This window comes from Hypanus sabinus, chromosome 13 (genome assembly GCF_030144855.1).
Source record: "Hypanus sabinus isolate sHypSab1 chromosome 13, sHypSab1.hap1, whole genome shotgun sequence".
NCBI classification, from domain to species: domain Eukaryota; kingdom Metazoa; phylum Chordata; class Chondrichthyes; order Myliobatiformes; family Dasyatidae; genus Hypanus; species Hypanus sabinus.
In genome coordinates, this window is record NC_082718.1 from 96,032,126 (window position 1) to 96,176,304 (window position 144,179).

Here is a 144,179-nt window from a genome sequence, read left to right on the forward strand (position 1 = left end):
CTTGAGGCAGAGCAGTTGAAATATATGAGTCATGTGTAACAGGAAATCTTTGAAGCTGACTCAGAGCTGATCTCTGAAGGTGAATCCAAAGCATCAGGAGAGCTATTATATGGGTTTCACTGAAATAGACCCAAAAAAAATCACTCTAGATTTGAAAATAGTACAGTACTGCAATTAGGATGGGTAAAGGGAAATGATAGCATCATGAATATTGCTTTGACACAAACAATCGCTCCAGTCCAGCATCTAGCAGATGAGTATGCATTTGTTTTATGCAGTAGAGAAATGGGAGGTGTAAAAAATGTAGGAAGGGAATTGAAGGATTCAAAATGTTTGGAAACTAGCAAGTTATTTTGGACATTTTTCTCTTTGTCTTTCATTACTAAAGGAGCGATGTAGAATATGGGGCATATCGAATATTGGTTGGTATTTAAGAATTGCACCTTGTGATCAGGTATTCCCTGTGGATTTATTTCACCAATCCTGCTGACGTCTTTCAGTCTGCCTTTGCGGTAGCTACGCAGCTCAGTAATGTGATTCAGACCATGTAGTTCTTGGCTCTGCCGACATTACTGCCTTGATCAATATGCAAGATGGAGAAGGTTATACCTAGCAATCAAGCAGTCTGCTGATAGGCTGGCCTGATGGATACCCGACACCTTGTGCTGTCTGAGGCTATTTCACTGCTTCCAAATGTCTCTGATGCCCCAGCGACAGCAACCTCTCACTCAACATCAGCAAAGCCAAAGAGCTGATTATCAGCCAGATGCCCATGAGTCAGTCCTCATTAGGGGACGGAGTTGGAGAGGGTCAGCAGCTTTAAATTCCTTAGTGTGAACATATCCGAGGATCTGTCCTGAAGCTAGCATGTGTCATCACAAAGAAGGCACGACAGTACCTCTGCTTAGAAGTTTGCATAGATTTGGCAGATCACCAAAGTCATCAAACTGCTGTAGGTGGATGTAGGAGAACATCCTGATTGGTTGCATTATGGCCTGCTATGGAAGTGCCAATATCCAGAAACGGAAAAGGCCAAAGAAATTAATGGATACAGCCCATTCCATCACAGGCAAAGTCCTTCCCACCACTGAGCACGGTAACATGGAGCGCTACACAAGAAAGCTGCATCCATCGTCAAAGACACCTAACGTGCAGGCCATGCCTTCTTGCTACGATCATTGAGCAGGAGGTATAGAAGCCTTAGGTCCCACATCACAAGGTTCAGGAACAGTTATTACGCTACAACCATTGGGCTCCTGAACAAGCGTCAATAGCTTAAGTCGCCACCCCTCTGAACTGATTCTATGACCTCTAGACTCACTTTCAAGGACGTTTTTTTACAATTCAAGTTCTCAATATTTTTTTATTTGTGCATTTTGTCTTTCACATTGATGGTCAGTCTTTGTTTATGTATAGTTTTTCATAAAATTCTTTTTTCTTTTTTCTCATAAATAACTATAAGAAAATTAATCTCAGGTAGTTTATAACAAAATATACATACTTTGATAATACATGGGGCTTAGAAAAATAGAGGGCAATGGGAAACCCGAGGTAATCTCTAAAGCAAGTACATGTTCAGCACAGCATTGTGGGCTGAAGGGCCTGTATTGTGCTATAGGGTTTCTATGTTTCTGTGTTTACAAATTTACTTTGAAGTCTGAACAGAAGAAAGGTATTTAGAAACACATGAAAGAAACTGGTGGTTTTTAAAAATTTAGTTAATAAAATAAATTCACTTGAAACCATTTGACATGAATTAACTAAAGACAGTGTTATTTGAAATTGAAAAAATTGCTGAACTGCTTGCCTTCACTATTTCATTAAAGTTCAGCAAACCTATTCAAAATAATGGAATCACGCTAAATGTGCCAGGGATGGCAGGAATTAAATTAAGGAGCCAGACAGAATATGTATTTGGCTCTTTAATATATAGTTATAACTGTAATTATTGGCTCGTATCTTTGTGAGTAAATAAGAAGATGTTACTTAAGAGGATGATAGTGCTTAATAGGTAAAGTGCAATTTTTTGCCTTTAGACTTTGAGTTAGTTTGAGAAAGATACTGGGGGTACTGGTGCAGTGTCAGCCCAAGGAACAAGTATTCAGGAGCACCATACTCTGCAGTGAACCAGGTAAATAACGTACATACTATGTTCTTCTTCTGGCACTGAATTAAGCTATAAACAAAAGCTATTGCTCACAAATCAGTGAGATAACAAGAGGGGATCTGGTAGTGAGAGACAACGAATCTCCAATTCTCCAAATCAATCACCAGCTTATGTTGTGAAATTTGTTATGTGAGAACAGTACATTGCAAAACACGATAATAAAAACTGTAAATTACAGCAAATATCTGTGTATGTGTGTATGTATGTATATAGCATGTGTGTATATATGAATATGTCTAAATAAATAAATGTCTAAAGGACATTCTGGCAATTGAGGAAGTGCAGCGTAGATTCACTAGGTTGATTCCTGGGATGGCAGGGCTGTCTTACGCAGAGAGATTGGAGAGATTGGGCTTGTACACACTGGAATTGAGGAGATTGAGAGGGGATCTGATTGAAACGTTTAAGATAATTAAAGGATTTGATAGGATTGAGGCAGGAAATATGTTCCAGATGTTGGGAGAGTCCAGTACCAGAGGGCATGGATTGAGAATAAGAGGTCAGTTATTTAAAACAGAGTTGAGGAAGAGCTTCTTCTCCCAGAGAGTTGTGGAGGTGTGGAATGCACTGCCTCGGAAGACGGTGGAGGCCAATTCTCTGGATGCTTTCAAGAAGGAGCTAGATAGATATCTGATGGATAGGGGAATCAAGGGATATGGGGACAAGGCAGGGACTGGGTATTGATAGTGAATGATCAGCCATGATCTCAGAATGGCGGTGCAGACTTGAGGGGCCGAATGTTCTACTTCTGCACCTATTGTCTATTGTCTACATGTGTGTTTTATAAATATATATGTATATATATGTGTGTGTGTGTGTGTGTGTATATGTGTGTATATATATATAGAACTTTATAAAATAGTTAAATAAGCAGTGCAAAATTTAAAAAGTGGTGAGATCATGTTCATGGGTTCAATGTCCATTTAGAAATCTGATGGCATGAGAAGAGGGCATGTCCTAGGTGATGGGGTCCTTAATGATTGTGATCTATTTAAACGGAAGTAGTATTTTTAAATTCAGATTTTGCAGAATGATATCTGAAAGGAACGTGAGGGATGCAATGCTCTGATATTTGAATAATGACTCTCTCTGGAGTTGATTTCTGTGTAACTGTGCTAATATATTTCAATGCATTCAGAATTGCTTTGCTTATAACTATAGACAGTATTTCATTAGCAATAACAATAGCAGCATGAGGAAATTTCTTTTAGAATTAAGGCTTGTTGAAAACATATGTGAATGGATGCGATGGAGTGAGCCATGAAATGAGAATGAACTTCTTGCACCAATAGAAACAAGTTACCAGCTGCTGAGATGAAAACAGAGCTTTAAAAATCTACAGCTCCACTCAAACTCCCAATTTATCCCAGCTGTAGCTATTTGCTTATAGTAAATTAGTAAATTATTTGAATAAAATCTCATTTAACTGCTTGCAAGACATAAAATGAGCTGTGTTTGAATGTAGTGAGAACCAAAATACTTCAGTGCTGTAAAATATTTTAAACACTGAAAATATTGGGAATCCAGAGCAGATAAGACCATAAGATGGAGGAACAAAATTAGGTCATTTGGCCCATTGAGTCCGCTCTGCCATTTAATTATGACTGATCTTTTTTCAGCCTCTCACTCCACCTTTTTCCTGACAATGAAGAGCCTCTCAAGCTCCAGCTTAAATAGACCGTTTCACTGAACACCTATACTCTGTCTGCCAGAGGAAGCAGGATCTCCACACATTTTAATTCCATGTCCCATTCCCATTCTGATATGTCTATCCATGGCCTCCTCGACTGTCAAGATGAAGCCACACTCAGGTTGGAGCAACATCACCTTATATTCTGTCTGGGTAGCCTCCAACCTAATGGCACAAACATTGATTTCTCTAACTTCTGTTAATGCCCCTCCTCCCCTTCTTACCCCATCCCTTATTTATTTATCTACTTTCCCCCCTTTTTCTTTTCCTCTCTCTGTTCCTCTCATAATCACTCCTTGCCTGCTCTCCATCTCTGTCTGGTGCTCCCCTCCCACTTTCTTTCTCCCTGGGCCCCCATCCCATGATCCTCTCCCTCTCCAGCTCTGTATCCCTTTTGCCAATCACCTTTTCAGCTCTTAGCTTCATCCCTCCCCCTCCTGTCTTCTCCTATCATTTCAGAACTCCCCCACCCCCTCCCACTTTCAAATCTTTTACTATCTCTTCTTTCAGTTAGTCCTGACGGAGGGTCTCGGCCCGAAACGTCGACAGCGCTTCTTCCTATAGATGCTGCCTGGCCTGCTGCGTTCCACCAGCATTTTGTGTGTGTTGCTTAAATATACCTAATGACCTGGCCTACACAGTCTTCTGCGGCAATGAATTCTGCAGATTCACCACTCTCTGGATGAAGGGATTCCTCCTCATCTCAGTTTTATTCTGAGGCTGTGCTCTCAGATCCTAATAATGGAAACATCCTCTCTGTCCGAGATAACTTGTTTCTATTTCTTTATGACTGATTTGTATAATTTAGGATTGTGGGCCTACTTACCTCCTATCGGCAGGAAGAGTTAATTCACTACAAGGTGGTTAAGAGATGTTGCCAGCCTGTGGAATCACCTTAAACCTCTGAACCTACAAAGTCCTTGGCTGAAAAATGGCAATTCTTTGAAAGGTGGTGGTGGAGTGGGAGAAGGCGTAGATGACCCTGTGAGGAACTTTTCTTGTCTGATCTTCCTTTTGACCTGAGCAGGAATTGGATAACCAGAGATTTCTGAGTCTCTGGGTTAAGCCACCATCACTTCAGTTTCCCGCTGGGCAGTATACATGCTGAACATGAATGCTGACAGTACCCTGGGCTGAGCCTCGAACCTGAAGACCAGCAGACCACTCCGAGTGTAGCCTCTGCCCTTTGGCCTATTTGACATGGATGACCCTACCAAGCACAAGACCCTGACTCCAGAAACTGTAGGGTCATTGTGGCATGCAAGCCTCCAAACGCTATGTTGAGGTCCACTTGGAGGCTTTGTGACATTGGGTTTGCATATATTTCATTGGGCATTAGTGTCAGAATTATTGAAAGGAAGTTGTACGATGCCGTTTGTTTACCCTGCAGGTTGCAGTGAAATGGCCCCACTATTTATAGTACCGTGCAAAGTCCAAGGCATATACATGTGTGTATATATAGCCAGGGTGCCTAAAACTTTTGTACAGTACTGTAGCGATTTTATGTATTGCACTGTACTGCTGACACAAAAAAAAAACAAATTTCATGATATAAGTGAGTGGTGATAAACCTGATTCTGATATGGGTCTTCAGTTAGGACTGAGAGTGGGAAGGGGATAGGGAGAGGGGAATCGTCTCCCTGTGAAATGGGGACACCTCTTTTTTCCTCATTAGGGAGAGAGAGAGCCTGTGGAATGTCAAATTACTGGGTGAATGAGTAGTCTTTGTGCAAGTCTGTATTTTTATTAATACCCTGCTGCACGCTTGAGTGCTTTGTGGGGGCTGCTGATGCTTTTTGCTGGTGGGGGTGTGGGGCGTTGTTGTCTTGCTGCTGCTTGTGCGTGGGAGGGAGAGCTTTGGGGTTCTAATGTTCAACTGTCATTCATTCTTTGAGGTACTCCTCTGTTTTTGTGGATGTCTGCGAAGAAGAAGGATTTCAGGATGTGTACTCTATACACTTCTCTGACATTAAATGTACCTGTTGAAACCATTTTTTATGGTTGGGAACAGGGAGAGGGAGAAGGAGGCACCAGAGAAACATTCTGTAATGATCAATAATCCAATTGTTTGGAATCAACTGACCTTGCCTAGTGACTCAGGGCTGGGTGTGTCTGCATTTGTGCCACCCCTTGCCTCTGGCACTCCTTCTCTGCATCTGTCTCACACCCCTCCCAATATCCTTGGCTCCAACCTGATTTACAAACTTGCTCTCTGCTCCACATTGACAAATACAGTACTGTACAAAAGTCATAGCTATATGTATGTGCCCAAGACTTTTGCACAGTACTGTATGACTGCAATGGTGTCAAAGATGCACATTCCTTGTCAGTTGAAATAGGTCATAGTTAATCCCTGGGATCAAAAAGAGCCTCTGGAGCTCTCTCATGTTTCTCGCATCGAATTATTCATTTCTGAGCTGCATTCTCTCCCCCCCCCCCCCCCCCGCCCTCTCAGAAACTCTAAAGTTCACTAGCTGTTTTCCTTTGGACACCATGAACTTTTCTGACTCTTGGAATGGGTCGAAAGCTTGCTGCCATCTCATGTGATGTCCCCAAGCTCTGTAGTAACTCATTTTCTCTTGGAAGAGGACAACAATGATGAATTATAAGGCATTCCTGAAAATGCCTTGAGAGCTAAATAGCAAATTTAACGCTCAGAGTCTGGGATAATGAGCCATGAGAAGCAATAATGATAAAACATACACGCAAGAGATTCTACAGATGCTGCTGGAAATCCAGAGCAACACACACACAATGCTGGAGGAGCTCAGCAGGTCAGGCAGCATCTATGGAAATGAATAAACAGTCAATGTTTCGGGCTGTTATACTTCTTCAGGACTGGAAAGGAAGGGGAAGGATGCCAGAATAAAAAGGATGGGGACAGGGGAATGACAATACATAGAGCAAAATTGTGTTACATTTTCAAAGGTGTCTTCACTGATCTACTTTGGAGATTTGTGATCAGAAAGGGCTAGAGACATCTGATATTGAAACAACTCTTTTAGCATAGATGCCCTAGTGCTTTATATGATCATATCAAAAAGAGAATGAATTCTTGAAGATACCTACAATGTAACAGATAAAAAATCAATTGCGAATGTATCTTTCTTAAATATTGTGAAAATATTAGAGTGAGTTCTATTATTATAGTAGATTGTATAGATTCCAAGCGTATCGTTCGTGATGTGACCAATCATGGTCTTTCTCTGACCATAACTGCACTTGGCAAATTTTTCTACAGAAGTGGTTTGCCATTGCCTTCTTCTGGACAGTGTCTTTACAAGACGGGTGGCCCCAGCCATTACCAATGCACTTCAGAAATTGTCAGTGGTCGCATAACCAGGACTTGTGGTATGCACCAGCTGCTCATATGACCACCCACTACCTGCTCCCGTGGCTTTACGTCACCCTGATTGGTTGGGGACAGATGCGCTAAGCAGATGCTACACCTTACCCAAGGGTGACCTGCAAGCTAGTGGAGGGAAGGAGCGCCTTGCGCCTTACATTTCCTTTGGATAGAGATGTATCGCCACTTTGCCATCCAAATGTATAGAGGAACCAATACAGTTATTTCACAAGTTTCTACAAACTTTTTTTTATTATTAGTTTTTTTATACATTTTACAGATTAAAAAACCCCAAATCACAATGAGGAACATTAATACAGTGCAAAATTAAGCATACAATGACAATATGATACAGAGAAAGAGAATTTTTAAAAAAGCACCTAAATTGAAGACAAGTAAACTTAGTGTCCTCCCCAAGCCCCACAGTTTCTACAAACTTTTGATTTATGTATTTAAAGTAGTCCAGCTGAATCCATCTTTTACTGAAATCCTTAGTGGGGTCTATTTTAAGACATAATAAATTGCTTCGCACCTTCATCAATATTCTGACCAGAGGTCAATAATTTGGAATAAACCACAATATACTGTACATGCAGGCTTTAAGTTTCTGCCTTGTTTCACACTTTATCCACTCGAGAGGAGAACTGAATACCTGGAGGACAAGAACAGGAATTCTATTCCCTTCACGCATGTGCTGTAACAAAATGTTGTGGAATTAAACAATTGTTGAGACAAACTAAGCCCTTTGGCCCACTTAGTCTGTCCCAGTTTCGAGCCAAAGAGTCAGATCAATCCCATTCACCACCTCTTTCAGTGTAGCCCTGCAAATTACTTTCCAACAAATTGGTTTTCCAGTTTCCTTTTAGAGCCTTAATTATGGTTGTTTGCACTGCCCTAACAGTAGTGAGTGTAAGAAGTACTTTCCCTGCAGATCGTCTCTGCTTTCTGTATATACAAATGCTTTCCCTCACTTCATGTATTGATTGCCAACTTTTTTAAAATCAATTTCCCAGGCTCTTTGAGCCATCTGCTAACAGGAGCAGCTTCTTCCTATTCACTCCATCTAAATAAATCACGATTTTTTCATCTTTTTCAAATTTCTTTTCCATCTTCTTTTCTCCAAGGAGAACAAGCACAGTTCCTGCAATTTATTTTTAGTATTTATTTTCTGTAAAGTCTCTGGTACTTTCATATACTTCCTTAGGTTAGGTACAGTTCTTCAGTTGAGGCCTAATTGTTGTTTTATCCTGCTCCCTTTCTGAAATGTTCCTACAACCAATGATCACACACTAAGTTCTCTTTATTTCATTATCCCATTATTTATTGCTATTTATTAAATTTGCATTTGCACAGTTTGTTGTCTTCTGCACTCTGGTTGATCTTTCATTGATCCTGTTATTGTTACCATTCTGTAGACTTGCTGAATATGCCCGCAAGAAAATGAATCTCAGGGTTGTAAATGGTGACATATATTTAGATTAGTTTAGATTCAACTTTATTGTCATTGTGCCGAGTACAGATACAAAGCCAATGAAATGCAATTAGCATTTAACCAGAAGTGCAAAAGAATAGTGTTATTTACAAAATAACTGCGAATTAAAGGTTAGTGCTACAGCACACAGATATAAAAGTACGGAGACAGTCCAATATGGGTGCAATACTGCTTAACGCTGTGATGTGAGGTTCAGCAGGGTCACAGCCTCAGGGAAGAAGCTCTTCCTGAGCCTGTTGGTGTGAGAGCGGAGGCTCCTGTAGCACCTACTGGATAGGAGGAGAGTAAAAAGTCCATGGTTAGGGGAAGATGCATCCTTAATAATGCTTTTCGCCCTGCGCAGGCAGTGTTTATGGTAGATGTTCTCAATGGTGGGCAATTGGGTGCCGATAATCGGCTGGGCAGTTTTCACCACATGCTGGAGTGCTTTGTGGTCCGATACGGGACAATTGTCACACCAGACTGAGATGCAGTTGGTGAGAATGCTCTCAATGGTACAGCGGTAAAAGTCTGTCAGTATTCTGGGACAGAGATGAGCTTCCTTGATGCTCCGCAGGAAATAAAGACGCTGTTGCACCTTTGTGATCAGGTTGGAGGAGTTCAGGGACCAGGTGAGATCATCAGTAATATGGACACCAAAGAATCTGAAGCCTGATACACGCTCCACTACAGCTCCGTTGATGTAGATGGGGACATGAATGTGGCTCCTAGAATGCCTGAAGTCCACAATAATCCCCTTTGCACTTTGATTATAAATTTACTTTGAACCTTGAACTTTAAAGCACCTCCTTTTGTATTCCATTTGTCTATCATAAACCCCAGCATGTTTTACACTTTACTGAACACTCTCTGCACATGGCTTTGCACTTTCAAAGGTTTATATACATTTATACCAGGTGTCTCAGTTCCTTCATGCCTTTATTTAACTTGTCTCTTCCTATTCCTCTCGCCAAACTGCTTTAATTAGCATTAAATTTAGATTTCATTTGTGGTTTGTTTGTCTAATCTGTCAGCTTAACTAAATTGTCTTGCTGTCTAGTCCAATTCCTGCCACTGTTTATCATTAGTCCAAACATATGCCAGCTGCAGATTGGAAGATGTTGTCCTCCATTGCCCTATTTGTAATAAATATTAAAACCACTGATTTGATCCTTGGAAACTACTCTACCATACTTCAATTCGAAAAACAACTATTTCTACCTATTGGTGACCAAAGACTGCAGATGCTGGAATCCAGGGCATAAAATTGGCTGGAGGTGTTCAATGCAGATTCTCATCCTAAAATGTCAACTATCCACTTGCCTCTCCAGATGGCATTTTTCTGTTGGTACCCATTCTCTACTTACTACATTTAAGTCAATTTTCTATCCTCACTTTTAGTGACTGTCGAATTCTATGAGTAACAGTTTGCAAACCTGCCATTTCTGTGTGACTTATAAACATTGGTTATCATCTCTATAATGGTAAATTATTGATAAACTTATGTGTTATATAAAATAATGCAAACAGTAAGAGTCTGCAGATGTTGAACGATAATGATACTGGAGAAATGGTGTGAAATACCTGTTGGCAATATGAATTCTGTTGTAATGTGAACAAAGTCACCAGAGAGACACTGAAGCTAGATACAAAAGTAACCTTTTATTCAATAAAATTAACTCTCTGGAGAAAGAGGCCCATTCAACCCAATATCACATGACATTTTATATGCTGAAGATCAAAGGACAATTCTATATTTACAATGTACCTACATTGCTTCCTTTGAATTTCATATAACTTTCACACCTTCTTTGGACCCACACTCTAGACACCGAAAACGAATATTAATCAGCATTGTCTGGTTTTTCATTTAACTGCTGTCCACAGCTTCAGGAAAATATTGTCCAGGGATGCATTTTAAACTTAGCTTACAATCCACATTCAGGTCTAAAGATTGGTTGCTGAAGTTAATATTTGCTGTAACACCCTAATTCCTGGATATGCCCTAACAGATTCAATGCTGTGTTTCACATTCTAGAACTCAAAAAGTGTGGAAATTGGTTTTGTGAAGTACGACCAGCAAATAATGGTATGGTAAGAAAAGCTGATGTACAAAATGCAAAGGTGTTGGTTGTCCCTTCACAATAGAACATGTAGAGCAGGGATTCTATGACATGGACCCCTACCATTCACTAAAGGGTCTGTGGGGCCCAGGTTACATTGTAGAGCAAGGAATGTTGGTGGTCTGAGTGACATTAGGTGCTGAAAGAGGTGAGATGGATGGATAGGATAGTGATGAAGGCAATTCATATGCTTGCCTATGAATACACTCAGTTCATAGGCATTGAGTATAACAGTTGGGGTGTAATGTTGCAACTGTACAAAACATTGGGTAGACTGCATTTGGAGTCGTGTGCCCCCGTTCTTGTTGCCACAAGATAGGAAAGACGTAATCGCAAAAGGGAGAACACTAAAGGAATTCACCAAGATGGGAATAATTATAAGGAGAGGCTAGATCGATCTGGTTTATTCTTATTGGGATTTGTCAGGTTGAGGGTGACTTGAAAGCTGTTGTTAAAATCATGAGCCATGTGGTTAGGATAGATAGATTTTCTTCCCCCAAAGGCAGAAGAGTCTAGAGGTTGATGGCACAGGTTTAAGATGAGAGGAAAGGAATATAAAGAAGTGATGATAAGTTTTTCCAAGCAGACAGTGGTGGTGTTGTGGAATGAGCTGCCAGAGAAGGTGGCAGAAATAGATACCATTACAATGAATTTGGATAGATGTTCAGAATGGAAGGGTGAAAAGGAGTATAGGCCTAATGCAGGTAAATAGGATGAGATTAGATAACATTATGGTCATATACGATTCAATGATTTTAATAACCAAAAAAAAGTAAAATATGTGACCCAAAAAACAGGCTAAAATGATAATGTATATATTTTCAGAATGGAGAATATTAGCGATTGCGGACTTCTTTTAACTTGTAGGGTAGGAATTAGGCTTGTCTGAACATTATTGTTTCGTGCATCATCACCTCTGGTCAACAGCACAGCTGCGCCTTGCACTGTCTTTATTCTGCTGTGATTTCGGTGCATGTTGTCTCCGGCACACACCTAAAATCTTAGACTGTACCTGCGGCATGGACTCACACACTGCCTGTAGAGGTTTAAGATCCAAAATCATGCCGAGCAGTTTTCAACTGAACTCCATCACTCAGGTCTGACAGGTTTGCTATAGAGATTTCCAAAAAGATGTGAGTACCTCGGGCAACTGCATTAGATTACCGAGATGCTCCTTGTCCAAATAACTGAGTGTCATTGCATTCCTTACTCTCTTGCCATTAGCTATTTATTCAATATTGATGAATAGCTGTTTTATTACAATGTAAGTACACAATATTCAACCATTCAATCCCTTTTTAATTTCAGGACGGAAATTCCACACTACCTTCATATAGAAAGGGGTAATATTAACTGTGTGAGACATCAGATTATGAGATAAGAAGATCTCATTTTAAAGATCTTTCTCAATGTAAATCTACTTGTTCATGCAAAATGTACACTTTACAAGAATTAATTTAGAATTATTTATATTTGAGAGATTATAAATACTTAAGCAAAAATTCTTTTCAATCTAATTTCTTGGGTATTTTGTTGCTGTCACAAAAAGAAGTAAACAAAACCATCCAGCCATCAAATTCTCCACTCCACGGAGACCTTAGGGTTTTTCTCTTTAAAGTTTTTAGTTACCCCAATGAAGAATCTCACCTCTGTTTTTCCCGCCCCACTTGTTACCCTGAGATTTTTCTGACTAATAGTCACACAGTGTGAAGGAGCCCTCCCTATTGTCAAATTTATACCTCTGTTTCTTATCCTCTTTTGGTGTAACAATGCTCAAGTGCTCCAATGATCAGTACTTCACCTGGTATCACAAATACACTCACCTAACATCTATTCAAGACTGAAAACCTAAAAAGACAAATTACCTTTATACTCTTCCCTTATTACAAAGTAATTATCTGTAAAATATACAAAGTGGGTAGCTTGTCTTAATTTAAGTTTGGGAACAATTTTAAACTACTATAACACCATAAGATGTTAAGTCACAGGCCACTCAGCCTATTGAGTCTGTCCACTATTCCATCATGGTTAAGTTATAATCCCTCTCCACCTTATTCTCCTATCTTCTCCCGATAACCTTTGACATCCTTAATAATCAAGAACTTATCAACTTCCACTTTAAATATACCCAATAACTTGGTTTCCACAGCCGTCCATGGCAGTGAATTCCACAGATTCACTACCTTTTGGCTAAAAGAATTTTCTCCTAATTTCTGTTCTGAAGGGACATCCTCGTATTATGAGCCTTTGTCCTCTTGTCATGGACTCCCCCACTGCAGGAAATATCCTTTCCACATCCACTCTGTCTAGGCCTTTCAATCTTCAATGAGATCACCCTCATTTTTCTCAACTCTAGAGAGTACAGGCACAGAGCCATCAAGCACTTCTCGGATGTTAACCCTTTCATTCCCAAGATCATTGTCGTGAATCTCCTCTGGCCCCTCTCCAATGCCAATACATCCTTCCGTAGATAAATGCTTACCGTATTCCAAGTGTGGTCCGATCAATGCATTATAAAGCCTCGGCATTACATCCTTGCTCTTATATTCTCATCCTCTCAAAATTAATGCTAGCATTGCATTTCCATTCCTTACTACTGACTCGACCTACAATTTAACCTTCAGGGTATCCTGCACTAGAGTTCAAGTTGCTTTGCACCACTTCCTGATATATTCTGCTGTCTCAGACTGGTGCAAAAGATCCCTTGAATCTACTTACAGTGAGTCAAATTCCGCTAGTGATTTGGGCAGTACTAACTGGCAATTTTCTCATCGATGTGTGCAAGACTGTGCTGTTCATGATTTGGCTGATGTTCTCTTTTTACATTGCTGTACAGACTAAATTACTAAGTATGAAATATGACTACGAATACCTTTGGAACATATGAGTTGAACAAAGGTGCTTTCTAAGTAAGCGGCTTCATTTTTCTGAAAATCAACTTAAAAGTGAGTTATGGATTTGAATTTCTCTTTCATTTAGACAATTGAACTTTTAAGTTTTGAGTATATCTAAAAACCAGAAAAGTCAATTAGTTTTAAGAGAAAGTACTTCCTTCCTGGGTCTCAAAGTAATAAAGTTCGGAACTTAGTTGTTTGAGATTAAAATCACAGCTTTGTCTCGTCAATAAGAACCTGATAAATGAATAGCTGTGGGGAAATGAATTGTTTCATAAAGCAATGCATTTCCAAAAAAAAGAGCTTCTTTTAAGTTTGAAGAGGGAAAAAAAATCAAGTTCCATATTTTTGCTGGTAGGAAATAGAAGTGGGATCAAAGAAATGAAATAATCTAGAGATTGTCTGGAAATGATAGAGAAAAACTCTTGCTTTCTAAGAGCATGGACTATTTGTCAGAATTTCTCAGGACTGATTAGTCTCCATACTGGAGTGTATTAGTCTGACGTTAATTTTGATACATGATCTTGAACAGAAGACGCTGGGTGAGTTTTCTGGATTTACAGAGAAGAAAACATTTTTTAAAAAAGCATGAAAATGTGAGTCACTGAATTAAATCTGATATGACATTAATTTCAGGCTAAGCTAGGGTGTAATATAATCTGATAAACAGGCATTAAATATCTTCTTGTTACAGACTTCTGTGCAGTGTGCTGCAATCATTGGCTGACTAGAATAAGAAGGATCACAGGGGGTTGTAGATCATTGTAGGGTTCGCAACAGACCAACGGAAAATTGGAATATTAATGATCCCATTATCCAGTTAAAAAAACACTGCAATTAAGTTTTGTCTTTGACCAGGCAAAATGGTATAAAATAAAACCTTAATGGAATAATCATCAGTTGAGTTATTTAGTATAATGCTTCAATAATTCTTGTAATAATTAAAAACCCAGTTTGTGCTGAAAATATATTTTTTAGCAACTGCTCAGTGTGCAGCACATACAAAACTTATGGAAATCTGTTTCCCTTATGCATTCCCATTATGGTCAAAAGATCACTATGATTAGTGAAGCAATGCGGTTAAAAGCAGAATTAGAATCACAGAGCGTGGGATTAGCCTTTCTGCCCACCAGCCACTTATACTATCATTAAACTAACCCCTTTTTTTATTGTCCTTACATTTCTAATAAATCCCCCCCAGATTCCATTGCTCACTTAGACATTCGGAAAGTGAAATTAATTTGTTCAATGTGTTGCTTGAATTTTAGCCTGGCCAGGCTAAGAAGTTTTGATTTCAGCAATGATTGAATGTGCAGGTTGACTCTGTGGTTAAGAAGGTGTACAGTAAATTGGCCTTCATCAACTGTGGGATTGAGTTCAAGAGCCGAGAGGTAATGTTACAGCTATATAGGACCCTGGTCAGACCCCATGGAGTACTGTGCTCAGTTCTGGTCACCTCACTACAAGAAGGATGTGGAAACTATAGGAAGTGTGCAGACGAGATTTACAAGGATGTTGCCTGGATAGGGGAGCGTGCCTTATGCAAGTAGGTTGAGTGAACTCGGCCTTTTTTCCTTGGAGCGACGTAGGATGAGAAGTGACCTGATAGAGGTGTATAAGATGATGAGAGGCATTGATCGTGTGGATAGTTAGAGGCTTTTTCCCAGGGCTCAAATGACTAAAATGAGAGGGCACAGTTTTAAGGCACTTGGAAGTAGGTACAGAGGAGATGTCAGGAGTAAATTTTTTATGCAGAGAGTGATGAGTGCGTGGAATGGGCTGCTGGCCATGGTAGCGGAGGCAGATAAAATAGGATTTTAAAGAGGCTGCTGGATGGGTACGTGGATCTTAGAAAAATAGAGGGCTATGGGTAACCTGAGTAAGTACATGTTCAGCACAGCTTTGTGGGCCGAAGGGCCTGTATTGCACTGTAGGTTTCTCTATGTTTCTATGACAGAGCTGTTCCCTGTAGCTTCTGGAAGGATATATAATGCAGTCATTCAGATGGTTTCTTCCAAGAGTAAGTACAATCTGTCTTTTTAAAATATGAGCAGTGATAGGCAACTGCTGTAGTTTAGTAAAAGTTCTGTGTAATAAATAATCCAAGTGACCTGTGCTTTAGGAAGCCATTTCAGATGCCGTCATGCCATTATGTATTGTAGCAGTGGACTCCATGAGTCGATTATTTTCCTTACATCCTCACATTGCATATTAGTTGTTGAAATAAAATGGTGCTCTCTGCAAAGCTGATCAACACTGGTATGGTTCATTTTTGATCACTGCAGTGACATCAGCATGTTTGCTCACCATGAAGGATCTAATCTGTCACAGATTTGTACAGCACAATAGCAGGTCCTTTGGCTCACCACATCCACGCCAACATTTTAGCCCGTCTGCGCTGCAGGCTGGGCTTGGATAGTGAAGAGCTTCCGGTCTTTTACAGGTTTCCGTAAGCTGTCTGTTGTCTCATCCTGTGTGTTGCCTATTTGAGTGTCAGTCAAATTCCTCCGAGCATAATATTGGATCTGATTCCACTCTCTCTCCTCTCTGTGCATTCCAGAGATTCAACTATCACTGTGTCAAGAACATTTACCAATAAGCAACACTCACAAAATTACCCCGAGTTCCTCTTCAAATATCTCCTTCAAACTTTGTCCTCTTGTTTCTGATATCGGCACCATGGGAATACAGATCTTGACTGTCTAGCTGTGTTATCTGCTTCTCTTAATTCCATACTCCTTCCACTCTTCAGCCTCCTCCACTCCATGGAAAAGAAGCCCAGCCTACCCAAGCTCTCCCCATAAATAAATAGCTCCCATCCAGGCAGCATCCTGATGAACCTAGTCTGCACTCTCTCCAGCACCATCACATCCTTCCTAAAGTGTTGCATCCTAGACTAATTGCACATCATGACTTTAAATAGCTGATGTACCTTTTAACAATTAAATTCAGGAACCTCAGGTTCAAGAACAGTTACTACCCCTCAACCATCAGGCTGTTTAACTGAAGGGGATATTTTCATGTCTCCCGCCATTGAAATGTTCCCACTTTCAAGGACACTTCATCTCAAGTTCTCGTTATTTATTGCTATCTATTTCTATTTGTATTTGCACAGTTTGTTGTCTTCTGCTTTCTGGTTGAATGCCCTAGCTGTGTGTTCTTCCATTGATCCTATTCAATAGATTTGTTGAGTATGCCCACAGAAAAATGAATCTCCGGGTTGTGCATGGTGACATATATGTACTTTGATAATATTACTGAACTTCTGAACAAAGAATATTGAAAGTGTTACCATATCTGAGAAATAAACTGTGATATTGACTGCTACTACTTCTAGCTCACAGCTATCCTCCAGATAGTTTACCTTGAATACTAACTTACCCTTCAAGCTCTGAAAGTGTTGGAGGAACTCAACAGGTCAAGCAGTATTTATGGGGGGGGGGATAAATTGTTGAGGTTTCTGGCTGACACCTGCATCAGAACAGGAAAGGAAGGGCGATGACAGAGTATTTACATTAGAGGAAGTGGCAATACAGTGCAAATTCTTCCTTCCTTACATCAGGGCAAATGGAGCTCTACACCTGAATATTACTCTGTGTTGAATTAATTTATCCCACTGAAAGAAGCCCAGGGATAATCCATTTCCCATGGATTCCTGCTCAACTTAGATATCCAAATGATTGGTGGGAAAACTGCAAGTATTGCTGAGAATGAACCAGGCTGTGCCGCCCCCTCCCACTGTGGTGTTACTGACACCAACAGGAGCAGTTAGCTTAACAGGGGTCTCATGAATCCCCTAATATTGAGGAAGCTGTGATGGCGACTTCTAGTCCGCTGACAGAGTTTAGTTGGGTCCATTCATTAATGTCCGAACAGCTGTCTTGATAGAAATCGTTAACAGCACCTTATCCTTGAAAGGCAAAGTGCCTTTGTTGATTAAAGAGTCCATTAGTCAGCTGCTGAAGATGTACTATTAAGTGTCTTTCACTGATCTTGTTGTATTGCTCTTTCAGCCAATGCATTTCACTGGTGATATCTTTGGTAACTGCATATGATGTTTGCAAAATCGATATGTGAGACTTGAAAGGTCTTCAATGTGAACTTCCAGGATGCTTCATTAACTGATAGAAAAGTTCTCCTGTGCTCAATTAAAACTTGGACTTTGTAAATAGGAACTCTTCAAGTTCAAGAAGAGCATCCATTTTCTCAAGGAGCGCAGAGTGCTACATGGGTTCAGTCAAACGTGGTTTGATCTTTGGAGAGGACAGTAATGTTGCAAGTGCACATGTTTGTGAAGACTCTTCTTCACTGTAAAAAAAAACTAGAGGAAGCACCTTCCTCATGATTATAGACCTCCTGGGACTTTTCTAATGCCACAGTGTACAATAAACTCTGATATGAAGTATAGATCAGCAGAGCCTTGAAGAGTGACTAAGGTTAGGAAGTTAAATTGGCAGACTGCTTGACATCCACAAACAAAGCAATCCTGAGGAAACACTGGAGGAAATCAGCAGGCCAGGCAACATCGATGGAGGGGAATAAACAGTCAACTTTTTGGGCCAAGATCCTTCATCAGGACCTTTTATCCACTCCCATGTCCTATCAAATTCCATCTTCCATCTTCAGCTCTTTACATTTTCTACCTATCACCTTCCAGCTTCTCACTTCATCCCCCCCCCCCCGACCCCTGCTACCAACCTTCACCCTCACCTGGTTTCACCTATCATCTGTCAGCTTGTACCTCTTCCCCTCCCCCACCACATTATTCTGGCTTCCCCCCCACCTTCATTTCCAGCCCTGTTGAAGGGTCTCAGCCCGAAACTTCAAAAGTTTATTCCCCTTCATAGATGCAGAGTTTCTCCAGCATTTTATGTGTGTTGCTCTGGATTTGCAACACCTGCAGAAATTTTTGAAGATAATTCTGGAATGTGTTCATGGTTGGAGGTCCTCCTGCAGAACAACATGTGTCTCAGTGATGACCACTGTTGCAGACATGAACCTGTGGGGATATAGTTGCATGGAGAGCTTGACAGGAGACTGAATCAGCAGGTGCCCTTCACTCAGAGCTCCCGACCTTGATTAAGATCCCAGCAATGACTGGCCTGAAACTCTACTCAAAAGGGGTTGCCATTGAAATCATCACAGGATTTCATTAGATGCAGTCTTTAAGCAGAGCTCTGGAGAAGTGTTTGTTGTAAACTCTAAGCACTATCAAAACTGAAAACTGTCTCCAGGGAGCTCTCAAAGACTGCTGAAGATTCTCTTTGTGGAGTGAGTGCCCCTTAAAAGGCATTCCAACTGAATGTGCAGCCCTATTGAGATTTGCATTTTCTGTGACTGTTGAACACCTGGATCTGGCAGTTCCAATCCATGATGAACGCTGGAAGGCTGAAAAATGACCCAGGCAATGCCATTATTAGGTTTGCCGGTTACACTCCTGATGTATCAGTGTGTGCCCTGATCTGCTGTGCCCAGTCAAATCACACACAGAATGCTGGAGGAACTCAGCAAGACAGACAGTATCTACGGAGAAGAATAGTGTCAACATTTCAGGCCAAGACCCTTGGCGTGTGGCCAAGCGGTTAAGGTGTTGGACTAGCGACCTGAAGGTCGTGAGTTCGAGCCCCAGCTGAGGCAGTGTGTTGTGTCCTTGAGCAAGGCACCTAACCGCACATTGCTCCAGTCCACCCAGCTGAAAATGGGTACCAGCCACGGAAACCAGCATAAGCACTGGCCTGATGAGCCTATGAGGCTTGAGACAGACTTTAACTTTAACCCTTCCTGAGGATGGATTTCCAGCATCTGCAGAATCTCTTGTGTTAGAGATTCACATAATTTTCTTCCTCTCCAATTGCTAGCAACGGTGTGTTTTAAGACCTCAGAACTCCCAAACTTTATTCTCAACCACTGAAGTGCTTTTAATGTTTCGTCTAAGTCTTTAAAGTATGTGTTTTAATTCCTCCCGTTGGCTTTTGTTACAGCTTCATGTCTTTGCAATGTGTTAGAGAAATAACGAACCTCACAAAATACTATTATTGAAATTTCATGTGCCCTCATGTATGACTTTATTCTTACCGGTATCCAGCTAGTTTCAAAAGTGTGCAAGTTATTAGGGAGCCAGATTTTTAAAAAAAACAGATGCAAACACAAGAGATCCTGCAGATGCTGGTAATCTCAAACAACACACACAAAATGCTGGAGGAACTCGTCAATCAGGCAGCATCTTTGGAAGGGAATAAACAGATGATATTTTGGGCCAAGACACTTCATCAGCACACTTGCATACTTCTTCATGTCAAAGTGAAACTGAAAGGCGCATAAATCTGTATGTGGTGAAGACGTGCTATTTCCCACAGACCAATTTTTAAAATCTCCTAACATTGAATGGTGACAACAGCTAGGTAGTGGTTGATAGCGGTGCTTTCATCAAGCTATCTGAGCAATTTGTCACATTAAGGAACCCTCATAGGCAGTGTGGAATAAAAATAAGAATGCACACTTATAATAGAAACAAAAGCTGAGACATCTCATGTAACTATTTCAGGATTTTTTAAAACCTTAAATATTTAATAATATTTAAAGGAAATTACAATCTATCTAGATATGTTTTAAAGCCAGTTAAAAACTTAGTTTGGCAAGTGCAAGTCTTCTCATTCCAGCATATTTTGTACTGGGTCTACATCGTAAATGTTTGAAATTTTTGCCAGTTCAAAACTCCTGCAGAGACGACTGAAACTGTGTGGTCTGCGGGAACATGTTGTGGATGACTGACTGCAACTTTGTGGTTTCTATATTGAGCTGCTCCGGAGTAAAGTTCCTGGAAATAACTATCAATTCACGTACAGTGGTGCTCTAGCTGTCATTATTAGGCAACAACCAAATGAAAGAGTAAGAATTTTCCATAACTTTTCTGTCCTGATCTCATCAAAAGTTCTAATCATCGTTCCCCATTTTCAGTCTCTCTTCAGGAATTCACTAAGTTAAAGCTGTGTAGCTGCTTAATTCCATCTCTACCTGTATCTTCATTCCATCTTCTTTCAACCTGGTAGTGGTTAGCACAACGCTTTACAACACCAGTGACCCAGGTTTAACTTTCCCCGCTGCCTGTAGGAGTTTGTACTTTCTCCCTGTAACCGCGTGGGTTTCCTTCCACAGTGGAAAGACATGCCAGTTGGTAGGTTAATTGGTCATTGGAAATTGCTTTCAATCATCAGGCTGGTGTTAAACTGAAGGTTGCTGTGTGTCTTGGCTCAAAGGGCCTGAAGGGCCTATTTCATGTTGTATCTCAATAAATAAATAAACATCTCATCTAGACTCCTTTATAAATTTCTTGCACAGAAGGCAAATGTTTTTTTCCCCTGACAAAGATCATAAGGACAGTTTGCAGATCTGTTACTGTATCATATTGACATGGTCACCTTTAATGGGCAATTAAAGAGTTAGAATGGAGGCCTTGGCCCACCTAGATGTCACAGTTTGATAAACAAGTTACAAAGGAAGTATGTGGAGCCAGAAATGGAACCTGCATGCCAGCATCAGATCTTGATGTACTGGATTGCTTGAACTCATCAGTTAAAGGGGGCCAAAATGCAGAGACAAATTTGACAAATTTTAGAGACATCTTTGGATGTTATTATAAAAACATTTGGGCAGGAAGGGGAACAGAGGAAAACCACTGAGGCAATCAAAACTGGGGTTGGATTTAAAAGTTACTGCAAGCCATCTTGCGGGATGAATGAGCAAGTCGTTTAAATGCCAATATTTCTCACTAATATTCAGTCTTGTATTTCCCCAATGAGATGATGCTGCACCTTGTAGGAAAGAAGATAAAGAATAAATACTGCAGTGAGTGGAAATAGTATCTATCGCCAGGGAACCTTTTGATTTGGAAATGCTACATTTATCATCTTTCTTTCCTCTGTTCCAATTATTCCTTACAAACCAAGAGTATCTCAAAAATATGAATGCAAAATGATAAGAGAATCTTTTATCTTCTCATGGTAGTGCAGCAAATAGGTTTGGCAATGAAAATTATCTTAAAGACCAGCTGCACACAGAAACAGTCCCAGCAATTATATGTCAGCTCACTCAGAGTATTTACCCTTTATAATTAGTTTAATTAAAAAAAAGTTATAGTCCTAAACAGTGCTTTTGCTGAAATTCGCTGGGCAACAAGGATTCGTCCTTCAAGCAATACTTAAGAAGAAATTGACATGATACTTTGCACTTCACAATCCTTTATAAAGACACGTGTTTTGAACCTAACCTCACATACACCAAGTCTGACTAAACACCTTGGATATAGAGTACCAACATCATTTAGAATATACAAATTTTAAGACAGATATTACAAAAATAAATTTAATTTAAAATTTGTTTGTACTTGTTTTAATGATGTTACATATTAAATATTTAATATAACTTTTCCAATTATATCCATTCTGGGTAACTTTCTTCCCAGTAGTATGTTTTAACTTGAACTTGTGAACATACTGACAGAAGTATGGAGTGGAAAATGCCACTTAGTTCATATAGCATGCTCCACATAGTTAGCCTAATGTGTTCACAGTTTACATATTTCTGAACTGGTCCATTGAGAAAGGGGTGTAGAAGATTTTGTATGGTCAATTTGTTCTTACGCACTATCTTATAGACTAATAACGTGTTCCATAATTCTCCATTGACAACTGACTAGCAGCTATTGGAAAAAATATGAAAAAAATGCAACTTTTCAGGAAATAGTTACCTTTTTATTAAAAACATTTTCTTATACCAAATTTTGAAACATATAACATTTTAATAAAAAAATTAAACATTGATTTGTTCAGTATTGCAAATAATTTATTAAAAATATGTTCATGCACTAAAAGCAACTCATAAATTAGTTATGCATATATAATAAAATTAAGACCTTTAAAATACGCAAATGCATACTGGTAAGTAATATTTTTGGTCTCCAAATTTCATTTAGAACATTTAGAAATCAAATCTACCCAGTATTTGATTGTGATTCAGTGGTCAGAATTCACCTTCTTTGATTGTTGTTAGTCACATTCCAGACTATGATATACATCTCTTGATTTAATGAAAATATACTGGCCTTGCCATTACAATGTGTAATAATTATTTATTGAAGTATTAGTCTGAGACTCCTCACTAAACTAGTAAAGGTATTGAAACTTTTGGTAAACAGTCTAATGCCTCCAGGAAAATAGCAGAGAGTGGAATTTCAGATAAATACATTAAACATTCAGAAGGAATTACATTGTAAAATAACTGTAAAGTCCATTCATTAGGCTACAGTATGCAGTACCTCCAGCACCAGGAACAACAAGTTCTTCATTGTGTTTGGGACCGAAATGGGGTTTAAGACAACCAACGACAGTGAAATCATTTCAAGTACTGGTGTCAGAGATACTGCCTCCACATTGTTGCCTTCTTTTGAATCAGCTTCTCAGACCTTCCAACTTAAGGCAAAATATTCAGAAGGTAAATTTCTTAGCCAACTGCCAATAGTAAAGTCCAGCAAAGTTTGCTAGGAATTCCATTAAGAACATTGGCTGTTCCGTTTGAGAAAAGCACAGGTGATTATTAAGAAATGAAACGTGACTTCATCATTATTTGATGGTACAGACCTTAATTAAGAAAGCAAGTGGGACTTTGGCCTTCAGTGGGAAGTAGAGACACAAGAGTCTTAGATGCTGAAATCTGGAGCAACAAACGTTCTGCTGAAATAACTTAATGGGTCAAGGAGCATCGGTGGGAGGAAAGGATCTGTAGAAATTTCAAGTAGGAATCCTGCATCAGGACTAAGAGTGGAGTAACGAGCTAGCCGGTATTAGGAGGAGAAGTGGCGTGCCAAGAAAGAATTCAGAGGGGACTGGTCGGCCAAGAAGAGCTGAAAGACAGGTAGTGGTAGTGGGGGGGTGGGGGTGATGCACCATCACTAACTCTGAGACATGGTGTGGTGAACTACATATACCTGTCTGGACATGCCCCCCCCCCGCTCCCCGTGCTGACTGCTCCTGTGGCTCCTCCCATGGCGATTGGGGACTCCACCCTGGCCTCAGTCTCCAGGATGCAGTGTGGTGGTCAATTGCTGCTTGTTCTTTCCTCCAGCCAATAAAAGCTTATATCTCGCCTCACATCTCCAAGAGTTATTGATGGTGCATCATGTGGGTTAAGGTAGGCTTTTATTGGCTAGAAGAAAGCACAAGCAGCAAGTGACCATCACACAACATCCTGGAGACTGAGGAAGGGTCTGTGCCTCCAATCGCCTTTATACCGGGGTCTGTGGGAGGAGCCACAGGAGCAGTCAGTGGGGGGGCATGTCCAGACAGGTATATGTAGTTCACCACGGGGGGGGGGGGGGGGCGGGTGTGGTGAGTGAGGGTGAAGTGTGAAGGCAGTGGCAGTTGAATGATAGATGGAGGCAGACCGGGGAGGGAATCATATGGAGCATGGTGGAGGGAAGGGAATGTGAATTTAGGAGACAGCTGCTGGAGGGGATAAGCAGGGACACAAAGTGCAACCAGTGCTAGATTCAAACATGCAAAGGAGGTGGGAATGGGAGCCAGAAGGGGAGAGGTAGCAACAGTTGGAACCAGATGGGGTGGGGTCTTGTGTGTGAAGTGAGTGAGGGGCAAGAAGAAAAGATGAGTGAAGGAAGCTTGGGGAAAGTATCAGAGGGAGTGGGAAGGTGGAAGGGAAACAAAAGGAGGTGTGGGTTGCCTAAAACTGGGAAAGCTGGTAAACCCAGTATTCATGCCATTGTTTTAGACCACCAATAAGGTGATGTTCCTCCAGTCTGTACAAGTAGGTAAGTCTAGCTACAACTGTGAGGCCATACTAATACCATGGAGAAATTCTGACAGGATGAACTGTTGACTTCACGAGTTGGCCACTTTGGGAATCCTGTTTTGATCACCTTGTTTAAGGAGGGCCATATCAGCAGCGGAGACCATTCAGACAAGGCCCATGTGATTGGTTACTGGGGTAACGTTGAGAAGGTAGGGTTTATACTTGACTTTAGAGTAATGAAAGGTTGTCTTATTGTAACATACAAAATTCCAAGGAGGGTCAACAAGTAGGTGTTTAGAGAATATTTCCCTCTGCAGCTGTCTAGAACTCATGGCTATAGTTTCAAGGTAAAAGATTGCCCATTTTAGTGGAGCTTGTGAATTTTTTTAAGGGGGTTGTAAATATTTGGAATCCTCCACCCAAGAGAGCAATGGAGGTTAAACCACAGGAGATATTGAACATTGAGACTGACAGATTTCTTTGGGGGAGTAGTCAGAAAAGATGAGTGAAGGCCAGGAATGCATCAGCCATGATTGACTTCAATGATGATACACGTTTGTGAAACCACTTTCTATTCAAGCGCCTATTTCTAATTTTTATACCATCTTACCCAGTTACAATGAGGGCAAGTTGGAAGGTCTGAGATCACAATGTCTGACTCTTGTGCAATAATTTTGATGTCAAAGACCCACCAATTTATTAGCTACTAAATAAAAGAACAGGCTACCATGTTGAATCAGTAGGGGAAAAAAAAATAACCAGCAGACCAGGAGAACTGTTGAATTGCTCACAGATATTTTGTGCATGTACATGCACATCCCCTTCCTCAAAGATCGAACAAATGAACCCTTGAAGCTTCTTTGACCCAAATCTTAATGGGGTTTGGCTAAAACCTAGTGGGGTTTGACCAAAATTTATCAAAAGAAAATTCATGTTGTTGATGTTTAATTCTACAATCAAGCCCATCACAAAGACCAACAAAAAGTTTACCATTTCATTAAAAATATAACATCACATACTTTAAAATTACTCTTTGTTTAAGCATTATATCACCATTAGTTAGCAATGTATTTTTTTTTAAAAAAGCTTCTAATGCACATGCCCCTTTGCTTATTGAGAGAAGTAATAATACAGAGCCCTTTCAACATTTATCCGTCTATAGCAGCAGCTTGCATAGTAAAATCCCATACAATTTTGAGACATAGTTTATAGACAGCTTGGAATCCATTATTTGTTGGCAAATGGCTACCTTCACTACAATGGTGGATCACAGTTTTTGGAGTGTTTGTTAACCTATGCCTAAAGCCATTAACTATTTAATGTGTAGCCAACACCGATGAGACCTTCGAAGTCTTTGTTGGAGTCTCTAGTGGGATTCAGGCAGTGCACTGGAAAGGAACGCCTCTTCTTACAGACTTTAAAATTATAATGATAATTTAAGAAATCTTAGTGGACATTAATAATGTGAATGAAGATGTTTTCTTTCCTAACCAGTAGATTCTGTTGTTCTGACGAGGAGTTTAAGGAAAAATAAATTGCTAACTTAAAAGAAAATAACTAGAATCAATTAGAGTAACTAGAAAATCTGAGAATCAGCTGAACAATGCTGTGAAATAAATGTTTAACACAGTGGATGAAAATCAAAGCCTGTTGTATGGATATTTGGATTTTTTTTAAACCCGTGAACACCCTGCGGCTTGGGGTATGATACAAGCATGATAATATTTGCTGTATTGTGATATTTACTTCCAGTCCATATATTGTGCGTGCAGTCCTGCCTGTCGCTCTTACCACCCTTTTGATTACATCCAGCCTCAGGTTGCTGGGCTGAGAAATGTTCTGAATTCTAAATTGAACACTAATTTGACCAGACACAGTTCACTACATTTACAACAGAAAACAAGGACAGTACATACTGTTACCACAATGACAAGTAACACTTCCACTAAGTTGAACTTTGGATGTCCATAAGCTATAAGTAGGTTATATTTTTCAGTATGACTTACAAAAAGAGGATAATTGCTTTCATTTTATATTTTCAATAGCTTTTTAAATATAAATCTGAATTCACACTTCATGAATTATGGAGCGGAGAAATGCAGTACTCACAGATAACATGTTCTGTATGGGGTAACTGGTTCTTAACTATTGTATTCAACTATCTACTAGTATTGTAAATCATACATCACCCTTATGAACAAATTTAACATAATTTGCTATGCTATACTGTAGTTTCTCCTACACATTATGCATTGACAAGAAATACAATGTACAAAATTAAAGGCATTCTTAACTGTTTATAAGATTCATTGAGATAAAGAAACACTGATGCTACAATTGAAATATTTTCAACACAAATGTAAACTTAAGACATTTTTCATCAAATAAAATATACACTTCTCTAATGTACTTTACATTCCTTCATGCAGAGAAATGTATTATATTGCACAGAGAACACTTTGGTGGGCTATGGTGCATACATTAGACTCTCCCTGTAGGTACTCGCGCTGTGATCTCCCTAATCAAAACCTAGAGTGCTTTAACAGAGTAAGTAAACCTGCTGTGGATACCATTGGAGTTACAGAACACATCCTTAGTGATGGATGTCACTGAATCTTCCGGTTAATGCACGGGAAGAATGAACAAACTTCAGGGCATTATCCCTAAAACTGAATTTTCTTTATTTTTATTACAAACTTTGTACTGTACGTGTATTTTTAAATTTTCATTATCTTCTAACTTATTAGTAACATAACGAATGATTAACACTGTACTAGAGCTACAGATGACTTTAGGAGACGATTTTGCATTGCTTCGGTTTATTATGATAATATTGCACACAGTGCAGATGCTATTGCTGCAATAAATGAAATTCCTTTGTGTTTTGTTACTAGTCTAACAGTTAGTTTTTAAACTAATATGTCCCTTAGTAACCACAACAGTGATATCAATGCATTGTTTGAATTTTTGAGACCTACAGCCCAGCACAAAACAATGACATCGCATTTACAATGATGATATTTGTCTTACCATCTAACCGGGGTTTCTGAATAAGCAGCCCACATATTCATCTGGAAAGGGCAGTTGATTTTTGGTTTTCCATTAATGTACCTTTGCTGATCATTCCTCATGCGACTGAGGAACAGAGTGATTGTACCGTGTACTCTGCCCTGTCTTAGTTGGCTAGTAGGGTGAAGAGAAGTCAATATGGTATGCTTCACTTTACAGTTCTGCGGCCAGCAGTGATTGGGGTGCTTCACTGAACTGCACTAATCCAGCCGAGGTCACTGACCCTCCTCATCTCCCCACCACTGAAGATCACGCCTCTGAAGTCAGAGGGAACGCTTATGAGTCTTCCTTTGGCTAGGAGTGTGGCCTCTCAACATTACTGGCTGCCCAAAATGTTTCAGGTTTTGGTCTCCAGCTCATTTGGTTCTTGTTCCCAAACCAAAATTTGTCATAGACCCTACAAATCTGACCATTGGCCTGTGCTTACCACTAACTGGCCACCTGTAATCCATTATCGGGGGAAACTCAGTCCCATTCTTTCAGTAGGACACAATCTGATTAACAGCGTCACTGATGGGACAGCTTCTCATATCTGATTGCTTGAATGCCAACTTCTATGTTAAATAGTTCTGCAAAGAATTATTGAAACAGTTTATTCCGGCCAAATAGTATTACTATTTCAACATCCAGGAAACCTGATGTGCCACAGGATATTAACCCTTAATGCTTTTTAACAGAGGCATTAGTCTGTTTAGGGAAAAAAATGGTTTAATTGTCTAAAATGACACCAGGATGGACCACTTGGTACATTTTCAGGGCCTAATGGTTGACTATCAGTGCTTAAAAATACAAACTTTGAACTTGGCTCCAAGGCTGAAATTTGACAGAATCTATCTGTTCCACTGGATAATATTAAACTTAGAACAAATAATTTAATTGATAGGATGCAATTCACCTCAAAATGTAATGGGAGAATTAATTGAGAATTTGATCCATCAAAAACAATGGGGTTCTAATGATTTTCTGTCATTTATTCTTTGGGGTTGCCTTCTGTTTTGTGGATGTCTGTGAAGAGTAAGATTGTAAACATTCTCTGATATTAAATGGACCTATTGAACCATTGAAAATTTCAGATATTTCCAACATTATAAAATTTTAGCATTTGCTCTGAATTTTGTTGTCACAAATTTGAAAGATTATGGCTTTAAAATGGGATGTCAGTCTCATTAAAGAATTAAAGAACTCCATCAAATTAACTCTTAAAAGAAAGTTTTCAATCTACTTGGATATGCTTTCACTTATTCACATTCACTTATACTTGATTCCTTTATAAGTGCGTTTTTTAACTCAATAGCTGGGTATTAGTGAAAGTGTTCGCCAGTAAATTCCTAGGCAAAAGTGTGAATGTTTCTGCTATGCAACTAAATGGTATAGTTCCCACTAATGATAACTGGCTGTTTTACCACACTGTATCACTAATAGTGCTACATTTTTATACTTAAATCTAAGCCACAGTGTTACTTGTGAGGGTGACCTGAAAGTAATTTGCTACAGTTCAAAATGCATTTTTATTGGATACCTCCAGATTTTCCATGAAATATGAAATTTCTCAGGATTAAGTAAACATGATGAATTATTTATAACATTTATCAAATAAATATTTGGTGTCCTGCCAAGATAGAGAATAAAAAAAGGAAGCAGCTTGTTAGTTCTGTTCTCAAACCTTCTCCCATCCAAGTTATCTCTATCATCACCACCCACTTGACTGACGATTGATTTTTTGAAAGCAAAGGATAAATATCTCTAATATAGACCTGGAGGACTCTTGATAATATGATGCCAGTAAACATCCCACTATACTGATGCATGACCTACTCTTAATCATTTTCTAGTGCAAAATCTTTCAAGTAAATTATGTTCACTTACAACAAAGATCATCTCACTTCCCAGAAGTCATTAAGACTCTGAAATATCCAAGAATTTGGTTTGATTTCTTCTAACCTTGCCTTAAGTTCACACAGCAAACACCATTGACTGTGGCAATAAAATCCTTTGCAGGGAAATATAATTATGCTGTGAATCATAAATCTGTTTTTCTTTCTTTCATAAAGGAATAAAAGTTAATGTAGCAAAATCTGCAAAAATATACATGTGGTTTTAATAAAATGTTTAACTAGGACTCCTTAGAAATTATTTTGCTTTTATTTTAAAGTGCTTTTCAACCACTGATTTGTGGAAAGAGTCATAGAAACAGCATTATGCCAAATCAAGAATGAATCCAAGCCTCTAACGTTACAGTTAGTTTCCTCCATATTGATGGGATAATAAAAACTTGATTAAGATAAATCAAGATATCCTATTGCTACCTGAAAACCTAGCACAAGCCTCGTACAGGGAAGCATCAATTTTTATCAAGGCTGATAAGTTGATGAAAAGCAAATTCTGTGCTTCTTTCAATTCTAGCAATTGCTGAAAATGTTTTTTTTTAACTTAATAATGCTGATTGGGACAATATATTGTTTGACAAAATTTAATTTTCTGAGTGAATATAAGATCATTATAAATTATAAACTATTTAAATCTATCTGTACTGGTTTAATTGCTTTTTTTTCTCACCAAAGTTTTTACCTGTAATGTATCACATTACCTCACATCAGCCTATGCCCTGTTTGCCATGATTGATGTAATTGCACCGAGGAGCTAAGGGCAATATTCTTTACATGAGCTGCCTGGGTTGAAATCCTGAAGTTGCTGTTAGTACTTTATTTCTCTTTCTCTGTAGTTATTGTAGTAGCCTTCCCCATTACACACAAGGGAAACCAGTGAACTGACAAAAATTCAAAACACTTGCTAATTATCTTTAAATATCAAACTTTGTTTCAACATGAGCAAGTGAGATTTTAAAGAAACTTCTTTAATTTTAAGCGTCATTATATCCTCAAATATTTTAAAACCAACGGGGTTTAAAGTTAAAAAAAAGTTTGACTTTTATAAGACTTATTTGTGGTATTTCAGCCTCTAGCTTAAAGTTGTGTATGCAATCCAATTTCAATTTCTGTACATTGTTAGCTAAAAGTTGTGCTTTTTCTTTCTTGGCTTGATGTCTGTGAAAATTCTTGCTGTTTGATGACATCGTGGTCACTGGGCACCGGGGTTCCTTTCGAACTGATCCCTGTCAGCAAGCAACATTGGCAAAGGGAAGTGTGCAGCGAATATTAAGATTCTTTTTCTCCTGCTGCTTTTCTTCCCTAGCGGTAGAGGTAAGTACCATTACTATGTCAAAATCAGCAGAATGCAGCCCAATAGAGAGTACGATTTAACATGTACAATAATACATGGCTAAGACATCTATAACGCTCATTAATAAATCTGCAATGGATATGAAGTTGTGTAATGCAAATTATAGTATCGAACTTTAGACTACAACAATAAATACTGACAATTGATTTTTTGTTGTTGAAAGCAGACAGGTCTGGTAGTCAGATGCATTTGTCTGATGTCTGGGAATTCCGCTGTGATGTCTTTCACTATAAAACAGCTAGTGCAATGTCTTTTTTTTTTGAGAAAATAAGAATGCAATATTTAGAACCCCTTCACTCACCAGTCTTATTTTTTCTTTCTTTATGTGGACATGTTTGGATTCGTTTTGGCATAATGGGAGCTCCTCCAGTCTTTACTAACGATCTTCTTTCTATTCAAAATTGTCTTGCATACTGTGGATTTCATCTGCACGTAGTGATACCCTTATTGGTAGCGTTCATTACATTACAAGAGATTCACAAAATATATGTTGTCACATCTAGGTTTCAAAATCCATGCATTATCATGCATTTATTTTCCTGTATTCCTGTATAGGCGGGAAGTTCTTTCAGGGATTCCAAAGTCACTAGGGCTACCATGCAATCACGCTGCTGTCTACCAGTTTATCTGAGTTGTTGGGGTACAGGCCGACTTGAGGATGGTCCCCTCATTTCATCCCACTTCTCAGCACCTGATTGGCTGCTATGAGCATTACACTGATAATGAAAGCAATAGCAAACGCACAGATGAGACTCTTTCTCACACACGTCTGTTTGATTTGCTGCGTGGAACATGCTGCAGACAGAAACAAAAGAGAGTTTACTCTGTGAATTCACAAAACACTGCACGATATTTCTCCACTGAGAGCAATAACTATTGACCCAGCTGAGAAATGATGGAACTTGCCAGGTGGAGGCAAATGCAATCAACAAAGAGCTGAAAATACAATTCAAGTGTGGTTTAATTTTCAGATGCACACAGTACAATGAAAGGAGTGCACACTAATCAGATAATATGTATTGAATTAAACATATAAATATATTTGATTTAGACCAAGTAAAAGGGGGAACTTAACAGATAAAGCAGCTGATATTGAATTCCCCAGAAGGGCCATCCCTTGGCACAGAAACAATAGCTGTAGAATCAATGTCACAACTCACAGGAAGAAAAATTCTGCCATTCTATCCAGTTGAATATGTGAGTAGTCTTCTGCAGTGATGAGTTGAAATTGAGAATTCTCACATCATTAAAACTGCTGGCTTTTAAAAGAAAGGGAGTAGTTTCTGGGAGTTGTGGAATTGTTTTTGGGAAATTATGTAGGGCAAGTGAAGTGTGTAGCATTCTCTAGACCAGAATGATCACAGTATAATTTGGTTTAAAATAATTATGAGAAGACCTTTGAAAAATATTAATGGAAAAAACTCTTCTGAGAAAGAGCTAATTTCAATGATTTAGAAGTGTCAGAAGTGTTAAATAAATTGTCTGTTCATGCTTTCACAGAAGAAATAGGTAAAGTTAAACCAAGGAAGATAGTTATGAGCAGGAAAGTAATGATTTAAAAAAGATTTATTTAAGAATGGAATAATTTGCTTATGAGAAGAAACTGGACAAGCTAGGTCCGTTCTTGCTAAAGTAGAGGAAGGTAAGAGAAGTCTTGACCGAGTTACATAAGATTATGGATAAAGAGAGGGTAGGTTGCTGGAAACTTTTCCATTATCAAAGGTACATAAAATAAAAGATGCAGATTTGGGGTTAGAGGGAAGAGGAGATATGAGAAGGGACTTTCTTAACTTACAGGGATGAGCAGCTGGAATGCATCATCTGAGAGAATCGTTGAAGCTGAGGAATGCCGAGATGTGTATTTCAAATGCCTGGGGATGGAAGTCTATGGACCACATTCAGGGAGATGGGAGTATTCCAGACATATCCTCATTGATCAATGTGGATAGGTGGGCCCAATGATCTCTTTCCATATGGTACAGTTATTTGACATTGTTTGGATAGAGTGCATTCCAGCTTGCTGAAGTAAAGATAAAAATAGTAAAGGAAGCTCTCTTCAGTCTTCTTTTGATACAGGTGTACTGCCTGAGGACTTGTTCAAGAAAGGAGAGATTGTTAAGTGGAATAATACACACAGGTTTCCACCTAATATCAGGTGCCAAAGTTAATGCAGACCATTATAAACCATAAGGTAAAGAAATACTTGGGAGGCAGTGGTGATAATATGACAGAATTCACCGTGCAATTTGAGAGGGAGATGATAAAATCAGATGTAGCAATTTTACAGTGGAGTAAAGGGTATTACAGAGACATAAGAGAGGAGCTGGCTGAGGTTGACTGGGAAAAGACACTAGCAGGGATGGCAACAGAACAGCAATGGCTGGAGTTTCTGGGGGCAATTCAGAAGGCGCAGGAGAGATACATCCCAAAGATTAAGAAATACTCTAAAGGGAGGATGAGGCAACTGTGGCTGACAAGGGAAATCAAAGACAGCATAGAAGGAAAAGAGGGGGCATACAATATAGCAAAAATTAGTGGGAAGTTAGAGGAGTAGGAAGCTTTTAAAAACCGACAGAAGGCAACTAAAAAGACATGGAGAGGAAAGATGACAAATGAAGGTAAGCAACCAATAGTATAATAGAGCATACCATAAGTTTTTTTTCAAATATATTAAGAGTAAAAGAGAGGCAAGAATGGATAATTGACAGCTGGTAAATGATGCTGAAGAGGTTGTCCTGGAGGACAAAGAAAAGGCAGATGAACTTAATAAATATTTTGCATCATTCTTCACAGTGGAGGACACTGGCAGTGTACAAGGAAACTGAGTGTCAGGGGGCAGAAGTGAGTGTAGTTGCTATTACTAAGGAGGAGCTACTTGAAAGCTGAAAGGTCTCAAGTCACCTGGACTGGATGGAATACAGCCCAAAGTTTTGAAAGAGGTAGTCGAAGAAATTGCAAGAGGTGTTAGCAATGATCATTCAAGAGTTACTAGATTATAGAGTGGTTCAGAAAAACTGGAAAATTGAAAAGACCAAGGAGCCGATTATTGAATTCAAGAGGAGGAAACTGGGGGATCAGAGGTGGAGAGGGTCAACATTTTAAAATTCCTCTTTGTTACTATTTCAGAACCCTGGGCTCAGCACGAAAGTGCAATACAAACAAAGCACGGCAGTGCCTCAATTTAATTAGGAATTTGCGAAGATACGGCATGACATCTAAAACTTCGACAAACTGTAGATGGAGAGAGTGTTGACTGGCTGCATCTCAGACTGATTTGCAGACTAGTTTGGAAACACCAATGCCCTTGAATGGAAAATCCTACATAAAAGTAGTGGATACGGCCCTGAAGGACTTAGACAGGTTGGGAGAACGGGCAAAGAAGTGGCAGATGGAATATAGTATTAGGAAGTGTGTGATCATAAACTTTGATAGAAGGAATAAAGGCAGAGACTAATGTCTAACAGGGAGAATGTTCAAAAGTCAGAGGTGTAGGATTCTCTAAAGGTTAACTTGCAGGTTCAGTCAATGGTGAGGAAGCCATTCATTTTGAGCGGACTAGAATATGCTGTAAAAGTAAGGCTGTCATGCTGAAACCTTATGAGTCAGTGGTCTGACTGCACTTGGAGTATTGTGAGCAGCTTTGGGCTACTTATCTAAAAAAAAGATGTGCTGACATTGGAGAGGGTCCAGACGATTATTGAGGGATTGAAAGGGTTAACTTATGAGGAGTCTTTGATGGCTCTCGGCCTGTACTCACGGGAGTTTAGCAGAATGAGGGGGGGATCTCATTGAAACCTATTCAATATTGAAAGGTCGAGATAGAGTGTGAGTGGAGAGGACGTTTCCAATAATAGGCTAGCCTAGGACCAGAGGGCACAGCCTCTGAGTGGACAGAAATCCATTTAGAACAGAGATGAGGAAGTATTTATTTAGCCAGAAGGTAGTGAATCATGGAATTACTTGCCACAGATGGCTGTGGAAGCCATGACATTGAGTATATTTAAAGCAAAGGATGATCGGTTCTTGATATGTCAGGGTGTGAAAGGCTACGGTGAAAATGGAGGAGACTGGGATCGAGAGGGATAATAAATCAGACATGATAGAATGCTGGAGCAGACTCAATGGGCTAAATGGCCTAATTCTGCTCCTATGTCTTATGATTGGGGACTGTCATTGGGAACCTGTGGGTTAATCAAAGAGAGGCAACATGGTTTTGCCAAAGGGTATATAATGAGTGAATTTATGTTTTTTTTATGAAATGTCAGAGAAGATTCATCTTGGTATCTCAGTAGATGTACATTTACATTGTAAGTGAGGCATTCAACAAGGGTTTATTGAAGGCTGCAGATTTAAAAGACAGGTGGCAACAAAACACAGAATTGGCTCAGTGCCAAGAAGCAAAGTAGCACAGCACAGCAGATTGATGTGTTCCAGACTGTGAAGTCATTGATGTTCTTCAAGGACTGGTTCTATGCCTTTTTGTTCTTTAATGAATGGCCTAGTCTTAAGCACAAGGAACCATACCATACATTTGAAAATGACATGAATGTGGCAGAACAATTGATGAAGATGAGAATTCAGGATGGGAGGCAAATAATGAAATGGGCAGAAGAATGATGGATGGAATCCAATGTGAGGCTAAGCACAGCTCCATTGCCATTTTTTAGTTTTCTGGCAGCACCACTGTTGTTGGTCGAATCAAAGGTGATGATGAATCAACATATAGGAGGGAGATTGGAAACCTGGCTGAGTGGAGCCACAACAACCATTACTCAATGTCAGCAAGACCAAGGAGCTGATTATTGACTTCACAAAGATGAAACTGGAGGTCCATGAGCCAGTCTTCATCAAAGGAACCGAAGTGGAGAGGGTCAACAATTTTAAATTCCTTGGTGTTATCATTTCAGAGGAATTGTCCTGGGCACAAGTGTAATTACGAAGAAAGCACAACAGTGCCTCTACTTCCTTAGAAGTTAGCAAAGATTCAGCACGCTATCAAAAACTTTGCCAAATTTCTAAACTGTAGATGTGTGGTGGAGAGTATTTTGACTGGCTGCGTCACAGACTGATATAGAAACACCAATGCCCTTGAACAGAAATGCAGTGGATATGGCCCAGTCTATCACAGAGAAAGCCCTCCCCACCACCATGCAAATTCACATGGAGCGTGGTCTCAGGAAAGTAGCATCCACCACCCAGGCCGTGCTCTCTTCTCGCTGCTGCCAATAAGAAGAAGGTACAGGAGCCTCAGGACTCACCAGGTTCAGAAACAGTTATTAGCCCTGAATCATCAAACTTTTGAACCAGACGGGTTGAATTCACTCAACTTCACTTGCCCCATCACTAACTGTTCCCACAACTTATGGACTCACTTTCAAGGACTCTTCATCTCAAGTTCTGAATATTTATTGCATATTTATTTACTATTAGTTTTTTCCTTTGTATTTGCACAGTTTATTGTCTTTTGCACACTGGTTGTTTGCCTGTCCTGTTGGGTGTGGCCTTTCATTGATTCTATTGTGTTTCTTGGATTTACTGTGAATGCCTGCAAGAAAACATTGATAATAAATTTGCTTTGAACCTTGAACCTTCTGGAAAGATGTGAAATGAAGCATCTTGGAACTACTATACAGTTTAAATAGCGCTAATTGAAAAAGAGAATGGGTGGAAAAAAATCTTCAGAAACAATGAGAGAATTTGATGAGTGCTCTGAAGATTATCTGACATGCACGAACTTATGAACTGAACAAACAATATAAGGCAAAGGGATTTTGCTGGAATGTGATTAACCACTTTCTATTGAGGAATATTGAGAATAATTCAATGCACTACTCTTTAGCAAAGATACAGTATATAAAGGCTTTGAAGTGGGTATAGGGTGTTCTATCAGGGTATTACCCATTTTGAGGAGTAGATCAGAAGATCAGGTTAACCACCTTAGAAGCAATAAGCACAGGACAGGTGACCACAATTATGTCTGGTTCTGATAGAGTCAATAAAACAAAACTATTATTCCCATTGTGTGAGTCAAAACAAATGACACCTTATGCTTGTAGAAACTATCATTGCTCTTCAAATTTATTGGAAGCCTGGAAATTATTTTGCAGAAGTTGTATTTTTTTGAACTTACTGTCAATGTCAACTGGACATTCATCTGTGTTCTCCACATGGCTTGCTTCTTCTGTCATGATTATATTTTCTATGTCTTTCATTGACAAATGTTCACAAAATGCCTCATACAGAAGTCTCTTCAGCTCTTCCACTGTCATTCGTTGCATATCACACTGTAAGAGAAGGCGAAGTACAGTATGTCAAGCCAGTATTCCCAGAGTACAGAGATCATTACTATAACCATTGTACTTCTGTCAGCAACAGTTATCAATAGAAGCTTGCAAAGGGATTCTGTGCTTAGCTGATAAGAGTTACTTAATTGTAACTCAAGCTGGAACCTTCATTGAATCTCAAGCCTTTTGAACATTTTGGCCACGTTAGTATTCTGTAGTAATATTTCAACTGAATTCATAGTTTAATTGTTTAGGGAGCTTTTTGCCATTCCAGCTTCTCCTCCTCCCCCCCCCCACCTACCTCTCTTCCCCACCCCTCACCTGGATTCACCTAACACCTTCATGCTCCTTCCTCTCCCCATCCCCAAACCCATTTATTCTGGCTTCTGTCCTCTTTCCTTTCAGTCTTGCTGAAGGGTCTCATCCAGAAACATCGACCGTCCACTTGCCTCCATAAAAGCTGCTGGACCCAATATGTTCCTCCAGCATTCTTTGAGTGTTGCTCCAGATTTCCAGTCTCTCGTGTGTCTCCTGTCTTGCATCTAATATTACTATGAAAGAATTTCCTACCAGAATGTGATGTAGTTACCACTAGTGGGACAAAATATCATGACCTAGAAATGTAATTCTGACTTGGAACCTGTTTTGAACATGAACAGACGCACCCTAGTATTTCATGCAAGCTTTTCATCCGTGCACCTCTTGTCATAACTCAAAGGCATCAGTGGTGTCAATCATAAACTTCCTTCAAACAAAATGACTTGAATAATTTCATCAACTTTTGTCAACAAATGATACCACCTGACACTAATTAACAATACAGACTCAAAATGCTGGAGGAATTTAGCAAGTCAGGCAGTATCTGTGAAGGGGACTAAACAGCCAATGTTTTGGGCCACCTTGAGCACACCGGTGGTCCTTAACTGGGGACTCTCAGCAGTCACCTCAACTGTGACCTTGAGGGTGTACCTGGAGAATTTTCACATATTGTGCAACGTAGAACAGTACAGCACAGTATAGGCGCTTTGACCCATGATATTGTGCTGACCTTTTAGCCTACTCCAACATTCATCTAACCCTTCCTTCCCACAAAGCCATCCGGGTGTCTTTCATCCATTAAGAGTCTCTTAAATGCCCCTAATGTATCTGCCTCTACCACCACCCCTGGCAGAGCATTCCACACATTTACCACTCTCTGTGTTAAAAAAAAAAACACCTCTGACATCCCCCCTATACTTATCTTCAATCACCTTGCTGCCCAGGGGAGAAGGTGTTGGATATCCACTCTGTCTATGTCATCTCATTGTGTTGTCTCACAATGTCTAGTTGTGTCATCTCATTGAAGCCAGAGGAATTGCTTCAAACACAGCTCGTTCTATCACAGAATGACCCACCGTGATGCCTATATGCATGTGGGGTGCTGTGGTAGTGTAGTGGTTAGCACGACACTATTATGGCTCGGGGCATTGGAGTTTGGGGTTCAATTCCAGCGCTGTCAGTACATCCTCCCCATGAATGTGTAGGCCTCCTTGAATATTTCACAGACGTACCGGTTTGTAGGTAAATTAGGCATTGTAAATTGTCCTGTGATTAGGCTAGGGTTAAATGGGTGGGCTGCTTGTTGGGCTGGAAGGGTCTGCTCCATGTTGTATCTCTAAATAAGTAAACTAAAGTTGCCCATTTGGTGATAATACATGTGTTGTCTGCATTGCTCTTTTCTGATGAGCATCAGAATGGACCAAAGGCTTCCAAAAGATGGGCGATACCTTCCATCTTTCCAAAGCAGCTGAGACTCTGCTTGTGACTATGGACTTGGCTGCCATAGACACCATGTCCAGAGGAGCTCCAGAAATGAATGACAATATGATCTTCTCCTCACGTCACGTGCCCCTCTCATCCCATGGTCACTTTCTCCAATGACGTGGAGATGGGTTTGATTGTGCCCCACCAGTTGCACTCCCCGCTCCGTATGACTGTCGTGCCTTTCTCATTTCAGTGATGTGAGGGTGATCTGACCGGCTGAGAGCAGTTGAGTTGCAAGACCCAGCTTTTAGCTTCCCACATACATATCTCCAGTCAGTTTGGGAGAAGAAGAGGTCTGTTTGGAGATGAGTCACTAGGCCAATGTACATGCCAGCTCCCTGGAGGGCAGGCAAGATCTCAATTTCCACACCACAGGGCTTGGTTTGAGAATTATATTGATGAGGGCTGATTCACCTGCACATCAGGATCATAAGGGAATTGTCTGATCTCCTTGAAAGGCTGCATTCATTAAGCATGATGTGCACTGTAATCTACTAGTAATGAATCTCAAGATATTTTATTCAACAGCTTGCTCCTTTTAAAAAAGAAGGGGACGGAGTTTGCAATCTAATTTCAATGCTCACAGTTGGGCCACTTACTTAAAGTCATAGTCATTGAACGCTACAGGAGTGAAACAGGGCCTTCAAACCATCTAGTCCATGTCTGGTCCCATCAATCTATGTCTGGACCATAGACCTCCACACCCCTCCCATCCACGTACTTACCTTAAGTGTTGAAATTGAACCCGTATCCACCACTTCCACTGGCAGCTCGTTCCACACTCTCACCAGCTTCTGAGTGAAGAAGATCCCCTCATGCTCCCCTTAAACTTTTCACCTTTCACCTTTAACCTTTCATCTCTCACTTACAAACACTCTTACAATCCAATGATGCATTAAAGTACGGTGTAATGAAATTCTTGAATGTGATTTTGCTGGATGACCCTCTTACACAACCACGGCTAAGGTGTTCATGTCAATTAAGGAGGATGGACAGAGTTCCTGGGACAAACTAAAATGAGCAGATGAACTGCATTGTGCTGGTGCAGAGCAGACACCACAGAGACCCGGGTGCAGTTGGGTGGGGGGTGAAGTCTCAATGGCAAGACCACACTCTCTGAATAAGGCAATAAAAAAGCGGTTCAAGGCATTTTAGACAACATTCGCTTCTGTGATATTCTCAATCTATTCCTTTGCAGCCTATTTGTGGTTCTTGCTGGCCCAGATAGAGTGAAAAGGCAGGGTGTTGGGACTGGAGCCGAGCGGTGGGCCAATTCCGGGACGCTTACTCATCTCTCCATGGCGTCGAGGCTGATCGGTGTCTGCGAGCTTCACGGCGACTTGCCCGTGCTGTGTGATGAACTGAGCCCAGGCTATGGGCCTACTCCTGCTGCTCCAGGCACCGAGTCCAGGAACTCAATTTGGTTTGGAATGCTGTTGTTTGCTTTAATTGTCTGCACGATTTGTGTTATTTTCTCTCTCTCTCTCTCTCTCTCTCTCTGCGCATTGAGTGTTGGGCCATTTTCTAAATGGGTTCAATCGGGTTTCTTGTTTCGTGGCTGCCTGTAAGCAGACGAATCTTGAGGTTGTATAATTTATACATACTTTGATAATAAATGTACTTTGAGCTTTGAACCATGCATTGGAGATCTACGCAGATATTAGGTCTCACTTAATATCTATGTAAGTATTGAATGCTGATCTAATAATATCAACACAATAACTATTGCATTGACATCTCCCACTAAAGCAAGATCTCTTTGGCTTTGGGCCACTCAAAGTTTGATACTTACTAATGTGCTGGTGTGCGGGTGCAGTTGGAGTTGGACAAATTCAACCTCAAAACTCTCAAGGCAAACTTTCATAGTTGTGGAGGATGTTGGATCAACCTACACACATACTTCTGAGGCACATCCCTACTGATTTACAAAGCCTATTGGATTGAACCAGCATGGACTATACTACAAAATGTCTGGCACATGTCAACAGATGGCCAGTAAAGAGAATAGCTAGAAACACTCCCATAACAAAGCCTGCAATACCCAGCAGCAAAAGGAAGAAGATAAAAGAGTCAGTGAAAATGTAGAAATACTAACACTCATCTGCAACATTTCCTAAGTGTGTTGGACAAAAAAAAGTCTTGGCTGAGGGTTTTAAAAAATTCCCTTTGGTGAATTTGTGAAGGAAAAATCAATACAGTCGCAATAAATATGCTAGACATCCAAGTAAGGCTGAATGAAGATGAACATAATTTAGACCACATAAGATATATTGTATTTTGTATTGTATTTTGTGTTGCATGTATTTATAATGGGTTACAGTAATTCGTCAGGTGGGTTGGGAGGAGGTAGAAGCAAATGAGTATGGTCACATATTTACATTTTGTCCTCATTAGTTTAGTTAGAGAGCGGGTGAGCCAGGGAATGAATATTTTTATTGACTGCTAATAACTCTCATTTCACTTATTTTGCTAATATCGCTGTGTAAGTTAGTTCGTCTTTGCAGGTTTTGTAATATAGGATCGAACGCACTTTTTTGGACTTGGAAGTATGTCTCACCTCACTCAGTCTCTCAGTGGTTTTGGTTTGATTTTCAAGTAATGGTGACAATATACCATCAAGTAAAGTCATTGTACCATGCCACATTCAGTTATTCAATAATCTGAAGGATACGGACATCATGGGCACAGAGCTCCCCACCATTGAGGACATCTGCAAAAGGCAGTGCCTCAAGAAGGTCTCTCATCTTCTCATTCCCATGAGGGAGGAGGTACAGGAGCCAGCAGATGCACACTCAACATTTTAGGAACAGCTTCTTGCCCTCTGCCATTGGACTTCTGAATGCCTCACTCTTTTGTGCTACATATTTCTTTTATTTTTTATTGCAACTTCTATTTATTTTATGTTTTGCACTCTCCTGCAGCCACGAAACAGCAAATTTGCTGGCATGGACTCTTTTTTGATCCTCCATTTTCTGATTGAGCTTTAATAGGAAAACAAAGAGTTAAGAATACATCTTGGCCCTTTTGTTCAGGTAGGATTCATTGTCATGTTATAGATTAACTTACTGTAACACACTTGTATTTTTCACTTGAATCCCTCTAGTGAGTTCTGATGAACATCCATCATCATTATGTTCTTGTGAGTTGCTGTCAGAAAGTGAAGAACTCTAGCATTGAAATCAGATTTATTTCCATCTGGCACTATTTGAAAACAGATGATATACTGTTTATTCTCAAGTGGCTTCACTGCTATTGGCTTAACGCGAAGTTGTAAAGAATCCTGAATCTCCTTGCCACTTAGATCAATCAACAGTATTCATTCCCAAGTACCTCAGCCCTGTCGCTTTGCTGAAAGATTGCTTGCTTGTTCTTCATGCTTTGCCTGGGTTAAGCATAGCAATTATATCTGAGTGCTAATTTCTTTCAATTGTTTTCTGGTGATTATGCATGCTCTCATTATCAGTTTAGTCTCTTGTAATAGACTCTGGAGGCTAAATTCTACAGCTCTGGTAAAGATTGATGGGGGATTAGACCATGCCCATTATTTTTGCAGTAGGTGTAGGCTGATTTACATGATTGCTGCACCCAACCTACACCAGCCGGGCCATTTAAATAGCTGGTTTGTTTAAACTTGCAGCCAATATCGTGTGTAGCAAGAAACACCTTAAGAAATGGCCAGCAATAATTAACAACTAAAGAGCAAAGTCCTCCAAGAGGACCACAACCTTCTTGTAGCATTTGGAGGCTTGCTTGCCTCAATGACCCAGAGAGCTGTGTTGGCTGGAGTCAGGGTCTTACGCTTTGGCTCTTGGTAGGGTCACCCATGCCAAACAGGTCAAAAGGTAGAGGCCAGACTAAGAGTGGTCCACCGGTCCTCCTGATTTGGGGGTTTAGCTCAGGGCTGACAACCCAGACTGGTCAAAAAACAATTGTTAACGGAGACAACGATGAAGAATCATATAACCATATAACAATTACAGCATGTAAACAGGCCATCTCTGCCCCTCTAGTCCGTGCCGAACACTTACTCTCACCTACTCCCACCGACCTGCACTCAGCCCAAAACCCTCCATTCCTTTCCTGTCCATGTACCTAACAATTTTTTTTTAAAATGACAATATTGAACCTGCCTCTACCACTTCTACTGGAAGCTTGTTCCATACAGCTACCGCACTCTGAGTAAAGAAGTTCCCCCTCGTGTTACCCTTAAACTTTAGCCCCTTAACTCTCAACTCATATCCTCTTGTTTGAATCTCCCCTACTCTCAATGGAAAAAGCCTATCCACGTCAACTCGATCTATCCTCTTCATTATTTTAAATACCTCTATCAAGTCCCCCCCTCAACCTTCTATGCTCCAAAGAATAAAGACCTAACTTGTTCAACCTTTGTCTGTAACTTAGGTGCTGAAGCCCAGGTAACATTCTAGTAAATCTCCTCTGTACTCTCTCTACTTTGTTGACATCTTTCCCATAAATCAGTGACCAGAACCGTGCACAATAACAATGCACACAACCCTTCTATAGAGACAGAGATGGGGGACGTCCTTTCACAGCTGCCCTAAACGCCAGCGATGTAACGAGCAGTGGGTAAAGTGGGAAGAACAAATTGTCCTCCACTAGTTAACTGGGATTGCCGATCCTCTGTCAAGTAGGGATAAGAACGGCTCTGTAGAGCACTAACTTGTAAATTGCATTTGGAAAGTGTTCCCCTAATCTTGATGCTTCAATCCCATGCCTGTAGTCTGTCAGATCATTAGTCTAGATCAAGGGTTCCCAACTTGGGGTCCATGGCATAAACAAAATTGGGAACCCTTGGTCTCGGTGGTGGGTTACACTGAGCACAGGAGTGATCAGATAACATTTCTAATGTATTGTGGCATGCTTTGATCTGTAAAATTTGGCTTGGTATTTTATTGTGTGCTGGCCTTTGTCTTTGTTCTGAGCCAGGTAGACGATATAATGGAAGTAAGTCATAGAATCGTTGAGCACAGCATCAGGACCTTCCGCTTACCCGGTGTGTATAGATCATCAAGCTTCCACAGAGACTGGTTCTATTTTACTTCCCCAACGCGGCCATCAACTCCACCGCACCAGATTCTTCCACGCACCCACACACTAGGGGTACAGACCAATTCACAGAGTTTTGAGGTGTGGAAACCCCCACGGGGTCACACGGAGAACATGCAAACTCCAGCACTGGAGGTCAGGATCAGACCTGGGCTGCTGGAGTTGACAGCACTGGTGTCCGCATGGAATGGGTGACCACTCTGTCACCCCCCACCTCCCCCGGTCACGACAGCATTGATGAAACAGGACTTTGGGCTGCATTTACTGACGTTGCAGTTAGACAACTCGCACAAGGGCAACTCTCAGAGAGGGTCTGCCCAGTTTGCTTCTTCCCTTGTGCTCACCTCGTACTTCCAGCTAGTCACTTAGCAGGTGGCAAGGACCGATCAGCGTGCACAATGAATCTTGACAGCCGCACTGCCGAGTTGTGAGACTGCTCGATATTAGTCCAATGGACTGTAGATTGTTACGTTAGCAAACTCCGATTGTCCGGTGTATCAGGTTCCTTGCAGTGCCAGTTGAGGATGCATTGAGTTCATAATTAATGTGTGTAAGTGACTGTGTACCCAAATCACCAGCCATCTCAACAGCATACACAAAATGCTGAATGAGCTCAGCAGGCCAGGCAGCATCAATGGGAAAGAGTACAGTCAACACTTCAGGCTGAGACTCTCATTGGGACTGGAGAAAGAGAGGTGAGAACTCAGAAGTTGGGAGGGGAGGGGGAGGAAAAAGTACAAGGTGGTAGGTGACAGGTGAATCTGGGGGAAGGGGAGGGGTGAAGTAAGGAGCTGGGAAGTTGATTGGTGAAAGAAATAAAGGGCAGGAGAAGGGGGAATCTGATAGGAGAGGGTAGAAGACCACTGAAGAAAGGGAATGGGGAGGAGCAGCAGAGGGAGGTGATGGGCAGGTAAGGAGATAAGGTAAGAGAGGGAAATGGGATTGGGGGAATGGTGAAGGGGGAGCAATTACCAGAAGCTCGAGAATTCAATGATCATCCCTTTAGATTAGAGGTTACACAGATGGAATATCAGGTGTTGCTCCTCCAACTTGAGTGTGGCCTCATTGCGGCAGTAGAGGGGGCCATGGACTGACACATCGGAATGGGAATGGGAAGTAGAAGTGAAATGGGTGGCCACCGGCAAATCTCGCTTTTACTGGTGGACGTAGGTTTTCGGCAAAGTGGTCTCCCAATCTACGTTGGATCTCACCAATATACAGCAGGACACACCGGGAGCATTGAATAGAGTAGATGGCCCCAACTGACTCACAGCTGAAGTATCACCTCACCTGTTTGGGATCCTTGATGGTAGTGAGGGAGGAGATATAGGGGCAGGTGTGGCACTTGCTTAGCTTGCAAGGGTAAGAATCAGGAGGGAGATCAGTTGGGAGGGACGAATGGACAAGGGAATCCCGTTGGAAGTGATCCCAGTAGTAAATAGAATGTGGGGGAGTGAAAGGTGTGTTTGGTGGTGGGATCCTGTTGGAAATGGCGAAAGTTCTGGAGAATTAGGTGAAGGATGCGGAGGCTAGTGGGGTGGTAGATGAGGACAAGAGGAACCCTATCCCCGGTGGGGGTGGCAGGAGAATGGGCTGCGGGCAGAATTGCACAAAATGCACCATCAGTCATCTCATCAGGAAAATTCCCTTCTCATTCAATGGCTGCGCTTTGCTTGAGGTGATTAAATGTAGATGGCACAGTGGACTGCATCAGGGTGGAGGCATCCAGCCTGCTGACAGGACACTAAGCACTCATACACTGGCCCAGCCAGAAGGACGTTGAGGGATTGGTACCTTCTTTCATTAGTGTACACTAACAGGTTTGACATGAGATGCACCACAGCAGCCCTGCATCACAAGCATACCTGTCATCTTTATAGAACTCTCTCTCTCTCTCCCTCTTTCTCAATCCAGTTCTGCGAGCAGAGAGAAGGAAATGTATTTAGCTCTCTTTGAAAAGTGATTGTCAGTGACCTCCGTCACTGAGTTTGCTTCTCAAACTGAGAAGCATTTCGAATGTCTTTAGTTCTAGCCTGCAAGAGTAAAAGTGTAAGAAATCACAGTCATCTTGACAGCCTCTGGCAGTCCTCACCCTGTGCTAGGTGGTATGGACATGGCAGGTGGCAGGTCTCAGTAAACAAGTCCTGACTGAATTGTAGCTCATTCAAGCTATGTTCCTTGCTGAGATTAGTTGACAAACTGTCCTCCCTGGACACCCAGGGAAGATTTGCCCTTCTGAAAAGTGCATTCTCCTCTTCCCCTTTATCCTGTTCTACCTGCTCTCTGCTCCTTCTTCCTTTCATGCTGTTCTCTATGGAATGCTCACTCACCCGGGTAGGAGTTCAAGATAAGCTTCTTTAACATCTACCATAATATCACCCATGCTTCAGTCACGTCAGTATCCTCCAGAAAGTATCTTGTCAGACTGCAACTGATAGTGGAGTTAGCAACCAAGCTGGATGTGGGTCCTTACAGATGCTGAATGTGTTTTCAGCAATACGAGAAATGGGGATGAAATCCATTAGAGAGCAAGGGTCAGCTCCAGTGCTATTGTTGAATCAGCAATATTGTTCCATACTCACTGATAATTGAGATAGTCAGCTGTATTCTTCTTATATGTACTAGCTGTGCACTAGCTAACGTCCCTACCAACACAATGTCCACTGGAACTCAACCACAACTTGAGTGAACATAGAATATTACAGCACAGAACAGGTCCTTTGTCCAGATGACGTGCCAACTTGTTAACCTACTCTGAGATCAATCTAACCCTTACCTCCTCTACAGCCCTCCGTTGTTCTATCACCCATGCACCTAGTTTAAATTTCATAAACAGTTTTCCTGAGTAACAGGCTGGCCATGGTGATAAACAGAAAGATGTGAATAACTGGTTAGCAAACAGTTCCCTAGCCACTGTAGACTTAATGCTCTTCTGTTCCAGCCCACTAGTGGCAATGGAAAGTGCATTTAATTTTGGTTTAAAGTTTTGCTCCTTTTCACTGTATCTACTTTTAAGGACTACTGACATGATAAAGTATAGCACCACTAACACCAATTATTAAACGATCAATAAAAGATTCAAGGGAGTAAAAATGTACTGTTTAAAGTTCAAACAACAACACACACAAAATGCTGGTGGAACACAGCAGGCCAGGCAGCATCTATAGGGAGAAGCGCTGTCGATGTTTCGGGCCGAGACCCTTTGTCAGGAACGTAACGTCGACAGTGCTTCTCCCTATAGATGCTGCCTGGCCTGCTGTGTTCCACCAGCATTTTGTGTGTGCTGTTTGAATTTCCAGCATCTGCAGACTTCCCCGTGTTTGCTGTTTAAAGTTCAGCTGTTTTTACTTAATTATATTTAAAATCTAATCATACTAACGTGTTTAGATCGGGGCACTAACAAATAACTTCTGGAATACAGTTGTGAAGATAGAAATCAGTTTTAAATGGCGTAATCCCGTCAGTAAGTTGGACCAGTGTAATTAACCAAAGAAGAATGAATTGACAGCCAAATTCTTGGATTTGCCAACATGAGTTGTTGGAAATGAATAAAGACGTGACTTCTTGTAGGTCTTGTATTGCAGTGCTATCAATGGTATGGGAGCCACACAATTGTTTACAATCTGCATTGTATCCTGTGTTGCACGTTTTAAATTTTATTATGGTAACTAGTCACAATAATGTAGGTGTGATAAAAATGAAGGGAATAAGCTAAGTATTTTTGCCTATTTCATTACATTTTGTATCTTGGGACCAACAAATCTCATATCTTTTGCTGACCACTCAATATAATTAAATTGTGCTTAGCTTACATTTGGTATGCTTAAGTTTTATTGCTTCAAAATTGTATGTTTGCTAATTGCTAATAACGGATTGAATAAAGGATTTGACTTTTGCAGCAATCATTGGAGCTGGGGCTGTGTCATACAAGTATAACATGTCAGTGGGGTCACAGGCTGTGACAATTGCTTTGGCTTTGGTTTTTCCCCTCCAATAAGTAAAATTAACAGCTGAAATTGTAAAGATTTTTAATATTCTTCCATTTGATAATTGATATGATTGGATGTAATGCTGCCTCTGCATTTAAGTTTATTTTCCATGGTGTAAAGCATTCAAGCCAGCTGACCCCATGAACTGCTCAACAAATGAGATGGGTTGACACAAACAAAATGCTGGAGGAACTCAGCAGGTCAGGCAGCATCGATGGAAAGGAAAAAAACAGTCGATGTTTTGGGCTGAGACCCTTCATCATGACTCCCAGCAGATTTGCAATATCAATGGTTATGGCCCAGTGAGAAGGACTTTCAGTGTGCTCCACGACACGCTCCTTGTTAAGTAAGAACATGAAAATGCTGGTACATAAGAAAGAGGAATCAAGGAAGCAGCATCAGTAGCTGCTAGAAATGAGAAATAAAGAGAAACCAGAGAAGTTTGAGAAGGGCACAAATCCGAATGGGCGTCAGTGAAAGCCATAGTGCACGCAAGCACGTGGCATGCACGAGAATTCCTGGAGGCATGGTTTTCCGCAAACAATTCCATTAGCAAGCATGTAGACCTCAATCCTATTTATAAGCCAATGCAGGCAAAATTCCAGACAACGCACAGAGTTCGCCATGCAACCAATCAGCAACGAGACCCCTCCCCACCTCACATTTGAATTTCTGTAATGATGGAACTCAGAGTATATAAAAGCCAAAGCATCTGGAGGACTCACCACAAGTGAACAGAGCATTGATGGTGTCTTCTTGTGTGGTGATGAAAGATTTGCAAATGGTTTGCCAAGATTGGAGAACAACTCAACCCAACCATCAACCACCTGAGCTGCACCTTCCCAGAGTTATTTCCAAAGAGAAAAATTGTTAAAAATAATCCAAAGATCATTCAGCCTCTGTAGAGACCAGATAGAGTTAATATTTCAGTTCAATGGCCTTTCACCGGAAGCAGGGAAATTGAAAGTAAGCAAAATTCAAATTATAAAGGACAACTGGAAAATTTGTTAACTATTACTAATCTGTCTGTGCAAATGTAGATGAAGAAGTGTACGGTAGAAAGAGGGAAAGAGACAAATGTAACTGTGGGCAGAGAGTTTCTGAAAGTACAAGAATGCAGTCAGTACTCAATAGGTCAGGCAGTGTCTGAGGAGAAGGAAAAACTGAATTAAAGTTACGTGAAGATGACTTCCGCCCTGATTCACCAGTCAGATTTATTATTTTAATCTGTCTTTCTGCATTAACCCTATTCTTTTTCCCCCCAGCTCGCTCTCTTCCCAATTAATCTGAGGCACCTCTGACATCACTTGCGGCACGGAAGCATCATGGTTTGGGTAATCGCTTTGCAGGCCAGCGATCGCCGATCAGGGTTTGATTCCCTCTGCTGTCTGCCAGGGGTTTGTACATTCTTCCCATGACTGTGTGGGTTTCCTCGGGCTGCTCCAGTGTCCTCTCACCTTCCGAAGAACTTCAGGTCAGGGTTGGTACGTTGTGGGAATGTTATGTAGCCCGGCAACACTTGTGGGCTGCCCCCAGTATGATCCTCAGACTGTGTTGGCCATTGATGTAAAGGCAACACGTTTCACTGCGTGTTTTGACATGCCAATCCTAAGTGGTTCAGTTTCAGCAAAGACACATCATTCCTGCATCTTCCACCAGGATCCCACAAGAATCCCTGAGCTCTTCTAACAAAACTCCAACCAGTTCTCCTCCATCAACACGTTCCTTCACTGGCTGAACTCAGTGTCATATTGAATATCTCCTAACTTCATCCAGGTTACTGGCGCAGTTATGTGAACCTACATGGGACCCAAGCTATGTCTTTCATTGTGGGATATTTGGAAAATTCCTTGTTTTACTTCTAATCAAGGCCCCACCCTTGCCTTCTTTTTCAGTAATTGATGACTTTATTGATGTACCTTTGTAGTCTCATTACCTTTGTGGCCAATTTCTACCCTGCTCTCACATTCACATTCTCCAGTTCTGTCATTTCCCTTTCTTAACTTCTTCATTTTTATCCACCTTGGAGAATATTATTAATGATTAACTCCATCCTAAGTTCCCAGCACCTTACAATTACAGACCTAGAAACCTAACCCATTGAAACCTGGGCCTTTGTACCTCCCTCTGCAACTACATTGCTGACTGCCACATCAGCAGACCACAGTCATAGAACATAGAAATCTACAGCACATTACAGGCCCTTCGGCCCACAGTGTTGTGCCAACCTACTCAAGAAGCTGCCTAGAATTACCCTACCACATCGCCCTCTATTTTTCTAAGCTCCATGTGCCTATTTAAGAGTCTCTTAAAAGACCCTATTGTATTCACCTTTACCTTCGTCACTGGCAGTGCATTCCAGGCACCCATCACTCTCTGTGTGAAAAACCGACCTCTGACATCCCTCTGTACCTACTTCCAAGCTCCTTAAAACTATACCCCCTCATGTTAGCCATTTCAATTCTGGGAAAAAGCTTCTCATCATCTTATACAATCCTATCAGGTCACCTCTCATCCTCCGCTGCTCCAAGGAGAAAAGGCCAGCTTTACTCAACCTATTCTCATCAGGTACACTCTCCAATCCGGGCACATCCTTGTAAATCTCCTCTGCACTCTTTCTATAGTGTCTACATCTTCCCTATAGTGAGGTGACCAGAACTGAACACAGTACTCCATGGGGTCTGACTAAAGTCTTACATAGCTGTAACATTACCTCATGGCTCTTGAACTCAATCCCATGGTTGATGAAGGCCAACACACCATTTGCTGCTTTAACAACACTGTCAACCTGCGCAGCATCTTTGAGTGTCTTATGGACACAGACTCAAAGATCTCTTTGATCCTCCATACTGCCAAGAGTCTCACTATTAATACTATATTCTGTCTTCAAATTTGACCTACCAAAATGGACCACTTCACACTTAACAGGATTGAAGTCCATCTGCCACTTCTCAGTCTAGTTCTGCATCCTATCGATTTCCTGCTGTAACCTTGGACAACCCTCCAGACTATCCACAACACCACCAATGTCATCAGTAAACTTACTAACCCACCCTTCTACTTCTTCATCCAGGCCATTTATAAAAGTCACAAAGAGGAGGGGTCCCAGAACAGATCCCTGTGGAACACCACTGCTCACCGTCCTCCATGCAGAATACAAACTAACTACAACTACCCTTTGCCTTCTGTGGGCAGGGCAATTCTGGATCCAGAAAGCAAGGTCTCCTTGGATCCCATGCTTCCTTACTTTCTGAATGAGCCTCGCATGGGGAACCTTATCAAATACCTTCCTGAAATCCATATACACTACATCCACTGCTCTACCTTCATCTTTGTGTTTTGTTACATCATCACTGAATTCAATCAGGCTCGTAAGGCATGGCATGCCCTTGAAAAAGCCATGCTGGTTATCCCGAATCAGATTATGTTCCTTTCAATGCTCATAAATGCTGCCTCTCATGAACTTCTCCAACAACTTGCCCACCACTGAAGTAAGACTGACTGGTCTATAATTGCCTGGGTTATCTCTACTCCCTTTCTTGAGCAAGGGAACAACATCTGCAACCTTCCAATCCTCTGGTATTTCTCCTGTCCCTGTTGATGATGCACAAATCATCGGCAGAGGCTCAACAATCTCCTCCCTCACTTCTCACAGTAGCCCGGGGTATATCTCATCTGGTCCCGGTGACTTATCTAACTTAATGCTTTTCAGAAGCTCCAGCACATCCTCTTTCTTAATGTCTATATACACTCAAGTGTTTCAGTCCGCTGGAAGACATCAGTATGGATTGGTAATAACATCTCCTCACTGACAATTAACAGAGGATTAGCACTGCCCTGTTTCCTCTATACTCATGACTGTATGGCTGGGCACAGCTCAAATGTCATTTATAAACTTGCCAAAGACACCACTGCTGTTAGCAGAATTACAAATGGCAATGAAGAGGCATACAGGAGTGAGATAGATCAGCTGGCTAAGTGGTACTTCAATAAAACCTTGCACTCAATGTCAGCAAGACCAAAGAATTGATGGTCTACTTCAGGACGGAGCTCTAGGGGGCCAATTGTTCCAATTCTCATAGAGGGGTCAGTGGTGCAAAAGCTAAGCAATTTCACATTCTTGCGTGTCAATACTTGAGGAGTTAATCATGATAAAGGCATGCCAACAGCTACACTTCTCTAGGGGATTGAGGACAATTGTAATGTCAACACCAGCAAGTTTCTATAGATGGACTATAGAGAAGATTGTGACTGGTTACATCACTGACTGGTATGGAGCTGCCAATGCACAGGATTGTAAGAGGCTGTTTGTAGACTCAGCCAGTTCCATCATGAATGCATGCCCCTCCACCATTGAGTACATCCTCAAAAGGTGGTACCTTAAGAAGAGAGCATCCACCATGAATGACCTTCATCACCCAGAGCATGCCTTCTTCTTGTTAATACCATCAGGGAGGAGGTACAGCATTATGAAGCCAGTCAGCTGTCTGTTATGCCACTGTTGTTTAGGGCTGCAACAAAGGTCTTCCTTCTCTGTCCCTCCTTGGCCATTTTCTCTATTGTGCCTCAAGTCTGGTTCAGGGTTCTCATTTCTGCCTCTATGATACAGCACAAATCCTGAGTGGGAACTCAGGAATACTGTTGCTTCTTCATTGCTGTTCCTATTTTTGTTTGACCAGTCAGGGTTGTTAGCCCTGAGCTGAACCCCTGAACCTGGAGGACTGGTGGACCACTCTTAGTCTGGCCTCTACCCTTTGACCTGTTTGGCATGGGTGACCCTACCATGAGCCAAAGTACAAAGCCCTGCCTCCAGCCAACATAACTCTCTGGGTCATTGAGGCACTCAAACCTCCAAACCCTAAGACAAGGTTGTGGTCGTCTTGGAGGAGGATTATGAAGACCCACACTCAGTGGTTTAGAAACAGCTTCTTCCCCTCTTCCATCAGATTTCTGAACAGTCCATGAACTCATGAATACTAACTCACTATTCTTTTTCTGCTCTACTTAACTTTCATATAATAATTTATAGTAATTTATCGTGCCTGTAAAAAAAACAACTGATTTCATGACTTATGTCAGAGATAATTAAACAGGTTCTGATTCTATTGGTAACTACATCCATTAGACTATTTCAATTCATCCTATCACAGGCATTCCTTTATTCTACACACTTCCCTCCCCACTACATCCACTCTTACTGTAAACTAACTTCCATCTCTCTCTTTCTGTTGAAGAGTTGCAAACCAGAAAAATTGACTTTTTTTTCCCACAGATGCCACTGAACTTTCCTAGCGTTTTCTGTTTTTGTCCAATATTTGGTTTCACTGTGACCTTTTCTAATAATTCTGTGATTGGTGCATAAGCAATTCACAGCATAACAGTTCTCTCAGACAATGCTGTTCCCCATAGATCTGAGCGTTTGTCATTACAAAGGGAAAAAGAAAGTTACTTTAGTTCAGATGACTGAAGCTATCACTTCCCATTGAACACATTAACCTTCAGAGAATTCTGTTTGTCTGACAAGCCACAAATATCACAAAGAAATATACTTGCACCTCTATTTCATTTCTTTTCCTTGTACTTAGTCCTTTCCAAGAATGATTAAAGGTAACATAGTGATTCTTTAAAAGAAAATAACTGCCACTGTGAGGCTAACCAATAGTTGCTTACCACTTTTTTTTCTGAGTCAAAGTGACCCCTGTCAATAATCTACTGTGGTGTAAGTTTTGCCTAAAAACTTACATAGTGGTTTAGACGAGAGGGGCCTTCAAGCAGCCAGCCTACGACATAGAACATAGGACAGTACAGCACCGTACAGGCCTTTCTGCCCACAATGTTACAACGACCTTTTAACCTACTCAAAGATGAATCTAATCCTTCCCTCCTACATACCTCTCGATTTTTCTATCACCCATGTGTCTATCTAAGTGTTTCTTAAATGCCCCTAATGTATCTGCCATTTTGCTCCACAGAGGACCTGCCTCAGGAATTCTGGTGGAAAAGATGAAAGAAATTGGAATGCTCGCGGTGAGTGCGTTGTCTTGTGCACACTGAACATCGGGTGCCGACTTAACAGCAAAATAAACAGCATGCAACAGACAGAACTAAACATAGCCACAAACAGCAGATTGTAGCTCTGTGGCTCCAGATCAAAGTTCTGGATCCAGATGTAAATGGTGGTAGATAATTAAACAACTACCCGGGTGAGAAACCTCCAAATGTGTTTCCATTCTCAGCAAGGGCAGGGGCAGAAACATTTGCCAGAAGTGCTGGGATAGGTGATTCATTCTGGCTTTCTCCCGACCATCACGGAAGCCGGCCTTCAGCTAATGTAATGCACCCTATATAAGGAAATGGCCGGGAAGACACACACAGTCAAGTCAATGGGGCCAGACAACAACATAGCTGTATCTCTGATCACCTCAGCTCCAGAGCACAATACAGCCACACCAGCATCTAACCGGCAATAGTCCAGCTAAGTCCTGCTCAGAAAAAAGCAGAACAAACCCAAGTTCGCTAATTACCGCCCAATCAGTGATGAAAAATTGTCATTGCCTTCTGCACCATCAGCTCCAAGCTGCAATTAGATTTACTGATGATACTACATTGATTGACCTTATCTCAAATAATAACGAGGCAGCCTACAGAAAAGAAGTCATCACCCTGACACAGTGGTGTCAAGAAAACAACCTCTCCCTCAATGTCACAAAAACAAAGGAGCTGGTTGTGGATTACAGGAGGAACAGAGAGAGGCTAACACCTACTGACATCAGGGGATCTGGGTTTCGAGAGGGTCACAGCTACAAGTTCCTTGGTATACACATCACCAAGGACCTCACTTGGTCTGTACACACCGGCTGTGTGGTGAAAAAAAAGCACAACAGCACCTCTTTCACCTCAGACGGTTGAAGAAGTTCAGCATGAGTCCCCATATCCTAAGGACTTTCTACAGCGGCACAATTGAGAGCTTCCTGACTGGCTGTATCACTGCCTGGTATGGGAACTGTACTTCCCTCAATCGCAGGACTCTGCAGAGGGCGGTGCAGACAGCCCAGCTGTTCAGGACGTTTACAAAGACAGGTGTGTAAAAAGGGCCCGAAGGACCATTGGAGACCTGAGTCACTCCAACCACAAACTGTTCCAGCTGCAACCATCTGGGAAACGGTACCGCAGCATAAAAGCCAGGACCAACAGGATCCGGGACAGCTTCTTCCACCAGGCCATCAGGCTGATTAGTTCACACTGACCCAATTGTATTTCTCAGCTATATTGACTGCTCTGTTGTATATCGCACTGTACATACTATTTATTACAAATCACTATAATTTGCAGATCACACATTCAGACTGAGACGTAACGTAAAGATTTTTACTCCTCATGTACGTGAAGGATGTAAGAAATAAAGTCAATTCACTTGAATTCGACTCTAATAACCTGCTCACTGCCGCCCACCTTGCTTTCAAGATCTAAAGTTCATCAGTCTCCGTCCAAACATGGACCAGAGAGACGAAATCCAGAGGTGAATTGAGACAGACTGTTCTTGACATCAAGCTAACATTTGTTGAGAGAGGCCTCAAGAAACCCTAGTAAAATCGAGGTCAATAGGCATCATGGGAAAACAGTCCAATGGTTGGAATTCTACCTTGTACAAGGGGAAGTGATTGTGATTGTTAAGGGCCCTAACTGGAAATTTAAAAAAAAATTTTTAAATTAGTTTTTCTATACATTTTACAAATTAAAAAAATACCCAAATCACAATGAGGAACATTAATACAGTGCAAAATTAAGCATACAATGACAATATGCTACAAAGTAAGAGAATTTTTAAAAAAGCACCTAAATTGAAGACAAGTAAACTTAGTATCCTCCCCAAACCCCACAACACAAAAAAACTCCAGACCAACCACAACACAATATAGAGAATATAAATCAGGACAATCAAACTCCCAGACTGTGAATACACTTAGCAACAAAAGATAATAATGCCTACTACCAGAAAAAAAAAGGAGCTGAAAGCAAGGGACTGAAAAGAGAGAGAAAAAAAAACCCTCGTCAGGAGGAAGGTTATGAAAGTACTCGATAAAAGGTCCCCAGACCTTATAGAACTTTAGATCCGAATTAAGAACTGAATAATGAATTTTTTCGAGGTCCAAGCAGGCCATAATGTCGTTAAGCCATTGAGCATGAGTGGGCGGGGCAACATCTCTCCATCTGAGGAGGATCAAGCGCTAACTGGAAAATATTTAATTGCTCATTATTATTGGATCAAAATCCAGGAACCCTGCAAGAGTACCTTCACCAGAAGAAATATAGCAGTTCAAGAAGCTGCCTCATTTCTATCTTCTCATGTACAGTTAAGGGCAGGCAATAACTTCTGGCCTTGCCAGTAACACTCTCCTTCTTGTTAAATGAATAATAAATAAAGACCAACCAAATATTTAGTTTTAAAATTCTGCTGTCAGTGTTATCTTTAAATGTTAATGGAGAATCTGTTCAGAGCCGCTGGTGCCTCATAGAATGGTGGAACCTGCTCAGTGTTAATATGGCCTTTTCTCCTATTAAAACCATATGTAAATGCAAGTTCACAACTTGTTGTTGAATCACTTCATTAGTTTAGTGAGAAGAGAAGAGATTAATTCAACCAAGTACTGTGAGGAATACCATTCAAGGTAGTTCAAGTGAGCTAACTTCAGGCATAAAATAATCTTTAGGTTTGAGCAGAAGATTTGTAAGTGGCTCTTTGATGAAGAGTTTAAAATCAAGAGTTAAAGCATCTTAGAAAATGTATTTTAAGGCTTATGGGTTTAACTAACCATTGTGCCAGTAAAAGTGAGCTTTGATTTGGTGGGAAGCTCTCTCAGAAGGCTGCGACCGCAGACATCTGAACTCACACTCCAGTGAGCTTTGCATCCATAGATCTGTTTCAACCAAAGGCGAGCGTGTTCCCCCTGGTGTTTGAGACATTATTTATTGTTGCAATGACGTGAGAGTCGAAGAGTCTGGCGCACCTTGCTGTCAGGTGTGGGTAAGTGTGCCCGACGAGGGTCGCCACTTGAAAAACAATCAGATGGTAGGCTGCAACAGCACGTTAGTGCAAGGTGTTTTACTTGGTATCAGGTGAAAAAGAAAAGAGCAAAAGCTGCCCTCAAGTTGTGAAGAAAAAAAGGTATTTACAAATAGACAAATGAGAACAAACATACAAAAATTTACAAATATACAGAGGCTTTCTCCACAACACACTTTGTCATTAACTTTCCAATATAACAGTTCACCAACCATCTACTTCAAACAGCACTCCTCTCAGCAAAGCCAAACTGAGGGTTTAAATTTGTCTGTGTAGGGTGTAGTGCACCTGCTCCCACTAACCCAGGCATTATTTTAGGACACCCCAAACTGTCCCTCGGGTCCTACAGGGCCGTTCTGCTGTCTACGAACTGATGTTATGGTATGAGTGAAAATAAATGAAACTGTATGGAATGCCTGTGTCTAGAATCCTTATCTTTATGATTTATAAACCAGTAGAGCACGTTAGCTGAAGGATTGTTTTGATTAGCCAAGCTAGCGATTGTTCTACTGTTGGGGTGTGTAAATGGTGAACTCCCAAGCACTGCAGAAGGGAAGGGCAAAGTGTATGAAGTACTGGGGGAACTAGACCGGGGACAGAATGAGGAGGAGTGGCTAACCGGGCAAAAGGGCAAGGTTAGCGGGATGAATTAGCATTGCCAACCTGGTCTGTTCAGAATCATAGCACAGAAACAGACCCTTCAGCCCATCTATTTCATGCCAAACCACTTAAACTGCTTACTACCATCGACCATAACCCTCCATTCCCCTACTATCCTTGAGCCTATCCCAACTTTGCTTAAATGATGAAATCGAGCTTGCATCCACCACTTGTGTTGGCAGTGCGTTCCACACTCACAACCCTCCGAGTGATGAACTTTCCCCTTAGGTTCCCCTGAAACTTTTCTCATTTCATCCTTAACCCATGACCTCTGGTTGTAGTCCATCCAGCTTCAGTGGGAAAACAAGCACGCAAAAGTCTGCAGATGCTTGAAATCCCCGGACAAAACACACAAAATTGCTGGAGGAATGAAGCACCTATGGAAATGAATAAACAGTTCACGTTTTGGGCTGAGACCCTTCATCAGGATAGTGTAAAAAGCCTGCTTCCATTTGCTTTTATCCATACCCCTCATCCTCTACGCTTCAATCTTCTACATTTTAAAGAATAAAGGCCTAATGTAGAACCATAGAACACTACAGGCCCTTCAGCCCTCCATGTTGTGCCGACCCAAATAGTCGTTAAAAAAAGTACTAAACCCACACTACCCCATAACCCTCCATTTTTCTTTCATCCATGTGCCTGTCCAAGAGGTTCTTAAATACCCCTAATGTTTTAGCCTCCACCACCATCCCTGGCAAGTCATTCCAGGTACTCACAACCCTCTGTGTAAAAAACTTACCCCTGATGTCTCCCCTAAACTTCTCTCCCTTAATTTTGTACCTATGCCCTCTGGTGTGTGCTATTGGTGCCCTCGGAAACAGGTACTGACTATCCACCCTATCTATGCCTCTCATAATCTTGTAGACCTCTATCAAGTCCTCTCTCATTCTTCTACGCTCCAAGGAGAAAAGTCCCAGCTCTGCTAACCTTGCTTCATATGACTTGTTCTCCAAACCAGGTAACATCCTGGTAAATCTCCTCTGCACCCTCTCCATAGCTTCCACATCCTTCCTATAATGAGGTGACCAGAATTGAACACAATACTGTGTTCTCACCAATACAAAGTGTGGTACAATACAGTACAAAGTGTGGTCTCACCAGAGATTTGTAGAGTTGCAACATGACCTCTCTACTCTTGAACTCAGTACCCCTGTTAATGAAGCCTAGCATCCCACAGGCCTTCTTAACTACCCTATCAACCTGTGCAGCGACCTTGAGGGATGTATGGATTTGAACCCCAAGGTCCCTTTGTTCATCCACACTCTTAAGTAACCAACCATTAATCCTGTACTCAGTCTTCTGGTTTGTATTCAATCTTTCCTTATAACTCAGGTCCTCCAGACCTGGCCAACATCCTTGTAAATTTTCTCTGTACTCTTTCAACCTTATTTACATTTTTCCTGTAGGTAGGTGACCAAAAGTGCACACAATAATCCAACTTAGGCCTCACCTACGTCTTATACAACTTCAATATAACATCCCAAATCACCTCCTGTACTCAATTGAAACAGACTTTTCCCTCATTCATGTTTAAGTGACTTTGGTGTATGCAGTCTGGCTAGTGTGCTGCTCTGGAATATATCTTCATTAGTTGCATTCTGCAGCTATTGATTTGCAACCTTAGAGTCTCTCTAAAGTTGGGTCTTACATTTCTCTAGAATCAGGAGACATGTCGCACAACCTGTCTTCTTTTGCAAGACTTGGAGAAATTGCATGGGGTATAAATAATTTAACTAGGTATTTTACTGAGAAAAACAGAGCAATGCCTGAAAATAGATGCAGATTTCTCTCTCTGTATTCCCACCGATGTACTTCACATAGAAATCGAATAAATGCTTTTCTACCTTTTTCACATTTTAGCAGAAGGGTCCTCAGGTCTGCTGCTTGGAATAAATGGTATGGTAAGTAACATTACAGGATAAACTCAAAGGGCATTGTATTGTACCTCTGTACAGAGAGCAAAAGTTACTTAAAAAGAGTGAAATGACCTTGGTGTCTAAAGTGGGTCAGATCTGAGGATTCAATAACTTTTAACTGGGAAAGTTTCAGGACTGGTTTTGATACCTGGGTTTTAATTGGGCAAAGGCTAACAATTATTTAAGTTGTAGTAATTCTGTATAATTCACTTTAATAATTGAAACTAATTTGTTCTTATATATTCAAAATTGATCCTGGGAGCATACAGCATATTTCTAGTGCTATTAACGCATAGTCCCAGGGTTATTTTTCCCTCTGCCTGTCTAATGCTTGTTAAGTAGCAATTAATGGAACAAATGTAAAATTACTCACAATTGACTTACTTCCCGTAACACAAGCATTACATGTTTTCCATTTAAAGGCACATTACCTAGAGGAAGAATTTTACAGGGAACTTCAGGTTGGGAAGAATTGCATACCTTGTTGGAGAAGGAACTTGGAAATGATAAGGGATTCTGCAGAATGACCCAGTGTTTAGCAAACCCTAGAGAGGAACACGTGTAAGGTGACGGAATCTCGACAAGCATTGATTTCTGATCTGTCTTCACATGTTTTTTCTCCGCTGAGGTTTCTGAGCTCTAACAGGAGTCATCAGTCAGGGAAGCTAGTGTATAATTCACTGCTGAGTTACTGAGGTAACAGATGCCTTCTTTGCTATGTGTTGTCATTCATTGATTTCAACTGCGACGTGCTGTCCAAATTTCAGTGGATAAGGAATATTCACGCTGTGTAAAAGGACATTGATCAAACTAATGTTGCTATTCATGTATCTGAAGGGAATAGTATCTATTTTTATCAAGTGAGAGGGTTCGAGTAGATAGCAGCTACATTTTCTCAAGAGTTATCAGATAAATGCTTTTTGAAAGAATCAGAGGTTCAAGAGCAGAGGAGAAGTGGAGAGTGTGAAATTGCAGAACCAATATTGACTCCTGGGGAACAGGGAATACCTAGTCCAGCAAACATTTAGCTTAGAAAGGGAAATAGTACTGTTCAGGCCACTTTGGAGGGAAGCTTATAAACTTTTGCTGTTGGATCCCATGCCAATTGCTGGATTAACTACAGAATCATACATAATGCATGATATTACCATTGGAAAATGTTTACACATGCTCATGGAAATAAAGTTGCTATGTTGCAGTTTTTGAGTCAATTTAAGGGAAACCTGAATCCTTGGCAGCTCAACAGTGAGATTTTGAAGCATTGTAAATGGTAGAACTACTTGTAACCACTATGTTGATTAGAAATGATGACACTGCATATTAAAGACAGTAGCAAAATTGTGAACACTTATAAGAATGAAGTTGATTTATCAGCAGAAAATGGCCGTACTAAAGTAATGGAGGAATAAATTTTGGATAAATACATTGGAACTTATGATTGTATGGCCAAGCACAGCTCCAATGCCATATACAAGTTTGTTGCTGACACCACAACCGTAGGCCGAATGAAAGGGGGTGATGAATCAGCATAAAGGCGGAGATTGAAAATCTGTCCGAGTGGTGCCACAACAACAACCTCTTACTCAATATCAGCAGGAACAAGGAGCTGATTATTGACTTCATGAGGAGGAAACCAGAGGTCCCTGAGCAAGTCCTCATCAGAGGTGGAGGGAGTCAGCAACTTTATTTTCCTCAGTGGTATTATTTCAGAGGACCTGCCCTGGGCCCAGCACGTAAGTGTAATTAAGAAGAAAGCATGGCAGTGCCTCTACTTCCTTAGGAGTTCACAAAGATTCGGCATGACATTTAAAATTTTGATAAACTTCTATAGAGATGTATTGGAGAGTCTATATGTTGGCTGCATCACAGCCTGGTATGGAAACAGCAATGCCCTTGAATGTAAAATTCTACAAAAAATAGTGGATACAGCCCCGTCAATCACAAGTAAAGCCCTCCCCACCACTGAGCTCTTCTGCATGAAGCACAGTTGCAGGAAAACAGCATCTGTCATCGGGGACCCCCACCCAGGACATGCTGTCTTCTCACTGCTGCCAACAGGAAGAACTTACAGGAAACTCAGGACTGTTGGTTCAGGAAATTGTTATTATCCCCTCAACCATCAGGCTCTTGAACCAAAGGAGATGACTTTACTCAATTTCATATGGCGCATCATTGAAATATTCCCAAAATCTATGGACTCACTTTCAAGGACTCTTCATCCCATGTTCTTGATACTTATTGCTTATTTATTTATTATTACTATTATTTTGTATTTCCACAGTTTGTTGTCTTTTGCTCACTGGTTGAACACCCAAGTTGATGTGGTCTTTCATTGATTCTATTTTGGTTATTATTCTATTATAGATTTATTGAGTTTGCCTGCAAGAAAATGAATCTCAGGATTGTACATGGTGACATATAGGTACTTTGATAATAAACTTACTTTGAACTTTGAACTTTGGGACTGATATCAGTATCCCAGGGTAACTTTTCAGGACCAATGTATGAAAAATACTTTTTATTTCAATGCAAGAACAAATGAGCTTGAGGAGGGATTTTTGTTGCAGAAAATTGTTTATGCTTCTTGGGATACTTGCCGTTCCCCTGCACCCCTACCCTCACACCCTATGAGTGCCTTACCTTCCAAAAAACATTATCAAACTCGGTCCCGTGGAATTTTTCTGGAATTGCAGCTGATGACAGCTTGGGTCCTAGCAGAGTCACAAACTCTTCAAAGTCCACCTGCCCGTCACCTAAAAAGATAATACATCCCGTTAGGTTTGAATTTTCAAAATCCAGTCCAAATAATGACATGTCACGTTTCAACATTGACGTGAACAATAATGATGGGTATAGTTCTGTTTTGAAAATGAGTAGCATATCTGACTCCCAAACATAGAGCTGTGAAGTTGCTGGACTAGTAGCTCAGAGGCCTTGGCTAACAATCCAGATCCCACAGTTCAAATTACATCATGGTGGTTGAGGAATTTAAATTCAATTAATGATCGAACCATTATAAAGGATGACTAGAAGCTACCGGGACCTCCTTGGCTCAGCAGAGGGAGAGGGAGAAGAGGTTTGGCCTGTGTGCATTCTCCAGGCTCATGGAGAAGAACTGAATATGAAATGGAGACACTGCATGGACATAGAATCGATCTGTGTATATAAACCATTCTTATGTATTTATATTTACAAAAATTATTGTGTTTCTTATTTATTGCGTTTTATTTTTGTGCTGCATTTGATGTGGAGTAACAATTATTTTGTTCTTCTTTACATTTGTGTGCTGGAAATGACATTAAACAATCCCGAATCTTGAATTTTAACCTGTATGTCTTTGGAATGTAGTAGCTACAATATTAGTAACACAAGCATCCTTCATTTTTATATGGCTTAACACGAGACCTTACCTCCCTTCCACTTCTGTAAAATACTTTTTAGTAACTTGCATGCAGTAACTAATGTCTTAATCAGAGGCTGGGGAAGAGTTCCAACTAATTTTGCAAGGAACAGACAAGGGTAACCAGAACACAGAAGATCAGGTTAGAATGATATATAACAGCAACAAAACTCGAGATATTGCGAAGCTGAAGCATCCCAAATGAAGGGCAAGAGGAAAAGTGACAGTATATTAAATTTTCTGAACTTCAAAGTCTGTGGCGTAACTAATAGGGTTAGTGAGCTGCAGGCACAAATTGCTGCAAGGAATTATGACGTGTTTGTAGCAGAAACATGGGTCAAACAAGATCAGGAATGGATTCATAATATTAATGTCTCCATCTCCTTTGCTGCTGACTCGTGCCCCCCCCCAACTACAGCAGCGCAAATTCTGATCCTTCCCAAGGTACCCATTCCAAACTCGTCTTGTGCTATCACTCCTTGTCCTTTAATCTCTCCTGTCTTCTATAACAGTCTTCCCTCCTTCGTTTCTTGCATCTCAAACATAATCATCTTCTTCCAATTCTAATGCAATGATCAACTTGATAAATTAACTTTGAACTTTGCTTCTAAGTCCACAGATATTCTTTGACTCAATAAGCACTTTAAGTATTTTCTACTTTGATTTCACATTTCCTCAATCCATGGTGTTTTGCTTGTTTTTAATGGATTTTTAGTACTCCAGAATGATTTAAAAGGAAACGGGTCTCTGGCAGTTTGGGTTAAGACTGATGTCACTCCTCTAGACAAAGAGAATTTGGTTTGAGCACAAGAACAGAGGGAGATCTGCTACGGGGCAAGTACTTAGGATGTGCACAGTACAACTGGCAGGTGTGCTTACATACATACTTAATCTCTCCCTTTCTCAGTATAGAGTGCCCTCCTGCTTCAAAACATCCACCATTGTTCCTGTACCTAAAAGACTGAGGTAATATGTCTCAACGACTGGTGTCCTGTCGCAATCACCTCCACAATAGGAAAATGCTTTGAGAGGGTGGTCAAAGACTACACCTGCAGCATGCTACCACCCCTTACAATTCGCCTACCAACACAACCCACCAACAGATGATGCAATAGCCACAGCTCTACACACCATCTTTACACATCTGGAGAAGAAGGATTTTTATGTGAGAATGTTATTCTTGGATGACAGTTCAGCATTGAACACCACAATTCCCTCCAGGCTTGACAAGAAGTTCAGAGACCTCGGCCTTCACCCTGCCTTGTGCACCTGGATCCTGGACTTTCTGTCAGGTCCCCCACCTCTGCCCCTCTGACCCTCAACACAGGAGCCCCTCTGGGCTGTGTCCTAAGTCCCCTCCTTTACTCTCTGTGTACCCATTACTGTGTTGCCACCCACAGCTCCAATCTGCTAATTAAATTTGCTGACGATACTACACTGATTTTCCTTATCTCAAATAATAATGAGGCTGCCTACAGAAAAGAAGTCATCACCCTGACACAGTGGTGTCAAGAAAACAACCCCTCCCTCAATGTCACAAAAACAAAGGAGCTGGTTGTGGATTACAGGAGGAATGGAGACAGGCTAACCCCTATAGACATCAATGGATCTGGGGTTGAGAGGGTGAACAGCTTTAAGTTTCTCAGCATACACATCACCGAGGATCTCACGTGGTGTGTACATACTCAGATGGTTGAAGAAGTTTGGCATGAGCCCCCAAATCCAAAGGACTTTCTACAGGAGCACAATTGAGAACATCCTGACTGGCTGTACCACTGCATGGAATCGCAGGACTCTGCAGAGAGTGGAGTGGACAGCCCAGTGCATCTGTAGACGTGAACTTCTCACTATTCAGGACACTTACAGTGACAGATGCATAAAAAGGGGCCGATGGATCATTGGGGACCCAAGACACCCCAACCACGAACTGTTCCAGCTGCTACCATCCAGGAAATGGTACCGCAGCATAAAAGCCAGGACCAACAGGATCCGGGACAGGTTCTTCCACCAGGCCATCAGAATGATTAATTCAAACTGACACAATTGTATTTCTAAGCTATATTGACTGTTCTGTTGTACATCTGACTGTACATACTGTTTATTATAAATTAATATAAATTGCACATTGCAAACACAAATGTAAATGTAAAGATTTTAACTCCTCATATATGTGAAGGATATAAGTAATAAAGTCAATTCAATTCAATTCAATTCAATTCATTATTGGAGGATTTCTAATAGAACTTTAGGGAGAGTGTGATTAATTAAAACACTTGATGACAAATTTGAAAGATGCACAAAGAAAAGAGTAATAAATTTGGAAACTTTTACTATGTTCGTTTAGCTGAGTAAACAACTACCATGATCAGAAAGAGACATAGGAGTATTTTTAAAAATTGTTTGTGGGAGAATTTGCCTCCATTCTGACAAAGGTGTTCACCCTGGGACATATTATATGGCAAATGGCTGTGTGATACACAAGGAAATAACTTATCTAAATGTACCAATACATTATTCAGTTTAAAGAACTTATGAAGAGACCAGAAAATTCCAAAGGTACAATTGCTCAAGTATGAAATGTCTAATTTCAGTCAAGAATTTTATTACAGGTAGATTAGGAAAGGTGATCACAGGGTAAAGTGAATGGAAATGAATGCAACTGGTATGATGTTTGATATTCTGTGTGTTGTTCACTTGCCTTTTGCTGTTTGTGCAATTTGTTCTTTTTTTGCACATTGGATGTTTGATATTTTCTTGAATGGGTTCGATTGTGTTTCTTTGTTTCATGGCTGCCTACGGGAGGACAAATTTTAGGGCTGTATTCTGTATATATACTTTGATAGTAAATGTGCTTTGAAACTTTGAATCTTTTGAAGTCGTATCAGGGACAATACTTAGGGAAAGATATTAAATACCTTTGAAGGGATAGAGAAAAAATCCAGGATATTAGGGAAAGGAAGAAATTGAAAGAACTTATTACCAGTGGCAGAGAGGGATTACTCAGACAGAATTAAATTGAAGCCATGAACAGTTATACATTAAATTGTCAGCTATTAGCTGCTAGATGTGTATAGCATGCTAAGGACTAGAAGTGAATCGCCTTTTGGAGGCAGAGGATGTGGAAATGTTAAATAAATACTTAGCACCTACCTGATTAGAAGAAACAGATTATCTGAAGATTGCACGGAAAAGGGAGGTTATGGAGAAAGTACTAATTGTAAAAATAGATGTATTAAAATACTAGCTGTGCTCTCCTGATCTCTATGACATGCAGCTCTAGTTGATGAAAGGGCAGGCAGAAATAAAAAGACAGAGGTCAAAATGGTTGAAACGACGCTGAGGGTGAGAGAGTTGCTGGCGTCCTGTCATTATTCAAGGAAAGGAGATGGGTAAAGAGGTAAATGGCAGGCCAGTTAGCCAGTTATCAATGAGAGGGAAATTGCAGGAATTATGATCAGGGTCAATCAAAGAGGAGGTTGGGGTATCGACTGGCAAGAAGCAAGCTGTAGCTGATTAAATTGATCAAATGCTTTGGAAAGGTAACGGATGATTTATCAGGTGGTACAATAGGTGTACAGTGAATGGTTAAAAGGATATTCAACAGAAGTTTTATTCTAATGATGAAGATTTGTATTATAAGGAGAAAACCATAGTATGGATGAAAAATTAACAGGGAATGAAGGACGTTGATTGATAAATTTGTTTTCTGACAATTATGTTCACCAATGATTAGTTTTGGGTCCAAGATTTCACAATTTGTATTAACTCCTCAATCCAAATGCAGGAAGCTGCATTTAAAGAGTTTGAAGATGATATGAAAGTAGTAGATAAGCTCAGCACAACTTTGATAGGATGGGCAGAAAAGTGGCAAATAGAGTTTAACATAGGACTTTGTAATGACAAATAAGTAAAATAAATCCAGCAAGGTTCTGAAAAGAATACTGAACAGGCAGACCTTGATGTTCATATACACTTATATATAGGTGGCTCAACAAGCTGATGTATTATTATACAGTATAAGACAGAAGCAGAATATTGTAGATAACTGGCTAAGCTTTAGCTATAATAAAGAATAATGAGAAGGCCTTGGAAAACATATGGAGGAGATTTTCCAGAATGCTACAGGGATGAGGAATTTTAGTTAACAATGAGGGCAGGAAGGTTATGAGAAGCCAGACAGACATTTTCAAGTTGACGAGCTTTGATAAGGAAGATAGAGGAGCAATATTCTCTCTGTAAAAGGATTAATACAAGAACTGACTGATCCACAATCATTGACAGAGATGGAGAAGGGAGATAAGGAGATTATTTTTTCACTCACACTAACTGAAAATGTTGGAAGTCGATACCATAAATAAATTTAAAAGGATGTTGGGGCAATGGAAACCCTTTAGTTCTGAAGAAGGGTCTCTGATCTGAAACGTTGACTGGTTTCTCTTTGATTTGTTGAATTCTTTTGATGTTTCTGTTTTTTTTATTTCCGGATACATTCAGAACAACTTTTGTTTCCCATTACTGTTGCGGAGTTGGCAGGGATTGTTTTTTGTATCAGTCATTACAAAGTGCATTACTTCACAGGATAAAATGTAACCGCTTCTTTGACAGAAAGCAAGGCAGATTGAATGGCGTGTGTGTGTGCGCGTGCTGTAAGTTTCTGTCATATTACATTTTCTGGAAATTTGATTTTCTCAGTATCAATTGTCTCAGCTCACCTCAGATGATGCCGGAGCTGCCTCTGGGGTGGTTGGCTGAATCCAATTACTTAGCTTAATTCAGACTGTTACTTCAGTTCAATACTGAATGAGGTGCTTTAATAGAAGGACTTGCTGACCAATTACATGCTAAATTAAATTCCCTCCTTGCAGTTAAGCTAAATGTTAAATAAATAACTGTTTCCAGGCAAACAGCTCTTTTTTGTGTCAACAAACTTTTAAGTAGTTAGTCATCTCATTAGCCGGTCATTGGACCTGACGTTGTACAAATATGCTGCCGTTTTTTCGCACTTGCCAATAGGGACCACCCTTCAAAGTATCATTTACCAAACGTGAAATACTCAATGGACGCTTTATTAGGTACACCTGTACCTCTGCCTGTTAATGTAAATATCTAATCAGCCAATCATGTGGCAGCAACTTTGTGCATAAAAGCATGCAGACATAGTCAAGAGGTTCAGTTGTTGTTCAGATCAAACATCAGAATAGGGAAGATAGATGCTCTAAGTGACTTCTACTGTGGAATGATTATTGGTGCCAGATGGGGGTGGGGGGGGTGGTTTTGGAGTATCTCAGAAACTGCTGATCTTCTGGGACCTTCACTCACAAAAGTCCCTGGAATTTACAGAGAATGATGCGATAGACAAAAACATCCAGGCAGCAGCATTTCTGTGGGCAAAAATGCCTTGTTAATCAGAGAGGTCAGAGGAGAACAGCCGGACTGGCTCAAGCTGACAGGAAAGGTGACAATAACTCAAACAGCCACGCGTTACAACAGTGGCGTGCAGAAGAGCATCTCTGAATGCACAACAGATTGAACCTTGAAGTGGATGGGCTACAGCAGTAGAAGACTCAATGGCCGCTTTATTAGGTACTGAAGGAACCTGTTGAAGTAGTCACTGAGTAAATGGCCTGATAATGAGCATCCAACTGCTTAATACAGCATCATAGACATCTTTCCTAGCATGTAAAACAATGAAATCATCTGTATTTGAGCGGAAGTTTCAACTGTCTTTGAAAGTGGCCTTGAAGAGGGGCCCAGATTTGATTTGCTTTATCTTTGGCTGAACTGATTATTAAATGTTTATTACATACGTTGGAATCCAAACAGGAGCTTTCTTTTTGCCCCAGATTGACCATTATGAAAGAAGCTATCCATTTTATTGTAGATTTAACTTGCAAAGAAGTAATCATCCACCCAGTTCATACAGGTATAGAGCCACACATTGTGACTAATTGGTAATTTACGGATGTTACAATGCAAGCAACCGGGTGCAATTACTAGAGGTACTTTAGACAGCAGCAATGTGCCAAAATGTATAGCTTCAAGTCTAACAGCGTAGTTCACATGTAATCGAATCTGCTTGCTTCGTTTGTTATTACAAAGAATTCTTGGTAAATCTGTTCAGTAATAGTTGAAATTTCATCTGTATAAGAGGAAGCTTCGCTAACATTGATGGATGAGTTGAGGGAGAACAATAAATCAAAATAATTATCTAGACTATCATAAGTGGACTGGCCCGCTTGTCAAATCTGAACTTTCCCTTTGTTCCGGGCAGACGTTGCTTGTTTTTCCTTTATAAGGAAAGGACAGGATAAGCACTAAATGGCCCTTCAGAATGGTGGGGTCATGACAGTACATGAGAGACACTGAGTGATTTTACACCTAAACCTTTGGCATTCTAGTGACAACATGCAGCAAAACTTCTAGTGAGATCATGAATCCTTTCTCTGCTCACAGCTGGAGTGCGATATTCAAACCTTTGATCCCATCAGGATGTGAACAGCGCAAATGGTATTCCTGTTTGCCTCTGAATTTTCCATCCGCCACAACCCTGTGGTCCTTGATTTATTGGGAGAAGAAAAATACTAAAGGAACCATCTTCTCCTGCAGACAGTTTATTATTCCAGTTGGTATACTTCTCCAGAATTCAATTGCATTGTGATATTTTGTGCTCAATAAATTAGGGGGCATGTCTGCTGCAGAACAGAAGACTTATTATATTTCAGTTATTTTGCATAGGAAATAAACAGTCTGCTGTTATGGAAGGCAAAAACAGACAGAAGGTTAAATATCTTCCAAACCAGACCACCGTCAAGGGAAAGAAATCTGCTCTTGGAATCCAAAATAAACGACATCAGTTGTCCTCTTCGGAGAATGCGAATTTCGATGATCGTCAATGTGATATTTTTTTGAGCTCAGTTTCAGAGAGATGAACTCAGTTCATTTGGATCCTGCGACATTCGTGCATGAGATGTGAGCTGAATCTGGATATTAGAAGTAGCACTTCCTATTCCTGACAAATAATGCATGAGAAAGAAAAGTCAAGCTGTGTTCCATGATCATAACAGGTTTATGTATAAATAGAACCCTTTGGCAATCAATAAACAGCAGATGCAGTAAATCTCAAGTAAAAGTAGAAAACATAAGACTGAGAAATAAGTTCTGATAAATGGTTCTGACAAATGGGCAATTGGGAGATGTAAGATTATTGATCTAAAAGTACCAAAACATTATTCAATTTAACGTACTTATAGAGAGGTCAGAAAATATCAAGGATGAAAATATTCAGGAAGGTGAAATCTAATTTCAGCGATTGAAGAAAGCTCCACATAGAAGTAAATTAGGAAGGGTGCTCAAAGGGTAAAACAGTAACAGGGCAATGGATGAGACTGAGGAAAGAACTGGCTAAACTATCAACTAAACAAATACATTTGACATGTTAATGTAGATGAAAGCAAACATGCCTGGGTAACAAGGAAAGAAAATGAAGTAAATCGTTAATGGAAAATATCAAGAGTAAAATTAAATTTCTATTCGGGAACATTATGGAAAAGGAGGAATATGTACCTCCTTAATATCATTGGCAAAGAAGGGTTACTGTAGAGGTAAGGACTAGAATGGAACTGAAGCCAAAAGTGTTGCAGCATTGGCATGTCATTTATCAGCTATACAAAATGTTGGTCTATTAAGCACCGAACAACCTAGAAACTTTGAAAGATGCAATTGCTATAGATGCTGCCTGACCTGTTGAGTATTTCCAGCAATTTCTTGCCACAGATAAATTATCATAAATGAAGAGACCAAATTTGAGTATTTTAGATTTCAATCATCAGCACTTTTAAAAATATTCATTTACTATGCAGTTCATTACAACTTCTCTTCCAGGGAGGCCTGCCTTGAAGAGGCTCTGCTCCTCTGTTCTGACAAACAACTTTTCCAACTTTAGAAAATACCATTCTCTCTTGATCTCGGTAGATGAATTGAGGCTAAACGATTCAGTTTAGAGTTCTGATAGAACACCAGGATCTTCGTAAATCCTTTTACTTTTCCTTTATAATCAATGATAACATTACCACTTGACACGCAAGATGAACTGAATGTGGTAAAATTGTAATTGTATTTGTCAATGTGGAGCAGAAAGGGAGTTTGTAAATCTGACAGGAGCAAAGAATGTTGGGTTTGGCGAGGATGGAGTGCCATCGGAGGGATGTGGGACACGTGGTGGAGAAGGAGTGCCAACGGCAGGGGGTGGCATGAGTGCAGACACCCAACCTACAAGACACCAAGAGAGGTCATTTGATTCCAATCGGTTGGTCTACTGATCATTACAGAATGTCTCTCTGGTGCTACCCGCTCCGTCCCCTCTCCTTTCCCCTTTTCCCAACCATGATTCCCCTCTCCCTGCCCCCTTCCTACTCTCAATCCACAAAGGAGACCCATAGCAGAAGCAGGTTTATCATCACTCACATGTCATGAAATCTGTTTTATTTTCTGGCAGCAGTGCAATGCAATACATAAAATTACTACAGTACTGTGCAAAAGTATTAGGCACCTGAGCTATATATAAGCCTGAGACTTTTGCACAGTACTGTAGCTTCTCTTATTTTAATCCCTGTCAAATTATATTATGTGATGGATTTCTATTGAATTTAAAGTCAATAGAAACCAGACCCATCTCTGACCTTGATTCCTCCAGCTATGCCCTCAGTTCAGCACCTTTTGTTCCTTTGACTGGCTTGTGTTTGGTGCTCTGTACCTCTCTGAATTCAGCCTTCAGCTGCTTTAGAGCCCCTCCCTAATCCCATCCAGTTCTTCACTGAACTACCCCACTTCAACAATTCTCATTCCATTGACCTAGATTTCTGCTGTAGTAACAATGTGGAAGCTGTTCTCGTTTGCCTCTGTTGCACCATGAAACTGTCAGCAACTTGGGGATTTCCAGCACAGTTTAATATATTAGTCCCTGAATTGCTGACAGTGCCTCAGTACTGCTCCGCACTCTCTGATGTTTGCTGCCTTGTCCAGCTCAGTCAAGGGAAATCAGCCAGAGTTATGTCAATTTAAACTACTTAATAATTAGTACTCTGCTCAAAAATCCTGAAAATCCTTTAGTTTGATATACCAGGTCTATGTGCAATTTTAACGACACGCTGAAACAGAATTTTCTGCTCAGCAAACTAAACCTAAAAATTTAATTCTGTGTTTTATAATTCTTTCTAATTAATATTTTAACGTGCATGCATTGAAATAGAATATTTTTAATATTTTGAAGATTTACTTTTTGTATTTGTGCTCATAAGTAAATTGTGTCAGTTCTGATCTGTGTGGAAGACACTTGGGTAAGTACATCAGACAGGTTTAGAGCAATATAGGCTGAATGAGGGCACATTCGACTAGTTTAGTGGGGATCATGGGCAACATGGGCTATTTGTACCAAAAGGCCTATTTCAATGTTGCTTTACTCTATGAATAGCATTATATAATGTTTAAAATTAAATATAGTGTGCTTACTTTCTACTGTAAAGTGTGTGAAAATTCTTTTGTAATGCTGCAGCTTCTGTATTGAAGGAAAATGCTCATTGCACAGACTGATAGTTTATTTCAAAGTCAGCAGCAGGCCCCATTCCTAATCAAGAAAATTCCGGGCCATTTTCTCCAAATCGTCTTTGAACCCCACATTTTGTGATACAATATTAGTTCCTCAGTTACCATAGTTGTGAATTACATGTAGTTAGTATTTTACATAATTATGCCTCATAATAAATATATAGGCAGGATTATAAAAGACCAGGAGATTTTATCATACAGGCATGGAATTTTCTATGGGTTTCAATGTTTTTTTTGGTGTGTTACGTCTAAAGCCAGCGCATCACCCGAAAAGAAATAGCACTGTAAGTTTGCTTCACCCACAACATCTAGCAAGTCCTTGAACAAAGTAATCACCATTGCAAATTACAGCTTAACGTGCCCTTTTGAAGGAAGGTCTTAATGTTCAGTTGGCTTTTTCAGCTTGAAAGATACTAATATGCACAATTTGAGAGCTTTGAAGATAACTCTTCGACTACACTTGTGCAATTTTTTTGCATTTTTCTAAAAGTATATTTAAATGAACTTTTAGTTGCAAATAATCCGGTTATTTTCATCATGGAATGGAAATCGATAAACAATGTTTAGTAGCTGTGAGAAGTCTAATCCGCTCCAGAGTCAAAGTAATGTGTTGAAAATGAAGCAAGGAGTCAATTTTAAAGTAAACACTTTTTGGAAGAAGTAATCACATTATAAATTCCTGTTTAATTGCACCAAGTCCTGGTGGCCATTTCTGCTTTGTGCCCACTAATATGATGAACTGCGAAGCTAGGCTTTGGGCCTCCTCTGGGCTGCACCGGGGGTTTGGATCTAAGGACACAATTTTTCAGATTGTTGCTATTCACTTCAATTGTTTGCATGATTTGTTTTTTTTTCCTTTCTCTTGCATATTGGGTGTTGGACTTTTTTTAAATTTTTCTTTTCTTGAATTGGGTTCTCCATGGTTTTCTGCTTTGAGGCTACCTCTAAGCAAACAAATCTCAAGGTTGTTTAATTTATACATTCTTTGATAATAAATGTGCTTTGAACTTGAACTTTGACCTTTAGGACTTCTAATACAAGAAGCTCTATTTGAAACACAAGTTTCATTCACATGAACATAAGGCAGAGCAAACGAAGAGGGCATTGCCTCTCACAATGACTATAAAATTAAAGTTTGTTTGGCTGCCATCAGCACTTGAACTGATTTGTGCATATTTTGTCCTCAGTAGGTGATGGTTTTTTTCCTGCAATCAGCGAATAATTTCTAATGGAAGCTTGTGAAGAATACAAAAACATCCAATGTCAGTGGAAAATCAATGGAAGTAAATTACTGATAGATCTCAAACAGAAACTCCATTTGCCAAGACTTATCAGGCAAAAAATCTGTTGTGTGCTTACAGCAATTTCAAGAAAAACAGAAATTCTGGAATGAAGATCAAAAAAGATACCAAGATGCTGCACGAAAGATGTATTTTCAAATTGAGAAATTTTGAAAAAAGAAAATTTGAGTTCTGTATGAAGGTTGGGGAATAGAATTACAGTGCAAAAGACTTGGGCACATTTATATAGCTAGAGTGCCTCAGTCTCTTGCACGGCACTGTATTTGTCAACATGGAGTGGAGAGTGAGTTTGTAAATCTGGCAGGAGGAAAGGACGTTGGGAATGCTGAAGGTGGAGCACCATGGGATGGGTGCAGGACAGGTGGCTGAGGAACAGTGCCTGGGCATGGGGAATGGTACAAGGGCAACACACTCAATCTTGGCACCACGGAAGGTCATTTGATTCCCAATGATTGGTTTAATTGATCATTACAGAGCAGCTCTCTGGTACTTGCCACTCCCTCCCCTTTTCTCAGCCCCTCCCAGCCCCCTTCCCACTCTCTGTCCACAACGGGGACCCATATCAGAATCAGGTTTATCATCACTCTTATAATTTGTGAGATTTCTTTACTTTGTACAGTACAGTACAATACATAAAGTTACTACAGTACTGTGCAAAATTCATAGTCTCCCTGGCTATATATATGTACTTAAAACTTTTGCACAGTACTGTACTAGGGGTGATTGAAAAGTTTGTGGCCTAAGGTAGAAGGAGTCAATTTTAGAAAACCTGACACATTTATTTTTCAACATAGTCCCTCCCCCTCCTACAGTATGTGGACACTTAGTCCAATGGCCGTGGAACATACGGATATTGGATCTGCCGAAAGAGTCCACAGCAGGGGTGATTGATAAGTTTGTGGCCTAAGGTAGAGGAAGATGAGTTATACAGCTCTCGTTATATGTACACGCAGTTCAACTCTTTGAGTGATTATGCAGAAAGTTTGAAATTAATAACTCATCAGAGCTGATTGATAAGTTCGTGGCCTAAGGTAGAAGGAAATGTTATTAACTTCAAACTTCCTGCATAATCACTCAAAGAGTTGACCTGCATGTGCAGTAACGAGAGCTGTATAACTCATCTCCTTCTACCTTAGGCCACAAACTTATCAATCACCCCTGCAGTGGACACTTTCTGCAGGTCCAAGATCTGTATGTTCCATGATCATTGGACTAACTGTCCAATGTAATGTAGGAGGGGGACTATGTTAAAAAATAAATGCGTCAGGTTTTCTAAAATTGACCCCTTCTACCTTAGGCCACAAACTTATCAATCACCCCTTGTAAATCATTTGTTCATTCATTATGTATGTGCTGTGCCACTTGGTAAAGGAAGCCTTTGAAATAAAACTAGAGGAAAAGAATTTTAAAAAAATTCCAAGTAAGAACTGGAATTTGATTGTAAACAAAGTGGGAGAGTGGAAACCTGATTGGATGAGGACTAACCAATCAGGAGGGATTATGACAGGGGTATGGATACCACCAGACTAGACATGCGCGGACATCAAATTATGAGGGAGTACAGATAGGGTAAATGCAAGCAGACTCTCTCCACAAGATTGGTCAAGACTAATACCAGAGGCCATGGGTTAAGGGTGAAAGGTGAGAAGTTTATTGGGAACATGAGGGGAAATTTTTTCACTCGGGACTGTGAGAGTGTGGAATGAGCCACCAGCACAAGTAGCTCATGCAAGCTCGATTTCAACATTTTAAGAAAAGTTTGGATAGGTATATGAATAGTAGGAATATGGAGGGCTATGGTACTGGTGCAGGTTGATGGGAGTTGGCAGTTTAACTCATTTTAGCATAGACTAGATGGGCCGAAGGACTTGTTTCTGTGCTGTACTTCTCTGTGACTCTGTGATAGGAAGATCTCAGCAGGACGGAGCAGCATCTGTGGAGGAAAAGGGATGATTGACCCTTTCTTTGCCTGTGCAGAAGCTGCTTGACACAGAATTTTCTTGTAGGTCCTCTCTAAAATAGCCATGCCCTTCCTGAATCTGATGTTCAGAATTATCTACCTACTAATATCCCATGAAATTAAACACCATTCTCCAGCAGGGCCAAAGCAGTGGTTTTAGTTTAACACAGCTTTTTTACTCATTCGTACAATCTGTGAAGAGCTTTTGTACTTTTTGAAATTGATATCTGTTCGCTCTTATGCCTCAGCTCAGACATCATATGTTCAATCAAATTTCTTTTAACCAGTCTTGCACCATGAGAGTCTTGTGCATGGACACACACACAAATCTTTCTTGTCCTTGACTCCCTTTTAAGATTGTAACATTTTGGCTCCCTACCTACAGATGTGTGTTAGCTTCAAACTTTGTAGTGAATTTCAGCAATCTAATTTTTGCATATTCCAACAGCCAGTTATGTTTTCTTGTGAAATACTGGTGGTTGTCCACTGGTCTGATGATGTTAGGAAACCTGTGCGGGAGTGTTTTTAAAGTGGAAAAAATGTTCAAATATTGCTAATTGGCTTTCCTCCTTATTGCTTATCAAATTTCACTAATACAGAAACACACAGAACAGCACAGAATACCAACGAGCCATTTAACATAAATCCATTTTCTATTACTAACACAATTTTGCATCCATGCTGGTGCTGGCACCTTTTTCTCACAGGGCTTCACTTGTGTAGACAAGCCTTTCATGTGGGGCTTTATCAAACCCACCTGTACATCAACTGCAGTGTCCTTAACAACCCCTCGTAATATTGTTGTAAACAAAATTGTGAGGGGTATAGATAGGGTTAATGCAGACAGGCATTTTCCACCAAGATTGGGTGGAATTAGAACTAGAGGTTAAGGGTGAAAGTTGAGGGGGAACTTCTCCACTTGGAAGGTGGTGTGAGGTGGACCGAGCTGCTGGAGTAAGTGGTGGCTATGAGTTCCAATTCTGCATTTAAGAGAAGATTGAATAAGCACACAGATGAGAGGGGTATGGTCCAGGTGCTGGGACTAGGAAGAATAACAGTTAGGGGTGGACTAGATAAGCTGTATGGCCTATTTCTGTACTGAAGCACTTAATGACTCTATGACTCTGTAACACCCTTAGTTATCTCATCAAAAACCTCAATCAAATTGATTTGCCCTTAGTCAAATTTGATTTGTCCTTCCCAGATATGTTCTGGCCCTCTTTTAAGTGAGTGGCTGGTGAGAATCTGCTACCACATTAATGTTTCTGAATACTTTCCCCACCATGGATGTTGAATAAACTTGTCTATTGCCATGTTTATGCACATCCCCTGCAATGTTTGACCATTCCTTGTACCTGACAAGGAATTGGAAGATTGTGGCAACATCTCAGCATGCATCCTATTCAAAGCAGGTGATCCTTCTCTTTCAAATATTGCCAGTCTTTCTACAATCACCATTTATCCTTTTATCTCACTCCATTTTCTGGCAACCTCTCAGTCTGTTTCCATTTTAGCTGAGCCCCTTTCCTTTGTAAACAATTCAACTACAGCATAATATTCCCATATGTCAAAGCCATCATTCAAATTTCCTAAAATATTAATCAAAACAGGTTGTAAGTTTTAAGAGGAAGTCTGAATCTCATTAAGCAAACATAAAACATAAATTAGTTCTAATTGGATTTCTATTATCCTCTCTAATGGCAAAGACAGCCATTAGTTAAACAATTGCCATCCCTTTCATGACATTTTTTCTAGACACATTTGTCAGCAGATTTTCTATCTATTAAATATAAAGCCCATCAATGTACATTTAATTATATTTCAATGAATCAAACACTTCGAACAAATCTGTATTGTAACGATGCCATCAAATTCCATGTTCAATTTCAAATAAATTTTGATTGCTTTTACTGTACATTTGAATGACAGTAATCTCATTGTATGTACCAGGTTAGTTCAATTTCCAGTATCAAGGTCTCTTACTGATTCTGATGTTGAAATCATGAGGATAACACCACTGAGGTGTGGAATGAAAATTAAGTGCTTTCAAGAGGCATAGCTTCACTCCGTAGCATACTGTATGAATGATTAGCAAATGGAAAGCAAAGTACATAAAATGGCTCAGAATTACATGGAGAGTGTCATCTTGCAGACCTGCTTCACAATAAAGGCAAGGCATACTTGATTGAAAATCGTGTAAGTGCATGCTGTACACTAAAACATCAGACACACAATGTAATCAGAGGAGAAACTGAGGATTTCACAATTCACGTTGTTAAGTCCTAATTTTCTTCAGTGAAGGGTTTACCTTAGAGATTGTATTGTGCAGTGCACATCAATATTTCCTCATTTTTTTATATAGCTGCACAGACCAACCATTGCTCTAAGGGGAAAATTTTATCAGGCCTGAAAACTGCACGACATTTTAAATTACAAACAAGAGAAAGTCTGCAGATGCTGGAAATCAAAGTAATGCACACAAAATTTGGGAAGAACTCAGCAGGCCAAGCAGCATCTATGGAAAAGAATAAACAGTCAAGTTTCAGGCTGAGACCCTTCCAATAGGATGCCCGCCCTGAAGAAGTTTAAAACTTGTTTACTCTTTTCCAAAGATGCTGCCTGGCCTGCTGAGTTCCTCCAGCATTTTTTGTGTATTACAGCATTTTAAATGTACTTTTTGTGTATAGCTTTGGCGTTCAGCAAGCAAACAGTTTATTAGCAATAAGCTTCCAACTTGGGATGTATGGGGTGTCCAGGGAGGGGTAGCACCTCTGGTGAAGGGGCTAGACCTGTCCATTCCAGGACAGCTCACTCACCTTTGGTCCCCACCAGCCACTTAGCTCTCACCTGTGGCTTCAAGTAGCTGTTTACATGTGACAGTGGCCACATCCCAGTACACTGCTTCGATAAGTGGCCTAAAACAGGTGAGGGTAGCTGGTGGACTCATACGTTGGTGAGGTTGGGACATGCCTGTCCTAGTATGCGAAGTCAGCTCTGGCAGACTGGGTGGATGAGATCTACAGTGAGATCCAGAGGCCAGGAAGGTGGTTCTGCAACACTTTGTGGATAGTGAAGGCCATGATAGGGCATAGAAGACATCATGGTCATCTACTACAACCAAGGAAGACCCCAGTTTGTGATGCTCGTTCATACCACTGGACTTGGAATTCCAAGGTCAAGAAAATGGAACTGACCCACTGCAATGGCATTTCCACTTTTAAAAACTCCCCCACACAGGTTTCCTGTCATCATCAGATATGATGGACAACCACCATTGACTTCCATTCTGTGTTTTATATTGCAATTTGTAACAGAGTTGTAACTTAAAATACTGACAATGTAAATACGTTGAAGCTCTAAAATGTTTCAAAGTAAAGGATATGGAATGCTTATTATTTGGAAAATTTATGGATTATTTTCATTAACATGATTAATTGCAAGGTATTTCATAATTATATCAGCATAATTTCAAAATTATATTAACTTCCAGCAGTGTGGCACCAAAGGCTATGTGCATGGGAGCACTTCAGTTACTGTGCAGCTATGCACCCATGCAGCTTTGAGGGAACAGTGGCACACAAGAACAGTTCAATAGAATATTGAGTCCAAAATACTATCATCTCCGGGAACAAACTGTTATCTGCTGAGGTGGACTTGCTTGGTTTTAGTCCTTCCTGTTCTGAATCAGAAAGGTTAATCAGCATTGCAGGAATATAACGCTCATCTTTCAAAGGCTTTTTAAAGGTAAGCAGCACATTCTATGGTAGGACGAGTTGGCAATGAATGTGCAAGTACACCAATTTCATGAAATTCAAGGTAAGATTGATGGAAACCTATTGTTTTTGAGAGGTTGAAAGGGGAAAACTGCAAATCACCCAGGACAGCATAGGCTCTCTCTTCATCACTGAATATTACCTTAGTAAGTACCACCCCCCCCCCCACCACCACCACCACCACCACCCATGTCAAACCTCTTCTCATTACTACCATCAGGGAATCAGGGAGGAGATGCAGGAGCTTGAAGGCACACACTCAACTTTTTAGGACCAGCTTTTTCCCCTTCGCCAACAGACTTTGGAACTGTCCACGAACCCATGAACATGACCTCACAATTTTACTCTTTCTTTTGCTTCTTATTGTAGCACATAGTTTTTATTTTGTATTACACTGCGCTGCTGCTGCAAAACAACAAATTTCATGATACATGCCAGTGATAATACAAATGATTCTGATTCCCGGATGACTTATGAAGTAATAACTGCGTGGACCTCAAATACAACATCATCCCGTTAGTAAAATTTTGCTCAGTTATGAACACTTAGAAACATAGAAAACCTACAGCACAATACAGACCCTTTGGTCCACAAAGCTGTGATGAGCATGTCCTTACCTTAGAAATTACCTAGGGTTAACCATAGCCCTCTATTTTTCTGAGCTCCATGTACCTGTCCAGGAGACTCTTAAAAGACCCTCTCATATCCGCCTCCACCACTGTTGCCCGGCAGCCCTTTCCACGCACTCACCACTCTCTGTGTAAAAAAACTTAGCCCTGGCATCTCCTCTGTACCTACTCCCCAAGCATCTTAAACCTGTGTCCTCTTGTGGCAACCATTTCAGCCCTGGGAAAAAACCTCTGACTCCACACGATCAATGCCTCTCATTTATTTTCAGATATATTTATCATCTTGTTATGTCTTGGCTTCTTGACTAACCTCCTTCAAAAATATAATTGATAAATTACACAAAGTGTTACCAAGCCACCAGTATAAAATACAGGTTGAACACCCCTTATCCAAAATCCAAATTTGTTTTGAGCACTTCAATGACGTCACAAGTGGAAAATTCCACAAGGTGCTGTGAAGGTTCCCAGGCGATGCACAGATCTCTGCACATCACAGACAGCTCTGACAAGTGACCTCACACATGTAATGAACAGCAGTTAATCAAAAATAGAAAAAACAATACATAAAGCGAAAAAGGAAGATCTTGATGTGAATTGAGCGAATGGATTCACCAGCGTCAGTGTGAACGTATGTAGATCATGAGATAGGCAAAGATCTAATTTTTTATTATTAAGTGCAACTGTGAACAATAGCCAGATCAGAAAAGCTGATCAAGTCAACTAGTTCCCAAAGAGAACTCTGACAAGCCAATCAGATGGTTCACTGCTGCTCGGCGATAGTACATAAAAAAATCATGTGTACAATTAAGAAACATTAAAAAATAGTAGATGTACTGGAGTCATGATGATCATGATGAAGTCGCTGGAGAGAGACATTTATACACACGCTGTCCTCCATAATTCAGAGAGATTGAAGGACAAGGTTACAGGGTGACAAAATGTGACAGGAGCACTTGGAACTAAAAACTAATCCTTACCGGGAGAAAACAGCACCTGTTCTTTCCGCATTGATCTCCAGCAGTTTAAGGACTAAGTCCAGCTGGAACATAACTCACACGTGGTCTTGAAAGTCAGGTATTAACCCTACCTACCAACAACTAAGCATAGCCATCCTGGTCCCCTTCATGATAGACTGAAAATTGAAGGTAATTGTGAATATTCAGCAGGCTGGTTGCAGAAATTTATGAAAAAGCACAGCATTAAATGTTTAAAGATTTATATATTTCTAAAGACAAAGTGTCTGCTGATTATGAAGCATGGATAAGTTTGCGAAGGTGTCACTGATGAAAATCTAATACAAGAACAAGTCTATAACGTTAATTGTTCTTATACGTTACACAAAGCCTAAAAAGAGTGAAGTACAAATTTGGGTTAACTGTAACCTTTTAATCAAAACAGGGCATTGTAGACTGAAAGTCTGCCATTGTTTATTCAGGTATTCTGAAACATGTCTGGCCCCAAGCATTTTGGACAAGGGGTACTCAGCCTGTACCTACTTGGTTCACTACGGCACACAAGGTGCATCAGCAAAGCGAACAGTCCATTCTCAGCTGCATTGCAAGATGAAAGTTTACATGATAGTGCCATTTCCCACCTTGAGAGGAAAGAGGAAGAAGATGGGTTCATTCAGAAGTCCTTCTTAACCTGAGGTTCCCTGCAGCTGATTGAGAAAAAAGATTGATTTGCGGAGAATGTCTCTGTCGAAGCAGTTTTACAGTGTAACACAGACCTATTGTAGTAAGTGGTCTAAAGTTGGAGCTCAGAATGACTGCACACAGCAATCAACACATGGATAGAGAGGGAACGCAAACAGTGCAGAGAGTTTACTTCCACCCTTTATAGCCAACATCACACAGCTTGAATGATCTGCCTATTTTACAAGCACAACTGTGCACGGCTGTGGTCTATAAACTTATTCCCATAAACTCTGCAGCCTAATTCATTGATTATTCATGGTGTTATACAGCACGGGAACAGGCCCTTCTGCCCAAATCATCCATGCTGACCAAAATGCCCATCTACACTAATCCTTTTTGCTTGCTTTTGGCCCATGTCCCTTTAGATCAGGGGTTCCCAACCTGGGGTCCACAGACCCCCTGGCTAATGGTAAAGGCCCGTGGCATAAAAGAGGTTAGAAACCCCTGTTCTAGACCTTTCCTATCTATGCATCTGTGTAAACACCTTTCACTGTTTTAATGTCTTCTAATATTTGTCTTATTAAGGTCATAAGACATAGGACCAGAATTTGGCTATTTGACCCATTGAGTCTGCTCTGCCATTCAAACATGATGGATTTATTTTCCCTCTTAACCCTTTTCTCCTTCCTTCTCCCCGTAATCTTGTACTCTCTCACTAATGAAGAACCCATCAACTTCAGCTTATGTACACCCAGTGACTTGGCCTCCACAGTCATCTGTGGCAATGAATTCCACAGATTCACCACCCTCTGGCTAAAGAAATTCCTCCTCACCTTTCCCAGGAATCGATGGAAATGCAGACTGCATACTCCTTATCCGAAATGCTTGTGGCCGGAAGTGTTTTGAATTTTGGATTTTGGAATGCATAATGAGATAGCTTGCAATTGCTATCATTTTCGAGTCTGAATTTATATGCTACAGGAAAGCAGTCTTTGTCATACACTTGGTCATCACACATATGTACTGATACAGTTAAAATTATTAGATACCATTAATATAGTGAAAATATTCATCTGTGCGGGGTAACAGAAGCAGCACAGCAGCGTCGGGAGAATACTGAATCAGCTGTTGAACAGCAACAAACAACGGCAGGCGTTCACTCTCCAACTACGCTGCTCAACCTTGATTAAAAATACAAGTTATTTGTATTTTATGCTGTTTTAGGTTTTGCGTTAAGTATAAAAATAATCAGCATTGTAGACTTGTTCTAGTGTTCATTTTCATCAGCGGCAATCTTTGCAAACTCAAATAAATTTCTCTGGCAACACGAGTGAGTCTGAAGATGCTGGAAATAAATAAAAAAACACAAAATGCTGGCAGAACTCAGCAGGCCAGACAGCATCTATAGGTGGAGGTAGTGACGATGTTTCGGGCCAAGACCGTCCATCAGGAATGAAGTAACATGGGATGGTTGAGGGGGGATAAGAAGTGGGGGGAGGGATAAAGTACTAAGGTTATTTCCCGCCTAGGTAGCCTCCTTCCTGCCGGCATGAACATCCAACTCACTGACCTCCGTTGATACCGCTGCTCCCACCCTTACCCCCATCCCTATCTATTATTTTAGTCTGATTCTCTTTCTCTCTCTTTTTCCCCCCTTACTATAATCTCCCCCCAGCCCTACCTTTCTTTCTCTTTTATTTCCCATAATTCTCCACCTTCCCCCTAGCCCATTTCACTCCAGCCTATCACTTCCCAGCTTTCTACTTTATCCCTTCCCCCACTTCTTATCCCCCCTCGACCATCCCATGTTACTTCACTCCTGGTGAAGGGTTTCGGCCCGAAATGTCGTTATTACCTCCTCCCATAGATGCTGTCTGGCCTGCTGAGTTCTGCCAGCATTTTGTATTTTTTAATAAATTTCTCTGTTGCTTTGTGATCTGCAGGCGCTTTATCATTAACATTTTAAAAATCTCTTTAAAAAATTAATGCTGCACCTTTTCCTAAAGTTCTGCAACCAGCCTGCTGAATATTCACGATTACCTTCAATTTTCAGTTTGTTGTGATAGATCTTTGCTTGTTTCATGATCAACATATCGTTAAGTGGCACATGTTCACTCCAAAGCTGATGAATCCACTCTTTCAATTCACGATTGAGATCTTCATTTTTTGCTTTTTGTAATGTTTTTTCTATTTTTCATTAACTTCTGTGAGATCATTTCTCAGAACTGTCTGGGGTATGCAAAGACCTATGCATCGCTTGGGAATCTTCACAGTGCCTTGTGGAATTTTCCATTAATGACCTCATGTCAGTGGCCAAAAAAATTTTGATTTTGGATGTGTTTGGATTTTTCAATTTTCGATAAGCAATACTCAACCTGTACCGCACCAAGCAGGAGATCTTGAGAATGGAATTGATGGCTTTGTTGCAAAGTTTGCAGATGATATGAAGATAGGTGGAGGGGAAGGTAGCTTTGAGGAAGTAGGGAGCCTACAGAAGGACTTAGACAGTTTAGGAGAATGGGCAAAGAAATGGCAATGAAGTGAAAGGGTTGACTATTTTCTAAGTCAAAAGAAATACAAAAAAACTGACACATACAAACAAGCTGAAAGAACTCAGCAGGTCGGGCATAATCAGTTGAAATGAGCAGTCAACGTTTTGGGCCAAGACCCTTCGTCAGGACTGAAGAAGGAGGCTGCCTCATAAAGAAGGTGGGGGGGGAGAGTGGAAAACCAATCTGAGGAAAGATCAAGGGGTGGGGGAGGGGAAGCAGGGAGGGGATAGGCAGGAGAGGTGAAGAAGGAATCTAAGGGGAAAGCACTAAGGGTAGTAGAAAAAGGCAGAATCATGAGAGAGGTGATAGGCAACTAGAAGAGGAGACAGAGTGAAAGTGGGATGGGGGAAGAGAGAGGGAGGGAATTACCGGAAGTTGGAGAATTCGATGTTCATACCAAGGGGCTGGAGACTACCCAGAAGGTATATGAGGTGTTGCTCCTGCAACTGAAGTTTGGTCTCATCATGGCAGTAGAGGAGGCCATGTATGGACATATCTGAATGGGAATGTGAAGCAGAGTTGAAGTGGGTGGCAACTGGGAGATCCTGTCTGCTGTGACGGACAGAGCGGAGGTGCTTGACGAAGCGGTCCCCCAATTTGCGTCGGGTCTCGCCGATGTAGAGGAGGCCGCACCGGGAGCACCGGATGCAATAGATGACCCCAAAAGACTCACAAGTGAAGCATTGCCTCACCTGGAAGGACTGTTTGGGGCCCTGAATGGTGGTAAGAGAGGAGGTGGAGGGACAGGTGCAGCACTTACGCTTGCAGGGGTAAGTACCAAGTGGGAGATCTGTTGGGAGGGACGTGTGGACCAGGCAGTCACGGAGGGAACAAACCCTGCGAAAAGCAGAGAGGGGTAGAGAGGGAAAGATGTCCTTAGTGGTGGGGTCCTGTTGAAGGTGGTAGAAGCTGCGGAGGATAATGTGCTGGATCCAGAGGCTGGTGGGGTGGTAGGTGAGGACAAGGGGAACATGGTCCCTGTTGTGGTGACAGGAGAATGGGCTGAGGGCCGAAGTGTGGGAAATGGAGGAGATGTAGGTGAAGGCATCGTTGATGACGGCAGAAGGGAAACCAAGATTCTTAAAGAAAGAAGACATTTGGGATGTCCTGGAATGGAAAGCCTCATCCTGGGAACAGATGCGGAGGAGACAGAGGAACTGGGAATAGGGAATAGCATTTTTACATTTGGCAGGGTGTGAAGAGGTATAATCAAGGTAGTTATGGGAGTCAGTGGGTTTATAGAAGATGTCAGTGGACAGTCTGTCTCCAGAGATGGAGACCAAGAGATCGAGAAAGGGGAGAGAAGTGTCCGAGATAGACCAAGTGAATTTGAGGGCTGGGTGAAAGTTAGAGGCAGAGTCGATGAAATTGACGAGCTCAGCATGAGTGCAGAAAGCAGCACCAATGTAGTCGTCAATGTAGTGAAGGAAAAACTGAGATGCAAAAACTGAGATGAGAATTCTTGTGAAGGATTTCTTAAAGGTTAATTTGCAGGTTGAGACTGTGGTGAGGAAGGCAAATGCAACATTAGCATTCACTTCAAGAAGACTAAAATATAAAAGCAAGGATGTAATGTTAAAACTTTACAAAGCACTGGTGAGGCCTCATTTGGAGTATTGTGAGCAGTTTTGAGCCCCTTATCTTAGAAAAAATGTGCTGAAACTGGGGAGGGTTCAAAGGAAATTCACGAAAATGATTCCAGGATTGAAGAGCTTGTCATATGAAGAATGATGACTCTGGGCCCGTATTCACTGGAATTCAGGAGAATGAGGGGGTGAACTCATCGAAACCTGTTGAATGGTGAAAGGCCTCAATGGAGTGGATGTGGAGAGGATGTTTCCTGTGGTGGCAGAATCTAAGACCAGAGGACACAGCCTCAGAATAGAGGGGCATCCTTTTAAAATGGAGATGAGGAGAAAATTCTTTAGCCAAAGAGTGGTGAATTTGTAACAGGCAGCTGTGGAGGCCAAGTCTTTTTGTATATTTAAGGCAGAGGTTTATAGGCTCTTGATTGGTCAGGGCATGAAGGGATATGGGGAGCAGGCAGGAGAGTGGGGCTGAGAGGAAAATTAGATCAGCCATGATGAAATGGAGGAGCAGACTTGATGGGCCAAATGGTCTAATTCTGCTCCTATATCTTATGGTGGTTATCAGAAAGTATGTTAGAAGCATGTTAACACCCAGATCTCTCAGCTGGCAAATTAAATTTTACAAATTTTCATCATTTTACAGCAATATCAGGAGCCCAGCGTCGATCAGTTCAGTACAGCATCCATAAACCTCTCAGACATTCCTTCTAAAACAGCTAAGATGCAAAACAGCTAACTGAGTAACCTTCTATCAGTTGGAGTCACAAAGCTTGAAGAGCGCAACATGTCTTTCTGCAATCAAGTCATATTTGGCATTGAGCCCTAGACAGATTAGTTTGCTCTCATTCCCTGCTCTGAGGCAGCAGCTGTTATCACCGGTATCAGTGTTGTCTCTCCGGGCATCCTATTTCAATATGAAAGGAGGGCCCGGTGTGCCTGTTGCAAGTAATCCATGTCTCAGAAGTGCATGGAGGCTAGCGATCACATCTGCTTGTAGACCCAAACACTTTTGATTTCCTGCATGAATAATGCAATATTTCCATTAATTCCGGACGACCTCTGGACAGTAACAATTCAGAATGAATGAGGAATATTCAGGATGACATTTTGAACCTTGAATCCTTGCGCTGCAAGGAGGACTCAAGGTAAGAACTCAAGCATAATGAGGAAAGCAACCAAACTGGGAACGTCCGGACAGAACTGATCTCCAGTAAATTAATCAGCATTCTTATTGATGGGCTTTAGTAAAAGGGTATGTCTCCTTGAGACTAACTCCCTATTATTTAATCTGCAATCTTCATTCCCTGTAAGCACATCCTCTGTTTAATCATTAAACTTGTTCGCGGCCCTAAATCTGGTACAAAGGATAAAGGACACCCCTTGGCTTTGTGCCTAAGGCACTTTTGGCATGAAGGAGGAACGTTGTCAGGAGATATGCTACCTAGTGGTTCTAATATTCTGTATCAATGAATTAAATTAAGGTCAAATAACATGGTTTGAATTTTATTTTTAGCAGCATTTTTGGAGTGCATTATATGATTGCAAAACTGAAGGAATACAGTCTTGTGAAAGCAAGCTTCAGTGCAAAACCGTACTTTAAATATTGTCTATTCTGGAGGATGTAACATACATAATATGTTATTTCAGAATCTGCCTAGAAACTCAAATTGGATAATACTGTTCTTTTTTCCCTGCATTATATAATTGAACATCTACTTTTGAAGAATGAAAATCATCAACTCTTTGAAGTCTGGCATCACCCAGAAGTCTGACTGAGGATTTCCTTGCACTGTTCATATCTGTGTCAATCATGTATGCAACTCCTTTTCAGAGCATCTTGAAGGAGCGCAGAGAAAATTTACAAGGATGTTGCTGGGTCTGGAGGACCTGAGTTTTAAAGAAAGGTTGAATAGGTTAGGACTTTATTCCTTGGAACATAAAAGCTTGAGAGGAGATTTGATAGAGGTATACAAAATAATACCTCAATTCAAGCTCGATTGTTAAAGCCCCATGCAGTATTGGCAAAAAGTACTGGGAGTACACAGTCGCACAATATGGAAACAGGCCATTCAGCCCACCATGATTCTGTTGACCATTAATCATGCATCTATGCTAATCCCATTTTCCCTTTCACATCCCTATCACCTCTCTTCTCCCGGATTCTACTGCTCATATCAATTCCAAGCATTATTTACAGTTACTAATTAACCTAACAATTGTTGTAACAGACCCTCGTGAATTGGGAGGGTTAGAATCTTCCAATCATTGAAGAAGATTTAGACCAGGGGTTCCCAACCTGGTCAACCTTGCTTAATGCTATTGGTCCATGGCGTAAAAAAGAGTTGGAACCTGTGATTTAGACTATAGTCTCCATGTTGGCCATTTTAAAGCTGTTCAGTCAGATCCTGCTTCCCAAATGGAACCTTTCAGATTGCTGCACACCAGGTGTTCAAGTACATTGTTTTATGGCCTAGAACTAGACCATTCAGCCCATCTATTCTGGCTAACAACATATTCCCTGACATCTTTTTCTGAAACTTATTCTCTCAAACATACTAATTATCTTTTCTAACTATCCCACCACTCACCTACATGAGACACAATTCACCTTAGCCACCGTAGCTTATCAACAAGTATAGTAGAGAAAACTGGAGCTCCTGTTATTATATTTTAAAAACATCAAAGGAAAAACGTGCAAACTCCACAAAGACAGCACCAGAAGTTTGGATCAAACATGAGTTGCCAGAGCTGGGAGGCAAGCAGTACTACCTGTGCACAATTACACTCTGCTTCTGTCCTAGAAGAAAAGGTTTTTTTTTGTCACCTCTGCTCTTTCAGAGAGTGAGTCACTGATCAACATCCCCCAGCACTCCTCCACATCCTCCGAGAAACTTTTTTGTTCTTCAACTCCCTTGTGTTCAGTAAGAGCAGGTGCTATACACTCTACAAAATGCTTGAGGAACTCAGCAGGTCAGGCAGCATCTGTGGAGGGGAAAAAAGAGTTGACGTTTTGGGCCATGACCGTTCATGGGAATTGGAAAGGAGGGGGGAAGAATAAGAGTAAGAAGGGGAGGGAGTACAAGCAGGCAGGTCAAAGGTGAAGGGGAAGGAGGATAGTGGGACGCTGGGAGGAGATAGGTGGAAGAGGTGAGGGGCTGAAGAAGGAGGAATCTGACTGGAGGGGGAAATGAACATTGAGAGAAAGGGAAGGGGGAGGGGCACAAGGGGGTGGTGATATGCAGGCGAGGAGAAGAGAAGTGATAACATAGGGATAGTTAGAAATGGACCATTCTCATCAAAGTTGTCCAAACTGTCTACCCAAGCTAGTCTAGTTTGCCTGAGTTTGGCCCATATCCCTCTAAACCTGCTGGAAAAAAATATAACTATCATCTTATAGGCTTGCACGATGGTACAGAAATGATGCTGACATGAACACAAACTGATTACACCTGTGTGACCTCATATCTAATGCTCCTTCTCTGTCGGAGTTTGGAGCAGTGGGTGTATACATAATCTAGAAATCCCATTTTAACGCTGGCTTACGAAGAAGTTAAATGTAACACCGATGCCCAAGAATGGAAAAGCCTGCATACAGCCCAGTCTGTCACAGGAAGAGCCCTTCCTTCACGAAGCATGTACAAGAAAGCTGTATCCATTGTCACGGACTCCCTCCCCACCAACCACCGACTGGGCTATGCTCTTTTCTCATTACTGCCATCAGGAAGAAGGTAGCTTAGGTCCCACACCACCGGGTACAGGTGAGGTTATTACCCTGCAACCATCAGGCTCCTGAACTAGTGTGGATAACTTCACTCACCCCAACAGTGAACACAACAATGAACACTTTCAACGACACTACAACCCGTCTTCTCAGTATGATTAATCAATCTATTTATTTATCTATCTATCTATCTATCTATCTATCTATCTATCTATCTATCTATCTATCTATCTATCTATCTATCCATCTATTTCTTTATTTATCTATCTATCCACCTATCTATCTATCTACCTATTTATTTATCTATTTATTTATTTATTTATTTATTTATTTATTTATTTATTGTATTTGCACAGTTTATGTTCTTTTGCAAAATGGTTGCTTGTCAGTCTTTATATGTAGTTATTGATTCTATTGATTCTATTGTATTACTTTGTTTTACTGTGAATGCCTGCAGGAAATGAACCTCAGGGTAGGACATTTTCTTCGATAAAAAATTTACTTTGAACTTTGAAATGTAACTATAACAACGACATGGGTTCTAAATGATAAAGTTTTCCTCACAGGCATTTAAGTCTATGTATTTTGACAGACATCTTGGAATTAGGGAAGGTTAGATGTGTGGGATCTCCACAAGTTTTTGCGTGATTAACTCATTGTTGCCTGGACTACCATTGTGCAGAAGGGAGCAAACGACTCTCCTGCAATAGCCCCCAATCCCTGTCATTTCACAAAGAATAAGTCAGCAGGGATATGAAGCATAGTTGATGTGAAAATGTTGGATGTGATACATCTTGACTTACAGAAAATCTTAGCAATATACAATGGATGAGAATTTAAAGGAGATTGAATGGCATGGGATTAGGAAAAGCTCCTTAGAGTAAAGGAAGCAGAGAGTGGGAATTAAGAGCCATCTCTCATGAGGCTATAAATCCTGTGAAATGTCCAAAAACATCCTCCTCTGATGCAACTTTGTTTACTGTGTAGGATAGTTCACAGGGCTGTCTGGTGCTTAAAATTAAAGGACAATTTACTAACTCTGAGAACCTAATGAAAACTGCAAGGGAATATCTAAAAAAAAATTGACTCATAGAACTCCTGTGGAACCTAAACCTATTTGTTTTTGTTTTGAACTCGCATCAGCCTTTTTCCAAAGCAACCAGTTCAGTCCCATTCCCCCATTCCTTGCCCGTTGCCCTATCAACGACTTCCCGTTGTGACTACCCAATTCCCTCTAGGAAACCCTTCCACAACCACTCCCTCAGCCATTAAATTCCAGATCATTTCCACATTCTGCAGATTAAGTTTTGCCCACTTTCTTCCATTGTCTTTTACCCATCACCTGCAGGTGAAATGCAATAGGAATAAACACACTGAAAGAATACAAATAACAATTACACCTTGGACGCAGGAAATCTGAGCAGCATGGATAGAAAGATCTGATGATTCAATTTTCCTCGACATTAAAAGCTCACTGCTAGCAAATGAGACAATAAAACTAGTTAATAGAATACTGGGTTTTATGGCAAGAGGTGTGGATTATATATGTCAAAATGTGATGATAAATCTAAATGAAATCATAATGTCCGCAGCTGGAATACTATCTGTAGTTTACGCTCCACACTATAAAGAGGATACTGGGGCAAAAACCATACAATAAATTCTCTAAGATACTGCCAGAGATATAGGAAAATAATTGGAAATGCTTTCATGACAAGGGAAGAAATGAAGGGATGATTTGACAGGAATGTATAAAGTCATGAAGTGTGCCGTGGAAAGAAACTATAATAACTGTGTTCATTAAATGTATTGACTGAAAGAAGATTCAGACATAAAATGAAACGTGTGAGATCTGGGACAAAGAGACATTTTCTTTATGTGGGGCTGAGGAATGCAGGATTTGAAACAGTGATTGAAGCAAATGTTGGCACTTAACAGGTAGGGGCGAACATTAAGAAGATAGATGGTTGAAGAAAAGTGCGATAAAGGGACTTGAGAACAAGATGTCACATCCGATTAGACTTGCTGATTATGTGGAAGACAAGCTTCAACACTGTTGGGAGGGGTGGCGGTGGCCTGACTCCAGCCTACGTTAGAGAAACGTTACATTCTCAGATCGCAACCTGGCATAATGCACGAGAGCAAACTCAGTTTCTGGTTATCGCATTCACGAAAACAAAGATGTGTGCGAACCTAACTGCTGAGCTGTTCCCCATGGATTCAGATTGGATAGCTGTAGAATCACAATCGAGGGCTGTGGTAGACTTCATTGTCACTGGTAATGAATCGCAGATGGCTCACTGCCTCTGTGGACACTCTTGCATGAGCAGACACTCCTGACTCATGATCTTCCTGCAGGCTCAGAGCCTCTCTATATGCTGCAATTCCATGCCCTGTAAATACTGTGCTATCCCAATATAACTTTAATACCATTCACTGCAAAATTGCTACGTTGATAGATTTTTGTGGACAGTTTCAGTCTAACTTGTCTGGCAGAAGGTTTACAAGTGAGGGATTGCTTTACATTCAACCTGATTTTATTGACAGTAACCAAGTGTTGCAGATATTGTCAGTCTGAAATAAAACCACAAAATGATGCCAGTACTTAGCAGGTCAGGCAGCAAGCCCTGGATAAGGATACAAAGTCTACGGTTCAGATCTATGGTCTTTCACCAGACTGAGAGACTAAACCTTATTTCATTAGCAGAGAAGAGAGAGGGTGGAGAGAGTGATGGGAATGTCCACGTGTCTTTCCACAGATGCTTCCTGATCTGCTGAGTATTTCCAGCATTCTCTGTTTTTTGTTTACTGTTTGTTACTTTCATAACTGGTAAACTTGACTCAGGTGTAAGCATAGGTGACTCAATCCTTTCAGTTTCTGGCCAAATGGGTTGCACCCAAAGATTCTGCCTAGCACGTACTCAGCCCTAAGGTACTCATCGATACCTGCCTAAATGAAGTTCATTGATAAAATCCATCCATGGATTTTCTTTAGTAGCTGAGGAAATCAAGTTCTATCCAAACTTAGACCTATATTCACCAATCATCTCCCTAATTGCTGGCATATATTGGCTGCCAATTGAACAACCTCCCAGTGTTAAAATTCATATCCATTTAAAAATATTCATGGTCAACACTCTGTCTTTACAATCTCCAAGAGTCCACCAGTACTTTGAAAATCAAAGTCCATGTCTCTCTAATTCTGGCTTTGTGATTATTCCTGCACTTAATTGCTCCATCATTGGTGAGTTTGCTTTCCCCTCCCAAAACCTTCCTAACTTGCTACCTGAATTCCTTAAATTGCTGCTTAAAGTCTTTTTCCACATTCTGTAATTCTCCTGATTAGGTTCACTGTCAAATTTATTTGATTAAGGATCTGTCAACCTCCATGTTTCCTGAAACTGGGTAATTGCAAGAAATTGTTTGGTAGTTCATAAAGTTCCAACTCAGAAACTTATTCATGCTGGGTATGACTGATAAAAATATCAGTTGGTTCTGTCACTGAGACTATTTTGGGGGCATCTGATAAGTCACCTTTGATGAGTGGAGACTGAGCAAAACTTAAAATAAAAATGCTGATGTTTTATTTAGTGGATGCCAAAATTCGTGAAAGAGCATTCAACAGGCATGTTCCCTGCACATGTTCAACCAACATTCATGCCCTTTTTTCTATAAAAGTCAGAAATACTACCCCAGAAAAGATTTCTAAAATTTCCATTTTTTTCCTGAATTCCCAGGAACACTGTAAGGAAGGGGTAATACAAAAGCATAAGGTGAGTAATTTATAATTTGTCCTTGTGTGTATTTAAGCGGAACAAAAATTATAAAATACCAGTTTTATATTCGTTCATTTTGGGGGAGCTAGTTGTCAGTGGCTAGACCAGCAGTCATTGCTCATTCCTAATTGGTTAATTAATTTGATGATTGTATGAATGGTCAATGCCCATAAATTTCAATTCTCTCTCAATTGTTTTTCATATTCATTCACAGGAAGTAGATTGTGCTGGCATGATTAGCATTTGTTGTTGTACCGAAAAGTCCAAATGGTACTTATCAATGCATGGTTTAACTTCTAAAAGGTCATTTAACTTTTAAATTACAGCCATTACATTCACATTATGCTGAAAATAAATGAGAGTCTAATTTGTTCTGTGTGAGACAATCTAAAAGATAAGTTGCAATAGGGAGTAAGTGGTAATTTTTTCATTGACTTAGCGCTATATAGTAAATATAAACCCAAAAACGTTCAATGCATTTTCAGCAGTGCTGATGTCATTTAATATATTCCAATGTAGGTTTTAACACAGCAGCAGGTCTTACAAAGCAGTTATTAGGGATAGGTGTTATGTATGCAATTATTTTTTGACACTTAATAAATAATGTGATATTACTGATAGATAAGATTATTGCTACAATCTTAATGAATGGCAGAGAAATCAATGGAACAGTATGGGGTCTTGCTGAATCTTTGAGGGTGAAGGTGTCAATGTTAAAAGGTGGCTGATACAAGAATCTTGATTGTCTGAAATCTAAGGATTATTGTCCTGTCTTTGGGAACATTCAGAGATTTGGAGAGGGTTGTGCAATTATCTAACTAAATGAGGGTTGTGCCATTAAGGAGATTATTGTTTAGTAACTCAGGGATTAGCAAACTTCCTAAACTGAAACTCTTTTTATTTAATTGGTCAACAGATAAATATACTTCAGGAAGTTTTCAGTTATAAATGAGTAGAAACATTAAATACAATTTGAAAATTTTAGACTGAGGCTTAAATAATTTGAAAAAAAAAATCTATGGCCTGAAATATTATTTGCATTTTTGTTTCCACAGATGATGTCAGATCTAATGAGAGTTGTCAGAGATTTTTGTACTTACTTCAGATTTTCCCCCTGCAATTGCATTATTTGTTTTCATGAAATAATTTGGAATTGCCCAACTCACTAAGTTGCAATACCTGAATGAATAAATAGTGCCACTTTAGCTTCCAACCTTGCTTTTGAGTAGCTTAGACACAGCCCCCATGAAAAGATGTGAGCACTCTGTCCAATGTGGGGTTTTAAAATAAATCATTAAATCGATAACCCTCTCAGCATAGTCAGGTGGAAGTACAGACATCATTAATAGAAGATGAAACTCTCCTAATATACAGGTCGACATTTATTTCTAAACCAACACCAGCAAAAATAACTGGCGATTTATCTCTTCTGCTAATTAGTGGACAGATAATGTCAAATAGCAAAATGTTCTTACTTTACATTCCTCTGCCCTGATTGTATTGCATTAGTAGCAATTCAAGTTTCCTGAATAAATCATCCAAATCCTTAGAGTTATTTAAATGTAGAGGGTGGTTGGGTTTACTGTATTAGGTAACAGATCACATGCTGACTACAGCACTGAAAACTTCTCTGATATGGAATCTTCGCTACTCCAGTGAGAATTGGTTTTGAATTTCCTCTGCGTCACTGTTTCCTTTCGTACTGCTGTTGGAGGTACCATTTCATCTCCAGATTCACTACCCTTCTGTCTATAAAATCCAATTACCTTTAATTTCTTTAAAAAAGAGAGGTGAATCTGTGGAATTCTTTCCTACAGTCAGCTGTGGAGGCCAGGTCTTTATGTATATTTAAGGCAGAGGTTGATAGATTCTTGAATGGTCAGGGCATGTAGGGATACAGGGAGAAGGCAAGAGATTGGAGCTGAGAGGGAAAATGGACCAACCATGATGAAATGGCAGAGCTGATACGATGGGCCAAATGGCCTATTCTACTCCTATCTTATCCAGTCTTACTGGCTTAAACTTTATTTTACTGCTGTGATTTAGTCCTCATCAATTCTGGCATTCTCCTTGGATATGATCTTACTTTATTCTAGTCCATTGTGAACAGTAAGGAGCCAGTTGTACAAGTAAGTTATATTTTCCACCACATTACTTCCAACTTTTGAGAGTTCAGGTTCTGCTTTACACTGCAATTTACTTTCCTGTCAGAAATTCCCAACCCATATTAATCTGACACACAGGTGTGTGGCGGGCAGTGTAACGTCTCCCTGAATACACATTAGTCTGCTGTTACCCAATCAATCATCTGAACATCAAGTACAATCCGTCGATTGTTTAGGGGCTGAAATGTAATAGACACTCAGTGGCCACTTTATTAGGTACACCTGCTCGGGAATGTGAGTATTTACCAGCCAGTCCTGTGCCGGCAACACAGTGAATGCAGACATGGCCAGGAGATGCGATTGTTGCTCCGATCAAGCATCAGAATGGGGAAGAAATGTGATCCAAGTGACTTGACCGTGTTGGTGCCTGACGGGGTTTTTTGAGTATCGCAGAAACTGCTGGTCTCCTGGCAGTTTCATGCACAACATTCTTTAGAATTTACAGAAAATGGTGTGAAAAGCAGCAATATCCGGTGAGCGGCAGTTCTGTGGGCAAAAACACTTTGTAAATGAGAAAGGTCAGAGGGGAATGGTCAGATGGGTTCAAGCTGACGGGTAGGTGACAGCAACTCAAATAACCACGTGTTACAACAGCGGAGCATCTCTGAATACACAACACATCAGCCCTTGAAGTGGATCCCATGCCTAACCTTGTGGAGCAGTCGACAGTGCTAGGGTAGCAGAGGACCACAAACACACACTCGGTGGCCACTGTATTAGCTACAGAAGATACCTAATAAAATGGCCACTGAATGCATTTGCAATTTTTAGATTGTGCTACCACACATTATAAATAGATTAGAAGAAGTGAAAGAGTAGAGCTCCTTAGAATTCACTGGGGAGAAGGGCAGAGAAGATGGAGAGTTAGGGAGAGTGGACACTGGCAGTCAGAACAGAGAAAGCATTGGATTCCACCCACCCTAGCAGTCACCTATTCACCAAATTGCCATCAAGGACACACTACAGGTCCATCACCACCAGGGATGCACGTCACCTCCAAAGCTTCTTTGCTGTAGCTATCCAGCTTCTCAGCAAAACGCACTCAGGTGTGCTACCCTAACTGTCCCCTGCGCAGCATCTGTTAAATAGTCTTTCAACACACACAAAATGCTGGTGGAACACAGCAGACCAGGCAGCATCTATAAGGAGAAGCGCTGTGGATGTTTCGGGCCGAGACCCTTCGACAGGACTAACTGAAAGGAAAGATAGTAAGAGATTTGAAAATAGGAGGGGGAAGGGGAAATGCAAAATGATAGGAGAAGACCGGAGGGGGTGCGGTGAAGCTGAGATTTGGAAAGGTGATTGGCAAAAGGGATACAGAGCTGGAGAAGGGAAAGGATCATGGGACGGGAGGCCCAGGGAGAAAGAAAGGGGGAGGGGAGCACCAGAGGGAGATGGAGAACAGGCAGAGTGATGGGCAGAAAGAGAGAGAGAGAAAGAAAAGGAGGGGGAAAAACACTAAAATATATCAGGGATGGGGTAAGAAGGGGAGGAGGGGCATTAACGGAAGTTAGAGAAGTCAGTGTTCATGCCATCAGATTGGAGGCTACCCAGCTGGTACATAAGGTTTTGTTCCTCCAACCTGAGTTTGGATTCATTTTGACAGTAGAGGAGGCCATGGATAGACATATCAGAATGAGAATGGGATGTGGAATTAAAATGTGTGGCCACTGGGAGATCCTGCTTTCTCTGGCAGACAGAGCAAAGGTATTCAGTGAAACGGTCTCCCATTCTGCATCGGGTCTCACCAATATATAAAAGGCCACACCTGGAGCACCGGACGCAGTATACCACACCAGCCGACTCACAGGTGAAGTGTCGCCTCACCTGGAAGGACTGTCTGGGGCCCTGAATGGTGGTGAGGGAGGAAGTGTAAAGGCAGGTGTAGCACTTGTTCTGCTTACAAGGATAAGTGCCAGGAGGGAGATCGGTGGGAAGGGATGTGGGGGGGGGGGGACGAATGGACAAGGGAGTTGTGTAGGGAGCGATCCCTGTGGAAAGCAGAAAGAGGGGAGGAGGGAAAGATGTGTTTGATAGTGGGATCCCGTTGGAGGCGCTGTGCTCCACCAGCATTTTGTGTGTGTTGTTTGAATTTCCAGCATCTGCAGATTTCCTCATGTTTACTGTTAAATAGTCTTTTCTGCTTTCCTTGTTCTGTTGATAATTATTGAGTGTGTTCATCTGTTCACATTTATTGAAGTCTGATTATTGACATTTACACATGTGACTATTCTGCTGATTTTTGATTGCTCGTGGCTGTTTGCACTATTGTCTGGTACATTGTTAGTTGCTTTGTGTTGTCTGTTATGGTATTGTCCCGTGTTTTAGGCTTGGCACCAAGCCATAATCATTTCAGGTGTGTTTCATATATTGGCAATAAAGTGATTCTAATACTAATATTGATGCACATCAAAGTGGAGACATTTCCAGGGCCTGATGGATCTATCCTAGGGTGTCCCAGGGGCAAGTGAGGAGATTGCTGGGGCTTTGATGCTTTTTTTGCTAAAGAGGAGGCAAACATTTTTGAGGCACAGCTGAGGTACTGGAAGACTGTCGAGTAGCTAACATTGGTCTCATGTTCAAGAAGAGTAGTAACGCAAGCCAGGAAAGTAGAAGCCAGTGTGCCTTATGTCAGAAGTAGAGAAACTATTGGAAAAAGTTACCTTAGGTACTAGATTTATGATCACATACAAAGAGAAGAACTGTTTAAGAAGAATCAACTTGGTTTTGTCCCTGGAAAATTGGATTAAGTTTTTTATTCTGAGGAATTACTCAGAAAATAGACAGAGGCAAGGTAATACAGAGGCCTTGTAATACATTGACTTTGGCAAAAAAATTGCCACGATCCTCAGTGATGGATTGGTCCAGAAAATTAGTGCACTTGGGATCCGATGCGCTTAGGCAAAGTAGATCCAAAATTGGCAAGGTGAGAGGAGAAGGAGGGTGGTGGTGAAGTGTTGTTTTTCTGACTGGAGGTCTGTAAGCAGAGGTTTACTACAGAACTGGTGCTGGGAACTTAGTTGTTTTGTCATTTATAGAAACAGCATAGATGAGAATGTTTGTGGTTACAGTAAATCTGTTGATAACTTAAAATGAGACAACAAAGAAAATCGTGAAAGGGTACAGAGGTATAAGACCAGCTGGAATGGTGAACAAAGTCTACATTTCAATTTCAACATTTAAGTAAAGTTTGGATAGGTACTTGGATGGTAGGGGCATGGAGGGCTATGGTCCCATTGCATGGCAATGTGAATATGCAGTTTAAAATGTTTGGCACTGACTAGATGGGCTGAAGAGCTTTTTTCTGTGCTGTCCTCTTCTATGACTCTCTGACAAGGTGACATTAGGATCGCCTAATACCGGCAGGACACGTGCAGTAAATGGCAGCCACATTAGGAATGTTGATGGACAGAGGGAACTTGGGGTGCAAGGTTATAACTCTGAAAATGGTGACGGAGGTGGACAGGATGGTGAAGGTTTCCCTTCATAGGTAGTAGTACAGACCGTAAGATTTGGGACATTATGTTGCAACTGGTCAAGGCATTGCTGGCCACATTTGGAATATTATGCACACTACTGGCCACCCGGCTAAAGGAAAGAGGAGGAGGAGTGCAGAAGAAATTCACCAGGATGTTGCCTGGATTGGAGAGTTTTACTAACACAAAGCGACTGGATATGCTGGAAGTGTATTCCTGAAGATGTAAGAGACAGAGGTTTATAAAATTATGAAGGCGTAGCTGTGGTAGATAGTTACAATCCTCTTCTAGGGCTGGGGGAATCTAAAACTAGAGGACATAGGTATAAAATGATAGGGGAAACATTTAAAGGAGATTAGAGGAGCAGGATTTTCTGAGAGGGTGGTGGATTTGTGGAACAAACTGCCAAGGGTGGTAGAGGTAGAGTATTGTGTGAAAGCCTTAGGCACATATTTATAGCTCGGGCGTCACCTGCTTCGGCACAGACAGTACTGTTGTAATTTTATGTACTGCATTGTACTGCCGCCTCCAAAACAAAACAAATTTCACGACTTATGTGAGTGATGATAAATCTGATCCTGATGTGAGTCTCTACTGCAGACTGAGAGTGGGAAGGGGGTGAGGGAGAGGGGAATCACGTTTGGAAAAAGGGGAAGGGAGCTGACAGCACCAGAGAGACATTCTGCAAAGATCAATAAGCCAAGTTGCTTAGAATGAAATGGCCTTGCCTAGGGTCTCTGGGCTGGGTGTGTCTGCACCCATGCCACCCCCTCTCACCACATCCCCCCACCCCGCCCCTGGCACTCCTTCACTGCCAGCTGTACCACAACCCTCCCGCGGCTCTCCACCCTCGCCATTGCCGACATCCTTTGCTCCCGCCAGATCTACAAACTCGCTTTTTCCGCTCCACGTTGACAAATACAGTACTGTACAACAGTCCTAAACATCTTAGCTATATACCCAAGACATCTGCACAGCGCTGTAGGTAACATTGCAACAATTTGAAAAAACATTTTGGATAGATACAGGCAGAAGGAAAGTATAAATACTCATGCGGCAAATGCAGGAAAAGTAAATTAGCATCATGGACGGATTGCGCCGAAGTATCTCACTCCGTGCTGTACGACTTCATGATAATGAGATATCGAGTCGTGAGAAGCTACTGCGGTAAGGTAGCAGATATTTAGAGGCTGCCTTGGGCGATTGATTATCCCTGTGATAAAGGGGAGAAATATTACATTAAGTGTCAACTTTCGAAAGAGCCATGGGACACCCTTCCTTCTTTCGGGCTATTCCTTTGTAACCACGCTCTGAGAAGGACAGTTCCCAGTAACCAAAGACCCGCCTTTTATGCAGTGGTAATAGACATTCGGATTGTGGTCAAATTATGTGGAATCCCACTATCAGGAACATCTGAGGCAGCGAGTTTAGGTCCTGAGGACACTGAAGGGGCTACGCGCCAAACGTACCCACGTCGGAAAGCCAGTTTGGAAGGGCAATGTGGCTTCCTGATTGGGGCGAGCGGGAGGTGTCGGGGAGCGGAGAATTACCAGCACTCTTTGCCACGACAGAAGCCGAGCAAGGAAACATTACAGAGGGGGTTGCGAATCTGCGGCGCCCGCTACCCTCAAGAGGGCTGAGGGTCTCAGTAGTCGAGGCTGTGGTTATGATCAGAGTTCCTGAAGATCGGGCATGAAGCCAGTGACTGACTGGCACCAGGGCCCATTTCCAATAAAATTGTACCTAGTTCCAGTTCTTCAGTAGAAGCATCACGAGCTGACTTTATTCACTGAGTTTTATCATTTTAATGCCAACCTCATTGCCATCTTTGGTTCTTTTTCTAAATGAATTGCAATTGGGCGTTCAGACATCTGTCTCTCCATCAGCCACTTTGCACCTCTGCTTCCTAGTTGTAGGGGCTCGAGTTTAGGAGGAATACAAAAGGTTGTGATTAACTGTACGAACTTCTTTTTAAGCCAGTAACTGAATTGACAGGAATTAGACCAAGATCAAGTGCTTGTGATTAAACGGTTGTAATGGCCAGTTTATTCGTAACTCTAAAGCACAGTGCAATTTATGTAGGAGTGCATGAGGGAGTGTTTGAATGTAAGAGGTTGCTTTCTGCCTCCTACCGTCCATATCCAACCGCTGGATGATCACTTCTAGTTCCACTTCATTCGGCATGTAGCCCAGAGATCGCATCGCCATCCCCAGTTCCTGCTTCGAGATAAACCCGTTTCCATCACGGTCAAAGACTTTAAAAGCCTCCCGAATCTCTGTAGGGAGGAACTAGGTTTAATGAAATTTATACTGACGTTAATATATAGTAAGTTGATTTATAATATTGTGGTTATGTAAAAGTTATTGTAATGTCTGGGAAATACAGACACAAGCCCAATATTTCGCGTCGTTTTCAATCGATATTTTCAGCGATCTTGTGTTGTTATTGCTTTGGAATACCTTTGCAAGATTCATGACCAAACATGTCGCTCTCCTCAGCATTTACCTGTGGAACCAAATCGTGAAGGTAATCATGACAAAATTTTCAAAGTCGCCAGGGATCTCACGAATAAATGCAATCTTTGCTGTATGCATCTAGCAGCAGGTTGTTTAAAGGGGATACGGACAGTGTCACGGTGCACAAAACGCTCTCATCAAAGTTATCCAGAGCGGAAATGGACGAATGAGAAATCACAGCAGCAGGTTCGCTCACTGGTACAGGAGCAGTTCATTACGCCCAGATATGCCTTTATTATTTGCCTCTAATTTCTATAGATTAATTGAGAGGATGTTTGATGTTTAAAGCTGAAGACAGCAAGCCTCGAAGTAAAAAGGTGACTTCAGTTCTAAGGAGCATTCTGAACGGATTAATCCCAAGAATAAAAACAATTAATTCCAACCTGCAAGAGAAAATTGTCTTTAGTCTTGCTCCCCACCAACAGCAAATGAAAACAGTACTAGCTGACGCGCGCTGAATATCAATGCTTCGCGTTGTAGTCAAATACACGACTCGTAACACCGAGACCGTCTTCCTTCCTTCAGTAATCCGCACGCATTTGTGACAGTGTTTAACTTGGGGGGGGGGCTTTTCTCTCTGTATATCTTTCCCCATCTCCCCCTCACCTGTCTGCCTCCCGTCCAACAGTTCCACAGTCAGATTCCTGTGTTTTAACTACAGAAAAGAAAGACCATATTCGTCCGTGGCACAGTTTTGGGTGGTGACAGACCCGTTACCGCAGCTCGGTGATTTAGCATAGAGCAAACATCTCACTGTCCTCACAGGTAACACGGCTAAGACAGAGATGAATAACACTAACCTTCCAGTTCATCCTCAGGTATGTCTATGGGGTCTTGGTTGGAGAGAATATCAGGGATCGTGTAGATACCCCTGTACATTAAAGTCGCTGTCACTGGGTGCATAGGCATCTTGAATCTTTAGATCACAGAGGTGCTTTGCTCGGATCTTCATACGGCGAGTTTGAGGTTCCCGTTCCCCTCGATCACTTCCAGTGAAATGGCACTCGGCAGCCAAGGACAGGACATGGTGCTCTGGCTTTAATATTTGCGAAAGGATCCGCGGTAAGACTCCATCCGTTCCCCTGCGATGTTGGGAGCTGCGAGTCCCGTGCCCCCCTCTATGCCCGCTCCCTCACAGTCTGACACGTGGCTTCAGACAGGAAAATTCTGTCTGACACTGAGGAGCAACCTGCAAAATGCCTTGGAATCCAGTCAGGTCGCAGCCGGCTAGGCTGCTCCAGCGTCGAGACCTTCTTGAGATGTAGTTAGGTTCCCGGAACGTGATGGTTCATCGCCGACAGCGGCAGCTCTAACCCTCCCCTATCTTCAAACCATCACCCCAGGCATTGCAAAGCATGAATCATTCATTCCAAAATACAGTTTATTTGCTTTCATATTCACATCGACCAAATGTTGTGTGCGCACCAATCCACAATTTGCAAACAAAGCACAACGCCAGATTAAATAAAAACCACATCTGAATGTTGGTTTTGATTATAAATCTCAATCCAGTCAAACAGAAGCCGGCAATTGAGCAGGTTGAAGCGCGCCACTGGGACTGCGCCGGGGAAGACGGTATCAGCGAATAAAAATGATCTCACGGGATCCGACCAGTTAAATAAGGAAGGGACGAGCGACCCTCGCCAGTCAAAACACTCAGACGTGTCGACTCATTGAGGAACTGAAGGAGACATTGGTTACCGCTGCTTGCTTAATGCAAGAAACCAGCACCAACACGCAACGGAGGCAACCTGTTCCTTCTCGATTCCACAAACTATTTACGACGTGGGGGTTAGAAGCAGGCAGGTGAACATAATCGACATTTAGGCTGCTGTGATCTTTGCATATTTCACATGTTGAGAATTTCTCTAAGGCTTCGACTAATGCCATTACCGCTGTGTTGATTTGCCGGCTCAGAGATGGCCTGCTTTGTGTTTTTTTCCCCACTGAATGGGCAAAACAATAAAGAACCCCCCTCCTCCCCCCCTCCCGATCTATTCTCGAGTTCATTTGCTATCTGTTTGGACGTAACTCACCAGTCCGAACCTGATCTCAAAAGGGAGCATTTTAGCTTTCTGGAACGTAAGTCTTCTTAATAAAACCGAGAGTAATGCCCCTCATTCTCAGCACAGTTCTGTACCGGGCAAAGTGATCGGAATAAATCCTAAACTTTCTTCTTTCCGCACGCTTTCCGTGAAAACCGCGGTCAGCTTATAGCACAAGTACGAGGACTCATTTGGTGAAAAATGAAGTTGGCAGTCTCGCTGTTAAATGAAACTTTAAGGAACTTTAATGAAATAATAATTGAGGGACGCATCTGCCATATGAGCTGTGTGTGACTCGGTACTGTGTTCTCAACCTTGGCCTCCGAGGAACGCTGTTTCGTTCGCCTGTGTTCATGTGTCGGGTTGATTGACAATTAAACTTGAAAATGAGGGTGATTGTTATAGGTAAAAAGGATACAAGACGTAAAGAATCGAGGCTTCGGAAGAAGGATGACCGGGCATTGATACTTGTTGGCAAGCTAGTTACGACGATGACGAAGATAATTGCGCGGGACAGTCAAAAGGATCAATTGACACTCTTAACTTTAAAATGTGAACGAGTTATGTAATAGGTAAAGTAATGCTTAATGCACACGATTTAATTGTCTTACAAATATCCGATTGCTGTATTTGCATTTGACACTGGTGATCTTAGGAAGGGTCACGGTTAGCACCATGATTTATTAATTATTTGCATCAGGACACAGACTCAAGGAGAATATAAGCAGGGTTCCACAAACACAAGAATAAATGGAAGATATCGGACTGAAAATAATTAGAAACAATGGCAAAATTATAATTAAATCACACATTACCGATAATTAGAAGTAAATTAGTTATCAACACAGGTTTCCTTTCAAAAAGAGATGAAGATTTCTTTTATAGGTGCATTAATTTATTTCAATTATCTGATTTGTGTCACGCCAGGCAGTGCTGCACACATTCTAATTTTTCAGTCCCTAATCTTCAGACTAAACAAATTGTGAGAATATTTTGAATGAGATAAGTATTTTGAATACAACCAAAATATAATTTTTAAGACTGCCTCTATCCCTTCCTAACTGAACACTTGATGCAAGTGTAGTATTTATATTTTAATTAAACATTTTGAATAGCAATGTTATTATCCATCATCTGCTTGGATAATTATCAAAGCCTTCACTGAATTAGGATTGGAGCATTTGAAAAAAAAAGAGGAAAGGAACAAATAATTGTACAAATTCAGATAGAAACCTTCTGAAGTGCAAGTTAACATGGATGAAATTGCTTCAAGATGTATATCAACATGACGACATACAACCCTTCTGCCAATTTTAGCATTCAATGATTCCATAGTTATAAAGTTCAAGTACAGTGTCTGCCTTGGTATCATCATTATCCATTGATTTAGTAAATGATAAATGATCACTCTCAGATTTAAAATTAGCAAATGGCAAAGCTTCAATTGCTATTTTGGAAGAAAGAGTTTCAAATTTCTGAAGTTATTTGTATTTGGACATTATTAAACACTCCTATGAGTTTTGGTGTTCACTGCCTCAAGTACTAAACTCTTCATGAGGAAATTTTCCCATCTATCTGTCACTTTCCCATTATGACTTAAAAACTTCCAGTCATCCAGAGAGTACAGCTGAAGTCTGTGGAATTTCTTCTCATGATGAGCATTTGAGAAATGATACTGGTAAATCTCCACCGCTTTCTCTCTAAAGGCAATACACTCTTCCCAGAATCATCCCGAATACTCCAAATGTGGTCTAATTAAAGCTTAGAACAGATACACTATGCCTTCTACCCACTAGTAAATCTCTTGATGTAAGAGATACCAGCCCAATATCATCTCAGTACCAAACATCTTATTGAATTATGTACATTGACCACAAATCTCATTAGATTTTCATTACTTAGAAAACACTGCCCAAAGTGTATAGTTTAGTTTATAGCATTTACCAATTTCCTCATTCACAATCTGTTAATAGGTTTGTAATTTTATACTACACCTATATTCACCTACCCTTTAAATGTGCCACGTTTGAAACATGAGCTGGCCTGCTCAGCTCATGGAGGTGAGAATCCTCATTTCAAATTATTCTGGCTTTAATACATCCTGACACTTTGTGGGTGCAGCCCGATTGACAAAACACAACCCATCGCTATTCCCATAAAGGCTCCACTGCTTATTTCAAGCATAAAGGCAGCTCCAAGGACAAAGTGATTGATGGCTAAAGCTTGTTTGGAATCACAAGTGTTTCTCAGGTAGAGTGCCCGATGGCACCTATTTCTTCACAGGATGAAATCTCCCTGGCCTTGTAATCCTAGATAATCTACCAACCAAGTGATTATTGTCCTTTACATGCCTGGCAACTGAGAGCAATAGCTATCATGTTGAAACTTCTATGTTGACCATGCACCTGCAATTTATTTAATTTCTTCTGTACTTGTGAGCCATGGATCATAACCTATTCTTTTACTCCAACATTTTAGGCATTCTTCTTTTATGTTCCACTCCTGATTTTACATCATTACTTTCACTTTTTCTCTCTCTTCAGTGCCCAGAGCACAACTGCAGAATTTTATTTGTGCTCTGAATTCTGCTGTTTCAGAATTATTATCTATATTTCTTCTTCTATGTGTATACAGCCTCCATTTAGTCTACACAGTTACTTCCGTAAAGCCTCAGTCAGATGGGGGCAGCCCAACACTTCCAACCTGCTGGAGGAGCTCGGCAGGTCGGACAGCGTCTATGGAGAGGGATAAAGAGTCAATGTTTCAGGCTGAGACGTTTTATCAACACTGGAAAGGAAGCAGGAAGAAGCCGAAATAAGAAGGTGAGAGGAGAGGAAGAAGTATAAGCTGGAAGGAGATGAGTGAGGGAAACAGTAGGTGGGTGGGGAAAGAGGGGGACTGAGGTGAGTGATTAGGAGGCGACGGGTGGAAAAGGTGAAGAGGAAGGATAGGAGAGGAGAGTGGGCCGTGGAAGAAAGGGAAGGAGGAGGAGGACCTCCAGAGGGAAGTGATGGCCAGGTGAGGAGGAGAGAAGGGGTAAGTGAGAAGCCAGAATGGGGAATGGAAGAAGAGTGAAAGCGTAGGTAGGAGCTACTACCAGAACCTAGATGTTTCCAGCATGTCCATGCCATCACAGTTTAAGCAGCTGAACTCTGAAAGAGGAGGCTGCTTAACTTGCACTTGAGAAAATGGAACTTTTCTTTCCAACCTCACTTCCTCAATGGCTCAGACAATAAACATGATATTATGTCTTTTAATTCAGTGATAGAGTTGTACAGTATAGAAGCAAGCCCTTTGGCCCAATTCCTTCATGCCAACCAAGACATCTATCTAAGCTAATCCCATGGTCCTGCATTTACCTATCCAAGTGGCTGTAGTTTTAGACATTGTGATTGTACCTGCCTCTACCACCTCCTCTTTGATGTACTCAATACCCACTGTGTGAAAAACCTTCAGATTTCCTCACCTTATACTGATGTCATCTACGTTTAGTCTTTCCTACTATTAGAAAAAGACGGTGGCTATCAATGACATTCATAATTTTACAATCCTCTATAACTTCTGTTTAAATTGTATTGGAATATGTGGTGGCACTTGCAGACTATTCCTGGCATAGCCTTAGGTTGGTCAAAAATGCAGCACAGAAACTGGCCCTTCGGCCCATCTAGCCTGTGCCAAACCATTTAACTGCCTGGTCCTGTTGACCTGCCACTGGGTCATAGGCCTCAAACCCCTGCCATCAATGTACCTATCCAAACTTCTCTTTGGCAGCTCGTTTCACAGTCTCACGTCCCTCTGAGTGAAGAAGTTTCACCTCATGTTCCCCTTAAACTTTTCACCTTTCACCCTTAACCCATGGCTTCTTGTTGTAGTCCCACTAGTTGTGTTAGTTGTTAACGTGAACAATGCATTTCACTGTAGCTTTCAATGTACCCTTGATAAATGGATAGACTATCAAACAGTACAGTGCAGGAACAGGCCATTTGTCCCATGATGTTGTTCCCAACCATCTAAAATGAAAATCAACCCACCCCCAAACAAATCCCTACTATGTACTCTTCCTATCCCTCCATCTTCCTCAGCTTCATGTGTCTATCTAAATGTCTCATAAACACCTCTAATGTATTTGTCTCTAACGTCATGCAGGCAGCACATTCCACCACTCTGAGTACAAAATAATTACCCCTCACAGCCCCTTTGAACCTACCTCCTCTCACGTTAAATGCATGCCCTCTGGCATTAGGCATTTCTATCCTGGGGAAAAGATACTCCCTGTCTACTCCACCTATGCCTCTCATAATCTTATAAACCTCTATCAGATCTCCCCTCAGCCTCCGGCACTCCAGAGAAAACAGCCCAAGTTTGTCCAGCCGCTCATGCCCTCTAAACCAGACAGCATCCTGGTAAACCTCTTCTGCCCCCTCTCCAAAGACTCAACATCCCTCTTATACAATGGGCCAACCAGAACTGTATGCAATACTCCAGATCTGACCTAACTAGAGTTGTATAATTTGAATCATCTTGTAATCTTTGAGCAGAAGTTGTTGTGGAGCACCTTTTGATACTTCTTACAACCTGCATCTTCATTTTCCAAAAAAGTTCATTACGGTTCCAATTATTGCCTGTCTGATATGTCATTGAATTGCAGTGATTTAGACTTGTGGGAGCAGAAAGAAGAGCAAGGAATTTCTAAGACAGGTTGGTCAGTGAGGGTTTAATACTAGAGCATCTCTGTATCTGTTGCCATTGTGATTCTTGGTGGTCAGTTGCAGTTTGAATAACCAAAGTAAGAGATTATCTGAATACTTTCCAGTTATGTGTGTAGGTGGCCGAAAAAGTGAATAATTAGCATGGTTAATGGAGTTCAGAAGTTCAAAGTGCCACATAAAATTATTGTCAAAGTACATATTATGTTACACATGCAGCATTGAGATTAATTTTTTACAGCTATATGCAGGAAAAGAAATAAATTTTTGGGCTGTTTCAATTGGGGAAGTAGGTTGGTTGAAGCTTCATCCCTTCAGAGCTAAGTGTATTTCACCACAGTCCTGACCTGCTTTGTAGCTGGCAGGAAAGTTTTTGGGTGCAAGAGCTCAGAGCACAAGGGATTCTGCGGGTGCTGGAAATCCAGAGCAAATCACATTCAAATTGCTGGAGGAACTCTGCAGTTCAGGCAGCACCTATGGAAATGAATAACAGTTGATAATTTGGGCCGAGGCCCTTCCTCAGGACGAAGGAAGGAAGGGGAAGATGTCTGAATAAAAAGGCGGGGGAAGGACAAGCTAGAAGGCGATGGGTGAAGTCCGGTGGATGGGAAAGGTCAAGAGCTACAGAAGAAAGGATCTGATAGGAGAGGAGAGTGGACCGTAAGAGAAAAGGAAGAAGGAGAGCTGATAGGCAGGTGAGGAGAAGAGTTAAGAGGCTAGAGTAGGAAGTAGATGAGGGAAGTGGGAGGGGAAAAGAAAAAATTACTGGAAGGAGAGATCGATGTTCGGGCCATCAGGTTGGAGGCTACCTAGGAGGAATATGTGGTGTTCCTCCACCCTGAGAGAGACCTCATCTTTGTGTAAGAAGATATCATGGACTGACATGTCAGAACAAGAATGGTGATAGGAATTAAAATAGTTGGCCACCAGTAAATTCCTCTTTTGGTGAACGGAGTGGAGGTGATCATCGTCTAAATACTCTTTTAGCCATAGCGTTTATGTGAGTGTTGAGCTGAATTTCCGGTCAGAAGTGACATCCCAGGATGTAAATGATAAAGTGGGCTGTTCTTAAATTGTCTTTCATAATGGAGATGATCATTGCCTGGAATTGTATGGAGTGAATGCTATACTTATTTCTCAGTCAATGCATGAATATTCATTCATTGCTGCATACAGATCTGCGTTGCTTCGCCTTTTGGAGCAGGTGGAAATGGAATTGACTCCTGTGCAATCATCAACAAACCTCCTCAGTTCAAAACGTACCATAGAAGAGGATTGAATTTTGCAACCAGTTCCAGTTACCTCTGTGCAAGATGTGGCCCGGACTTGAGTGTTTTGCATTTTAGTTTAGCCAGAACTTTCTGAGGTCCTATTTGGTCAAATCTTGCCTTGAAATCTAAGGCTGTCATCTCTTGAATTCAGTTCTGTGGCCTTTCTTTGCACTAAAACTTCTCTGTTGATTTTGACAGGTGAACATATGTATCTGTCTCCCTCGAGCTGGTTTCTGATGGTTCAGATTGTGATCTTCCTATGCTTTAGGTCAGTAGGAAGTGTTTGGTTTGGTGATTTCACTGTCATAGGTACAATCTTTGCATTCTTGATCTACAGGACAAATACATACATTCAAGCAGCTCTTGAAATGTCTGTCACAAGTTGTAATATTATTGGAGAAGTGCAGTATGATGTTCTCTTAAGGGATTGTCTATTAGTGGGTGACTTAATCTAGAATGTTAAGGAGGAATTCCTTAATGAGGAATGCCAGGGTGTGACTTGGTTTAACATGGGGAGAATTCTTGAAGAAGTGTCTCGGCCCGAAACGTCGACTATTTACTCCTTTTCATAGATGTTGCCTGGTCTGCTGAATTCCTCCAGCACTTTGTGTGATGCGTCATTATCTTCTTCCAGCTCCACTTGGTTGGATCCCTCCTGGTCTGGAACCCCCCTCTTCACTTTACCCGCCACGGGTGACCCGACCAGGAGCTAAACTCCAAACAGCATCTCTCTTGGGATGTCAGGAATTCTCAAGCCTCTCCACCACACCAAGGGGACAATCCTTGGAGAAGTAACATTACTGAATGTCCACCCAAAGTCAGGAAGAGGAACACTGTCAAACTGTGTGGTATTTCCATCTGTTAGATTGTCCTAATGCCTTTAAATTTCACTGAGTCTGGACCCTATGGAGAATTTTCTCTGCAGTCCATCAAACACTTCAACTTTCTGTGACTGCATTATTAGGTGAATGATGAGTTATGTATAAACGAATAACAGAATGATTTTTGCTGCAAAGGCAAATAGGGGTTCCGTCCCTGGAATCAGAATCCCCTATGCTCAGAACAAACTATTGAGAAAGTGGATGATTTGTACAAAGTACAGACAAAATGCAGTTAATCTCAATAATTTCATTTAGTTCAAGAGTTGTGATAATGAAAAATTTTATCCATCTCAGCATTATTGTCTTAGAGGAATGGGATCACAGCTAACAGTAGTTTCGTCTTCAAGAAGAGAATAAGGCACAAGAAAGGGTTCAAAGCTTGTGCTGGAATGGAAGGATGCTTGTGTGTATGTGTATAAATGTTTGAATGAAGCACAGCATTTTGAAAGAGCAGTCAGTAAAACCCATGGGTTTTGGAAAGAGTGGCATAGCGTAGAAGGGTAGGAAGGTTATGTTGAACTTTTATAAAGCACTGGTTATCTACACCTGGAGTACCACCTCCAGCTCTATCCCACACACTCAAAGGAAGTAGTGAAGGTCCTAGAGCAGGAACAATCGTTCAATAGTTCCATTTAATGTCTGAAAATGTATACAATATACAACCTGAAATTCTTGCTCTTTGCAGACATCCATGAAAACAGAAGAGTACCCCAAAGAATGAGTGACAGTAAAAACCAAGCAAGCAATAGCAAAGTCCCTAAGAGAGACAATGATCTGCAGTACAACATTCAACAGGTTCTCTCTCTCTCTCCCCAATAAAGGGACAGAGAGGAGTCACACAGCGAGAGGTGAGACTAACTAAAGTAATAAAGAAAGCAGAAGTTGTTTTGGGGGATAAGGGATTGTACCTACAAGGTTACAATTCTCCTCGGAACTAAATGGATTGACAGTGAAAGAATGGAAGCATTCAAGATCATCGAGACAGGGTAGAAAGTCTGCCATGGTGGCAGAGCTTGGGACATTAGAGTTTGGAGCTCAACTCCAGCGCCCTCTGTAAGGAGTTTGTACATTCTCCCCATGACCACAGTGGTTTCCTCCGCATGCTTCAGTTTTCTCCCGCAGCCCAAATTGTCCTGTAATTAGGCTGGGATTAAATAGGTGGGTTGCTGCATGGCGTACATTGTTAGGCAAGAAGGACCTGTTCAGTACAAAACCTCTAAAGAAACAAAAAACTACTTAAATAAAACCAAGAAGCTCTTCTCATTCTCGAGTAATTCATGATTGGAGAAACAAATTTAAAGTGAAGGACAAAAGGTGATGGGGAGAAACTTTTCCTATGTAGAGATTAATTATAACCTGGAACTCACTGCTTTTAAGGATGGATTTTAAAAGGGATTTGAACAGGCACTTGACAGAAAGCAATATAAAGAGTGAGGGAGTGGAACTGATTATACACTTTACAGGGAGCTCGCCTGGACATTATAGACCAATTGCATTCCTCCAGTGAAATAATAATTCTATGATTCTGTGGTTCCATAAATTTTTAATTATGTTTACTGCTCGATAAGGAAGGGCCCATTTCTGGCAGTACCCCTAAGGACCGAGTGGATCAAGAGATGTATAACTCAGTGGAGAGCATCCTGGAATAGTAATATTGTAATACGAAGCTTAGATTTGTTATAGAGAAGACTAATCAGAATAGAATAAAAATATTTGACTGATTCTTGAGAGCTGAGAACGGAAAACAAAAATTAAAACAAGCGCAGATGTTGAAAATGAGAAGTAAAATCAGAAAATGACTGGAAGCTTCGGCAGCACTCGTGGAAAGAGAAACGGATTAATGTTTCAGGCTGAAGATGCTTCATCAGGACTTGGAGAGAGAAAACATTGGATGATTTTAAGCCAATGGAAGGATAGGATACAGGGAATACTCCTCAAAGAGTGATGCCAAGGTTGCCATGGTGATAAGCTATCGATGAAGCTGTCTGGTTGATAGATTAACATGGGCAGTTAGAGAAATAATCAAAAGAAATAAAGGCCAGAGTTGTAAGAAAAGCCCAGCAGATAAGTCATTTTCAAGAGAGAGAGATCTCTATGTATCACTATAACGGATGGATATCCCACAGCAGAACAGGCCAGCTCTGATACCAAAACAGTAAGTAAGTTACCTCAGGATGTGGGATTTGTTTTTGTGTCCTCAATGCTCAGATGAAAGATGAAATGCTGTTCCTCAAGCTGACATCAGGTCACAACGTAACAATGCAGAGCGAGAGTGAGCTGAAGAATTCAATTGGTAGGAAGCTCAGGGCCATCCCTGAGGACTGGACACAGCTGCTCTACAAATTCTTCCTGCATTCGCTTACTTATTTGCAGAGGAAACTCCATGGCAAACATTGAATGCAGTATACTTGGGAAAAGTCCTGCTGCCTCATCTTTGGAAGGAGAATGGGGTTGAGAGGGACAGTATATCCGCCATGATGAAATGGTGGAGCATATTCGATGGGCTGAGTGGCCTAATTCTGCTTCTATCTCTTATGGTCTTTGGTTTCCTGGACAGTGAGGAGGAAAGGGGTGAAAGGATAAATGTTGCATCTCTTGCGGTTACATGGGAAGGGGACCGGTTAGAGATGGAAAGGATCAGTCCCTTTGTCCCATGGGAAAGAGCAGGTGAAGGGAAGATGAGTCCAGTGGTGGAATGTTATTGAAGGCAGTGGAAGCTGCCAAGGATAATCTGTTGAATCCAAAATCCAAAGGAGTGGAGAGTGAAGACCAGTGGAAGGAGAGGTGGTGAGAACAGAGGGAGGAGGGGTGTGCTCCCAGACGGATCAAGAATCCTTAAGACAGCAAGGAAATTCTGTTGGGGGGGGGGGTGAAGGCAGCAGAAGAAGTATTCAGTGTCATGCACGGGTACTGAATTTATCAAGAGGGGGAATTTATGCAAAGGTGATCAAACAAGCCAGGACTGCTATGGCGAAAAGTTGTCGATGAAGCTAAATGGTTAATAGATGAGTACGAGGTAACCTGAAAATGTGTCTGATCTGGGTAAATTGTTCTCAAAGATAGAAAAGTAATGAATAATGGGCAGCCTTTAAAGTGGAAAGGGAGAATAATCAAAGCTATGCTTCTTTGTATGATTAAGGCATTAGTCAGTTGAACAAAGCGGAGAGAAATAGCTCATAATGGATATCAGTTTGATAATGCAAAAAAGAATCAGGTTGCATATAATAAAATCCAATTGCCTGCCCTGTTAGTTCTCCACCCTGACCCCTGTCTCTATACCTGGTACATTTCTTCAACGATAAGATAGATAGGCAGATAGATAGGTGGATACTTTATTGATCCCAAAGGAAATTACAGTGTCACAGTAGCATTACAAGTGCACAGATACACAAATATTAGAAAGGAAGTACAAAAAGATAAGTTGCCTTAAAAATAAGATGTACAAATTTACAAGTCAAAGATGACAATATTTACAAGATTTCCAAGTTCAGACTAATAAGATGGTAGTGCAAGAATTAAGGTAATGTTATACAGTAATGGGTGCACTTTCACTCTGTCCAGATAATAAGTGATAGTAGTATTGCACAGAGTGTCTACGATAGCAGGGTGTGGTAAACAGAGCTCTCGTAAGCTGAGGTTAATAACAGTCTAACGGGACTTCCCAGGCTACAGGTTGACTCATTATAGAGCCTAATGGCCAAGGGTAAGAATGTCCTCATGTAACCTCTTTGAGGCAGTGCAGTTGTCTTAGTCTATTACTGAAGTGCTCCTCTGTTCAGGCAAGGTAGCATACAGAGTTTGAGAAACATTGTCCAGGATTGGCAGGATATTCTGGAGGCTTCTTTGTTCTACCACAGCTTCCAATATATCCAGTTTGATTTCTGCAACACAACTAGCCTTTCTAATCAGTTTATTGAGCCTGTTGGCATCATCCATGTTGATGCCATTGCCCCAGCACACCATCACATAGAATACTGTACTGATTACAACAGACTGGTAGAACATGTGAAGGAGAGGTCTGCATTCTCCAAAGGACCTCAGTCTCCTCAGGAAGTAGGGGCAATGCTGGCCCTTCTTGTACTCAGCCTCTGTGTTGGTGCTCCACTCAAGTCTGTCATCCAGGTGCACCCCCAGGTACTTGAGGTCCTCAGCATCAGTAGTAACAGGGAGCAGTTCAGCCTTGGTCCTCCTAAAGTCCATCACCATCTCCTTTGTCTTACTGATGTTGAGCTGCAGGTGATTCAGCTTGCACCAACTGACAAAGTTCTCCACCAGGGCCCTGCATTCATCCTCCTGTCCCCCCCTTTGTACACCCAACTATTGTTGGGTCATCAGAGAAGTTCTGCAGATGACATGACTCAGCGTTGTATCTAAAGGAACAGAAACAAAGAAACTAAGCAGCATCTGAACTTCTGCCTGGGCATGTTTTAGGTCTTCGAATGCAAGACCGATTGTAACAGTTTCAGGTAACCACCACTTTTTAAAATCACTCTCTCCCCTCTGTTTCAATTTGTTTCTTTCTTTCTGTTTCCTGCTGACAAATTTTAAAGTCATCTTCAGTCTGTACCCTATCACAAATGTTCTCTACGTTCTCTCTAACTCCCCCTCTCTCTGCAATTTTACTTGATGGCTTACTCTTTCATTTCAGAGGAAGGTTCCTTGACCAAAAGCACCAACTGTTTTACTTCTCCATTGATGTTGCCCAACCTGCTGAGTGCTTCCGAAGTTATTTTTTGTTTTTCTTTCAGATTTCAGCATCTGCAGTCTTTTGCTCCAAATGTATGGAAAAGGAGGAGAGGTGAAAGTGCGAAAAGAATTTTAAGAGCCAATATGAGCGTAGAATGGAAGCCAGAAGTGTTCTATGTGAACATTAACAGCAAAGTGGTTAGGTGAATGAGATGATAACGGGTAAAAATAGAAATCTACTGAGGGAGATGATGAGGTATAAAAGGATGCAAACATTGCCAGAGAATTGAAAAAAAGATGGGAATGATCAGGTTAACAGATAAGTTAAAAACAGGGAAGAGGGAAAGTAATGAAGATTGACATTGCTCTATTGGATTGATATCTCAGATTGGATGAGAAATGTTAAATCATCAGACATCTACTTGTCCATTTCTTCCTTAATTCTACATCCTTCAGAATGCTATACTACTTAGTTCAATTTAACATAAAATCAGAAAATGCAGAAATAACCCAACAGGTCAGGCAGCATCCATGGAGGGAAAATAGAGTTATTATTTCTTTCGACAGAACTGGTATTTTTGGTTATAATGGAATTTTTCCTCTATGTCCTATTTTTATTTCAGGTTTCCATCGTCCACAGTGTTTTCCTTTTATTTTGCTCTCTTCAATGTAAAAAATAGCTCTAAACATGGCATCATCTGCAGATTTTAAATTTGTGCTTTATCATTCACCCCATCCTCAACTCCCAGTGCCTCTCAATCCCCTATTCAATATATTGTATTAATCCATGCCAGGTGCAATAACAATCCCTGTCCTGATTCTGAGGGAACTTCATGTCATTCATTACTACTCTGCAGCTTAAACTCCTTGGCTAATTTTGTATTCTTTCTGTCACTGTCACTTTTATCCCGTGGGCTTCACTTTCATTTACAAAACTATTATATGCTGCTTCAATAAACACATTTTGAAAATCCAAATCAACTGAAATGCCCTCAACCACTGTCTCTGTTATATCATTGAAAAAGTCAAACAAGTGGTTAGACTTGATTTGCCCTAACAGATCTTTGCTAGATTTCCTTGACTGGTCCGTGTTTACTGAAGAGACTGTTGATTTCCTCTCACTGTATTACATCTAAACACTTCAAAGTTCAAAGTAAATTTAATACCAAAGTAAGTTTACAGCCCTGAGATTCATTTTCCTGCAGGCATACTCAATAAATCCCATAACCATAATAGAATCGATGAAAGACCGCACCACCTGGGTGTACAACCAGTATGCAAAAGACAACAAACTGTGTAGATACAGAAAGAAAGAAGAAATATTAATAATAATAATAAATATGCAATAACTATTTGGCCTGTGTGCAATGCTCCTTTGGTTGACATCACTGGATAGATTATGAAACCATATGTTTCACTTACTTTATTCCCTTTATGTTTGTTTTTTGTCTCGCATGTGATTCTGGATCTGTTGGAGCCCGGGATTTGTTGTTTGCAGATCGTTTGGGTGTTCCAGCGCTCAGCAGTTTTTGGGAGGATTCCGGAAGGCAGAGGCAGAATGCGTGAATCTTGTGGCGAGAAGGCGCTAGCCAATGTTCAACTCCATTTTGCTGATTGAAGCTTCCATTGTTCGCCGAGTGAAGTGACAAGGGAGATCGAAACGTCAAGGGGAATGTGGAAGTTTGGAGATCATTTGGGGGTTCCCGTGCTCCGCAGTCTCCGAGATGATTCTGGGAGATAGAGATAGTGTGCATGAACCTCATGGTGGGCAGACTGTGGGACGGGGTGCAAGGTGATGATTGACTATTTTTTGCTGATTAAAGCTTCCATTCTGCATCGATTAAAGCGACGAGGGAGATTGTAACATGAAGACAAATGCGGAAGGTGAGCCTGTCTTTTGTTCTGCTACTGGGGAGGGGAGAGCTTGCCGCCGTGCCCGGAGAATGTTACCCAGGTTTTCTGCATTTCGGATATGGACATGGACTTTTTCAGTATTATAACTTTTTATATTGTGTTTTTTGCCTGATCTTTCTCTTTTTTTGTGTGTGAGGAGGGATTTGGAGGATGATGTGCCTATTCCATTTTTGTTTGTTTTTCTGTGCGTGGAGGTGGGATTTGGGGGTCGATGATCATGTTGCCTTTCTTTTCTTTCTTGGTTTTGTGGCTATCTGGAGACGAAGAATTTCAGAGTTGTGTACTTTGATAATAAATTAACCTTTGAACCTTTGAACATGAAATGAGGAATCCTTGAAAGTAAATTCATATGTTGTGGGAATGTTTCAATGATGGGGACAAGCGAAGTTGAATGAAGTTATCCCTTGTGGTTCATTGTTGAAGGGTAATAACTTTTCCTGAAACTGGTGGCGTGAGTCCTGTATCTTCTTCCTGATGGCAGCAGTGAGGGGAGAGCATGTTCTGGGTGTTGGGGGTCACTGATGATGGATGCTGCTTTCCTGTGACAGCGTTTCATGTAGGTGTACTCAATGGTGTGGGGGGGGGCTTTACCCATCATGGTCCGGACCATATCCACCACTTTTTGTAGGATTTTGGTGTTTCCATACCAGGCTGTGATGTAGCCAGTCAATATATCCTCCACCACATCTATAGAAGTTTGTCAAAGTTTTAGATGTCATGCTGGATCTTCACAAACTCCTCAGAAAGTAGAGGCATAGCTGTGCTTTCCTTGTAATGGTACTTACCTGCTGGGCCCAGGACAGGTCCTCTGTAGTGTAGCACCAAGGAATTCAAAGTTGCTCTCCACCTCTGAACCCCAATGAGGACTGGCTCAAGGACATCTGAAAATCTGGCTGAGAAGTGCCACAACAACCTCTTACTTAATGTCAGGAGGACCAAGGAGATGATTATTGACTTCAGGATGAAGAGAGTAGAGGTGCCTTTATGTGGGACACTGTGCCGCTTAATTAGGAGAGGCAAAAAACACTTTCTAACTAGTGCCAGTTGTGTGCAATTATGTGGCCATTAGACTCTGCACTGCGTTTAGTGTGAACAGTTTTTAAGGTAGCATTGGTTGAGTGTGTTTATGTTCAAAAAGCAGCGATTCTTGTCAATTATAGTTGGTGAGAAATAAGCAGAAGGACAATTAGGAACTGTTTTGCTCACTGCAGGCTCAAGCATTGAAGCTTGGAAATGCTAGAAACAGCAGGGAATAAAAATGAAATGATTTCACTACCTCAACAGGTTAAGAACTACAAATAATTGGAAGGTATCGACAATCATCTTGTATCTACACCCAAGCACCTTAAAACTATGCCCCCTCATGATAGCATTTCAGCCCAGGGAAAAAGCATCTGTTATCCACATGATCAGTGTCTCTCATCATCTTTTACACCTCTATCAGGTCACCTCTCATCCTCCGTTGCTCCAAGGAGAAAAGGCCAAGTTCACTCAACCTATTCTCATAAGCCATGCTCTCCAATCCAGGCAACACCCTTGTAACTTGTGCACATTTTTTTTTACAAGAAAGAACACAACGAGAATGGGAAAGTCACAAAGTCCGATCTAGTGCAAAGTGGTGACAGTGTGGCTCTGATAGGTACAGACTAATGGTGTATAGGTGGTTCAAGAAGCCAATAGTTGAAGCAAAGTACTGTAGTTATTCTTAAGTCTGGTGATGTGGGACTTAAGGCTTCTGTACCTCCTGCATGATGGTAGTTGCAAGAAGATTACACAGCCCATGTAATAGGGATCTATGATGACAGACGTGGCCATTTTGAGGCAGTGTCTCATTGTAGATACCACCAATGGTGGGGAGGGATTTTCCTGGAATGTCATGAGGTTTGCAAGAAAATGTCAGGATAGTTGAGACAGTGAGAGTCAATGCAGGAAGAAAGCAAGGAAAGACAGGAGCAGATTTGTGATTTATGTATTTAAAGTTATGAAGAATAAATAAAGAGAAATGGTTGACGGAAATGATAACCAGATTTAAGGTGAATGGGAAACAACATGAAGGAGTCCAATTTTAATGCAATGAATTGGACAATGGAAACAGTTTCACTTGTGTTTGGGTAAATACTTGAAGAGTAATGCAATACAAAGATGATGGAAAGGAACCAGGACAAATTACTTCCTTTACAGTGAAGGTTTCATGGAATGAACAGCTTAACAGATTCTGTCCGTGCTATACTATTCGTCCAGCACTATTCTGTTTTGCCTTTATTCCATGATTCTATGGGCTGGAGAGTACCGCACTTACTTTTACCAGACATGATGGGCTGCTTGGTTCCTGGAGTTGTCATAGCCAGAGGTGGTAGTGGGAATAAGCTCCCACTACCTATAAAGTGCTCCAAATGGTGTGCGACTCTAACAGCCCCTGATAACCAAGTCCAACTCAGGGCCTTCATGTGTGGCTTAGCTACTAGGCCCTGCAGAACTGTTTCTACTGACAAGAGAAGGGGCAAAGGTGAATCACTGGTGCCTCAAAACCAGTTGCTTTGGGCAGGTGGTGCTCATCAGCCTGCCTAGGAGAAGGAAATCTCTGATTTTACACCTCCGCTGCCCTACAGCCATACCCACCCATGGGGAAGGCTTCAGGAGTAAACCCAGAGGAAGAAATCTGGAGCCGGGGCCCCTAATTCAGTTTGATGTTGTTTACAAATTCACTCTGGCAACCTCAGTGACGACACTGGTGTCAAGCTGTGTTGGCGCTTGCCCTATCCTTGGACTACATCAGTGACATTGAGAGGGGGAGCCTGCTGCATGGGCAACAGCTGGTTCTTCAAATCTCCCACCCAGGCTTGTGCCCTGGAGAGGACACAGTCCACAAGAGGTGCAAACCCATGATCCCCTGGGATCGATGGCTGCCGACTATATTGGGCTGTTTGAGTGGAGCCTTCATGACCAAGAGATGGAATAGACTCTGAACAATGAGAATGCCCAGACTGGCCACAGCCTGACAAGTTTTAATAACCTAAATGCCATTGAAATGCTTCTATCTGATAAGATAAAAGATGTAATTTTAAAAAGACCTGAAATATTCCCATGCAATTAAATCTAAATAATTCAGCCTCTAACCTTGATGCATTATCTTCTACGGGTTTGGCGAACCTTTACAAATGATTGAGTTTGCCATTGGTATGCCGTCCTTCCTCGGGAAAGCTGAGGACTAAGTGCAAAGTGTGGCCAAGCCCACTCTTTGTTCAGTTGCTGGGTTGAATGATAAGTCAAGACTGGATCACACATTTTTCAACACAAGACCAGAGGAATAAAAACCTAGGCGTTAGGCTGCATGTGGTCTTGTTATAAAGATAATATTTATTTTATAATTTGCTTCCTTGACTGAAATAATAATATATAATCTGAACAAGGCTCCTTCTAGTTTCTGAGTGTCAAAGACTGTTTGTAATATACAGTAATGTGCAAAAGTCTTAAGATCCCTAGATTTTTTAGTATGGTTTCAGATTGTATGGCCTCCATCGAGGCTGTCTGGAATGACCTGGAGAGATAGGAGCAAGTGAGACAGCCAAAGCCTGTGCCAAGTTCTCCAAGATGTTTGGAACAACATAGCAGACAATTTTCTTACAAACTGCACAACAGTGTATCCAAGAGAATTGATGTAGTTTTAAAAGCAAAGGGTGGTCACACCAAATATTGATTAGATTTCGATTTTTATTGTTTACAGCTCTTTATAGTAATTTTTTTTGACATTTATAAACCTTCCATTTCATTATTTTTGAAAGCATCTTTGCTTTACAGAATTCTTTTACATGTGCCGAAGACTTTTGTAGTCCTGTAAATTACTCACAACAGCCTATTCAAGTTTAGTAACTGTATTATGTGGAGAAAGATGGCAGTCAATTAATACCAGGCGGTGATGAGATAATTTGATCTGATAATCTGTTTTTGATCACATTGACTGAAAAATTAAAATTTGCCATAGTTCCAAGAAAATTGTCATGCCTTGCATCAGAAGGTGATAGGTATTTTTATGGTGATCTGGGGGCACGAGGAGCAGTGGTTATCGTTTCACAGGAAAGACAATACCTCAGGTGGTATTGTACTCCCAGAATACTGAATCGGGGGCTTTGCTATTGCTTGCATGGTTGGAGGTGGGGCTGGGGGTGGACTGACGCTTTCTGCTGAAACTAGTGGGAGGGGGAAGATAGATGCTTTGCGCTGTTTGTGCATGGGATGGGGAGGGAGGATTTGGGGCTCTAACATTTTTCTGTTCTTCATTCTTTGTGGTTTTCATTCTGTTTCATGGATGTTTGCAAAGAGAAATATATATATATATATATATTTCTAACTGTCTTAACATTAGATTTGGATCAGAATAGCAGATTGAAAGAGAAGTCTAAAAGGTTTCAAGTAGATGGAATAATAAAGCAAAAGATAATGGATAAAGTTGTTTATTTAAAAGAAAAGCAGGACTGAAAGGAATGATAAGAAATAAAATATAATGGATGCATTGATATAACCTGTCAGACTCTATCAATCTACTCAGGATCAAGGTATCACTTCTGCTCCTTCAGAGTACAGCTTCTTCAGTTTATTGTAACATAGCATTGATGCGAATGTTATTACATTCTTTACTATAAAAACTGATTCAACAGATGGCCAGTATTGTTGTCTATATAACGTTAGTGGGTTCTGCTGTTTTTATATGTCTTCCTAATTCACAAATTGCAGGAAACTTTATCCCAAAGCAATTTTTTTTTCTTACTTTTGGATTGTGATCCATTGAATTTATTGAGAGCGATTTATCATTAGATTTGACACAGAAGGTTATTGCTGTGAAAGTCGCAGGGAAGAATCTGGAGGCTACCGGAAAACATGCGTTGGATTATTGATGAAGGATTAAGCTGTGCTGTTCCAACCTGGTGCAGGTTATACACATAAAATATGTGCTCTCACCCTATTACTGTGATTGTATCATCCAGGCAGTGTTAATTCTGCTTCTTATTACATTTCATTAATTTTGCTTGGATGTGCTGAACAAAATTCTGCTCCCACCTCTTAAAAGGAAGGTGGACATCGCTTCCAGCTGCTGGTGGGAGGCACTCTACAGTTCTGAGAATAAAGCAGAAACAAGGTAACACATCTTCTCACAGACTCGTCGAATCATAGAAGCGTGTTGCATTGAAGCCAAGGTGAGCTGCACGATGCCCTTTCCAGCCCACCTTGTCCATGCTTATCTACACAAGTCATGGTTGCCCACATTACGTCTACATTCTTCTCTGTATTTTCTATCACAGTACCTGCCTAAATATTTTTAAACGTCGGCTGATGAGGTTCAGAATGCCATGGAGCAGGGCGAAACGGATAAAGGGGGTCTTCAAAGCCCTGTGTCCCAGGAAGCCACTTAGAATGAGGAGGTGGCCACCAGTGAAGTTAATGGCAGGATGGGAGCTGAAAGGATATTGTAGCAATGCTGCTGAAGCGTGGTCAGTGTCGGTGAAGATGCCATCACATCCTAACTCTCGATGAAAGAATGGCCTCACACTGCTCCATACAGAAGCTACTGAAATTAACAAAACATTCATTTGCCCATCTCACCTTCATACATTTGCAATTGCTACCACCTTATCCACATAATCCAGCACCAAGCAATCTAGCAATGACAATATATTACCCAGACTCATTACAATATGTTCACTTTTCCTTTTAGCACAAGGTTGGAAGTGAAGATCTTCACTGATTGTTGTACAAATTTCAATTCTGTTTGCAAGTCCTTGGAAAATCAACAAGCCCATGCCAATGTGCAGCATGTCCTAGCCAATATTCAAGAAGAGTTTGATCCATGGCAAGTAACCTTCACACTACAAAAGTCCCAGACAGTAGGCATCTCCAACCAGTTAGAGCAGGGGTTCCCAACCTGGGGGTCCAAGGACCCCTTGCTTGATAGTATTGGTACATGGCATAAAAAAGATTGTGAACCTCCTGGGACAGAGTCTAGCCACCTATCTTTGATATTTAGAGGCAGGGTTCTCCCATCAAAACTGTTGACCAGATTCTCAGTCAGATCATGTAAATGCTCTGGCTATGGCCCAAATTTAGGTGTTGGATCTCCTGAAATGAATGACTCATCTCCTTATACTTCAAAGCTTTTCTGCTATTAACAAGGCAAAAATCCGAGTCATAGAGACATACAACACGGAAACAGCCTTTGACCCAGCTGGTCCGTGTCAATCACTGCATCGTTGCCACTAGTCCCAGTTGCCCCAATTTAACCTATAAACCCCCAAGCCCCTCCCCTCCCTGTACTTATCCAAATGCTTCTTAAATGTTGCAATTGTACCCCCCTCGACCCTTCCTCCAGCTGCTCATTCCAGGTAGTCACTACCCTTTGTGTAAAGAAGTTACCTCTCAAGCCTCTTTTAAATCTCTCTCTTCGTATTTTGTATTTATGCCCTCTACCTTTGGGGAGAACAACCTTATTGATTGCCCTTATGATTTTGTGAACTTCTACGAGGTCTACTTCCACCATTCTCCAATGCTCCAAGGAGTAAATATCCAGCATGGCTAAACTCTCTCTGCAAGCCTGGTCCAGGTAGCATCCTCGGAAATCTCTTTTGCACTCCCTCCAACCTGACAATATCTTTCCTATAACAGCATGGCCAAAGCTGTACACAATACTCAAAGTGTAATCTTACCAATGACTTATACATCTGCAACATAACATCCCTACTCCTACACTCGATGCCCTGATTGCTGAAGGTCAGCACACTCAATATCTTCTTCACTATCCCGACTATGTCGACACACAAACCTTGATTGGGCATCTCCAGTCTACTTCTGATGTCTGAAGGGTCTTATTTTAAGAATGTTGAGCCCTTCACCCGAGTCTGGAACCCAGTAGCTACAGGATGTTCCTTTTCCCAGAGAGTGATATATAGTGTGGCTCTCGGCCAGAATTCTTTTCTCTGCTCCTCTTAATTCTTCTGCTCAATATCTGCATAGGTTTACAGGGGCCATTATTCTTGGGCACTAATGTATTTCATCGGAGCATGAGATGGTTAAAATAACCGCTGATGTATTCCAACAGAAGCCAAGGATAAAAAGATCAAAGACAAAGTAAAGGAAGCAAGATATTTCCAACATATAAATAACAACAGCTGGAATCAATTAATAAAAATTCAATGTAAAATTAATGACCATCAAACAAGTAGATGTTATATATACTTTGTTGTATATTCTTCAGTTAGGTGGATTCACCTGATTAATTGAACATTATATCAGAGTGCTCTTTATGATACCATATTATATAAATAAATCCAATCCAGTGTTTTTAAGCATTTAGAGAAAAATATAAATATGAGAAAGTCTTCAGATGCTGGAAATCCAAAGCAATACAGACAAATGCTGGAGGAACTCAGCAGGCCAGGCAGCATCTATGAAGAGGAAAGTACAGACAACGATTTGGGCCGAGACCCTTCTTCAGGACTGAGAAGGCGCCAGAATAAGAAGGTGGGGGGAGGGGAAGGAGGCTGGCTAGAAGGTGACAGGTGAGGCCAGGTGGGTGGGAAAGGTAAAGGGCTGGAGAAGGAGGAATCTGATAGGAGAGGAGAGTAGACCATAGGAGACAGAAAAGGAGGAAAATGTTCAAAAACTCTTCTGAAACTTTATAGCTCAAAGGTTTTGTTTGATCATATCAATACCAATGAACATTTTGGATTTTCTATACATCACAGCAGTTGCTGATTTTACATCTGCTGGGTGTTTTTATGCTTTGATATAATTGAAATTAGGTAAGTAATAGGGGCATTAATTCCTTAATAATTTATTAAGATATCCTCAATGGAACAATTGCATATCAAACTTCACATGTTGGCTCAGAATTTGTTGGGATGGCACACCATGTGGCAGCAAAGCTTTTTTCACACCCTTCAGCAAGACACATCTCTCTGCTGCAAATTACAGGAAGTGTGAGCTGATAATGACATGGCGAGAGCAACAGAGCATCTGGGTCCTTGGTGAATGACAAAAGCAGAAGTCTATGCCCTTGAGCTAAGTGATTTCGGGATGGCAAGAGTCATCGAACCACCAAGCTATACAGAACGTAAACTGACTCTTTGGCCAAACTCAATCAATGCTGACCTAATGTCATTTGCCCCCATTTAGCCCATACAAAGCCACAGGGGCTATATTTTATTAGTAGTTTGAGAACATTTGATATGTCTCCAAAAACACTCAAAAATTTCTACAGATGTACTGTGGAGAGCATTCTAACTGGCTGCATCACCGTCTGGCATGGGAGTGCTAACTGCAAAGGATCAAAGTATAATGCAGAGAGCTGAAAACTTAATCAGCTCCATCTTGGGCTCTGGACTCCATGGTATCCACAACATCTTCAAGGAGTGATGCCTCAAAAAGCCTGCATCTGTCATTAATCACCCAGGTCATGCCTTGATCTCATTGCTACCATTAGGGAGGAGGTACAGGAGCCTGAAGGCACACACTCAATGATTCGGGAACACCTACTTCCCCTCTGCCATCTGATTTCTGAATGGACATTGAATCCATGAACACTACCTCACTGCTTTTTAAATTTCGATTTCTGCACTACTTAGCTATTTATATATTTAGAGTAATTCACAGTTTTTTTTCTCTGTTATTACGTATTGCATTGTACTGCTGCCACAAAGTCGACAAATTTCACCACATATTAAACCTGATTCTGGTCTTGATATCCCTCAAAACTTTTTCAATGCATAACTGCCCAAATGCTTTTTATACAATACATTAAGTACTTTGTACAAAGGAATTCTCAGAAATTCTGAGTATTAGAGTCTAATTATGTATAGGAAGTTAAAAAAAAGGGAAAGAATGGATGTAAAAAAAGGTGGCATCACAGAAAAAGTTTTTATAAACTATTATTTCATCACAAAGCCTTTCTTTCCCCTCTGCAGGGCTCCATATTTTTCATACGAGGACAGAGGCCGAGTGCCATTGTAACTGCACGATCCTCATTGTTAAAAATTCTTACACTGTTAAGTGCCAGCACCAACTCTCTGCAATGAAGTTAATTGGTTATTAATATGCAAATGCAACAAATTTTTGAAACTCATGCATAGATTGGCAGTGATCTGCTGTTTTCACAGGGCAAAAGTCTGAGTGAGTCAAAGCCTCCAGAAAGAAATATCACAGATATCTCTTCTTAGTAGCAATTATAATTGCATGTAGTATCAGGACATTGATACATTTCCAACAAATTCTGGGCCCTGATTTTAATGCTATTTGGAGATTTTATTTCAGTTTGAGGTCTGTCACAGTTTTGGCAAATGTTTCTTGGCCTGTATTGCAACTGCCTGTACATGCCACATCCTTGATACATGATGACAAGATGATTAATGACTATGATATAATTGCTGCAAATTTAATCAAGAAATAATCTGCAATTGATAACTGTGAAGACCTACATCCAGCAGTTATTATGTTTTATTTATGGAAAATGCAGGATTCACAAAACTGTTCTGAATGTACAAATTTGATTATCCCAATGATGAAACAGCGTATTTTTTTTTAACAAACAATTGGTATTCAACATAAAGATTTGACACAGCAAAGTGAGAAGTGATTTACATCTTTTCCTAGGATGACAGAAAGTTAGAATTTGGCCCATCTTGTCCAAAGATTAGGAGGTTCAGAAATTATTCATCCCTTCTCAAATACAATATTAAGTGATGGGATCAAAGTTTGATGTCATCTGTAACTTGACAGATAGTGAAGTTGTCAGCGCAGGAAGACCACAACAACATGTAGAGATAATCCGATAAATGGGAGGTAACACTTGTTGTCCATAATTGGCCAACAACGTCTACCTCCAGCAAAGAAGGCTTACATCTTTCCTTTGACCTTCAATGGCAATTTCCACCATCAAATCTTTCGCCTTTGATTCCCTGGGGTCACCATTGACCAGACACCTACTGTGGCTACTGAGGTCGATTGAAAGCTGGGTGTTTGGCATTGAATGACCTATCACTGATCCTATTGTCTACCTGGCTCAGGTACGTCAGCGTGGACCAGAGACACAGACAGTTATATCTGTGTTTTGTACAGAACTAGGAGCCAGCCTCACTGCAGCTCATTGCAGTCTTCTGCACTTACACACTGCAGTACAAAAGTCAGGAGCTTATAGGAGGCCAGATGTATCAGAATCAGAATGAGATTTATATGATACGAATATACAGCTGACAGACATTATAAAGTTTGGTGTTCTGTGGCAGCAGTACAATACAATAGATAAAATATACTATAAATTACAATAGGAAATATATAAATATATATATTTTGCTCTTCGTATATATAATGTATGCAGTAGATTCCAGTTATTTGGGCCAGCGGTAAAATGGGGCAGCCATATATATATATATATATATATATATAGTGTGTGTGTGTATACATATATACAGCTGGCCCAATTAACTGGAATCTACTGCATACAGTATATATACAGTGGATTCCACTTACATGTATTTGGGCCATCAGGGCAGCCAAATTTATTTGGGGCAACTCGTAAAGAACATAACTAGTCGAGAAAATAGTTTATCTGGTACAGTAACACAAACACAAAATGCTGGAGGAACTCAGCAGGCCAGGCAGCATCTAGGAAGAGTGCTGCCAATGTCCACTGTACTCTTTTCCTAGATGCTGCCTGGCCTGCTGAATTCCGCCAGCATTTTGTGTGTGTTGCTCAGATTTGCAGCCTCTGCAGATTTTCTCTTGTTTGTATTTGGTATAGCGTGCTGTTTAATTGGGGCAGGAGACTGTTGCTAAATAGATTCTAACTAGCACGCATCTAATGTGTGGTCGATAGATGCTACACCATGCCTAGAGTGAACAAATAGCATGATTTGCAGTGTTTGTGTTCAAAGAGCAGTGAATTTTGTCACTGATAGTTGGTGAGAAATAAGCAGTAAGACAATTCCGAACTGTTTTGCTCACTGCGGTTTCAAGCATTCTGGCTTGGAGATGCCAGAAATGGCCAAGAGTGAAAGTGAAACAATCTCACTATTCCCACAAGTTAGGAACTACAAAGAATTTGAAGGTATCGACAATCATCCTGAATGTTACAATGAAAATAAAGATTTGGAGGATGCAACACATGAAGGCAGCCCATTATCTGCGCTGATTTTGTTCTTTGCGTACAGTGAATAAATTCCTCAGTCATTAACTATTAAGAACTAATATAGTGTTGTATAGTACTGTAATATGATTGGTAATGTTCTAATTTGTTCTGAATTTCATTGAAATTCAGAATTTGTTACTCTGACTTTTTTGTAACTATTTTTAACTATTTCAGTGAAACTTTGTTTAATTGGACAACCATTTAATTGGGCCAAAATGTACTGGTCTCAATATGTCCCAGTTAATCAGAATCCACTGTGTATAAATACATATAGTATATATACCGTATATATTGAAGATGTCTCGATGGTGGGATGCTAGTGCCCATGGCAGAGCTGGCTGAGTTTACAACCTTCTGCAGCATTTTTCATTGGTGTTTCCATACCAGATAGTCATGGAACCAGTTACAATGCTGTCCTCGATTCTGGGCTCACTTTTGAACTCAGTAACATGTAGAGCCTAGGGGTTAGTTACATTTGAAATCTGGCCCCTCAACATTATGTTGGCCATTGCTGTTGTATCCAATGCATTGAATAGGTTTCACAATCCTAATTTAGAATGTATACTTATACATGATTTTTGTTTAATTTTCTTTAATTTTCATTATGTTTAAACTAATTAGCAGTAAGTTCATGTTTTAAATAAATTTTTAATTTCTATTTAAAATATTTTTTTTAAACTGCATTTGATCATCAGAGATACTTCAAAACATTATAAAGACCATCAGGGCCAAGCCCTAGTTCCTTAGTTCCTATATACCACCAGTACCTCAGATTTTGGAGAAGGAAAACTCTGATTTTAAACCTCTGCTGCCTTGTGGCCATACCCACCAGTGGGACAGTCTTTGGGAGTAAACCCTAAGGAAGAAATCAGGAGCTGGGGTCCTTAAGGCAGTTTGATGCTGTTTACAACTTCACTCTGGCAACCTCTGCAACGACACTGGTGCCAAGCTGTATCGGTGCTTGCCCTTCCCTTGGACTACATCAGTGATGTGGAGAGGGGCATGGGAACCAGCTGGTTCTTCAAATCACCCGGCCCAGGCTTTTGCCCTGCAGAGGGCACAGTCCACCAGAGGCACAAACCCATGATCTCCTGGGATCGATGGCTGCCTACTACTACATCAGGTTTAATGTAGGCATAAGGGTGTTTCAAGTGGCAACCAGAAACTGCATCAAAGTGATCCAGCTTAACATTTACCACTTGCCTGGCTAAGATCAGCTCCAATAACACTCAAGAAGCGGACTTAGCCACCTATCTGACTGGCATGCCTGGATATTTATTCATATGCAGTATATTCATTCTGCTCTCTGGATATTCATTTTTAACTGTGTTTAAAGTACATGGTGTAAAATTTACAAGACAGGTGACAGAACCTGCTACATTGCAGTTGACAGCACTTCCCAAACCTGCTCGAACACCTGACCAACAAGATCAAGAGCATTCCTTCACCAAAAGGAATTCAAGAGGACAGTGCATCACCAAGGACAATTAGGCATGGGCTTCAAGCAGACAACACATTACCAGCTTCTCAAGGACAACTAAGCAAGGGCATTATTGTTAGTCTTGCTAGCAATGCCGATGTATTCCAAAACAATGAAAAAACCTAAATTGTCAATATTTTGTCTTCATATGTTTGGCTAAGACTTCGATCATTTTCAGCTTAATTAAAGACCATAATCCAATAAATTTTTTGATTAAAAGTGTCAAAAGGATTGATAGTTGGACCACCGGTGGAAGCAATATAGAACTGGGAAGCATGTTAATGAAAAAGGGAAAAATCATTACCAGTGAATTGAGAATTAAGTCTGTTAATTGTCTTCTTTATGATTCTTTTGGATGAACATCAAAGTAACAGCTTAAATTTGCTAAAATCTTGAGCCTTCTAAAGGCACCTTCACAGCGCACACCGATATTAAGTTGCAGAAGTTCAAGGAAATGCTGCCACGAGGGGTTATGTCGTTATGTGTGAGAGACCATCATTTTCTGGGACATTTCCACTCCTCCACGGAGACCACCATTGAAAATATTGAGCAGCTGCTTATCGTTATTTGGCCCCAATACAATCAACAGTATTCGCTGTGGTTAAGGCCATGCTCACATCACTACCATAGAGTGTGAACCACAAATGGCGTGGGCAGCAGCACAATCCATATATTTCAACAAACACTGTTATCTGGACTCACTATCCTCAGTGATGACATCCCATGATACTTGTCCCTTGAAATAGTGCAATGCTGATGAGTTAAAATCTCAGTGTTGTATTAGGAGCTCATGAATGTAAAGTCAATAAAGTAATTCATTATTAAGGGACAGTGCAGAGCACACCAGGAAGCCAGCATGCATGACACTCAACTGACCTTTATTGATAACCTGGCTTGTACACTATGTGGACTCATCCGATGTGGAACCAGCTAAGTGAGTAGCACAGGACTAACGCTATTAACTACCACTACAGTAAGGTCGATTAAAAAAAAAACCTCTTGAATTTCATATATAATTTTCACAACCTCAGGAGTCGCCAAGTGCTTCATTTCTAATATAGCAGTTTTGAAGTGCAATCAATGTTGTAATGCACATTTGGCAAATGCTTTGGCCTGCCAAGGTTCTGCAGATTTGATAATAGCCACCCAATTTCCTTTAAGGTGTTTATTGAGGAATAAATCTAAACCAGGGCAACAGGGATTAGTCTCCTGCTTTTCTTAAAAAAATACTGCCGTGGGACTTTTCTTAGATACACCTGAGGTGGCAGGTCTTTAATCAACATTGTAGCTTGAAATAGGCAATTCCAGTGATGGAGCACACCCTCGGAACAACCCAGATCTTGTGCTCACATTCCTGGAGTGTACTGCTTTTTGATTTTATTATTATAGTTTTTCAGTCTTATTTTTCTAGAGTATAGCTAATAAATGTAAACTGTTAAAATTCCCATTTCTGCTCAATTACATAGGTTACATTATCTTTAATGTAAAACTTCACGTCCCATTTATCCAGCTACCATTGTTTAGAATATTGTGTGCTGTTAAAAACCCCCCACATATTTTAAAGTATTTATTGTATTAAAATTCCTTCTTCTCCAGCAATTTCCCACCCACCTGGCTTCACCTAGCACCTTCCAGCCAGCCTCTTTTCCCTTCCCCTATCTTTTGGTCCTGGCGTCTTCCCCTTCTTTCTCAGTTCTGAAGAAGGGTCTTGGCCTGAAACATTGACTGTCTATTCATTTCCATAGATGCTGCCTGACCTGCTGAATTCCTCCAGCATTTTGTGTGTGTTACTAAAGAATTAAATAATTATGTCTTCATAAGTCAGTCATGATCTGAGTCAGAATCAGAACCAGGTTTATTATCACTGGCATGTGTTGTGAAATTTGTCAACTTAGCAGCAGCAGTTCAATGCAATACATGATATAGAGGAAAAAAACACAAAGTAAAATAATAATAATAATAAAAACAAATAAATAAATAAATTACTATATATTACTATATATATATTTTGAATAAATAAAAAATCATGCAAAAAATAGAAATACTGTATATTAAAAAAGTGAAGTAGTGTCCATTCAATGTCCATTTAGGAATCGGATGGAAGAGGGGTAGAAGCTGTTCCTGAATCTCTGAGTGTGTGTCTTCAGGCTTTTGTACCTCCTACCTGATGGTAACAGTGAGAAAAGGGCATGCCCTGGGAGCTGGAGGTCCTTAATAATCGATGCTGCCTTTCTGAGACACCACTCTCTGAAGATGTCCTGGTATGGATAGTCTTAAGATTTTATTAAAAATATAGATAATAAAAATGCAGATTATATTACCCAGCCTTCTTAAAGCAGTATCTTTGAACAGTCTGAGCCCCAGAACACTTGCAAATGTAGCACACTAAGGCAGGGGTTTCCAAACCTTTTTATGCCATGGGGCCTTATCTTTCACTGAGGGGCTGGGAATCCCTGCTGTGGTGATATCATGTGCAATGACATGCCAGTTCCTGACTGGACAGCACTGAGCGTGTGTTGGGTTTGCCAGAATGTTTCAGCATGTGGCGGGGTTAAAATTGTGTTTACTTATGACTGTAAATAAAAGTTCTTTAATTCTTCCAGAATATGATTCTTAATTGTTAACCCACGGTATGTTTAAATAGAAGTAACATAACACCTGCATGCTCTCCACATTCTCTAAGATGTAATGAGAGTGTCTGGCTGCTTGCTTGTGATAATGGAAATGGTACAGAACCAGGGGATGTCTTATACCTGCCTCCCCTACATTTTACCGCAGACAAAGATGGAGTGAATTGTCCATTGCACCAGACTCCTGGACTTTATCTTGATGCATTTGGAATTATAGACTAAACAGCAAGACATTCATATTCATCTTCAGGATTTTAAATACTATCTGTGTTGGAAAGGTTCACCAATATTACTAAATGCCCACGGGATAAAAACAGGAACCACAATACTCCATCCAGAATAATAATTTTATCTATTTTACATTGAATTACTTAGAACTGTATCTCATAATAGGATCATTGGCTGGAACTGATCTGTGCTAGTGTTTATGATCCTTAAGACCTCCTCTGGTTTCCGCTTCAGCTAATAATAGCACCAAATCCTTTTATTCCTACTCCCTCATGTGCTTTTCAGCTTCCTCTTAAACATGTTATTCACTCCAATTTCTCTGTGCAGTAGCACAATCTGCGTTCTGATTATTCACTGGATACTGAAGCTTCTGAATTCTGCACTGGATTTAATCATGGCTGTTTTGTATTTATTAGCTTAAGTATAGATGGCAGAATTACTGAAAAGAGTGCATGTGAAACTGTAATCCATTATCCCAGTTTTTTTTGGGGGGTGGCAGGGTTAGTAAATTATGTTGTAAAAGTACGTGTTATGCACATTTTAACACTATTTGAAAGCGCAGTTGTGTGTGTGTGTGTGTGTGTGTGTGGTATGTGTTTGCAGTTAATACTCTCTAAAAGTGTACAAAGTCAGCTTAGTCACAAACACACACTCGTTGGTAGGTTAATTGGTCATTGCAAATTGTCTCGTAATTAGGCTAGGGTCAAATCGGGGATCTCTGGACGGCGCAGTTTGATGGGTCAGTATGGCCTGTATCTCAATCAATAAATAAAATAAATCTGGCACAAACTTTTGATATCACAGCCGTTCCCAACCTTTCTTTATGCTGCGGACCCTTACCATTAAACGAGGTATCCGTGGACTCCAGGTTGGGAACCCCTGAATTACACCTTTGCAATCCATCTAACATCATGCATTGAATATTCAAGGAGAACCCAATGTCAAATCATCATGTTTATTGTCATTTAATTATATGCTAGTATATAACGTGTATAACCATATCATATACATCGAAATGAGACAACATTTCACCGAACCAGGGTGTAAAACACATAACACACAATAACTAATGAAGGTATTGATAAAATCTATAGATGAATCACGCATAAATAATAAACTAAAGTGCATAAATTAAGTATTGTAAGGTATGGAACAGATTAACCAGTGACGCTTTGAATGCGATGCAGCAGGGAGTTCAGAAGCCTAATGGCCTAAGGGAGAAATTGTTTCCCATCCTGACCATTCTTGTTTTTATGCATCAGAGTCTCCTCCCTGATGATAGAAAGGCAAAGAGGATGCTGGATGGATGTGTGGGATCCTTAATAATACTGAAGGTCCTGCATACACAGCGCTCCTGATTTAGTCCCCGATGGATGGTAGGGAGACACATATGATCCTCTCAGCTATTCTCACAGTCCTTTGTAGGGACTTCTGGTCCAATGCTCGGCAGCTCCCATTCCAGTGATGCAGCCTGTCAGTTGGCTCTCAATGGTGCCCCTGTAAAAAGCAGTAATGGTTAGAGTTAGTAACAAACCCCGCATCTCACCAAGTTGTGCGACTTAAAAGGATCATCGTAGATTTGTTTGTAATTGGTTGGTTGCCAACATTCTCAGCCATAATAATAAAAAGATACCATTTATGGGAAGGACCGTGTTGAAGAATGCCACCATTGCTCCTTTCCAGATGGGGGCTGAAGATATTAGGAACAGGGAAGAGGGAAGACATGTTGTGAAAAGGAACTTAGAACTCCTCAGATGGGTATTGACAGAGAGTAAGTGGATGAAAACTTGGCAAATGGTGCTTAACATCAGAAATGTGAGCTCATGCAGTTTGACGTACCTCCCCGTCTGCCACCAACAATCATTCCACAGTCAAAGTTTCTTAGATCACACTTCTTCCCCATTTGGATCTTTGATCTGAACAACAACTAAACCTCTTGACCATGCCTGCATGCTTTTATGCACTGGGTTGCTTCCACATAATTGGCTGATTAGGTACTTGTGTAATTGAGCAGGTGTATAGGTGTACCTAATAAAGTGGCCACTGAGCCTAAGTTTTCTGGTGCATGGGTTGTAAAAAGCTAGCTTGCAGTTTAAACAAGTGGCTAGGAAGGTAAGTGGCATCTTGGCCTTTATTGCAAGAGGGTTGGAGTTCAGAAATAGGGAAGCATTGCTAGAATTGTATAGGATATTGGTAAGGCCACACCTGGAATACAGTAAACACGAGGAAATCTGCAGATGCTGGAAATTCAAGCAACACACACAAAATGTTGGTGGAACACAGCAGGCCAGGCAGCATCTATAAGGAGAAGCACTGTCAGTGCTTCTCCTTATAGATGCTGCCTGGCCTGCTGTGTTCCACCAACATTTTGTGTGTGTTCCTGGAAAACAGTGCTCAGATTTGGTCCCCTTATTTAAGGAAGGATACATTGGCATCAGTGGCAGTCCAGAAGAGATTCATCAGACTAATTCCTGAGATGAGAGGTTTATACTATCTAAAGTGCCTTAAAAATTTATTGGAAATTAGCAAAATGAAGGTTGATCTTACTGAAACACATAAAACCCTTAGGGGAGTTCACAGGGTAAATATCAAGTTGTTGCCATTAGTGAGAAAATCTTGAATGTGGGAATATTGTTACAACAGGCGTTCACTTAAAAACAAGCTGCCTTAGAGTTTCTTCTCGAAGTGATTGGCGGATCTCTAGAACTGCTTGCTCTAGGAGGGTTGTGGGGTCCAGACCACTGGACGCACTTAAAAAAGGAAAAGATGTGTGAATTGAGGGCAATGGGGGACTGATGCTGATGAGGTGGTGAGACCTGCAACAGACTGGCCGCAATTCCACTGAGTGGCAGGGCAGACTTGTGGGCAGAAAGTGATCTAATCCCGTCTACTTGTATTTTTATGTTCTTAATGCCAGGTGAGTCAAGCAGATTGGTCAAATAGGTAGGTCCGAGGGTTGAGTAGAGATACACTCAAGTGCTCTGGGCCAAGTCGCCTCCAATTAGTGCCGAACAGTTGAGATAGAGGATTCTCAAGACCCAGAAATAGAGGGGAACAAAGAGATGGAACAGTTATAGAATTGGAGGAAGCAACTAATATAGCAAGAAGGAAAACAACAGAAACACACAAAATACTGGAGGAGCTCAGTAGGTCAAGCAGTATCCGTGGAAATGAATGAACAGTCCATGTTTTGGGCTGAGACCCTTCTTCAGGACTGAGAAGAAAGGGGAAAGATGCCAGAATAAAGAGGTTGTGGGAGGAGAGAAGGAGGATAGCTAAAAGGTGATAGGTGAAGCCAGGTGTGTGGGAAAGGAAAAGGGCTGGAGAGGGAGGAATCTGATGGGGGAGGAGAGTGGACCAGAGGAGAAAGGAGAGGAGGAGGGGATCTGGGGGAAGAGATAGGCAGGTGAGAAGAGGGAAGAGGCCAGTGGGCAATAGAAGAAGAGGGGGATGGGGAGGGAATTTTTTTACCAGAAGGAGAAACTGATGTTCATGCTATCAGGTTGGAGGCCACCCATATGGAATATAACCTATTGCTTCAGCACCCTGACGATGGCCTGATCTTAGCAAAAGAGGAGGCCAAGGACCGACATGTCGGAATGGGAATGGGAATCAGGATTAAGATGTTGGGTGATCAGGGACTTCCACTCTTGGTGGATAGAGTGGAGTGTTTTCCATTGAAAGTGTAGACATAGAAAATACCATGGGAAAAAGGGAAAAAATAGAATAAGTTGAAATGAATTTCAGAAGCCAACTAAAACGCTTGCTACTATAACACGTATATGCCACTACTGACCAAGTTTAATTTTCTAGAGCCTTGTAAACATTTATATTAAGGTGTAAATGTTTGCACCTAGTATGGGAGTAGCTAAGTATCGGACTGGATGTCCCTACAAAGGACTGTGAAAATGGCTGAGAGGGTCATAGGGGTCACCCTACCATACATCAGAAACATTTATCATAAGTGCTGCATATGCAGGGCCCTTAGCATTATTAAGGATCCCACCCATCCATGCAGCATCCTCTTTCTTTCTACCATTAGGGAGGAGTCTCTGATGCATAAAGACAAGAACGGTCAGAATGGCAAACAGATTATTCCCTCTGAACTCACTGCTGCATCGCATTCAAAGTGTCACTGGTTAATCTGTTCCACACCTTACAATATCTAATTTATGCACTTTAGTTTGTTTATTTATGCATAATTCATCTGTGGATTTTGTCCTTACTTTCATAAGTTATCCTGAGTTACATGTGTGTTGCGTGTACTACTGTGCTTTAATATCAGGTGGTTTTAATAGGTGCATTTAATGCCAGAGAAATGTATACCATATACATCCTGAAATTCTTTATCTTCACAAACATCCACGAAAACGGAAGGGTACCCCAAAGAATGAATGACAGCTAAATGTTAGAACCCCAAAGCCCCCCCCCCCACAACACCCTCTCCCACACATGAGCAACAGCAAGGCAGCAACCCCGCCACTAGTAAAAAAGCATCAGCACCCTTCACCGAGCTCTCAAGCGTGCAACAAAGCATCAATAACGACACTGGCATGCATTACCCTGATAATTACTCTTTTACCTGATAATTCAACGTTTACCAGAGGCTCGATCGCTCTCTCTCCCTCTCCCTCTCTCTCTCTCTCTCTCTCCCTAATAAGGGAAAAAGAGGTGTCCCAGTTTCACAGCCAGAGGGGAGACATAACAAGCAACTCGCTGATTTATGATGTTAAAAGTCTGTTGCGTCGCTTTTTCTGAGCTCTGCGCCCAGAAAGTTGGCATCAAAAAGGGCCAGCTCTCCAGGAACACAGCCCCTGGCAGCTAATCTGTTGCTCCCAATGTTTTGTGTTCTCCTGCGACGCTTCAGTCAGGGGCACTGGTCTAGAATCTAGAAACTAGAATCTAGAAACTGATCTCCAGAGCCACGAAACCCTGGAACCCTGAAGGCGCACTCGTCTTCCAGGACATGTCCTTGACATTTCAAAAGGCTGCTGGTCCTGAGGCCCTGAGGCCGGGTCCCATTCCCGCAAAGAACCAAAGTCACAGTGTAACTCCACATCAGGGTCTTCAAAAGTACCCCCTACACCCTGAAAAGGTAAAAAAGAGATATCAAAGATAGAAGAAAAGCTGTTTCCAAAGATGCAAGCCAGTGAGTCGCCTTTTAGCGCCATCTTAACTTTGCCCCACCCTCAAGTACCCCCTGGTTCGTAGAAACATTGTCTTGCTTGATGGTATACAGTACAAGGTATATATGAAATGACAATAAACTTGATTTAATATTCTGAGCATAAAGATGAGAAAAGTAAAGTATAAAGTCGAGTAGTGTTTTATTTCTGGGTTTGAGTACAGCAAAATGTCAGAGTTGTTGGAACAGCAGCATTTAAAGCTTCATAGGAAAAGAGCTTAAGTGTCTTGAGTGCCTTGGTCTGAGTGGTTTCCTTTAGTGCTCAATTCCCAGGGACAGTCACTTGTCCCTGGGCATCAGTTCATTTCAGAAAAAATATATGGAAAAATGTGGAAATGTAATTTACTGCTTTGGCATCTAATATCCCAACACATTTGCTTCGTTTAACAAAATTCATTGGGTTTATTCACCCAACTTATACTTTAAAGGAATTATTTTAACTTTTTGCATTATGGGTTTTCAGTGCAACACAATACATGACTGAAGATAACATTGAAGTTCCACTGAAGCTAATAATTTCCATGACAGCTCCCTACATCGTGCAATTTTGATGCGCAAAGAAGGAATTCACAATATTCATGAGTTCAGTTTCACCATAAGAGGTTGAAAGATCTATTACAGTAAATTAGATATTCTGTCAACTCTCTATGTCAGTGGCATAAACTGGACCCATGAAAACCAGTGATTTTTTTTCCTGTGAATGATTCTCCAAATCTTTTCAAATGAATCAACTCTGTGCTGCTTGATATAAAGCTAATAAATTCCGGTTATGATTACCGTAAGGTGCCTTAGTTTGCTGAAAGAATAACTCTCCAGAAATTCACTCTTGTAGTGGTTATTGTATACGCGATGTGGCTGAATTGTAGTGTATAATTGATCGTGTAATGCAACCTGCGATTATAGCATACACAATGTGACTTTCGATCAGATGGTTCTATCAATGTTAAACTTTAGAACAGAGACAAGGAGGGTTTTCTTCAGCCAGAGGGTGGTAAATCCATGCAACTCATTCCATAGATGGCCATGAAGGCCAAGCCTTTGGGTATATTTAATGTGGAGGCTGTTAGGTTCTTGACTAATATGGGTGTTAAAGTTTACAGGGAGGAAGCAGGAGTGGGGTTGAGAGGAAAAACAAATCAGCCATGGTTGAATGGTGAGCAGACTCAAAAATGGCCTAATTTTGCTCCTGTTGCCTTATGGCCTTATGGAACATAATACAAATATACACGACGTATGCAGGGCAGACATTTCCCCAGCAAAGCTCAGCTGGCTCCTCTGCAAATATCTAGTTAGTGCGGTGTGAACCACGCAGGTCTGAAGACCAAGGACACTCCCTGAACCTGTGCTCTTAAGAGGAACTGTCAGTAACTTGCAGGCTTATTGGTGAGTTACTGGAAATCAATTCATTGGAGTCCAGGGCAGCTGCAAATTTGGAATGTTCTGAATATTGCAAATGCTTTTTATCCACTGGACAGCCTGGAATAAGAGGAGGGAGGACAAACACACGGTGTTTCTCACTCATACGTCAACATCTAAGGAAAAATTCATGTGTAAGAAATCTTCGAGCTTCTATTTGTGTTTGGCCTGTAGAGGTAAGGTCACAGTCTCCCTGAAGTTGTTATCCTTCGCTATTCCAAAGGGTTGATATATGCAGAGCGAGCATTTTCCAGTATATCACCAGACATTATGTTATAGGAGCTCTCTGCTCATAGGTTCATTGTGTCCCACAATGCAGAAAGGGACTGTTCAATCTGAGAGGTTCATGCAGTCCAAGATGCTCATTGAAGCTAGTCTGATTTCCTAGTGTTCAGCCCATAACCTTCTAAACCTTTCCTATCCATATACTGTACATGTCCAAGTGTCTTTTAAATGTGGTTATTGACCCTGCCTCAACCACTTCTTGTGACAGCTTATTGCACACAGAGACCCCACCTTCTGTGAAACAAAGTTGCCCCTCGTTCCTATTACATCTCTCCCTTCTCACCTTAAGCCAATGCCTTCTAGTTCTTAATCATACAAACATTTACTCTATCTACGTCCTGCATGATTTTAGACTGAAGCTGCTGAAATTTTCAACTAAAGAAGGTGACTGAACACTGGAGAAATATGAACTGATCAGAGAACCCCACTGTGAGTTTTGAGAAGATTAGTTTATGTCAAACAAAACAACTGGATTGTTGAAGGAAGTAATTAAAGCAGCAGGCAGGGGGATGTCTATGGAGATCATTTAAATGAACTTTCAGCTGGCCTTCAATAAAATTCCAGTTAAGAGGCTGCCAGCTAAAAGTAAAGCTTGTGGCTGTAACTGGAAGTTATTCACTTGATCATGATCTAACTGGCAGAGGACGGTGATTCCAGATACTCCGCTGGGTTCTTTAGCGTATTGCAGATGGTTCTTTTAGGAACTGCCCGTGCTTTGCTATTGAAACTAAAGTAAATAATGAAAAATGTACGGAGGATTATGAACACGAGAAGTTCTGCAAGGCTGACAATCCAAAGCAGCACACACAAAGTGCTGGAGGAACTCAGCAGGTTAAGTAGCAACTATGGAAATGAATGAACAATCGACGTCTTGGGCCGAGACCTCTCTTCAGGACTGGAAAGGAAGGGGGAAGATGCCAGAAATAAAAGGGTGGGGGGGGGATGGGAAAGGAGGATAGCTAGAAGGTGATAGGGGAAGCCAGGTGGGTAGAAAAGGTAAGGAGCTGGAGAAGAAGGAATCTGATAGGAGAGGAGCGTGGCCCATAGGATAGAGGAGGGGACCCAAGGGAGGGTGATGGTCAGGTAAGAGATCAGAGAGGGAATAGAAGAAGAGGGGAGGGGGAAGGAAGCTTTTGATTTACTGGAAGGAGAAATAGATATTCATGCCATCCAGTTTGAGGCTATGCAGACGGAACTTAAGGTGCTGCTCTTCCACCCTGAGAGGGGGGGTCCTCATCAACCAACATATCAGAATGGAACTGAGAATAGGAATTCAAATGTTTGGCCACCAGGAGGTTCCACATTGGTGGATGGAGTGGAGGCGTTCGCCAAAGTGGTCCTCAATTTATGATGGGTCTCACCACTGTGGAGGAGGCTGTATCAGGAGCACCGGACACAATAGACAACCCAAACAGAGTTGCAGATGAAGTGTCGCCTCGATGAGAAGAACTGATTGAGGCACTGAATAGAGGTGAGGGAGGTGTAGCACTTCGGCTACTTGCTGGTGTTGGGTGACAGGTGACAGGTGCTGGGAGAGATTAGTGGGGACGGACAAATGGACAAGGGAGTAATCTCTGCAGAAGGGCAGAGAGGGTGAAGGTAAAGATATGTTTGGTGGTAGGATCCCTTTGGAGATGGTGGAAGTTGTGAGAATGACATGTTGGATGCAAAGGCTTATGGGGTGGTAAGTAAGGACAAGAAGAACTTTATCACTGTTATGGCAACAGGAGGATAGGTTGAGTGTGGATGTTTGGGAAATGGAAGAGTTGCAGGAGATGGCAGCATCAATGCTGAAGGAAGAGAAACTCTGTTCTTTGAAGAAGGAGGACATCCCTGATGTCCTGGAAAGGAAAGTCTCATCCTGAGAACAGATTCAGTGGAGACAAAGGAGCAGGGAAAGGAGAATAGCATTTTTGCAGGAGACAGGTTGGGAAGAGGTATAGTCAAGATTGCGGTGGGAACTGGTAGGTTAATAAAAGATATCGGTCAACAATTTGTTTCCAGAGATGGAGACAGAGCGATTGAGAAAGGGGAGGTAGGTGACAGAAATAGACCAAGTGAATTTAAGGGCAGAGTGGAAGCTGGAGGCAAAGTTGATGAAATTGGTGAGCTCAGCATGGGTGCATGAAGCAGCACCAATGCAGTCATCAACATAGTGGAGGAAGAGTTTAGGAGCATTACCAGGGAAGGCTGGGATCATGGACTGTTCTACGTAGCCAACAAAAAGGCCGGCATAGCTGGGGCTCATGCGAGTGCCCATGGAGTCTGGAGAAAGAGAGAGCTGCAAAGGAAAATTTGTTGAGGGTGAGGGCCAATCCTGCCAGGTGGATGTGGGTGCTGGTGGAGGAGAACTGGTCGGTTCTTAAAATGAGAAAGAAGTGGAGAGCTTTAAGGCCTTCATGATGGTGGATAGATGTGTATAGGGACTGGACATCCATGGTGAAAATGAGGTAGTGAGGACCAGGGAATTGAAAGTTAATGAGGAGATCAAGGACATGAGAAGTGTTGTGGATGTATGTGGGACGCAAGAGGGATAGAATATGGGGATTGAGGTATGAGGACACAAGTTCAGTGGGGCATGAGCAGGCAGAAACAATGGGCCTACCTGGACAGTCAGGTTTGTGGATCTTGCATTGGAGGAAGAAGAGAGCAGTGCAGGGTTAGGGAACTAACACTTTGGTGAGGGTGGATGGGAGCTCTCCAGAGTTGATGGTGTCAGTGATGGCGTCGGAGTCAGGTTTTGGATGGCCCACAGTGTGGCCCTCTTCAAGAGATAGGTCTCAAGTGATTATGAGGTGTTTATAGTTGTTCTTAGGAGCCTAAAAGGGTGGATAGAAAATAACTTTTCCACGGGTGAGGGAGGCCAGGTCATGAATCATAACCATGAATAACCTTCTACATTTAAATGGAATTCATAATTACTTCTTCACACAAATGAATGGTAGAATTGTGAAGCATTTTTTCACAAAGACATCGGTTAATAGTTCAATAAATAATTTTTAATCATAGAATCACAACTTTTCATAGGCCAAGTATATTAATGCTCAATGAGCAAACCAGATGAATGGGATTAAACCATACATTAGCCAAATTCTGAATGTAAAGTATAGCAGCCTTGAAGAACTGAAAGGACCTCTCTTGCCACCACGATCACTTGTTACTAATGCAGTCATAGAAACAGCTGCCAATAACTCTACAGTTGTAGTGATACTTTGATGGTGTTAATCATTTTGATTTTATTAATTTTGAGTAGTAAAAGAAAAAAAAGATTGGATTTGGATACATGTATTCTGTTTTGATATTTGGAACAATAACTAATTATTTATCAGGACAATTGAGAACTAGATTTTTTTACCTGTTTTTTACATCATTGGATTCACAGTGGATTTAATTTGGCTTTTTTGACACTGATCAACAGAAAAAGACTCTTTCGCGTCAAAGCGAAAACAGATCTCTACAAAGTGATCTAAATTAATTACATACATAAAAACAAAATAATTGATTGCAGAAGTATTCACCTCCTTTAATATGACTCACCAAATCATCACTGGTGCAGCCAATTGGTTTTAGAAGTCACATAATTAGTTAAATGGAGATCGCCTGTGTGCAGAAAAGGTGTTTCAATCGATTGTAGTAAAAATATACTTGTGTCTGGAAGGCCCAACTGCTGGTGAGTCAAAAACTATCCCATGAAGTGAAAAGAGAGCTCCAAATAATTCTGTGAAAAGGTTATTGAAAAGCACAAGTCAGGAGATGGATATAAGAAAATTTCCAAGTCACTGAATATCCCCTGGAGTAAAGATAAGTTAATAATCAAGAAATGCAAAGAATATGTCACAACTGTAAATGTAACTAGAGCAAGCCATCCTCAAAAACTGAGTGATTTTGCGAGAAGGGGACTACTGAGGGAGGCCACCAACAGACCTATGTCAACTCTGGAGGAGTTACAAGCTTCAGTGGCTGAGATGGAAGAGACTGTGCATACAACAACTGTTGCCCAGGTGCTTCACCAGTCACAGCTTTATGGGAGAGTGGCAAAGAGAAAGCCATTGTTGAAAAAAAAACACATGATATTTCAGCTAGAGTTTGCCAGAAGGCATGGGGGTGACTTGGAAGTTATCTGGAAGAAGTTTCTATGGTCAGATAAAACCAAAATTCAGCTTTTTATCCCTCAGACTAAACACTATGTTCAGCGTAAGCCAAACACCACACATCACCAGAGACACACCATCCCTACAGTGAAGCATGGTGCTGGCTGCATCATGCTCTGGGGATGCTTCACTGCTGCAGCCTTGGAAGGCTCGTGAAGGTAGAGGGTAAAATGAATGCAACAAAATACGGGGAAATACTGGAGGAAAACCAGAGGACTGCGACTTGGGAGTAGATTTGTTTTCCAGCAAGACAATTACTCCAACCATAAAGCCAAGGATACACAGGAATGGCTTAAAAACAATAAAGTTAATGTCCTGGAGTGGCTAAGTAGGAGTCCAGACCTCAATCCAATTGAGAATTTGTGGCTGGACTTGAAAAGGGCTGGACACTCATTATCCCCATGCAATCTGACTGAGCTTGAGCAGTTTTGTAAAAAAGAATGGGG

General features: G+C 41.0%; 1 protein-coding gene across 1 annotated transcript; it reads right to left on the reverse strand.

The window, feature by feature from the left end:
- Positions 1–31,467: 31,467 nt before the first annotated feature.
- LOC132403540 (calcium-binding protein 7) lies at positions 31,468–102,594 on the reverse strand. Its single transcript, XM_059986935.1, has 5 exons — positions 102,486–102,594; positions 101,301–101,444; positions 62,227–62,339; positions 36,931–37,084; positions 31,468–31,595 (listed from the first exon to the last, which is right to left on the reverse strand). The coding sequence occupies exons 1-5, from the start codon at positions 102,592–102,594 to the stop codon at positions 31,468–31,470; spliced, it is 648 nt and encodes a 215-aa protein (XP_059842918.1).
- Between the last annotated feature and the right edge of the window lie 41,585 nt (positions 102,595–144,179).

Excerpts from the sequence above, each read along its gene's own strand:
- LOC132403540 (XM_059986935.1), bottom strand. The coding sequence starts at position 102,594 with ATGCCTATGCACCCAGTGACAGCGACTTTAATGTACAGGGGTATCTAC. Across the intron at positions 101,445-102,485 it reads ACCTGAGGATGAACTGGAAG|AGATTCGGGAGGCTTTTAAA; the intron begins GTTAGTGTTATT and ends TCCTCCCTACAG. Across the intron at positions 37,085-62,226 it reads TTGATAATGTTTTTTGGAAG|TGTGATATGCAACGAATGAC; the intron begins GTAAGGCACTCA and ends CTTCTCTTACAG.